At 45.0% G+C, this 134,508-nt stretch overlaps 2 protein-coding genes and 3 non-coding genes across 10 annotated transcripts in view; all 5 read right to left on the bottom strand.

The window, feature by feature from the left end:
• QRICH1 (glutamine rich 1) overlaps window positions 1–11,766 on the bottom strand; it is a 66,292-nt gene extending 54,526 nt beyond the window's left edge. For all 6 annotated transcript variants that reach the window (XM_073591821.1, XM_073591822.1, XM_073591824.1 and 3 more), the window contains exon 1: window positions 11,503–11,766. The gene's annotated coding sequence lies outside the window, so the exon portion shown is untranslated. The remainder of the gene's footprint in view (window positions 1–11,502) is intronic.
• Window positions 11,767–28,267: 16,501 nt separating this feature from the next.
• On the bottom strand, window positions 28,268–118,846 carry QARS1 (glutaminyl-tRNA synthetase 1). Its single transcript, XM_073591885.1, has 24 exons — window positions 118,765–118,846; window positions 115,620–115,796; window positions 111,817–111,926; window positions 108,265–108,340; window positions 105,660–105,724; window positions 103,273–103,326; window positions 95,575–95,629; window positions 69,372–69,443; window positions 67,511–67,596; window positions 66,163–66,249; window positions 65,364–65,463; window positions 55,939–56,017; window positions 52,790–52,898; window positions 48,877–49,007; window positions 48,113–48,205; window positions 46,467–46,604; window positions 46,293–46,380; window positions 43,078–43,221; window positions 42,886–42,990; window positions 41,479–41,571; window positions 36,847–36,974; window positions 33,191–33,257; window positions 30,959–31,084; window positions 28,268–28,479 (listed from the first exon to the last, which is right to left on the bottom strand). The coding sequence occupies exons 1-24, from the start codon at window positions 118,844–118,846 to the stop codon at window positions 28,429–28,431; spliced, it is 2,316 nt and encodes a 771-aa protein (XP_073447986.1). The 3' UTR covers window positions 28,268–28,428.
• Window positions 48,677–48,809, bottom strand: LOC141104076 (small nucleolar RNA SNORA14). Its single transcript, XR_012235459.1, has one exon. It is a non-coding gene; the product is annotated as a small nucleolar RNA SNORA14 (small nucleolar RNA).
• Window positions 54,294–54,426, bottom strand: LOC141104075 (small nucleolar RNA SNORA14). Its single transcript, XR_012235458.1, has one exon. It is a non-coding gene; the product is annotated as a small nucleolar RNA SNORA14 (small nucleolar RNA).
• On the bottom strand, window positions 58,756–58,888 carry LOC141104074 (small nucleolar RNA SNORA14). Its single transcript, XR_012235457.1, has one exon. It is a non-coding gene; the product is annotated as a small nucleolar RNA SNORA14 (small nucleolar RNA).
• Window positions 118,847–134,508: the final 15,662 nt, after the last annotated feature.

The raw sequence follows: 134,508 nt of genomic DNA, 5'->3' as shown, positions 1-134,508 counted from the left end.
CCGTGTCTGAACGGACACACACACAGAGCAGCGGCCCGGCTGCCACCACACCACAGCAGGCTGTTTGACAGGAGAGAAGGCTCCAGACTGCTCTGTAAAAGCACTGCACAGAGCAGGCAAGTATAACAGGTTTGTTATTTTTAAAGAAAATAATGACCTTTACCACACCCACTCATCCCTGTTTTTTTAAAAACTGGCACCTTTAAGATGCCAGTAATCCGGGAAGTGATGTCATGACATCCCTTCCAGAATACTAGATCCGAGAACCGAACCAAGCATCGGCTTTGCTTGGGTCTTTGACCAGCCGGCGGACGTGCCGGCTGGTTGCTCGGGCCTCCCGGTGGGACGGGAGAGCCCGGGCGAGCGGCAGAAGGCGGCAAGAGGGAGACGTCCCCTTCCCGTTGCTTGTAATAACAGCCGAGCGGCTGCGGAGCCGTGTCGGTTGTTATTACAATAAAGCCGACTGTCCGCTCTAAAGAACGGTACTGGGGTGATGCATGCATGACCCCGGTAAAACACCGTGAAGCAATATCGGTCAGTTTTTTGACCGATACTTCTAAACAAGTGAACATCGCGCGCCGATAATTGGTCGATCCCTAAACTCCTGCACATGCGCCGGGGTGATGTCATTTCAGCCTGGCCAATGAATACATGAGAAGATCAGTAGCCGGGTTAAGACCAACCGAAGGAGGTCAGTGGCCATTGAGGGAGCTTTGGGATACCGCAGTGCTGGAGTAAAGGCTAAAGTGATGCTACAGTTCTGAGTCTTCTCTTCGGGTCCTTCTTTAGGTGTCTACGTCAATGCCTGCATGACATGGATACGTCCTACTGGATGGGAGGGGTCCCCTTAGGATCCAGCAGACAAACGCAAGGGACTAGAAAACTTGCATTGCAGCACTTGGATCAGTGGTAAAGCCCCTCCACCCCCAATCCCAACCGGAACTAAAGGAGATTGCATGATCAAAGTGTATAGTGTATGGTCAGCTTTAGGCTCCGAACACGCCCAGGGTGTCACGCTGGGACACAGCGATTGTGTCTGTGCAGCCATGTGTCACAATAGACGCAGGTGGTACGAAGCAAAGAGGAGAAATTGCTGGAACTGATAGCAGAAGTTCTAACATGTGGCTGAGCAAATGCAACGGAGACTTAAAGGGACCAGTGCCCAAGTTATCCTGGGAATTGTACCTATTGGAGGTGGAGAGCCGTGGAGCAGCGTAGCAGTTTACTGAATGCAATATAAGGCTTGTTTTTATGCTACAGTGCCTCGAAAAAGTATTCAAACCCCTTGAAATTTTCCACATTTTGTCTTGTTACAACCAAAAACGTAAATGTGTTTTATTGAGATTTTATGTGACAGACCAACACAATGTGGCCCATAATTGTGAAGTAGAAGGAAAATGGTTTTCATTTTTTTTACAAATAAAATGTGAAAAGTGTGGGGGGTACATTTGTATTCAGCCCCTTCAGTCAATACTTTGAAGAACCTCCTTTCACTGCAATTACAGCTGCAAGTCTTTTTGGGGATGTCTCTAGCTTTGCACATCTAGAGAGGGACATTTTTGCCCATTCTTCTTTGCAAAATATCTCAAGCTCTGTCAGATTGGAGAGTGTCTGAACAGCATCCTGTATTTGGCTCCATCCATCTTCCCTGTCCCTGCTGAAGAAAAGCATCCCCACAGAATGATGCTTCCACCACCATGTTTCACGGTTGGGATGGTGTGTTCAGGGTGATGTGCAGTGTTAGTTTTCTGCCACACATAGCATTTTGCTTTTAGGCCAAAATTTTGGTCTCATCTGACTAGAGCACCTTCTTCCACATGTTTGCTGTGTCCCCCACATGGCTTCTCGCAAACTGCAAATGGGACTTCTTATGACTTTCTTTCAACAATGTCTTTCTTCTTGTCACTCTTCCATAAAGGTCAGATTTGTGGAGAACACGACTAATAGTTGTCCTGTGGACAGATTCTCCCACCTGAGCTGTGGATCTCTGCAGCTCCTCCAGAGTTACCATGGACCTCTTGGCTCTTCTCTGATGAATGCTCTCCTTGCCCGGTCTGTCAGTTTAGGTGGACGGCCATGTCTTGGTAGGTTTGCAGTTGTACCATACTCTTTCCATTTTCCGATGGATTGAACAGTTCTCCGTGAGATATTCAAAGCTTGGGATATATACTTTTTTATAACCTAACCCTGCTTTAAAACTTCTCCACAACTTTATCCCTGACCTGTCTGGTGTGTTCCTTAGCCTTCATGATGCCGTTTTTTTCACCAAGGTTTAATAACAAACCTGAGGGCTTCACAGAACAGCTGTATTTATACTGAGATAAAAATTACACACAGGTATTTACCAATTAAGTGACTTCTGAAGGCAATTGGTTCCACTAGATTTTAGTTGGGGGGGTATCAGAGTATAAGGGGCTGAATAAAAATCCCCCCCACACTTTTCACATATTTGTAAATAAATGTAAAAAACATTTTCCCCCTTCATCTTCCAGGACAGCTACTTGAGAGATGATTTGCTCCGCCTTCTACAGAAAACACAAATCAGACACAATTTAAAAAGCTTTAAAAGGTTTTGTGTTTCCAGGGCCTCCAGGAAGTGCACACCGAAATGTTTATTTTTTTTCCATTAGTCTGATAACTGTGGTTGGTGGACCCCCTTTTTGGAATATGGCTAGACTAAGTTGTGGCTATGTGTGCTAGATTTTTTCCTATTGAAAAGGTTTTCCCTTTTTTTTTCTGTAGATTGTGGTTTACTTGCCATGTTTTACTTTAAACAGGCAACTCCCACTCCCCTCAGGTCTGCAGTGTGTCCTGCCAGGATGGACATAGGAGGAGAGGATGGGTGGGAGTTAGCTCCCTGACATTCATACTCCTCGCAAGGTATAACAAAATGGCGTCGGATGTCACACTTCCGGTGACGTGTCAAGATGGTGCCCAAACTTGGAAGTGGCAGGATGCATTTCTGGACCTTTTATTCCGACCTAGCCATGCAAGGATGGGCTGTCTGGGCGACCGCTGCTAGAGGCACAGGGAGCTCTACTGGTACACACAGGCAAGCTCCTGGCCTAGCGGCGTGGCACGCGGGATCAGAGCTCCTTTATTATAGCAGCCTTCCCTGCCTGCTAGGGGTTTGTCCTCATGGACATCCCTACAGATGGTTCACCCGCTCAGACTGATCCAGCGGCTGCATCCAATTCCAACGCTGCTCCCAAGGTATATGTCTCTCCTGATTACAATATATGAGAGCTAACAGAGCAGGGATTTGGTGGTTTTATCACATTCAGTGAGAAAAGTATTTTCCTTATACGCTTTTTCCCCTCTGCTTGTTTCCTGGGCTGACAAACCTAAGAAAAAAAAAAAAAAAGTGTGTGAACTGTAGGTCTAGGCTTCCTGATAACTGTAAAAAGCTTGTGAACGTTGTATTTCTTCAGTGGCAGGTTCTGATTCTGTTGCCTCATTAAAGGAACTGATGGCTTCTATGAAAAAGGTAGTTTCCTCTTTTCAGTCCTTTAACGATAAGTTAGCAGACCTAAGTCCTTCCACTTCAAAGTCTGTGACGGTAATTCAGGAGCCTTCAGTAACGGCTAGATCTCTACCTCCCTTAGTATCAGAGATCGTTAGTTCACAGACGGTTTCTGACCTGGAAGAGGGAGAGAACTCACTATCTACATCTGACGAGGAGTCTGCATCAGAAGTAGAAGAGAGACTGTTAGCTCAGCTAGATATCCTTTTCCTATTGAAGATATTGATGAACTGTTAAAAGCAGTTTATACTTCTGAACAGATCGAGATGCCGCAGCAGACTCCGTCTGTTCAGAATAAAATGTACAGGGACCTGCAGGGACATAAACCTAGGTCTTTTTCAATAAATCATTCTCTCAAAAGACATGATCCTTTAAGTGGAAAGAACCTGAAAGGTGGTTGTTCCGGTCTAGAGGACATAAGAGAAGCTTTCCCTTTCAGTCCGACTTTGAAGAGGTGTTTTTCAAATGTCCAAGATAAAATGCTCCTATGTCACAGGTATCTAAAAAAAGTCAGCTCTCTCGTTTGAGGATTCTGGAGGATCAAATGGACAGGAAGGCTGATGCTCTGCTATGTAAAGCCTGAGGTGCCTCTGCTTTTTCTGCTGGTCCAGCCCTAGCATCCACTTGTGTCTCTAGGAATCTGGAAGTGCTAGTTCAAAGGCTGGATGATCTTCTTTCCTCCGGCACTACTGTGGAGGAGGTCAGGGAGTCTCTCCCCCTTATTGACAAGTCGGTTGCATTTCTGGCTGATGCGGCAGCAGATACAATTAGATCAGTGGCGAGAACGTCAGCACTCGTTAATTGCACAAGATGAGCCATCTGGGTGAAATCCTGGGAGGGAGATCTAACCTCCAAGAATAAACTGTGGGGATTCCCTTTGAGGGCAAGCTTTTATTCGGTTCCACCTTAGAGGAAGTCTTAGTTCGTTCCTCAGAGAAAAGTAAACAGTTCCTGTCTTCTCAGAGGAATAGGCCCCAGAGTAAAGCCTCGTACACACAATCCGATTGTTGGCAGGGGATTGTCTGTTGACAGACTGTTGTCCTAAAATCTGACCGTTAGTACGCTCCATCTGACAATTGTTGTCCAACTTTTGGCCAACAAATGTTGGGTGGCAGGCTAGTAAATTTTTGGCGGACTACAGTCTGTTGTCTGATTTTTGTATCGTCAGTACACACAAATCCATCACACAAAAGTTGAAAGTACAAACACGCATGCTCGGAATCAATGCTCACAAGTGTTAATTTAGTCAACCAAAACAACTAAAACATTTTAGTCAACTAAATGAATACTATTTTAGTCGACTAAAATACGACTAAAGCTAAAACAATTGGGATAACTAACATACCACTAAAACTAAAAGCCATTTTAGTCAAAAGACGGACTAAAACTAAATTGCAATTACTGAAATGTACTGGAGATTTTAGTCGACTAAATACGACTATAACAATTGCAGAAGACTAAAATGGGACTAAAACTAAAATGCCATTTTAGTCCTAAGACTAAAATTAACACTGATGCTCAAACACTAAAATTAGCAGAAGGGGCCCAAAGGGTGGTGCTCAAGAGCTGAAATTCCTCGTAGTACGTCACTACATTCGCGTTTGTTGGCCGACAATTGTGTGCCGTTAGTATGCAAGACAAGATCCAGGCACACGCCCTGAAGACAAAAATCAGATGCTCGGTTGGCCAACAATCAGATTGTGTGTACAAGGCTTAGGAGGCCTTTTTGTAGCTTCTAGAACAAAGCTAATTTTAAGACCAGTGGTAAACAGACCAAAAAGAAAAAGTCATTTAAGAAGGACAAGGCAAAAGTCTTTGCTCCTTCAGCCCCTACTGAGAATGTCCAGTGACACCAGGTTGGGGGTAGGAGGAAGGCTGACCCATTTCGCCAAAGACTGGGCAGAGGTCACCAAGAATCCTTTTACCCTCCAGATCATAGAAGAAGGATACAGGTTGGAATTCAGACTCCTCCCCCCAAAGATTTTTTTCTCACTCCTCTGCCCAGGGACCAAGAGAGACAGCAGGCAATGTTGGATCTGATCTCTCTGTGGGAATCGGAACAGGTAATTTCTCCTGTACTGAAGGATCAAAAATTTCAAGGGTTCTACTCTCACGTTTTTCTTGTGAAGAAAGCTTCCGGCAGTTTTCAGGTTCTTAGTTTACAGATGATTCCAGATGGAAAGTATTTACTCAGTCAGAAATCTGTTGATTCCAGAAATTTTCATGGTAGCTCTGGATCTTCAGGACGCTTACCTGTTCCAATCTACCAGAATCATCAGATTCCTGAGATTTGCGATCCTCACAGAAAACGGTCTACGACATTGGCAGTTCAGAGCCCTTCCTTTTGGTCTATCGGCAGCCCCCGAGAATTTTCATGAAAATCATGGCCTATTTTCGGATACAAAAGATCTCAATCGTTCCATATCTGGACAATTTTTTGTTCTTCACCAAGGAGAAAGAGAACCTTTTACAGGATCCACAGTTAATTTTGCAGACCTTTTGGAAGTTGGGCTGAAAGGTCCATCTGGAGAAGTCTTGCTTGCTTCCCCTCCCGGAAGGTTCTCTTTTTGGGTTACCTGATAAACTCAGTCACCCAAAAGAGTTTTCTTCCAGTGGTAAAGATAGCAAAGATCCTTCTCTCCGTGCGGAGTTTCAGGTTACTCCCGCAACCATCCCTTCGTCAAATTATGCAGTTACTGGGCTTAATGTCTGCGGTGATTCCAGCAGTGCCATGGGCCCAATTGCATTCCAGGCCCCATTCAGGGATTTCTTTTGCGTCATTGGGATCGTAGAAAAGACTCCCTGAATCAGCTTGCTCCACTTTCAGGAGATTATTCTCTCAATCTGTCCTGGTGGGAGCAGCCGGAACATCTGCAGGGAGGGAAGACTTGGGCACAGTATTCCCCAATAAAAAAGATCACAGATGCCAGCCTGTGGGGGTGGGGAGCTCATTCAGGGGACTTGCAGGCTCAGGGCTCCTGGCTGCCAGAAGAGGTAGCCCAGTCCTCAAACTTCAGAGAACTTTTAGCTGTGGGGAAGGCTTTAGTAGCTCTGGAGGCGGGAGTCAATGCAAGGGTCCTGTTGATTCTTTCAGACAATGCCACAACCATGGCATACCTTAACAAGCAGGGGGGGCACTCGCTCAGACAGGCTTCTATTGATGAGCCAGCCGATTCTTACCTAGCCAGAAAACAAGGTTTCTTCAGTCAGGGCAGTTCACATCAGTGGGACTGCAAATGTTCTGGCAGACTATCTGAGCAGAGTAAGTATCTGCTGCAGCAATTGTGAACTGAACCAAGAAACTTTTCAGGAGATCATATTGAAGTGGGGTGTTCCCAAAGTGGATCTTTTTGCATCCACTCTCAACAGGAAGCTTCCATCTTTCTTCTCACTGAAAAGAGAGGTGGAGTCCTTAGGGACGAATGCGCTCAGTTTCCTGTGGGATTTCACTCTGGCCTGTGCCTTCCCTCCATTGCCCCTGGCAATTCGGAAGATTATTCAGGAACGAGCAGAAGTTGTCCTGGTAGCCCCTTGGTGGCCCAGGAGGCATTGAATCTCCGCACTGAAAGTACTTTTGATGCTGGAGCAAAGGGGCCTTCTCCATCAAGGACCAGTACTCTATCCAAGCCCTCAGACTTACCATTTGACGGTCTGGAGGCTGAGCAGTGCATCCTACAACTAAAAGGGTGTTCAGTCAAAGTTATTGAGACTATTCTAGACAGCCGTAAGTTAGTCACTAGAAAGATTTATGGGAAAGTTTGGAAGACTTGTTTTCTGGCAGAAGAAAGCAGTTGTCTCCTTTTCTATCCCCTGTATACTGGATTTCTTACAGAAAGGGGTGGGGAAAAGGGCTGTCAGCACCCTTAGGGTTCAGGCTGCTGCCTGCTCTCTGTTCATGGAAAAAAAGACTAGCTGAGGAGCCTTTAACAGATTTCTCTCAGCAAGAGCTAGACGCACACCCAAAAATATCAAACAGACCCCCCCCACCCCCACCCCCGGGCGGGATCTGCCGTTCATACTGAATGCCCTTACCAGGGCTCCCTTTGAGCCATTAGATGAGGCCTCTTTGAAATGGATTACTTTAAAGATGACCTTTCTTTTGGTCAAAACTTTGGGGAGAAGGATTTCTGATTTGGAGACCCTCTCTTGTAAAGACCCTTTCTTGAGAATTTTAGATGACAGTGATTAGTCCTGATCCTTTGTACTTAACCAAAGTCTCGTCCAATTTTCACAGATTCCCAGGAGGTAGTTCTTCCTAGTCTTTGTTCTTCCCCCAGGAATTCAGGAGGAGGAAAGATTAATCTTGGATGAAGAGATGTCTTCTACATTATTTAGAAGTGTCTAGTGAGTTTAGGAAATCCTCCCAACTCCCGATTTCATTTAGTGGCCCCAAAAAGGGCGCTAAAGCATCCAGGGGGTTCCATTTCCAGATTGATAAGGGAAGCTATTCTCTGAAGCTTACAGGTCGTCAGGTCAAACCCCTCCTACCAGAGTTGGAGCTCATTCTACTAGATCTCTGTCCGCATCATAGGCTAGAGCAGTGATGGCGAACCTTGGCACCCCAGATGTTTTGGAACTACATTTCCCATGATGCTCAACTACACTGCTGAGTGCATGAGCATCATGGCAAATGTAGTTCCAAAACATCTGGGGTGCCAAGGTTCGCCATCACTGGGCTAGAGTCTCCACCTCATCACTTTAAACCCGAACACCTTTGAATTACACAGGTTCTGAGGCTAATTAAATGCAGATAAGGCACAGAGTTTTGTTACCACCTTAATCAGCCACAGAACCTGTGTAATTCATATGTGTTCGGGTTTAAAGTGATGAGGTGGCAATCATATCATAGGCAGAAAGAGCAGGAGCATCATGGGAAGAAATATCCGAAGCTGCTGTCTGGTCCTCCTTTCATCAAGTATTATAGAGAGTGTCTGATTTGTGTCTCCTGTAGAAGGCAAAGCCAATCATCTCTTAAGTAGCTGTCCCAGAAGATTCTTGGATATACCGTCAACGGTAAGTCTAACGGAAGGGGGTTATCATTTTCCTTCCACTTCACAATTATGCGGCACTTTGTGTTGGTCTATCACATAAAATCCCAATAAAATACATTTACGTTTTCGGTTGCAACATGACAAAATGTGGAAAATTTCAAAACACAGCAAAGACAAAAACACTCCCTAGGCACACAGTTAACCCTTTGGTCGCCCCTGTTAACCCCTTCCCTGCCAGTGTCATTAGTACAGTGACAGTGCATATTTTTTTTAGCATTGATCTCTGTATTAGTGTCACTGGTTCCCACAAAGTGTCAGTTAGTATCCGACTGTCCGCCGCGATATCGCAGTCCCGCTATAAGCCCCGATTCACATTGATGCTACTTTGAAATCGTGTTACTTCACTTGAAGCATCGCGATTTCAAAGTAGCAGGTCAGCGCGATTTCAGGTGCTACTTGAAAGACATCTGTGCGGCTTCATGCTCAGATGTCTATTGAAGTTGCACCTGAAAAATCGGCAAAAGTAGTGCAGGAAATGCTTTTGCAAATTGGTGCCGCGCTGCAACAATTGGAACGGTGCCATTGCCAGCAATAGGCTGCGACTTATCATGCGATGTGACCTGTCAAATCGCACGACGACTCGCTCTGAAGTGAACGAGGGTGGAGTTGCTGATATTGCTAGTAAAAAAAAAAAACAATAATAACAAAAGTGTGTATATATTCCATAGTTTGTAGAAGCTATAACTTTTGCACAAAACAATATACGCGTATTGGAATTTTTTTTCCCCTCCAAAATTATGTAGCAGAATAAATATTGGCCTAAATTGATGAGGAAATTAGATTTTTTTTTTTTTTTTTTTTTTGTAAGTCTTTTTTTTTTTTATTTATAGCACACACAGAGCTAAGAGTTCATGTAGACGGGCGCTGTTTATACCAGTCTCTAAAACACTCAAACACAGTTCAGGACCTTCCCTATTCACCTCAATGGTGTAGGGTGGATGACGGGGGGGGGGGGGGGGGGGGGTGTAGCAGGTATCTGATTTTGACAGCTACCTGCTTGCCACAGCGCTTGGGAACGGAAGTCTCTCCCCCCCCCCCCCCAGTCTTCTGGGACACCAACAGGTCCCAGAAGACTGCATCCACCATTCACAATGAAGCATATTTGCGTGCATTAGTGCAAATACAGCTGTGTCCAGAGCACGCGGCTAATGGAAAGCTCTCGACTGCTGCTTGCGATCGGGAGCTTTCCGATCAAGTGGCTGCCGTGACAGCCAATCACATCGTCATAAACCCCGCCCTGTTTTACCAAACCCCTTAAAGGGCCAGTAGGCGCTGGCTCAAAGGAGTTAAAAGAGGTTGTAAAGGTTCGTGCCTTTTCACCTTAATGCATCCTATGCATTAAGGTGAAAAAACACCTGTCAGTGACCGCCCCCCCCCCCCCCGTCTTACTTACCTAAACCCTCGAACTTGTCCCACAGGGATGCCCTCTCTCTCTCTGGCTGGGGTTCTTGATTGGATAGATTGATAGCAGCGCAGCCATTGGCTCCCGCTGCTGTCAATCAAATCCAATGATGCGGGCGCCGCGTCCTGCATTCGGCGTTTATGGACGCTGAATGCTGGACCCGGGAGCGAACCCGCAAGGAACCCCCCCCCCCCCGGGAGAGCGCTTCCCCCGGGGGGTTTATCTAATGCGTTGGGGGAGGGGAGTCATGAGAGCCGCTGTGGGAACCCAGAAGAGGAGGATCGGGGCCACTCTGTGCAAAATGAGCTGCACAGTGGAGGTATGTGTTTTTTTTTATTTTTTTAATAGAGATAGATATATAGATAGAGATATATAGATAGAGATATATAGATAGAGATATATAGATATATATATCTCTATCTATCTATCTATATCTATATATAAATTTTGTAGAATCAGATTGTATCCTATATGGACAGAGCATATGCTAAGAAAACAAAAACAACGCTCTTAATTCCCATTTTGACTTCCCTTTTAAGTGACACTAAAGGTTCGTTTTTGTGATATAGATAGAGAGAGATATCTCTCTCTATCTATATCACAAAAACGAACCTTTAGTGTCACTTAAAAGGGAAGTCAAAATGGGAATTAAGAGCGTTGTTTTTGTTTTCTTAGCATATGCTCTGTCCATATAGGATACAATCTGATTCTACAAAATAAATTATATATATATATATATATATATATATATATATATATATATATATATTACCATTAATAGTGGGCCTTGATTTGATACTATGCGACTGTATTGTGATGGTTTGTCCTATTACATTGTTGGATGGGAGATCTAATGTACGACAAACCAACAGTCTAAGGACGACAAACCATTACAATACAGTCACATATCAAAATCAAGGCCCTCTAATAATGGCAGAAGAAAAAAAAAAATGGTTATATATAACAATCAGATGGTAGGGTCAGCTATAGATGAAGCCCCGCCCATACTGTCACGTGACTCCTCCCCCCTGCTCAGTGAATGAGCCTCTTTTTTTTTTCCAGCGCGCGCTCCCGCCAGCTCAGTCTTTTTCACCCGTGTGGCCCCGCCCCTCCCCTGGAGAAGCCGCGCAGGCGCGCTCCCTGGGCTCTCCAGAAACCTCCGCGGGCGGTCACGTGACCCGCCGCACACTCTCACCAGATGTCTCAGAGATAAAATAAAAAAAAAAAAAAAATACATGAATAAAATCTCCGAGGAGTCGGCGGGGAGCGAACTGCGCGGTCACGCGCCTGTGTGACGTGTCGCGAGCCGGCGGACCCCGCGCTTTTTTCCTCTCTTAGTAGCTGGTACGCGGGGGCGCGCCTTAAGGCAGTGACAGGCGAGTGTCGGGAGCGCGCGCAATGTGGAGAATACACAAGGGGGGGGATGGGGGGGTACGGATAGAAGCGGGGGGGGTTCCCTCTCCCCCGGGCTGTGGAGAAGACGGGGACGGCGGAGGGCCTCGGCTGGTCCCGCCCGGATCACTCACCTCCCCGCCCGCTTGTTGTCCGGAGACAGCTGCGTGTCTCCCGTCCTTCTCCTTCCTCCTCCTCCCCGGCCCGGCTCTCTCCTCCTCCTCACACCCGGCGGGCCCGGCTCCGTTCCCCGCTTCCTTCTCCCGGGGTGGGGGGGGTCTCGGCTTCTTCTCCTCGGTCGGGTAGATTATTTTCGCCTCACAGCTCCCTGGGCGCCATCTTACATTCACAGCCCGTCAGCCAATCGCGGCCCCGGTGCTCGGCCTCGCGAGCTCTGAGGGGGGAAATCTCGCGAGAAGACGAGGGGCGGCCCCCGGGTACACTTAAAGGGGACGCGCCGCCCTGGAGATCGGAGGAGGAGGAGGATCACCCGGGTCATCAATCCGCCTTCAATCCTTCTCTGTGCCCGTTATTATAAATAAATCACTAACCTCTCCTACAGAAAAGTATCATTGCCCGGCTGTCATCCTGGGGTGGGGTATATATTGTTGCTGGAGTGGGTCCAGTGTTGCTGCTCGGGTCTATAGTATTGCTGGGGATCTATTGTTGCTGGGGGGTGTCTAGTGTTGGGGGAGGATCTATTGTTACTGGGGAGGAATGTATTGGTGCAGAGGATTTATTTTACTGGTTTTCTTCTTACCATTAACAAAGTCAATAAATATTATTTACCACCACAAAATTATACCTTATTCTGTAGTCTCTAAAAGGGCAGTACTGGAAGGTGAGTAGGAGGTGAAACCAAGGGACGGTGCTCGGAGGTGAGTAATAGGTGGAACCAAGGGACGGTGCTCGGAGGTGGAACCAAGGGACGGTGTTTGGAGGTGAGTAATAAGTGGAACCATGGGACGGTGCTCGGAGGTGGAACCAAGGGACGGTGCTTGGAGGTAAGTAAGAGGTGGAACCAAGGGACGGTGCTCGGAGGTGGAACCAAGGGACGGTGCTCGGAGGTGGAACCAAGGGACGGTGCTCGGAGGTGGAACCAAGGGACGGTGCTCGGAGGTGGAACCAAGGGACAGTGCCCGGAGGTGGAACCAAGGGACAGTGCTCGGAGGTGGAACCAAGGGACAGTGCTCGGAGGTGGAACCAAGGGACAGTGCTCGGAGGTGGAACCAAGGGACAGTGCTCGGAGGTGGAACCAAGGGACAGTGCTCGGAGAGTAAGAGGTGGAACCAAGGGACTGTGCTCGGAGAGTAAGAGGTGGAACCAAGAGATGGTGCTCGGAGGTGAGTAAGAGGTGGAACCAAGGGACGGTGCTCGGAGGTGAGTAAGAGGTGGAACCAAGGGACGGTGCTCGGAGGTGAGTAAAGGGTGGAACCAAGGGACGGTGCTCGGAGGTAAGTAAAAGGTGGAACCAAGTGACGGTGCTTGGAGGTGGAACCAAGGGATGGTGCTCGTAGAGTAAGAGGTGGAACCAAGGGACGGTGCTCGGAGGTGAGTAAAAGCTGGCACCAAGGGACGGTGCTCGGAGGTAAGTAAAAGGTGGAACCAAGGGACGGTGCTCGGAGGTAAGTAAAAGGTGGAACCAAGGGACGGTGCTCGGAGGTGAGTAAAAGGTGGCACCAAGGGACGGTGCTCGGAGGTAAGTAAAAGGTGGAACCAAGGGACGGTGCTCGGAGGTGAGTAAAAGGTGGCACCAAGGGACGGTGCTCGGAGGTAAGTAAAAGGTGGAACCCAGGGACGGTGCTCGGAGGTGGGGGGGCGGAGGCAAAAAGTAACTGAGAAGGGGGGAGTTCTTGCACCTACTCTGAGGAAAAATAATCAAATAAATTCCTGGCTTGTATGTTGTCTGATTGTCATACTGATTCTCGGGATTCAACAATAGCAAAGACAAGCATCATTGGCTTGATGGTTGCTTGGCTGTCATGCTGACTCCAAAAGCTGTGATGCTTCAATTAGCCAGTATTTATTATACTCATTTATAGAGGTGGAGCTTACAGAGGACCAATCACAGCTATCTCAAGGCTATAGCCCTATCATAAGCATATAAGACACCATGGGACCAATGTAAAAACAATAAATAATATATATAGAGAGAGAACAACACAATTTGAATAAATGTGTAAAGTGTCCAATGAATATCATTAAAAAAAACAATTGTGTAAATGAAAGTCCCCACATGTAGTAAAATATCAGGTGCAAGAAATAAAAATTCCAAAAATAAACCACGTGTGTCTGCATTATAATTATAACCACGGTGTACTCCAATCCACAGCCTGTCCAGGAAATGCTCCGCACTCACCTGATGTCATTGACCTCGTGTCACATGACAGTCAAAGCACTTGTCACTCCTTAGGGGCCAGGACCTCTGGATAGGAACCATTGGATTAACCTCCACTTCTCCCAGACAGATGTCCCCAATGGAAGGTCCGCCAAACACATTGCTCAGGTCATCTGAATATATCAGGGTTGTTAGAGAGAGGAGTGCTCTCAATGCATAAAACCGTTTTATTTCTTTTTAAAAAGGCATAAAAAAAAACTATTGCACTAATGTAAAATATCAATCACAGCTAATGGAAGAGCCGCCGGTTACCCAGCATGCCTTCCGGCCAGACCGGAAGTGACATAACGGACGTTCCTACTAACGCGTTTCGTCATCAATATAAGACAGGACCAGTATTTTTATTTTTTGCACTGAGAAAACATATACATACGCAATGGTGGGTAAGGTGAACCCATGGCCCAAATGCTGCCTGCTAACTTTGTAGACTCCTGAAATTTGGGTTCACTATGATAATATGTTACAGGTGTTGCTACAAAATAACACATTTCCAGGATAAGCTGCTTCCTAGTAAGACTAGCTAAGGGAGTAAAGTGATTGTAAACCTCAGATATGAAATATGAACGGAGCATATCCCTCTATAGCGTGTACTTGTCTCGTTCCAGATCACAAAGTGTCATTTCTGTCTGCTTCCTCTGCTATCAGTGTGAATCACTTCTGTCAAGTTTTCCTGACACCAAGAGATAGAAAGGTGACAGGGGAGGGAGCTCCAGCACATAGCCTGTGATTGACAGTCTCAGCTCTGTTTCTGTGTGATTGGGGGGGGGTGTTTCTTCCCTCTAATTAGCTATCACTGAGCTCTGCAGAGTGTAACTTCAGCTCCCCACCCCTTTCTTTCCGAAAGCTCAGACAATTCCGGAGGGGAGGGATCTCCAGCACACAGCCTGTGATTGACAGCCTAAGGCCCCTTTCACACAGGGCACGTGTTCTGACAGACTCCGCTTTACTCAGCAGGGGATCGCCCCATTGATCTTTGACCTGATTGGTTGCTGGCTGCCTTATTTTATCAGTCTATTTCAACTGATTGGTTGCTATCTTATTTCACTTCTGTTTCCATCATTCATTCCCAGGGGTGCTATAAAAAAATTAAAAAAAGGTAAAGAGTACTGTGCAGGAAAGAAAAGTAAAAGCCTTGGTGTTGTCCATAGCAGGGAAGCTTTATTTATTTTCCAAAAATTACAAAACAAAACCTGATTGGTTGCTCAGAGAAACACCTCTATTTCTTAAAGTATAACTAAAGACTAAACTTTATTTTTTAGTTTTGGATAAAGGGGAGAAGGATTAGAACCCCTGTGACTTTTTTTTTTATTGCTGTCTGTATCCCCATTGATGAGATCCACCCTCTCTTTGTCCTGTTTACCATTATCATTGAAAGTGAAAGTAAAAGAAAATCCCACGTTTTGGGTTGTCCCCCAGAGAAGTAATAGAGGGGAAAAGTTCCAATGGGGACACCAGTTCTGAGGGGCCCCATAACATTCCCTTAATTTGCAGGGATTTCCTCTCACTTCCTGTTTTGGCTATGGGACAGGAAGTAAAGGTAAGTCTTCGCAATGGGACACAGATGGCAAAAAAATAAACCTTCCAGAGGTTACAACCCTCCATTACTCTATCCAATATATATATACACAAAGTTTTGCCAGTAGTTATACTTTAATTAACCCCAAGCAAGCTGAATAATAAAGGCCGGCGTACACGTGAAGCTGTGTCCTTTGAAACCTGAGCCTTTGTTTTGTTTATGTGACATGAAACCTAATTGGTCCACGTCCAAATTTATAAATGGAAATTGGAATGACATGAAGCCGTGAGTTCAAGAGGAGCAAGAGTAATGGCAATACAAGGCCTAATGAAGGATGACCGAGCATATTGTTTATATATGTCTGGCCTGCACTTGCTGGTTTCCCTGAGGTCCGGATGGATATCTCCAGTCTGACCCCTCTATAACACATTATAAATATAAATAAATATATATATATATATATATATATATATATATATATATAGTTTTTTTAATTTTATTTATATATATATATATTAGTCAGAAAGTGGGAAAGAGGGAATGGTCAGAGTGTGCAGACATACAACAGGAGATGATCAGAGACTATGTGCTTGCAACAAGAGATTGGCAAAGAGTGCAGATTTTTTGCAGAAGACGATCAGAAAGTGTAAAGTTACCACAAGATATGATCAGAGAGTGCAGACATAAACAAGATATGACCAGAGAGTGCAGACATAAACAAGATATGACCAGAGAGTGCAGACATGTGAGATATGACCAGAGAGTGCGGACATACAACAAGATATGACCAGAGAGGATGGACATACAAGATATGACCAGAGAGTGCAGACATACAAGATATGACCAGAGAGGATGGACATATAAGATATGACCAGAGAGTGCGGACATACAAGATATGACCAGAGAGTGCAGACATACAACAAGATATGATCAGAGAGTGCGGACATACAAGATATGACCAGAGAGTGCAGACATACAAGATATGACCAGAGAGTGCGGACATACAAGATATGACCAGAGAGTGCAGACATACAAGATATGACCAGAGAGTGCAGACATACAAGATATGATCAGAGAGTGCAGACATACAAGATATGACCAGAGAGTGCAGACATACAACAAGATATGATCAGAGAGTGCGGACATACAAGATATGACCAGAGAGTGCGGACATACAAGATATGACCAGAGAGTGCGGACATACAACAAGATATGACCAGAGAGTGCGGGCAGACAACAAGATATGATCAGAGAGGGCGGACATACAACAGGAGATGGTTAGAGAGTGCGGACATACAACGAGATATGACCAGAGAGTGCGGACATACAAGATATGACCAGAGAGTGCGGACATACGAGATATGACCAGAGAGTGCGGACATACGAGATATGACCAGAGAGTGCGGACATACGAGATATGACCAGAGAGTGCGGACATACGAGATATGACCAGAGAGTGCGGACATACAACAAGATATGACCAGAGAGTGCGGGCAGACAACAAGATATGATCAGAGAGGGCGGACATACAACAGGAGATGGTTAGAGAGTGCAGACATACAACAAGATATGACCAGAGAGTGCAGACATACAACAAGATATGATCAGTGACTACATGCTTGCCATAAGAGATTATTAGAGAGTGCAGATATTTTTTGCAGAAGATGGACAGAGAGTGCGGAAATACAACAGGAGATGGTCAGAGAGTGCAGACATGTTGCAGAAGATGGTCAACAACTGGAAACAGATTACATGAGACTGCTAAAGATCACTGCCTTTAACGGGGCATTAGGGAAACAAAGCATAGAGTGTGCACTAGTTTAGGCCTGATTTACACCTATGCAGGTTGCATATTGCGGGTGCATTTTGCATTTTTCAATACACGCTTTTCATCCATTGAAGTCTATGGAACCAGACCCTTTCCATAAAATGCACAGGATGTGAACTACATCCATAGAAAACCATGTTAAATGGACTGTAGTGTGTTTCTGCAAAACTTAGAACATAAATAGAAATTGATGCATATGCCAATCTGAAAAAGGACACTTTAAAAGGACACTGAAAATGACACTTTTTGAAAAGGATACTTTAATGCACAGCATCTTTTATTGATCAGGGCTATAAAATGGAGAAGATTTCTTATCAAAACAAGTAAAAAATAAGTTATTTCTAGAAAAAAAAATAAAAGAACTTTTGAAAAAAAAAAAACTTTATCTGTCCAGCTGTTTCCTGTGAGATTCTTCCCTCTGCAGCTTTACAAAGTTGTAACAATGTTGCAAAATATTGTCCTGTCTGATTATTTGCCGGGGAAATAGGAGAGCAGAGGAGAGGGCAGGCTGGGGAATGTGTCCTTCCAGCAGATACATGTCAGGGTATTATTTATTGACTTTTTAATATAAAGTAATGATGGCAGCCTGTAGTGTCAGCTCTGGGGGGGATCCTGGGCTCCCTGTAGGGACAGGGCAGCTTTAACACATCCATGTGCTCCTCTTATAACCTCCCACTCTACAACAGCAACACTTCTGCTTAAGGTGGCACGCCTCCTCCTCTCAGCTCTCATCCCCGGCTATGGAGGTTCCCTACCTTAACAGAAGCCGGGCACGGAGCGTGCTGCATAGAGGAAGGTGTGTGTTCATATAAGGAGTCCCCTGTCCCTCGTCCTCTGCTGCCTTCCCATACCAGGAGCACAACCCGGCCGCTCCACCTTAAACCCGGACTGGAGAAGCTGGTAAGCCAGTGATTAGTTGCTGTGTTTGTATACAAGGAGAAATGTGCTGAACTTTAAAGGTACAGTGTCAGGATTTCACAGGTGGATGGAGGAGAAGCCGCATGGAGAGGCAGTGACTGTCACATACTGTACTGGACAGCTCTATATATATAAGGGGAGAAGCTGGGGGGAATTTTTCTGGACTGAAAGTGTAATAAAATTAAGATTTATAATATATTACAAAAAATTTATATATAAAAAAAATATAATTAAAATATTACTTTTCATATCAGTATATGTCAGTGGCTGCTGGTGTTTTTTTTTTTTTTTTTTTGGGGGGGTGGCAAACAACCCCGCCGGTGGAGCAGCACTAGCACAATTGCCCCCCCCCCCCGCAGCGCTCACCAACACCCCCAACAAATGCATGGATGCAGGCGGACGGAGCTGATGCGACCATCTTCCAGCCCTGTCCTCAAGGGTGATGAGCTCGGGGTCCTCTCCGGTGCATCTCCTCTCTGCTCCTCCCGATGCTAGGCGTCCAATAGGATCGCCCCTCATGTTTTGGCCATTTGGGAAACGGGTTTCATACCTGCTTCCTGATTGGCCGGGAGGGGGCTCAGTGTTGCAACAGCGAATATTCATTCACTGTTGCGACACACCTATGTGGGTTCCGGTCGCATGCTCTGTGATCCGAGACCACCCTATTTTGAAGCCTATTAGAGCCTCTGGCTCTAATCAGGTGCTTAAAAAAAAAAAAAAACAATAAAAAACCCATGGCCGATGTAATTCATGCACCCGGTGCCCTGAAAGGGGCTGGGCACATATAGGGGCGGCCGTGGATAGATTCATGCTATGCATGATGACTGGGGAAGGGGATTTGTGTTGGGAGGGGGGTCAGAATTGTTCTAGAAGGGAGAAAAATTTAGGGAGGTGCTCTGGGAGTGTTGATTTGGAGGATTTGTACTACAGAAGGTGATATGGCGGGGGGGGGGGGGGGGGGGACATGTGGTGGGGTGGTGGATTGGAGAGGAGGAACTTTTAGTGGGGGGAGATTTGTGCTCGAATGGGGATTCTTTTTTTGGGTGGGGTGGGGGGAAGACTTTTGCTGGTATAGTGAATTTCAGTGGGGGCAGATTTGTACTGGGAGGACGGAAAATGTATGTTTAGGGGGTAAGGATGTAGACTTGTGCTTGATTCATTGTTTTTTTGGGTGGGGGTTGGACATTTGGGGTGCTGACACATATCGCTCATACATCTATTGGGGGTGCACACACAATTTGGCCTGTGTGCCCTGGGCTCATAGGTGCCCTTGTCTCTGCGCTTTTTAGATGTGATGGCTGCATTTGTTTCCTTTTTAGACCTGGTTCACACCTATGCAGGTTGTAGTTTGCATGTTTGCATATTGCGCTTTTTCCATACACATTTTTGATCCATTGAAGTCTATGGAACCAAAAGCCAGAAAAAAGTCCCTGGCCCCTTTCCGTAAAATGCACAGATATGAACTACATCCATAGGAAACCATGTTAAATGGACTGTGGTGTGTTTCTGCAAAACTGAAAACGCATTAGAAAATAAAATATTCAACTTTTATTGATTCATGGAAAAACCTGTATCCCAAAAAGAAAAAAAAAAAAAAAAAAAACTGCTGTGCGTCGCTTACCTGGGGAAGAGATGGCACCAGGAAGCACTATGGGAAGAAGGCAAACCAGAGGAGGCAGTAATCATCTACTGACAGCTTGGTGCCAGATACCACTGCATACAGTCAGAGGTCTAGAGGAGTCCATGTCTCAATGAGTCAGGGATGTTTTAGCAGCAGCCCAAGTATAAAAGCACATCCACTGCCAGCATGCTGTAAAGAAGGAATATTTTCTCTCTCTCTCTTTGGAAGCAGTGGTCTCTCTGCAGAAGTACAACACTGAGTCTGCCGAGTCAGACCTATAGCACAGCAATAATCAAAGCTCGTTCTCCCTGCTGATTGGAGAGACCTAGCTCTGACTCAGTAGCATGTATCAGACCTCTGCAGAGAGACCACTGCTTCCGCACAATAAGCAAGGTTAGAAGTGCAGAACGAAAAACTTTGTTTCGTTTCAATTTATTTAAATAATTTTGTTTAGCTAAATTAGTTTTCGATTCAAATTTATTCTATTAGAATTTCAGAAGACAGGTATATTCTATTGTTTTTTTTTTTCAATTTTTTTATTTTCAATCCTATTTTGTTTCATTATACGTTATGCTTTTCTGTTCTATTCTTTTATTTTCTATTCGGTTCCATTTTATTTTTTTCTACTCTATTATTTTCTATTCTATGTTCTTTTCTATTCTATTCCTTTATTCTCCATTATATTTTATTCTACTCTTTTATTTTCTAATCTATTTTACTCTATTCAACTCCCTTAATTTCTATTCTATTTTGTCATGTTTTATTGTATTTTTTTCTTTTCCAAGCTTGTATTTTCTATTCTATTCTAGTTTACTCTATTCTATACTTGTATATCCTCTTTATTTTCTATTATATTTTATTCTATTCAACTGTATGCTAATCTTTTTTTCTAGTCTATTCCTTTAATTTCTGTTCTATTTTGTCATGTTTTACTGTATTCTTCTCTATTCTAATCTTTTATTTTCTATTCTGTTCCTTTATTTTCTATTCCACCTCATTTCTATTCTAGTTTACTCTATTCTATCCTATTCCTTTATTTTCTATTCTATTTTATTCTATTCAACAGTCAGTCAATTCGAGGCCTCCAACACAGGCCCTCATCGCCACATACACCAGATTCTTGCCACTGGAATGACAAGTGCATGTGAATGGCTGGGGCCACCCAACCTGTACAAAGGATCTGTGTCCAGGCTCGGACACTTGCCCCTAACCACAAGTAAATCGCTTGGCGTATGGCTACGTGTGGACAGCGATGGCTGCTGTCAGCCTGTCAATACTTTTGTACAGGGCAAGTGGCCATCGCTAATCGCATACACTTGTCATTGTTGACCTTGGAATACAGTGCATACAGCGAGACGGCCATGTGAAGGAGCCCTAAGAGACTTTGAATACCTTTTTGCTTTGGTGCATCTAGAGCAGCGTTTCTCGGCCAGGGTCAGCAGCACCCCGGGATGCCGTCTGGATTCTCCCAGGGTGACGGGAAGGCTGGCCATCAGCACCACAACCACCAATGACAATCGAGGGCCAAGATGCATGGTGGATTTCGTTGCTATAAGGATGGGGGCTGGCTCACATGACTGATCCAGGGCAGGAAGGGCCACCGCCAGTATTCAGAAGGAGGAGGAAATCTGCCTCCTCCATTTCCTTCTCTCCTGAATAGCGGACATTAGCACACCAAAGCTTGCCTCTTGGCATAATCTATCTCCACTTCCCTGGCCATTTCTCACCTTTATCACAGGTTCCTCTTGAGAGATCAGGTAGATTTTTTTTTTTTATCCTTTCATACACAATGATTTAGGTTCGCACTACTGCAATGCGATATTCAGTGCGATTATGTAGTGCAACCTTGGTTGCATTTTGGATGTGGTTTGCATATTCTATGGGACCAAATCACGCTGAACTCAAAGTAGCACAAAAACTTTTTCCAAAATTGCACTTCATGAAGTCGCATTGATGCGAATGGGCACCATTAAAAAGAATGTGATTTCCCTTGTCATGCGATTCTGTACGACAAGTTATATCTGTAATTGCACTTGTGTGAACCAGGCCTTAAAAGCGGTACAAAACCCAAAAGCAAACATTTATTATATTGCAGCTTACCAATTTTTGTAAGTGGTGACTGCATTGCTTTTTTTTTTTTTTTTTTTAAGCTTTCTTCTATTTTTTTCTAATGAACCAGTCAGCAATGTTTTTCAAAAGAGAAAGTCCTCTTGCAGATGTGTCAAGTTACAGGGATAAGACAAACCATTTAAAAGCAGAACTTCACTCTCCCAATCAACATTGATTATTTTTAATCCTCATGCTGCTAGCATTAGTAAATAGAGAGGAAAGTATATTCCATTTAGTTGTTTTAAACTTTTTTTTTTTAAATATTTCTTCGGTTACTTCCGGGTTTCTTGCCTAGGCAAACGTCATACATCCCAGGAGTCTTCAGGAGGGAGGGGAGGAATGGCTTTCTCAGCTAAAGCACGTCCTCATGCATGCTCGTCTGAGCTAAGGGCAGATGGATTCCAGGAAGTAAATGCTACACAAATCATCTGCCCTTAAAGAGAAACTGCAGTCTGCTCAGATAATTTGTAATAAAAACATCTTTGCCATTCTGACGCTTCCCTTCAATCACTTTGCATATTATTTTATATATACCGTGATTCTGTACTTGCAAATATGCTGCAGAAATCTCCCTCCACTGATTCTGGCTGCAGCCATTTTAACTGTGGGCAGCTGAAGCTGCTGCCTGTTCACTTCCTGGATTTACAGAGGCACACCTCCAGCTCTGCAGCCCTCAGTGGCCCTCTTACTACCCTGAGCCTGATAACAAAATCACAGGCTAAAGACCCGTAAACACGATCTGAAAATCGTACGAAAAATGCCGCTTTCGAATCAATCGTACAATAATCAGATCGTAAGTACAGAGTTTGAGAGCCAATCAGGACAGTCCATCCGATATTATTCTATCGGACATGCACGGAAATTTTTTTCATACAATGCCAGATTGTGCGATTTTCATCTAATCAGTACAGCTTTAATTCGAAAATGCATTACAACACATGACATCGCTTCGGAATTTTTATTCTGTTGTACGAGAATTTTCATGACTTTTAGTAAACTCTTCAGATTCGATCTGAGATTAGCATGCAAAAAAAAAAAAACAAAACACAACAACACGGACAATCATTTGTCCGAAAATCTCATCATGTGTACGGGGAATTAGAGTTACTGAGCTTCCTGCCTGGCTGCTGCACCAGTCACACAGACAGGTGCAGCAGCCGAGGAGTTGAGCTGTGGGGTGGGCGGAGCTTGCTGTTGAGGCACTAGTTCCGGTGTTCTGCCATATAGTGTCCTCCTATCAGATAGTGTCCACCCATGCCGAAAATGTCCGAAGTTGATCAGCTGACCATCAGCTGTACACGGCGCTCGGGCACCTGTTAGCGATGGCTGTGTAAGAGGGGCGCGGCCTCGCTGCGCTCGCCACGCTTCGGGCGCGGCCTCGCTGCGCTCGCCACGCTTCGGGCGCGGCCTCGCTGCGCTCGCCACGCTTCGGGCGCGGCCTCGCTGCGCTCGCCACGCTTCGGGCGCGGCCTCGCTGCGCTCGCCACGCTTCGGGCGCGGCCTCGCTGCGCTCGCCACGCTTCGGGCACGGCCTCGCTGCGCTCGGCAACTATTTATTCTAACTCTATGTCCACTTGGATAGTAGGGAATGATCCTGGACATAGGGTAAGAATAAATGCGCAGGCGCCGTGTACAGCTGACGATCAGCTGTTGAACTTCGGAGACTTTCGGCGTCTCGTTTGTCCTCCGTACTGCGCCTGCGCAGTACAGGGCGGACACTTCTGGATAGGGGACTGTATTCGACAAGACACCGGCACCTTATATCCACAGTGGGCAGAGCCTGATGGGGTTGCTGAGTCTAGTTCCCCATCAGGTCCGTCTTCCCTTAGAGCCACAGTGTGGATGGCAGTGGGTGGACTGCATAGCCACTAGACAGCTCAATTGTGGCTATGAAATCCACTCAGTGTCCACAACATTGGAGGTGGACCTGGTTGATAACTAGTATTGGCATCCCCATCAGGCACCCCCACCACTGTCAATGTTCACTCCTACGCCATTGGTCGCATCCTGGAAACCAATGAGACTATGCAGCTGACAGCATCATAGAAACCAGTGACAGGTGGGCGGCGCTGGTGGCACATGTAAACATGTCCTACTCTTTACTACATAGCAGCCCCACTCTGATCTGTCTCTATACATCTTTAGAGTTGGTTCTAATTATCTCCAGCTTCCTTATCTACAAACTGGCAGTAATCCTTTTTGAATTTGTCACAGCCCTAGCTGGTAGGGCCAGCTATCAAAATACAATAGCTACCATGGCATATTTGTCCATCTGTGCTGTATAGGATGGAAGAGGGAATCCGTTACAAAAATAACAGACATGTGGTACCTACCTGCTCTGTTAAATGGTTTTGCACAGTGTGGCCCCGATCCTCCTCTTCTCGGGTCGCCCGCCAGAGCTCCTGGCTGCTCCTCTTCCTCCAGTGCCCCCCCCCCCATAGGAAGCCGCTTCCTATAGGGGCACTCATGCAGTCTCGCTCCTGAGTCCATATACACAGACAGCGGAGCATGGCCCTGCCCCCTCCTCCCTTGTCACAGAGTTTGATTGAGCTGCTATGGATCTGCCCTGTGAGGAGGGAAGGAGCAGAGAGAGCTGCTGTTCTTATGCACAGCGCTGGATCGTGACAGGGCTCAGGTAAGTAAAAAGGCTAGGTTCACACCTATGCGTTTTTTGAAGAAACGAACTACAGTCCATTTAAAATGATTTCCTATAGGACACATTCACATCTATGCTTTTTTTTTTTCAGCTGCTGCGTTTTTGGAAAGGGTCAGGGACTTTATTGAACCAAAAACGCACCATTTTGCATTTAAAAAAACATTTAACAGAGAAGCTGTAAAGAAGCATGAATTGCGTTTGACACAATTTTGCCGTGTTTTGCAGTTTTTAATCTGCCCAACAACAAATTAGCCAAAATAAAAAATAAAAAAAAGCATAAAGAATGCAAAACTCATCAAAAAATGCAGCACGCACTGTAGAAACAGATCAAAAGCAAACTGTAAGGGTGGGAACCAGGCCTAAGGGGGGGCTTGGGGGGGGAGCTGGATAATAGGATTTTTGACTTACCATAAAATTGACAGACACAGCACTCCATTATTCAGGCTTATATCGCCCTCTACAGGAGTGGGACACTAGGCAGAAAAAAAAAAAAAAAAAAAAGAAGGACTTGGCTACACCTATGGGTAGTCCTAGATGATATACACCCCCCTCTCTGCTATAGGCCTTCAGTTTAGTAACAAGCAGTGTCAGAAGCATCCAAACTCCTTAAGAGGGGTGGGTGCTGTGTCTGTCAATGAACTCAGAGAAACAGATTTTACGGCAAGTCAAAAATACCATTTCGTTCATTGACAGACACAGCACTCCATTACTTAGAACCATAGGGACGTCCCAAAGCAGTGCCAAACATGAGGTGTGGGACAACGAAAAACCCAAGGCTAACACAAGAGCCAACCAGGTAACAGGAGCTCAACCCGAATACCCCAAAAGACCCTCTAAACAGTAGCCTGCAACACCATGCGGCCAAAAGAAGCATCCTCAGATGCTAGCACATCCACATTGTAGAATTTTGTGAAAGTGTGCACCGACAAAAAAGTGGCCACCTTGCAAACCAGCGCAGCTGAAGCCTGATGATGGAAGGCCCAAGAAGCAACAAGCAGCCAAGTAGAATGCGCCGAAACAGCGAAAAGAGGAACCCAACCCCTGAGAGAATAGAGTCATCCTCTGTCTGATCCGTCTAGAGAGGTCGCAGAAGAAGCAGACACCCCCTTTTTTGACCTGTCCGTGATCACAAACAGTAAGTCTGATCTCCGCAATGGCCCTGTGACTGCCAAATACACCCAAATCGCCCGAACACTTTCAAGGCATGTAAGGTAAATTCCCTTAGGACATTTTGACCTGGAACACAGGGAAGGCAATACAACATCCTTAGTCAAAAGGAATCCGAGGAGGGAACCACGGACAAGGGCGAAGAACCACTTCATCTTTGTGGATCCCCAGGTAAGTAGTATGACATGGTAGCGCCTACAGTTCCGACACTGCGAGCAGAGGTGATGGCAACCAAAAAAGCCACCTTCTGGGACAGAGCAAGCAGAGGAACCTCCCGAATATTTCCAACGGGAGGCGCCTATAGAACCGAACGCACCAAGAGTAGATCCCACAGCGGTAGAAGCAAGCGCACTGGTGGAGGCAGACGTCAAACTCCTTGATTAAGAGTACGCACCACGTACGGACCCGCCAAGGCCGACACCTGACCCTTGATGGTATGCAAGGCCAAGTTCTGCTGAAACATCCCCCCCCCCGTGAAAGAAGGTCGAAATCGGAGCCACCAAGAAAGAACGAGGATAAATGGCAAGCGCTCTCGGCTTGCCAGACCAGGTCAATTGCGTGCCGAGAAGGACTGCATCCGCTACGAGGCCCTCCCCCCCCCATTTCAGACTGTGGAAGACATTTACACTTCCCTCCTGTGAAGGACTTGTAACAATGTCATCCAGGGTAGCCCCAAAACAGACAATTGCCTAGAAATGGTAACCCAGTCAGAGCTTTTTTAGAAGCCCAGTCCACGGATCAACACTTAAGCCCCAATACATGTCTAAGCACCACTGCAGAAACAGAGAGCTTAGCAACCAAGGGAACTGCGTCCAAGAGTCATCGCATACAAACTGCAACCCCCAGACCAACTGGTCCGCTAACTCAGCAAAAGCAGAGGGAATCTGCTCCCCCCTCCAGGTATGTCAGCAGGATCCTTAAAAGCCAGAGACTCCTCTACCAGAATCATGGTCGCCTTGCGCAACCTAGAGACAGTCCACTCTTTGAGGGAGCCCACGAGAGATACCTCATGGCGAAGCGTCTTTGGAACCACAAAGGGACACTTTGTACCCTCCCAGGCTTTACGAACAAATATTCCAAAATAGGAGGGAGAAGGGAATGCTTTTGCCGTGCGAGACAGTTTATGGGTGCCAATGAGACCGACGCCTCAGCCGCAGCTGCATCCTCCATCTTTAAAGTTTCCCGCACAGATGTAATAAGGGAGACAACCAGCACCTTCTTGTGCGCCACTGCAGTTGTGGAGGAACAAGCTCACTGACAGGACAGGGAGTGTGGCCACCAACTCCGCAAGGTGGGGCATATCCAAGACAGCAGAGCCAGACATAGGATCAGTCGAGACCGCTGAGGCAGGGGAGGGGTGCCATTTACTAGCCTATATGCCCAAGCGCCACCTGTGAAAACGCAAAAAACACAGGGGGGGACGCCGACTGAGACCTCCTTAGGCCCCGCACAGGGGCGTCACCGAGGTCCCACACGAGGTACGTCGACCGAGGCCGCGTACAGGGGGTGCTGACCCAGGCTCCCCTCACAAGGGGCACTGGCTGAGACCCCGCACGGGGGGCGCCTACAGAAACCCCACCCCACTGAACTGCGAATGCTCGGTAGGCCGCAAAGCTGCAGCCTAAATTAGTGGAGGGCCGCCACAGATCTGCAGATGCCTGGTCACCCCCACACATTAGGTGCCAAGGTGTACCCCCCCATGGTGACAACCCTGGAAGGGAGGGGTGGACAGTGTCCGAAAGCACCCAAGTCAGAGGCCTGGGCCTCACCCGGGGAAAGGGGGGGGGGGGGGGGGGAACCCTAGAGGGACTGACCACCCCAGGAAGTACACGCGCCCCACACCACTCCAGGGAAGGAGAGGAGGGGGCCCATTACTTACCGCTCCAGCGAGTGCGTGGGGGTCACTCTCCCAGACAGATCCTCCTCGCCACCGAAGTGGGGGGGCTGTCGGCCATGATAAACTCTGCGACACAGGCTGAGACCCGGAAGTATGCGTTCTCGCAAGCTGTTTAATTCGCAGGGCCAGCCCCCGTCCAGTGGGACTGTCGAGGCTGACCTAGCGCGTAGCTGCGGTCTGCACGCGCTTGCTGGCCAGACTGGGCAAACCACTGGATCCTGGTGTCCAGCCCGTCACCCAGCAGTTGATTGTAGATCTCACAGGAAAAAAAACAAAAAAACTGAAGGCCTATAGCAGAGAGGGGGGTGTATATCACCTAGGACTACCCATAGGCATAGCCAAGTCTTTTTTCTTCCTAGTGTCCTACTCCTGTAGGGGGCCATATAACCCTATGGTTCTGAATAATGGTGCGCTGTGTGTCAATGAACGAATGAGAAACAGAAGTTTTCTTACCTTCATGCATAGAATGCATGAGGGCAAAATACTTCAGCCTTTAGAACCACTTTAAAGAGGTTGCAGAATCCCAATAACCTTCATTTTTGCACTGGATACATTATTCCCAATCGCATTTTAATCAATATTGACCAATAGACAAGTGCAGCTAAAACATTTTTTCCAGCTTGCACAAAGAACTCCACCCATGTTAGAATAAAAAAAATCCCACCTACATTTGGGCACCTAGTTACCAAACTTTGTTGCAGCTTGAAATAAGATGAACAGGGTATAAATGAAGAAAAGGGAAAGAGTTCCCCCCAAATATTCATCAGAAAAAGAAAACATTCAACAGGATTAAATGTGCATATTTATTCAGTTCCATTTGAAAATAGTAATAAAAACCAGTTGGACTTTGGATAGAGCTTCATTCCCATCAAAGTTAAGGCAAGCAGGTCTCATGGTCATTGTGCAGTCTTGTGTGCCAGGATATTGCATCTGGAGTTGGTGTGAGACATTCAAAGTTTCCCAGGGTCCTCCTTGAGGGTCACTGTTCTGTTAAATACAATCTGGAAGGGAGAAAAAGACAGACTAGATACCAGGAAGCAAATGTCCAAGAGCAAAAACTGTCCCAGAAACCATAAATATCAAGCGGGGTTGATTTACTAAAACTGAGTAGTGCAAAATCTGGGGCAGCTGTGCATGGTAGCCAAACAGCTTCTAACGCCAGCTTGTTCAATAAAAGTGGAGCTCTACCCAAAAGCTCTACCCTCCACTGCCACATTTGGCACTTTTTGGGAGGCAGGGGGGAGCAGGTACCTGCTCCAACTTTGGTCTCAGATCGTCACAGCAATCTGAGCCAGAAGTCCCCCCCTCCTTCCCCCGCAGTCTTCTAGGACACATCACAGGTCCCAGAAAACCATGGGACCATTCACAAGGCGCAGTGCGGCTCGCGCATGTGCAGTAGGAGACCAGCTGTGAAGCCACAAGGAGATGCCGACGCCTGGACCTGAAGCCGATTGAAGAATCAGCTTGGGTGAGGACAGTGCTGGATCCCTGGACAGGTAAAGGACCCAATTTTTGGGGGGAGCCTGGAGCACTAAGCGTTGACAAAATCTGGAAGCTGATTGGTTTCTATGCATAGCTACACCAGATTTTGCACTCTTTGGTAAATCAATCCTAGCGTGTCCCAGTCCCAGGATCTCCCAAGCATGAGCGTGCCCCTTCTCTAGGCCCCTTAAGCATCACAATGTATGCTGTCCTGAGATTCCCCAAAAGTGAGAGTGCCCCTGTGCTGGGACCTCCAAGCCTCAGCGTGCCACTGTCTCTGAACCCCAAAGCATCAGTGTGCCCTTTTCCTGGTAATCCCAATCGTCAAAACAGCCTGTTCTGACATCCCAAGCGCCGTGCCTAAGGACCTCCAAGTCTCAGCATGATCCTGTTCCAGATCCCCCAAGCCTCGGTGTTCCCTTGTCCCATTCCTTAAAGTACAACTAAAGGCCATTTTTTTTTTAGTTACAGTGGAGATAGATTAGAACACCTGTCAGTTTTTTTTATGGTTGTCTGTGGTCCTGTTAGGGAGATTCATCCTCTCCATTTGTCTTGTTTACCATTATTATTGAAAGTAAAAGTAAATCCCAAATTTTGGGTTGTCCTCAGAAAAGTAATAGAGGGGAAATCTTCCAATGGGGACATAGTTCTGATGACCTGGGGATCCCCCTAATTTACAGGAATTTTCTCTCAATTCCTGTTTTGGCAATGGGACAGGCAGTGAAGGGAAATCTCCCCAATGGGACACAGATGGCAAAAAATAAACAGACAGGGGTTAGGACCCTCCCTTAATCTAATCAAAAATAGAAAAAAAAAATAAAAAGCAGCCTATAGTTCTACTTTAGGCCCGTTTCACTGGGGGCAGATCCATTATGTGGGATCCGCTTGCTCAGCAGAGGATCGCTCCGCTGATTTCTGCCAAGGATGAGCTCCGGCATGTTCGCACAGCCCACGTACAGAGCCCGCCAGAAAATCGGCACTGCGCTGCGCTAATCACAGGTAGTGAGACATTTCCCGATCTCTGCAGCTGCGCATCGGGACAAAATCTCATTGCCTGTGATTAGCGCAGCACAGTGCCGACTTCCTGGAGGGTTCTGCACGTGGGCTGTGCGAACACGCCGGGGCTCATACTTACTGTTGAGCAGGCAGACAGGTCCAGTCTCTGCTTACTGAGCATAGCGGAGACGGAAACCCAGCCCTGCTTTCCACTATGGATAGATCAGATGAAAAACGGACCGCCTGTCAGCTTTCATCTGATCATATCCGCTGACATGCGCCGCTCCATAGTGTTGAATGAAGGGTCCGATCCGGTCCGGTCCGCCTGAAAAACTGACAGGCGGACCCGATTGGACAGACCGTGTGAAAGAGCCCTTAAGTCCCAAAGTCAGTTAGGATCACAGCATATTGTTAGACTGGTCCTTTAATTTCTTAAGAGGGTTGTGGATAATGACCTAATATTTTTGAGATCTGCACACAGAGATAAGCACACATCTTATTGGACTTTTCACACCATCAATCTTGGCTGAATATATTTGCCAAATTCTGCCTTGACAGCCCAGAATTGTGATCTGATGTGCAACGTTAGATTATAAGCTTTTTAAATGGATTGCAAAATAGTTTCTTCACTGCTGGTCCATCTTCAATAAACCATAAAAAGAATGAGATTCTTTCCTAGTGAAGTAGGATCCATTAAAAAAAATTCCAGACAGATTACCAGACTAAATAAGCATAATCAGATACACTTTTTATATTGCTTATTGTACCCATATTATACATAATTGCAGATACCCGCGTGCAGGGATATATGGCAGCAGGACAGTCTATCCCTCTGCGACGCACTTCTCCCTGCTCTATTATGCATCACCTCTTGTCCTGGCACCTACCATAATCTGCCAGAGGGTTTTAATGATGCAGTCTATGACTGTCCATTATCTGCATGAAGTCTGCAGCCACAGCAGCAAATAGAACTGTGATAAGCGATGCACAGAGCTCACTGACCTTCTCTGGAGTGGTGTCTGGATCCACAGAAAAATAGCCCAGCCTTTCAAACTGGAACTTCTCCAACACTTTACAATTCTTTACAGACTGATCCACCAGGGCGTCTGAGATGATGGTCAAAGAGTCCTGTAAAAGCAAACAAGTATGCACCATGGAATAAATATCTAGCCATGAATACATGCTAGTATATAAATTTCTAATCTGTGGAGAGGTACTAAAGTCCCCCCCCCCCCCCCCAATTTTTGTTTTGGGTCTAAGCTTGCACAGGGCCGAGGACTCTTTCCTAGGCCGTTACACGACGCCTGCTCAAGAGAACAAGAGCAAGAGATGCATTTCCTGCTGAAAGTAGTCCTTCTAGCACAGTCCTGTCTGGCAGAGCAGGGGACCACTTTTTTCCTCTGCAGTAGTTGGGTACCACTTGCAGGTCTTGTCCCTCCTCCAACCTGAGACTGGACGGTGAAAAAAAAGGAAACAGCTTATGGATGAGCTATCTCTCTTGCATTCTGCTGTCTTCTCCCATCAGCATGCACCTTGCTAGGACATGTCGCTTGTTAGGACATTAGCACAACCAATTGGTGCCTCGTGCTGCTTCTCCCTCTCCCAGTCTGAGTTTTGCTATATACAGGGGTCCAAACTAACTGGTTGATTTACTAAAACTGGAATGTGCAAAATCTGGTTCAGCACAGAAACCAAAAAGCTTTCAGGTTTTTCTTTGGTCAAAGCTTAATTGAACAAGCTGAAGTTCGAAGCCGATTGGCTACCATGTACAGCTGCACCAGATTTTGCACTCTCCAGTTTTAGTAAATCACCCCCTTAATGTTGTATTAGGCCTTGTTCACGTACGGTGTATCAATGCGTACACCCACACGCGAGGGCTGTTTTTTTACCGCACAGGATGCACAGGTGTTCTGTGCACCCGCCTGCAGGCAAGCACATTCATGTCAATTGGGATGCAGTGGCAGCGTGGACACAGCCGCTGGTCCCAATTTGACATCTGTGCAGGTGTGGGTTCATGTCCCTAAACACAGAGGGGGTTATTTATGAAAGGCAAATCCACTTTGCACTACAAGTGCAAACTAAAAGTGCAAAGTGCACTTGAAATTGCACTGAAAGTGCACTTTGGAAGTGCAGTTGCTGTAAATCTGAGGGGTAGATCTGAAATGAGGGGAAGCTCTGTTGATTTTATTATCCAAATCATGTGCGAGCTAAAATGCTATTTTCCTTGCATGTCCCCCTCGGATCTACAGCGACTGCACTTCCAAGTGCACTTTCAGTGCAATTCCAAGTGCACTGAAAGTGCAGTTTGCACTTGTAGTGCAAAGTGGATTTGCCTTTAGTAAATAACCCCCAGTGTGTGCACTTGGGGGTTATGCACCTGCATGGAAGTCATAATGACAAGGGGATAATTAACAAGGGGAGTGTAGAGGTGGGCGGGGAGTCTACTGACATCACGACTCCACCCACCGAGCTCCAGACAACAGACCCGCCTACAGAATCTGCAGTTTTTCGGGTCTCATAACAGACAGAGGGGAGACATTTGACAGGTAAAGATACATGCAGGAGGCGTGTCTATCCTTATAGATAACCCCTATGGCGGTAGTTTAGAAAGGATGACATTGGGTTTACATCCACTTTAAGGATTACAGCGCTGCATGCATATTTTAGATCTACCTAGAGCCCGGTTAATGTGCCTACTGTGCCCAATGAGAAACACTACCGAATAATGTCTCACTTCTCTGACATACAATATCAAATCTATCATAAGCTTGGAAAGCAAAGATGTGTAAACTGTACATTTTTATGATGGTAAAAGACCAGGTCACTTAAAACAGAACTTTACTCCCTCCAGCGATACAAAGCCTGAGAGCTTCCTTGCTGGCACGGTCATCTTTCACCTGGTCATCTTCAAAGTTTAGCCATCTTAATTGGCCGCGCCCGGATGACGCAACTTCCAAGCAAGGGCGAATGTTCATTCATCCCAGCAGATGCCGAAATTGTACTTTGTATACTGAGCTGTGCATGTGCAGCTCAGTATACATTGTAAAAAAAGATTGCTAAACAGGCACGCAAGAATCCTTTATTGCAGTATGCATCTTCAGCAATAAAATGCCTATCTGCTCACACATTGATATTTTTGGTTCGGCTTTAAAAATTTCTGCTCTTTACGCTGTCTTTTTTTCGAGAAGCTCATAAAATTCACAACATGCTTTTGTAAAGCTTCTTTATACGTACAGGATTTACATCGTTTAAGAATCCACCGGGAACCTCAGAAGGATCCTCAGGACTTTTGTGCATAAATCTGAAAGAAAGATAAGATTAATCTGCATTTTCTGTTGTGCTCACAGAGGAATGCCTCCCACACCTCAGTCATCGTTCTGTAAATGCACATTCTTCATCAGGGAACCCTACTGCATTCCCCAACCATCTGTTCCCTCCTTCAATGCATATACTTATCCTACGCACACCATTTCATCAACCCACCCACTTACAGTAGGTTTTCCACACCACACATACGGCTCCTTATAGATTACAGTGAACCATTCATATCAGTCCCTCCCCAGAGGAGCTTACATTCCAACGTGCCTCCCACAGTAATAAAAGACACACTTACCCAATGTTAGACAGAACCCAACTAACCAATGATTTTGGGAGAAAACTGAATGAGTTTTTTTTTGTTTTTTACAGAGGGCACTACAAATAACAGTCTCCCTTGGTGGGAATCATAAGCAGAAACATGGCAGGGAACACCAAATGCACCAACTACTGAGTCTCTGTGCTACTTGATCATACTCTGTGCATTTGATTTAGCTTCTTATTCTGTATGATCTTTCAGTACTCTACTAGTCCTCGGCCCTTTAAGGCGCTGTAGGAGGTGTGCACCCGCAGCGTGTGCCCGGAGCCCATGCAAGTGCCCGGCAGGCGCGATGACCACCGGGCGCCCGCAATCGCTCGTGACAGAGCGAGAACCGGGATCTGTGTGTGTAAACACACAAATCCCGGTTCTCTCAGGGGAGAGGAGACAGATCGTGTGTTCAAACCAAGTATGAACACTGATTTCTCCCCTCCCCTAGTCAGTCCCATCTTCCCCCTCCCCCCTACAGTTAGAACACAGTTAACCCCTTCCCTGCCAGTGTCATTTATACAGTAAATCGGTGCATTTTTATAGCACTGATCGCTGTATGAATGCCAATGGTCCCAAAAATGTGTCAAAAGTGTCCGCCATGTCGTCGCAGTAAAATTTAAAAAAAAAAAAAAAAAAAATACGCAGATCGCTGCCATTACTACTAAAGAAATAAAAAAATTAATAAAAATGCCATAAATCTATCCCCTATTTTCTAGACGCTATAACTTTTGTGTAAACCAATCAATATACGCTTATTTTGATTTTACCAAAAATATATGTAGAAGAATACACATCGGCCTAAACTGAGGAAAAAAATAGTTTTTAACCACTTCAATACCAAGGACGTCATATGACGTCCTTGGCTTTGAGCGCTTATATCTGAATGATGCCTGTAGTTACAGATATCATTCAGATATTGCCGGTTTCAGCCGGCGAATCTCTACACCATAGGAATGATCATAGCGGCTGTTCCGCTGCTTGATCGTTCCTATGGGAGGCGAGAGGGGACGTCCCCCCCCTCCCGCCGCCCTCCGGTGCCTGCTCCGACTCACCGTTACGATCGGTGAGGAGAGTAGATCCGCCGGCGCCGGATGTAGATCATAGAGATTTCCGGCGGACCAGATGGTCCCCGGAGTCTCTATGATCGTCGGAGGCCGGGCGCGATGTTATGACGTCACGCCCGGCCTCTCCATTAAAAAAAACGGCGCCGCTTCGGCTTGGAAGCGGCGATCGTTTTATTTTTTTTTTTTATTTCAGGCTTCCCAGCCTAGTGGTGAGATATGGGGTCTTATTGACCCCATATCTCACTATTAAGAGGACCTGTCATGTCATATTGCTATTACAAGGGATGTTTACATTCCTTGTAATAGGAATAAAAGTGATCAATTTTTTTTTTTTTCAAAAAAGTGTCAAAATAAAAAAAAAAAAAAAAAATTTTTTTTAAAGCGCCGCTATCCCCGTGTGCTCGCACGCAGAAGCGAACGCATACGTAAGTCCCGCCCACATATGAAAACGGTGTTCAAACCGTACATGTGAGGTATCGCCGCGAACGTTGGAGCGAGAGCAATAATTTTGGCCCTAGACCTCCTCTGTAACTCAAAACATGTAACCAGTAAAAAAATTTTAAAGCGTCGCCTATGGGGATTTTTAAATACCGAACATTGGCGCCATTCCACGAGCGTGTGCAATTTTGAAGCGTGACATGTTAGGTATCTATTTACTCGGCGTAACTTCATCTTTCACAAAATGCAAAAACATTGGGCTAACTTTACTGTTTTGTTTTTTTTAAACACAAAACAGTTTTTTTCCCAAAAAAAAACACGTTCGAAAAATTCCTGCGCAAATACTGTGTGAGATAAAAAGTTGCAACAACCGCCATTGCATTCTCTAGGGTCTTTGCTAAAAAAAACATATATAATGTTTGGGGGTTCTATGTAACTTTCTAGCAAAAAAATGATGATTTTTACATGTAGGAGCAAAGTGTCAGAATTGGCCCGGTATTGAAGCGGTTAAAAAAAAAAAAAAAAAAAATTGGGATATTACAGCAAAAAGTAAAAAAAAAAAAAAAAAAAAAGTGTTTTTTTTTCTAAATCGTTCTTTTGTTTATAGCTCAAAAAATAAAACTGCAGAGGTGATCAAATACCACAAAAAGAAAGCTCTATTTGTGGGGGAAAAAAAAAGGACGATAATTTTGTTAAAGCGACGGCAGAGAGGTATCGAAAAAAATGGCCTCGTCATTTTGAGAAGCCAAATCTTCCGGGGCTGAAGTAGTTAAATAAGGTTTTACCTGGTACAAGAAAAAAAATGCATTTTTTTTCTTTTTTCTAATCGGCTGAGAAAAAAGAAAAAAAAAAAAAAAAAAAAAAGAAGGAGTAAAAAAATATTTTTCAATCTTTTAATCATTTTAAAATACTGATACAGTGTTAGACAATTAAAGTTTTAAACAGAGGCACACTGCCATCTGCAGGCTAAAGAGTTTTGTTTTTGGGCAAACCTCCAGCCTGCATGAGACATGAGATTACCAGGATTGGCTTTCATAGTAGTCACATGATCATGAACTGGGCTGATACATGGTCATGCAACTCTTATAATTTTTTGAAACAGAGCTTTCTATTGGTGGTATTTAATATTACCACTTTTTTTTTATTTTTTGCTAAGCAAAAACGGGAAAAAAAAAAAAAAAAAAGTTTGTTATGAAATTTTGTAAATAATTTTTCACCTTCACAGATGTGCGCCGAGGAGCCTGCACTGACAAGGCAGCACTGGTGGGCACCGCACCACCGATCGCCGTGCGCACGAGCGGCTTGTTCTGAAGGACGTCATATGATGTCCACTCAGAACAATTAAACCCCCTGCCTGGCTGTCATTCTGCTATAGGCCAGGTGGGAAGAGGTTAAACTGGAGTTTCAGATGATTGGCTTTCATAGTAGTCACGCAACCACGAATCAGGCGGATTGATTTGTCAATTGTTTAAACTGGAGTTTCAGAGACAGTACAGTCCAACGGCTAGAACACCACATCAGTGCTACCATACCACACAAAGGATCTAACCAAGACTGGAGCAGGCGGAATCCAAAGCAGTTATGTATGGCAACCAATCAACTTCTAGCTTTCATTTTCTAAGCTAGGCTGAACAAGCTGAAGATGCAAGCTGATTGGTTTCTATGCACAGGTTTGATGAATTCCCCCCAATGTGTTTACTTCCCACTAAAAATGTAGTGGATCAATTATATAAAGAATTATGTAATGTGCCCATTGTACTCACAGGCGATCATACAGCCGCACTTCACATTCCAGGGGGTTAGAAACCCAATGAATAAACGCTTTTGGCTTCTCAGCAATGTCTGATTTGGTGCAGGTCACCTCCAACTCCACCACTTTCCCACTTCCATCCTACAGCAGAGAGGATAAAATACATTCTTTGTTTAAAAAAAATTAAACAAAAATAATGGGCATTGCTAGGCAATAGAAATCAGTAAATTCAATTAGAATAAAAAAAATGCTTTACAAACCTAGAGTTTACGCCACTTCCTAAGGTTTACCTGTCGTCCACACTGCTTTGATCTCAACACCAGCATTCAGTGATAAAAACAGTGTGCAGCTGTGTTGGCTCAAGTGGATCTGAACTTCTAGCAATGCTAATTGCACTGAAGCATTATCGTGAAAGATTTAGATTTCCTCTTGAATTATTCCTGAAAAACTATGTACTTCCTGGTATGTGAGGGTGTCCAGGCATCCCTGTGCCTACATTATGAGAGGGACGGCTGCGTCTGAATGCCAGTCTCATGATATTTGGTGATGTCACTACAGTGCAGTTGTCTGTCCTCCTTGGTGGCGGGAAAGCTGCAGTGTAATGAGCTCCCTGCTCCAGTAAATCCCACATGGCTTACTTGTACCTACAGGTAAGCCTATAATAAAGGCTTACCTGTACGTACAGTAAATAGCTCCTAAATGTGCATTTAGTAAATATTTACTATAGTAATAGCCGGCGACGTGCCACGGGAGTGACGTCATCGCGGCTCGGCCAGTTAAACAGCCGAAGACCATGAACCCGGAAGGAAAACCGGGTGGAGATGGAAGTGCAGGGGAGCCATGACAGCACACCGCTGGAGGGCTTCCTTTGAAGGCAAGTCTTTCGATGCATACTAGCACAATATGCCATTATCCTGCAGGGGCCCAATTTTTTGGAAATTATTTTTGCAGTTTACTACCTCTGTAAATATTCTCCCACCAGTCATGAGTGTCATCAGGGGGAAGTTCTGACATGTGGAAGCAAAGCCCTGCATCTACCAAGATGACCACCACCACATAGAGACACGGCACAGACAAAGGCATGCCGAGTCAGTAATGGAGAAAATATCAGTTGCAGGTAGATCACAGGCAATACTGGTGACTAGTCCTTAGGAGGAAGCTGTGCCCAAGGCAGGCAGAAGACAGTTCAGATCGTACAAGATCTGTGCTTGTTGATGAGAACTGGGCTAACTGCTATAACATTATCAGCAGGTCTCAACTGGTTATAAAAGGCACAAGGTTTTTGTACCTTCATGCATTCTATGTGCAGCAGCCCCCTATTAATACTTACCCAAGCCCCCTGTCGATCCAGCGATGTCCACAAACGTCTTGCCTCTCCAGGGACTTGCACTCCTGATTGGCTCCCGCTGCTGTCAATCACAGCCAGTGAGCCAATCAGAAGAGGGGGGTGCGAACCGTGGCTCCATGTGCGAACGGACAGAGCAACTGCTTGGCTGCCCCCATAACAAGCTGCTTGCTGTGAGGGCACCCAACAGGAGGGAGGAGCCAGGAGCGCCGTCCTGGGACCAGAGAAGAGGATCAGAGCCACTCTGGTAAGTATAACATGTTTATTATTTTTAATGAAAAAACAAAAGATTAAAGCATTACAATCACTTTAAGACTGACAGATTTTGTAACCAACTATTTTTCCTTCCAGTTTTTAGAAGTCAAAGTTTGCTGCGGATGTTTGCAATAAGAACTGTCCATGGTGCCAAGAATGATCTGAAACGTAGACTAGGAGGCTTTCTTCCAATACTGTAATCTAAGAAGAAAACCTATTGAGGAAAATGTACCGTCACCAACACTACTGATTTGTTCAAGACCAATGACCTATTACAGCATTAAGAAAAAAATAAAGGTGCAACCCTGTCCCCAACCAAAGGGAGAAGTTTTACCTGTGACAAGCAGGAAAAAAAAAAAAAAAACGCATTCTATATAGACCTGAACGTCCCCAAAAGGATTGGTAGTGAGTGGTGCCAATATGTAGGAGAGGTGAAATAGCAGATGGCCAGATGGCTTATCCACTTTGGAAATCTCACAATACTTTGTTGTAGCATCTCTTCTTGTCCCAACAGCCATGAAGAAAACCATCAGGAGGTTTAAGTGATGCAGAATAACTCTTTAAATAGAAGACCAGACTATGGTCGCCTCCCCTTTCTACCGTCAAGCCTGCATGATGCTGGGTGAGACATTGGTCATGTTGGGAGTACTTAATACGCTCACATGGTAGTACAGCCTTGTGTAGCTCATTTTGCACACACACATATCTTTGGTTCTGGATCACAGCCTTGTTTATTCTAAGGACTACCCTTTGTGAGAGTTTAACCACCTTTTATGTTCTTTATTACCTTGTTGATCTGTCCAACATTTTGTCTTTCACCGTTATGTGGGATTGTTCATCTCATTACACCACTATTCAGCTCTGTTTTTATTTCTTTAAACAAAACCTTTACATATCCTTTAAACACAAACATGTCATACATACTTTCCTCTGTGCAGTTGGTTTTGCACAGAGTGGCCCCGATACTCCTCTTCTGGGGTTCCTCCTGGCTCCTCCTCTTCTCGAGTGCCCCGTTGGAGAGCCGCTCTCCCTCGAGGGCAACTCATGTGGGCGCACTCCCGTGTCCTGCTGCCGAGTCCGTTGACATAGATTGCAGGACTCGGCCCCGCGTCATTGGATTTGATTGACAGCAGCAGGATCCAATGGCTGCGCTGCTATTAATCTATCCAATCAGGACGTGAGACACCAAAGGGAGCTGGTGTGCTCATCCGTCGCTGGAAAGACCAGGTTCAACCAAGTTAAAGGGGGGCTGCTGCATCACAGGAGGTTTTTCACCTTAATGCATAGAATGCATTAAGGTGAAAAACCGAGGGTTTACAACCCCTTTTACCTTTATGGTTACAGCTCTGGGTCTCACTCACTCTGTATCCTGTTGATTTCCTTCTATCTGGCTATGGGCTTGTTCCATCTAATTTACTACAAGTACTATTCACAAGTGCTCCCTGCTTCTTTCCAAGTGTCTTGTCACCTCAGCTCCCGTGGTGGACATTCTCAATAGTCCTCACCCTGGCTACGCACACCAAACCAACGTGAGCATTTAAAGGATGCTATCCTTGTCCTCTGCATCTATCATTTCTCTCTATGGGTACACCACTAGACCATTGGTATATTTATGTTTTATTATAGACCAGGGATATGCAATTAGCGGACCTCCAGCTGTTGCAAATCTACAAGTCCCATCATGCCTCTGCCTCTGGGAGCCATGCTTGTGGCTGTCGGAGTCTTGCTATGCCTCATGCATGGGACTTGTAGTTCTGCAACAGCTGGGAGGTCCGCTAATTGCATATCCCTGTTAGAGATCCTTGAAGCATCCGCCCCTGAAGAGTGGGTATTATCCCACAAAATGCGTCGGGTTTACACAGATGCTATGTGTCTACACTGATGGTTCCACATATTTTACTCCAGACTATATTACATCATGTTGTTCCAAGTGATCCTTGATGTGGAGGACAGTTTCTATTATTGTACTGTGCAATGTGCTAGGATACTTTTTGAGATGCATTGACGATTACCAGCATAGGTTTGCTACACTACGCTTCTCCGTGCTTTCATGTATGCAATACTGCTACATTTTCTGTTGTAGAAAAATAAAATTTACTTTTTCTACACCAACTGCTTTCTAGCCTTGACTCCATGCCTCATTTAAAGTCCCAAACTCTCCTCCTTGTACACAGCAACATTAAAGGAGCTGCAAGAATATCTGGCAAGTACTGGCTGTGTGGTACATGTGACAGCAATCTCCCATATTCTTCATATGTCTGGTCTATGGGGTAGAGTGGCAAGACGGAAGCCTTTTCTTACCAAGAAAAAAAAAAAAAAAAAAAAACAAAACATCCAAGCCCGGCTAAATTTCGCAAAAACAAATCTGAAGTCTCCCAAAAGCATGTGGGAAAATGTGTCATGGTCTGATGAAACCAAGGTTGAAATTTGACATAATTCCATTAACGACCCAAAACATACATCAAAATCAACGAAGGAATGGCTTCACCAGAAGAAGATTAAAGTTTTGGAATGGTCCAGCTAGAGCCCAGACCTGAATCTGATTGAAAGTCTGTGGGGTGATCTGAATACACACACACACACACACACACGATCCTTCACACAACTGCCGCCCTGTAGCAGTAAAAGTGCTATAGGGTGGACAGCAAGTGGTTAAATATACTTGAAATACAGGTACCAAATATGTCTGCAAGTACTTCCTAAATTCTGTACATCTGAGGGTTCCCCAGTCCCAAGTAAACGCTGCATGTCAATTGTTGCTCAGTTCTGAAGCCCCCAAAAATGAAGCGCACTACTTCTCAACATGCAACAATCCAAGAGCTTTAGCAGCCAATAAATGGCTCTGGTGTTGAACTGCTGAACGGCAGGTGCAGGGGGTTAGCACAAAGTCAGAACAATCTAGATCTATAGTATGTAGGCACAGGGCCTGGAACTCTGAATTTTGTCATAAGGAATGCACATCTGTAGGTCTTCCAATTTACCCAACACCAGATGGACAGTATTTTGGCTAAAAGGGGAAACCCGGTAAATACTCCTAACACTCACCTTCACAACGTTCTGTACATAGATGACATAACCGGCATGTCGGAGGCCCACAGGCTGATTAGGGGTCAGGCGCTTGTATCCTTTCTCCATCACCTATAAAAGGAAAACATACACTCAGATATCCATATAACATTTCTCACTGATTGTTAACATCCGTTCGCCTGCTTTCCAAATATTGCCAGTGATCCACAAACAAGCATAGAAAATCCATCCCAACTGACTTCTCCACAGACAAAACTTGGCCAATGGATCCTTGGCAAGGTCAAAAGCTACATATTATATTATATGTTCGCGTTGGCACTGGTTAAACTTTATAAAAAGTTCTGTCTGTAGGCTGGTGTCCATTAGTACTAACACTTCCTGATCTAGGGTAACAACGCTGCTCCTACATAGATATGATAAAAAAATAAAAAGGGAAAAAAAAGGAATAATACGTTGCAATATATTACATTTATGTTCCTAAGTTTAAATACATGTTAAAGTGGTTCTAAAAGGCAGATTTTTACCTGAATGCATATGCATTCAAGTTAAAAAAAAAAAAAAACCTGTGTGCAGGCCCCCCCCCTTAAACTTACCTGAGCCTGATCCAGCGATGAGCCTGAGAGCAGCATCGCCCTTCTCTCTCCTCACTGGCTCAGAGGCAACAGAGGGCGCCATTGGCTCCTGCTGCTGTTAATCCCAACCAGTGGGGGTGGGGGTATTGCGAGAGCTGCACTGTGTATCAACAGGCAGAGCAGGGCTCAGAATTCAAGCCTGCATGAGTTCCTCCATAGCAAGCAGATTGCAATGGGGGCAGTCAGCTTGCGGGGGGGGGGGGGGAGCCAGGAGCTCCAGCAGGGGACCCTAAAAGAGGAGGATCGGGACTACTCTGTGCAAAACTATCACACAGAGCAGGTAAGTAGAACATGTTTGTTAATTTAAAGGAGAGGTACAGCCAAAGCTTGTTTGGCTGCACTTCTCCTGTGGATCACAGGAGTGCAGTTCGTTCTGCACTCCTGGGACCAGTTTTCAGCAGACAGCGGGCTTGGGTAAGACTGTGACCATATGGGCAGGATCCAGCCACATGCCTGGACCCAGCTCAGCCTCTAAGTAAGCCGCCACAGCCCAGCACTCCAGTGAGTGCTGGAGGGGCAGAGCAGACAGCGGTTACCGACAGGCACCTGCTCTCTGCTCCGGGAGCTCTGAGAACTGAGCGATCGACGTTGTTTAATTCACTCGGTTCTCAGTCTTAGAGCCGGTGGGGGACAGATGCAGCATCCATCAAGGCAAACAGGATTCTACATAAAGAAAAAAAAAAAAAAAAAAACATTTAATACTTCACTTTTAATAAAAAAATATTTTTACCTTTACAAATCACTTGAAAGTTTATGAATGAGCCATACTGGACAATGGGACAGAGTCACTTACCTCTCTGAAATCTGTCTGTTCAATGTAGACTGTTGAAGAGAAAGGAACCGTATGGAAACCCTTCGACTCATCAGCCGGGAAGTTTGGAACCGAGACATCAAATGCCTTTTGGGGGAAAGAGAAATGGCTTAGCTTTATTGGACCTCAAATCCTTTCTAACGAATCTCTGCATTCAGCCTCCTGAGAGCTTACCTTCTCTGCTGGGAAGTTAGCAATTGTGACTTTCAGAGGCTCCAACACAGCCATTACCCGGGGGGCTGTGTCGTTCAGCACCTCTCTGACACAGGCCTCTAGTAAATGTGGTTCCATCGTTGTCTGAGCAACAGTCACGCCAACCTAGCCGAAAACAATTCACAGTGAAGAAAGATCTGGAAGCAGCTTGAGAAAACGAGAATGCGTAAAATAAACCTTGTAAAATTGAAGCTATTAAAAAAAAAAAAAAAAAAAAAACCACACACAATCTGCTCTGCTGCTGGCTCACTTATGGGTTATTCAGCCTAGCTTACATAATCTGCCCCCTGTTAAAAACGGTCTGCTGTGCGAACAAACCGTACTAACAAAAGCAACTAGAACATAACTGTCAGAAATATTTTGAAGCTCAAACAAAACAAAACAACCTTAACAGCTGTAAAAATAATATGAAATGCAATGAAGGCCCAAGAACACTGGATGAGCCTGGAAATCATTGCGAAGGTGCATTACGTTAGCAGTTTAGATACACTGGGCTGAATTACCATTTACCTGCACCCGTGCCACTGGGGCAGTATAAAGTAGTTTTTCTGCCTAGCAACATGACAGGGAACTACTGCTCCCTGTGATCGGGAGCAGTGATCTCTGTCATGTTCTACTGAGCCCCCCCTACAGTTAGAACACACTGAGGGAACACACTTAACCCCTTGATCGCCCCCTAGTGCATTTTTATAGCACTGATCGCTGTATAAAATGCCAATGGGTCCCAAAATAGTGTCAAAAGTGTCTGATTTGTCTGCATCAATGTCACAGTCACGATAAACATTGCAGATCGCCGCCATTACTAATATAAAAAAAAAAAAAAAAAAAAAAAAAAAAAAAAAGCCATAAATCTATCCCCTATTTCGTAGACGCGATAACTTTTGCACAAACCAATCAATATATGTTTATTGCAATTTTTTTTTAACCAAAAATATGTAGAAGAATACATATCGGCCTAAACTGAGGAAGAAATTTGTTTTGTTTTTATATATTTTTTTGGGGATATTATAGCAAAAAGTTAAAAAATATATATATTTTTTTTATTAAATTGTCGCTCTAGTTTTGTTTATAGCGCAAAAAATAAAAACCTCAGAGGTGATCAAATACCATCAAAAGAAAGTTCCATTTGTGGGAAGAACAAGGACGTCAATTTTGTTTGGGTACAGCGTCGCAGTGCCGTATCGCAAAAAAGGGCTTGGCCAGGGAGGTAAAGCCTTCGGGGGCTGAAGTAGTTAAGCAGAAGGGGCCAGCAGACCGCAAACAGCAAGAAAGTCTGAAAAAAAAAAAAAGTTTTTTTCCCAATGCGGCTATTCAAACTCAGCTGATGTCTGCTTCCCAAGCACTCAGGGCATATCAATCAGAGAGTTAGCCAGTAAAGGATGGAAGGGTCGGAGCACGCCCTGCATACGTCCTCTCTCTCATGTCCACATCAGACTGACATCGAACCTTGAAGCATATGGGCTACAGCAGCAACAACCACTTTAATGTGGCACATGCCACTCCAGACTGTTTCCTGAAGCGCAATTAATTCTCTGACTTAGGCTAATTTGCTAAGCACTTGTGTTGACCGCCTTTGGACTTGCGTCAATGGAATCAGTTTGCTATCATTTTAAACATTTTCATAGATCACTCCGAATTCAGGTGCATCTGTCTTCCTTCCGACCTGCTTCAAGCTTGTTGCATTAATATAGACTTGCATGTATGAGAATGTAAAACCTGACTGATGCGAACTAAAGCCTGTCCATACAGATTCTGAAGGATTTAACTAAATAAAGATCAACTTCCATCATCCAATCATTTGGCCAAAGCTGCTCAGTTTGTTTCTATCAGCCCCCCTTACCTACATAGGTAGGTTTTTTTGTAAAGGAACTATGCCTTTAAGAGTAAATATTCTTGCACAAGTCCAGCTGCTACTGGTTCTGTTTAGGATGTTTGCTGGTACCATTATTACATTAAAATGGTCCTGAGTGCCTGGCCACCTACTATATGCAAGTCTTTGCCTTTCAGCCAACTTTGAGTTTTGTCATGTACTCCAGATCACATCATTCAAAGAATGTACAGTGGAACCTTGGATTACAAGCATAATCTGTCCCGGGAGAATTCTTATAATCCAAAGCACTCGCATATCAAAGCGAGTTTCCCCATAGAAGTCAATGGAAACAAAACATCATTCGTTCTGCATTGACTTCTATTGCATGCAATACCGCATGTGGCCAGAGTGGGGAGGGGGGGCGCCGGAGAGCATCGGAAATACTCGGGGACAGCTCAGCTGAACTTGGAAACACGTGGGAACGGAGTATTTCCGAATGATTCCGAGTATTTCCGAACGGCTCCGAAACGTTCTGAGTGTCACCGGCGCCCCCCGCACCTCTGGCCAAATGCGGTACTGCATACCACATTAGCTTGAATTCTGCTCGTTTTGCGAGACAACACTCACAAACCGAGTCAGGATTTAAAAAAAAAAAAAAAAAAAAAAAAAGGGTCGCTCGTTTTTCAAAACGCTCGTTAACCGCGTTACTCATTAACCAAGGTTCCACTGTATCTGCCTTTTCATCAGTAAGTGACAAATGCTTTTTAGAAACTTTTAACAAACGGAAACCCAAAGTATTGTTCAAAATAATGTCTAAGAATTCCTCAAAGGGGTGTTCCGGCCCTTTTTTTTTTTTTTTAAAGTCAGCAGCTACAAACACTGTAGCTGCTGACTTTTAATAAGGACACTTACCTGTCCAGCGAGCCTGCGATGTCGCCCCCCCCCCCGAGGCCGATCCGTACATTGGATCGGCTGCCGGCGCCGCCATCCTAAGGGAAACAGGCAGCGAAGCCTTGCGGCTTCACTGCCCGTTTCCTACTGCGCATGCACGAGCCGTGCGGCGCTTTGTGAATGGCCCCGTTGTTTCCTGGGACACACACATGTCCCAGAAGACAACAGGGCCGCTCGCCGAGGAGGAGGAATTGAAGAAACAGTGCCGCGGAATAGGAAGAGGCAGATTAGGAAGACTGCCTAGCAACAGGGGTTTCTGGTGAGTAAAAAAAATGTTTTTTTAAGAATGTTAATGCAGTTTTTTTTTTTTTTTTTTTTTTTTTAGGGTGGCCCTCCACTTTAAATCCAGACTATATACAATTACCTACTACTGATCATATAAAAAAACGTTATGGCAGCAAACAGCAGTCCATACCCTTGCGCAGAAATTGTTGATCGCTTCGGGCGGGAATCCTCTTCGTTTCAGAGCTGTCAGTGTGAAAAGCCGGGGGTCATCCCAGTCCCTATATCAGAAGTGGAATTTCAGGGGTTTATTGGTTTTCTATATAAAAAGGAAGGCAAAATCCCTTATCGGTCATGTCTCACCTACCTGACGGCCCCGGTTTCCACCAGTTTGATGATCTTTCTTTTGGATACCACGGTATAGTGCAAGTTCAGTCGTCCATATTCCCACTGCACAGGGCAGTAGACGTCCAGCGCATTACAGAGCCAGAAGTAGGACGATCGCCTATGTAAAAATTTGGGAGGTGATTTGTATGAACAATAAAAAAGGCCCCGAGTCATCAAGCTGCATTGGCATTTAAGGCATACTGAATAGACAGTATACTAAGCAAGCATGCTCTAAGCATACTTTAAAGCAAGTACCTAGGATTTAGCATGTATCCATCCAATCCAGACCGCCTAGTTCTCCCCCCTAAGGCTGCAGGATAATTTACACAGTGCGGCGCAGCTTGTGAACATGCAGTGGGAAGCCGGCCATGAAGCTGCAGGAATCACAGCTGGCTTCCCTTGGTAAACATGCCATCACCAGAGACCTGAAGACCTTCAAAGAAACGACCTGGGTGAGGACAGGGCTGCATCCTTCAACTGGTTAACCACTTCAATATAGGGCACTTTTTTCTGCCCATTTTTCAGCTTTTTTGAATGACAATTCAATGCAGTCATGCAACACTGTACCCAAAGTTAATTTTTTATAATATATAATTTTTTATAAATATATAATTTTATAGTTCTTCACACAAATAGAGCTTTCTTTTGGTGGTATTTGATCACTGTTTATTTTTTTCTAAAAAAAAATAAGACCGAAAAATTAGAAAAAAAAAAAAGGAAGAAAAGTTTTAGTTTGTCAGTAAATTTTGTAAGTATAAACAAGTAATTTTTCTCCTTCACCGATGTGCACTGATGAGGCGGTACATATTAGGTGGCACCAATATGCCACATTTATGGGCACTGATGGGCAGGCACCGATTGGTGGCATTGATGGGGCTTTTTACTGTCATCAGTGCCTCGATTACCTGTTCTTGTGTCCTCTGCGAGGAGATGTCGATACTAGGCTCTCTTCGCCACACACAGTCAGTGTGAGGCGAGAAGAGCCGAGTACCGACACTTACATGTGACCGGCTGTGTCCAATCACAAGTGTCGGTACTCGGCTCATGGTTAAAGAGCCACATCGTTGGCTCTTTACAAAGTTAGGGGGGGTCACACCGTGTCCTAGGAACAGGGCGCGTGAGAGTGGCCAGTTTGGGGCAACGTCATATGACGTTACCCCAGAATGAGAGCCTCACCGCTCCTCCGTCATTTGATGGTGGGCAAGTGGTTATAGGTGTTTTTTTTTTTTTTTTTTTTTTACAGTATTTGCAGTTGATGACTTAATTTTGTTAGTAGAAGCTCTTTAATTTTGGCATTTTGAATGAAAGGGGGAATGTGTTAGCATTTATTGCTGTTTGCATTCCGGCTGGAGAGACTCAACCCTCTCTATTTGTCCTGACAAACATTGTCAGAGGGAGAGAAAATAATAAGACTGAACCTTATTTTTACGACAACAAATCCAACCCACATTTATCCAAGAAAACTTGAGCTGACTGTAAAAGCCAACCAGATTTCAGCTTGAATTTTTTCAGTGCAGGTTACAAACGACACCCAATTGATGGCTATGGGCAAAGCACCATTCCTTACTCGTTTTAGCTTTCCTAAACAGGTCCACTCATCTGCTGTCAGTTTCTGAGTACACTCACCTTGCCTGGAACTCTTTGGTGCATAGAGAGTGTGTGATGTGCTCTATGGAATCACATAGACAGTGCGTATAGTCGTATGTTGGATATATACACCTGCGGGGAAAGAAATAACTCATCAGCCTTAAGTAGGTGAAAAAGTGGAAATTCATCCCAACAGCTCAATATACTTTTTCTGCCAGCCAAAAGAATGTGTCACTGGCTCACCCAACCTTATGGATTCATATGCAATTGCCATACACGGGACAGCTCAGGTGACACCCTAAATGGGCAAATGACAGGTTCCCTTTAAAAAGAGAACTGTCACAGGAATCCTTTTGGTCCAACTCCGATCTTACCCCCAAATGCATACTCAATTGACATGGATGGCCACAACCTGCAGAAATCTTTAAATCAGATGTGGGACCTTCTAAGTGTTTCCTGTGTCAACTGCAGAGGAAAGGAGATTTTGGATAGAGGTTCCTAAGATTCCTGTGGGTAACTGCCTTTCAATTCAGCTAAGCATGCATCTGGGCAGCGGAGGTCGGCCTAAAAAGGACCTTTAAAAGTAGTTATCCTTTAAATAGAAAATGTGTGAGAGGTGAAATAGAGCAGAAACAGACAGTCTCGGCTCTTTGGAATTCTCACAGGTTGGCTCTGGTGTCTCTTCTTGTCCTGGCATCTATGGGAGAGAGACATCCAGGGGGTTTCAGAGACGCATGTTAACAGAAAGACCTGTGAGCCCACCTGGCGCCAACCCTGTTTTTTCTGTATACTCCCGGACATACCATTTGTCTCCTGTGCGGTGGTGAGGGGTATATTTTATTCGATAAGCCACGGGATCCATCTTCCCATCTTCCATCACTAGCTTCATTCTCAGCGTGACCTCTCCCTCTGCAAATTTCCCTTTACGCATATCCTGAGGAAAGGTAATACTGGATCAATGATCTTTTAAATGCATGCAACATTTGTATGCCTACACATGTACAGCATTAACATAACCTATTGGTTGCTAGTAAGTAGGAAGCCATTATCACCTAGCGCCTTGGTTGCTAGGACTCAGGCTGCCTCTGCCAACTAGAATCCTTGGTTTCTAGGAGGCAAGTACATTTGGACCTTGAATGTACATTTTTCTTTTTTCAAGCAGCTGAACGCAGCTCCAGATTCTGAAGCTGTGTGCAGCTGTGTGGGCCCATATTGAATTAAGTTGTGTTCAGAAATGTAAAAAAAAAAAAAAAAAAAAAAAAAAACCCTGCACTTTAAGGATTTGAATGCTGCAGTTCAGTAACACTAAGGCCTCATTCACATGGCTTTTGTCTAGACAGCCACATTCTACTACAAGAATCAGCGTATTCTTTCAGCTGGTATCATTGGTGGTCCCGGACAGCTGTTGCCACTCCTGTACAAAGCAGACAGGATAACAGAAGCTGCAGCACTTCACATGTATTTGCACATCCAAAAAAGTTACCTGCAACTAGCAACAGATGCTCAGCCCTGGACACCGACAGATGTGGGGATACATGTGAATAATGGCGGTAAGTTGTGGCTCCTGTCGGCCTGTCTTTGCTTTGTACAAGCTGAGCGACTGCTGCCAGGAACCACCTCTTAGCCAAACCGCAAGAATCCACTGGTTCTTGCCGCAGGAAACTACTGTCCAGACAAAGTCCCCAGCCTGTGACTGGACAATGAAGGAGAAGCAGCAGGACTGATGAGCTCATCTTTCTGTCATTCTGCTTTCTTCTCAGCATCCTTAGTAGCACATGAACACTTGAAGCTAAATTAGTTGGCATCTTCTGCTGTTTGTACCGCCGTCCTTTTGAGCTCTGCTGTAAAGGAACTGCAAGATGCAGGTACCTTGTCAAATTCAGGTACTCACGCTGCTTGCTTAAAAAGACAAACATTAAAAATTATTTGATGACTACAGAGTTACATTAAAGTGATTCTAAAAAGGCACTAATTTTTTTTTCTTATAACAAACATGTTATACTTAAATGCTCTGTGAAATGATTTTGCATACAGCAACCCCAAAGCTCCTCTTCTGGAGTACCCCCGCCATGGCGCTCCTGGCTCCTCCCCTCTGCCATGTGCCCCCCATAGCAAGCAGCTTTCTCTGGGGGCACTCATGCGTGCTCACTCTCAAGCCCCGCTGTTTCCCCACCAACAGAGCGCGGCGCAGCCGTGTCCCACTCTCTCGTGACACAGATTGTGATCGACAACAGCAGGAGCATATGGCTCCTGCTGCCTCTGTCCATTGAAAAGAAAAAACGCTACTCCTTGTGCGCATCGCTGGATTGAGGTCGAGCTCAGGTAATTTAAGGGTGGGGAATTTAAGCTGGGGCTGGCTGCAGAAGGTTTTTCATCTTAATGCAGAGAATGACTGCCCTATAGCAGTTTTACTGCTACGGGATCGGCCACGCTGCGCAGGATCATGTATATTTATTTATGTGATCCTGCACTACTGGGTATCGGTAGGTGAGTGCGCGCTGCCGGCAGCTCGCTCCTACTGTGATTCTACACAGCGGGAGCTGATTAGTGGGTCCCGCGGACTCGATGTCCTCTGGCACCAGTTGATTGTTCAGTACACAGGCAGAACGGCAGTTTGCCTATGTAAACAAGGCAGATCGCTGTTCTGTCAGGAAGACATGGGCCCTGTGTTCCTGCAGAGCAGGGACACGGATCCATGTCTTCCCCCTCATAAAAGCACCCCCAACATACAGTAAAACAAGCTAGGCACACAGTTAACCCTTTGATCGCTCCTGATGTTAACCCCTTTCCAGCCAGTGCCATTAGTACAGTGACTGTGCATATTTTTAGTACTGATCACTGTTTTAGTGTCACTGGTCCCCAAAAAAGTGTAAAAAGCATCAGTGTCTAATTTGTCCACCTCAATATCGCAGTCCCGCTATAAGTCGCTCATTGCCATTAAGAGTAAAAAAAAAAAATTAAATAAATACAAAATTCCATAAATATATTCCATAGTTTTTTTAGACCATATAGCTTTTGCGCAAACTGATCAATGTATGCTTATTGGGATTTTATTTGACCAAAAATATGTAGCAGAATACATATTGGCCTAAATTGATGAAGAAAGTTCATTTTTTACGTATTGTTTTTGGATGCGTGTTATAGCAGAAAGTAAAAAAAATTTTTTTTTTCTTCAAAATTTTCGGTCTTTTTTTGTTTAGAGCGCGAAAAATAAAAAAATAACTGAAGAGGTGATCAAATTACCACCAAAAGAAAGCTCTCGTTAAGTGCCATATAGAAAAGAATGGCCTGGTCAGGAAGGGGGGGTAAATTTTCCAGAGCTGCAGTGGTTTAGGTAAAAGAACTTGTACCTTTAGAACCACTTTAAATGATTTGCCTGAAGTTCAGCTTTAACCTTGCACTGCTCATACTCTGCTGAGGTTTTCAGTCAGTGTAGTGAACCACATAAAAATGTCAGTCCCCACAGACGTCGTTAAAAGATTCAGCTTTATTTTTTCCCTTTTACAAAAAGGGTTTATTGGCAGTATTCGGAGGACAAAAAGTGAAGCAGGCATAATAAAATAGGTACAAAATGGGTACAAAAGGCTGTGACATGAGTGACTATTGGTTACATCAACATAGTTCACAAATTAGAATGTGTCATGTCTGTTGGGAAGATATACAATAATGAGAAGGAGAATCGCTAATGCAAAGGTCGCAATAAAAACGGAGCTCTCAGTATACAGCCCAGCAGTCAATATGAGGTAACAAGTATTTGAGCATTATTAATGGTGTGGACTGAAAACTGCAATACAAGGGGATGTATTCAGAAGAGAAATGGAGAGCTGGAGAGGAAGAAAAAAAAAAAAGGGGGAAAAAGGAAAAGCAGGAAAGAGGGGGAAAGAAAAGAAGGGGGAAAGAAAAGAAGGGGTTGGTTCTGTATTTTTGTATTCAGGCCTCATGATGCACACTGGGCATAAAAAAAAAAAATGCTGCTTAAACAAGTGTTTGGCATTTTCTTCTTTCAACCTGCACAAGCAACTGTATGATAGCCTATGTAAAAGTTATAGCGTCTACAAAATAGGGGATATATTTATGGCATTTTTAAAAAATTTTTTTTTACTAGTAATGGCGATGATCTGCGATTTTTAGCGGGACTCTGACATTGCGGCGGAGAGATCGGACACTTTTTTGGGACCATTGACATTTATACAGCGATCAGAGCTAAAAATGGCCGATTACTGTATAAATGTTACTGGCAGGGAAGGGGTTAACACTAGTGGACGATCAAGGGGTTAAGTATGTTCCCTGGGAGCGTTTCAAATTGTATGAAGGCTGGGCTGACTGGAGGAGGAGAGAGAGATCGCTGTTCCTAATCACTAGGAACAGCAGATCTCTCTCTAACTCCTCTGTCAAAACAGGGATCTGTCGGTTTACATTGACAGATCCCCGTTCTGGCTCTCGTTCCCGTGATCGGGTGTGGCAGATGGACATCGCGGCCGCCAGTCACACGCATCGGGTCCCTCGCTGTACAGCGGGCGCGCGCCTGCTACTGACTGTTAAAAAAAGGAGCCAACATACACTTAAGGAACGTGCCACCCTGCTGCCGTATAACGATGGCATCTGGTCGGCCAGTGCTTAAAGAGGTGCTTTGGTTCAAACAGGGTATTACATTGTAAAGAAAAAGGAAACAAGGAAAAAAAAAGTCTATTCGGTTGAACGATTAATGTTGCTCACCTCAAAGAGAATAAGAGATTCTTCAACGGGCCGGTCCCTCCAAGGGGATGGGGGTGGATTGTGGCCTTTAATTTCCTCCACCTTTTGGTGGCAGGCATAGGCGTGTCCCCTGGAACAAACAATACTTTATTTAATCTGGAAATGTAACAATGTGAGTTAACATGTTTAAAAGCACAACTCCTGGCAAATAAAAAAAATGTAAAAAAGCCTTGCAGTGGGAATCAATTTATGATCAAGTCATGAACGTCTCAACTGCATAAATAATTTTAAAAGGTTACCGCACCTTTAGGGGCCAGCAAGGAGATGGGAGCCCCCATAATGGGCACAGCAGGTGTGAAAACCCATTCGCTCAGCACAGGGATCTCACCTATAGAGCCCTGAGAGATTAAAGAAACTTGATCAGGTAGTGCGGCTTCCACATACTGTATATCTGCAAATTTATGTAACTAAGGGCTCATTCATGTGGGCAACAAGACTGCTGCGTTCACATGTGACTATATGCCGCATATGGATGCAGCAGCACTGTGTGCTATGGCTGCATACAAACTGGACCAATCGCTGCTGTGTTGGCCAGTCTGTGTTATAACTACTCGTATGGTAACATGCCAACAGCGGCGGCTCCAGCCATTGATTTGTACAGCGTATGCATCTGTCCACGGCCGTTTGCACAAAAAACGTGCACATGGGGCTGGTTTCTTGGTCATTAAAAAAAAAAAATTCTTGCCAGCAGCTATAAACAAATTCTGCAGTCCCCGCTTCACTTACCTCCACAGGTGATTAGCTATCACTGTCAATGCAGCCAGTGCAGTTGTCTGGTTGATTGGGGGGGGTTATTTTTTGCAAAAAAAGGTTACACTTTATATTGTGTTTTGCTAATCTGAAGTTCTGCTTTAAAGGGGTTGTAAACCCTTGTGGTTTTCACCGTAATGCATTCTATGCAATAAGGTGAAAAACCTTCTGTCATGCAGCTCCCCCCAAACTCCCCGTTTTACTTACCTGAATCCGGTCTTTATCGGCCCGGGGACAAGCACACCAGCTCTAGCCGGTGTCTTGTGTCCTGATTGGATAGATTGATAGCAGTGCAACCACTGGCTCCTGCTGCTGTCAATCAAATCCAATGATGCGGGCGCCGGGGGCCGAGTCCTGCTGTCTGTGTCAATAGACGCAGCAGGACTCGGGAGCGTGCCCGCACGGGTGTCCCGAAGGGGAGTGCTTCTCCGACAGGGCACTCAAGAAGGAGGAGCCACGAGCGCCGCTTAGGGACCCCAGAAGAGGAGGATCGGGCCACTCTGTGCAAAACCAACTAACTGCACAGTGGAGGTTAAGTATGAGTTTTTTTTTTTTTTTTGAAAACACGAGGGTTTAGTAACCCTTTAAGGAGGCAAGACAATTTAACCTATGGGACTTGTTTCTCTATTGCCTGTAAAAAATGCAAATGGAAAAGAAATACTCTTGATCATGTTCTGTATGATCTCTTACGTATATTTTGAAATTTGTTATATAAAAATGTGTGAGAGGTGAAATAGAACAGAAACAGGGAGTCTCGGCTCTTTGGAATTCTCACAGGTTGGCTCTGGCGTCTCTTCTTGTCCTGGCATCTATGGGGGAGAGACATCCAGGGGGTTTCAGAGACGCTGGGGACCTACGATAACTTTACAGCCACCAACAACCAGTGCTATAGGTCTAGCTACAGGGGTCTCCAAACTATAGCCCTCCGTTGTTCAGGAACTACAATTCCCATCATGCCTAGTCAGGTCTGTGAATGTCAGAGTTTTACAATGCCACATGGGGCGTGTAGTTCAGCAGCTGGGAGGGCCGTAGTTTTGAGATCCCTGGTTTAGCATAGACATTGTCCTTTGTATAGGCAACATAACAAACTGCACATATGAATGAGCTCTAACACCTCTGTTTTATTACAAAGTGTTGGAGTGCTGGCCATTTCTTTATGTTAGAAACCAGGAGGCGTTTTAAAGAGCAATTCCACTTTTGTTGAGGGGAAAAAAAAAAAAAAAAAAACACATTCCCCTATGGGTGTTCTGTGGACATTCAAGGGATTTTAACAAACTTTGCTGCAGATTCCTACCTTTTGTAATTCTGAAGAATAGCCGTTAGTCTGTGTTCATGTGCAAAAATGAATGTGAATGGTAGGGATTATATCATTAACAATTCAGCTGCTACCACTTGCACTTCACTTTCTTGGGGAAAAAAATGGCAAAGAAAAAAAAAAAAAATAGTATAGCATATAACATATGCTAATTGTAATTTTAACATATGCACATTGTAATTAAATGTTATTAAAATTACCCTTTCTTTTCAATCTGCAGCTGCTGTAATTTTCTATAAAATGCAATATGGTAACCTGCAGGCGTTCTGTACACAAATGGTATACAGACCCCCTCCCCCCCAGATATAAAAGTTCCCACTTCTGTGATTGGCTTACTGATTTTCCCTGAAGTCTGCACTAAGATGCAAGTCAGATTTTGGGCATCTCCTGCAGCAAAAAATGCAGAATCTGCATCCCAATAAACAGGATTTCCCTTTGGGCATCTCCTGCATTTTTGCTACAGGAGATGCCCAAAATCTGACTTGTATCTTAGTGCAGACTTTGGGGAAAAATCAGTAAGCCAATCACAGAAGCAGGAAATGACATATCTGGGGGGGAGGGGGTCTGTATACCATTTGTGTACAGAACACCTCCAGGTTACCATATTGCATTTTATAGAAAATTACAGCAGCTGCAGATTTAAAAGGAAAGGCCATTTTAATAACATTTAATTACAATAAGCATATGTTAAAATTACAATTAGCATATGTATATGCTATACCTTTTTTTTTTTTTTTTTTTTTTTGCCATTTTTTTCCCACGAAATGAAGTTACTCTTTAATTCTCCAACATCTACCACCAAAATCTGGAATATTCTTTTATCAGATCAAGTTATAGGGTTTTGTTTAATAGCGTCCTGTATAATGAAACAACACCACGCAGACAGATTGGCTGTCAGGAAGTTCCCCCCCCCAATTTTGCAGAAAACAAGCTCTGGACAGAGGTGATAAAAGCCGCCAATTGTTATAGTTTTACGGCTATTTTTGGGCCTCTCTGTTTTCAGCATCCTGCTACCCAAATAAAGTCTCCCTGATGGACTATTCACCTTTTAATGAGCTCCACCGCCCACTCATACAGCTGGCCGAAGTGATCAGAGGCGTGTGTCACGGCGTAAGGCTTGTATCCTGTCACAGGAAAGACACAGATTAATAAAGAATACAGCACAATACACAGACCCTTCCTGATCCCTCCAGACAGATATCTTCTCAATAACAGTCCTGAGGGTCTCCTGGCGCCCCCTTCATCATCACCTCGTCACTAAGCAGTGATGGACACAAACAGAACTGCAGACAGTCCATCAAAATTAAAAATATAAAATCAAGGCTCTGACACAATGCAAAACATTGAATTAGTTGCTTACTAGTTTCAGAGGTTTGAGTGGGATTCCATATTAATCCCTTTTCTACCGGGATAAGCCTTTCAATGGCGGATTACCAGCCCTGTGTTATATACGCAAAAAAAAAAAAAAAAAAAAAAAAAGTGTACTTAATATACAGTAGAGCTCACAGGCAACCAAACTGCCCGGTAATCACTGTGTACTCAGAGGCACTACTGAGCCAAACCAAGGGGCTGGGTACCATGTGATCACTGTGATTGGTAATCCCTGCAAATCACACGGTACTATTTATGTATTGATCGTTCCCTTTCCCATTACAACACGGGAAGGAGATTCAGTACTTGTGAATAGGGAAAGAATGAACAGATCAGCAACTGCAGATTCAGTTTCGGGGCCCATTCACACTAGGAACTGCATGTGAATCGCACTGAGTGTTGCTGTGTGATTCACATGCAGTTCTATGTGGAGCGATTTCAGCCCTTTCATTTTGAATGGGCTGAAATAACACTGCTGAAATAAACACACTGCAACCGAATTGCACGGTACATTTGTACCAAGTGATCTGGTGCCGGCAAACGTACAGCGCTTGCGACTTGGGTTTGGGGTGTTAACTTTGCACTGACACCCACTGCAGATCAAAAGGGCAGTGCAATTTGAATGTGGTGCAGGAAAACTGGCACAGAACACAGGGTTCCTCTGCATGGCATTCTAGGGTAAACGGGACCCAAGTGACAAAGGGATCATTTTCTTCTCTGCTACACATACTATCTCCATGTGACCTGTATAGTATCCCTTCACCTTCAACAACAACAAAAAAAAAAAAAAAAAAAAGGAAGGTCTTTTTAACCACTTGGCGACTGCGCTATAGCTGAATGGCGGCTGCAGCCTCTGGGAGGGCATCATATGTCGTCCTCTCATGATCGCGCCCGCCGCCACGCACTCAACTGATCTGGGTAAAGAGCCAATCAGAGGCGCTTTACCATGTGATCAGCTGTGTCCACTCTCACACAAACCATTATCGGCATTCCTTTCCTCACGCTGGCAGTGTGTGGGACTTCTACACTGATAATCAGGGCACCGATTATCAGTGCAGTCCCAACAGTGCTGCCTCATCAGTGCAACCTCATCAGCGCACATCAGTGAAGAAGCAAAATTACCTGTTGGCAAAGTTTTATAACAAACTTTTTTTTTTCCCCTTCAAAATTTTCGGTATTTTTTCGTTTATTTTGCAAAAAGTAAAAAAACCCAGTAGTGACTAAATACCACCAAAATAAAGCTCCATTTGTGTGAAAAAGATACAAATTTAGTTTGGGTACAGTGTTGTATGACCGCACAATCATCATTCAAACTGTGACAGCGCTGAAAGCTGAAAATTGGCCCGGGCAGGAAGGGGGTGAAAGTGCCAGGTAGGCAAGTGGTTATTTTCGTACTATTCTGGCATTTTTATTTTAACAGAAAGGAAGGGAAATAGTTCTTCTTTCAAAAGGTTTGTCCCTATTATAGTAAAACATAAAAACACAGCGATTAATACCAAAAGAAAGCTCTATCTGCTAAAAAAAAAAATTTAAAAAAATAGAAAACTCATCTGGGTACAGTGTTGCATGATTGAATACTTGTCAAACTATCACAGCCCAGAAAACTATTACAGGCTGGTACTCACGTGGTTAAGTATGCTGCAAATTACATTTCTGAGACAGATGTGGAAACGCAGGTTGTCTGCTTTGAGACCGCTACACATGAAGCAGAACAGAAATACTTTTTGATCCAGCATGCACAGTGGAGTGCAGATCTTCAGATCTTTATGCTGTATTAAAGAGAGGCTGGAAACAGCAGTGACCTTTTCTATGATCCCTGAAAAAACCCTTTAAAAGCTGAACTCCAGGCAGACAGCTAAATACACAAAATGAAGAGCACATTTTTCATTTGAGAAAAAGGAGTTGTGTTTCTATCCATCCTGAGACTTGCCCAGTCCACCACACAGCACAATCCAAAACCAACATTTTTTTTTTTAAGATTCGACCCATGTATGGGTAAGCCGATTGAACCCAAGTCGATCCATCGATAGTCTTGGGTACAACCAGCCTGTCGGATTTTGTACATTCGATTACTGCCAGTGGCTATACCTGCAAGCAGTAATCATTGTGCTCTGCCGGCCAGGAAGGCTCCCTGTGGTCTGCTAGTTAACACTTACAGGTCTTGTCCCTCCTCCAGCCTGTCATAGGACAGTGAAAGGAGAAGTGGTAGACTAATGAGCTTATCTCTCTCCTCCTATCAGCACCAAGGTACTGCGGGCCAACTGACTCCTTGAGCTGCTTTTCCTGGTCTCAGTCTGAGCACTGTTGTACAATGTCTGCATTCAAATTGCATCTTGCTTGCATGAGGTTCAGCTTGAAAGAGACAAAAAAACTTTTAAGACAGATTTTTTTTTTCTTTTTAATACAAGGGCTTGGTTGTCTCTAATGCCCGTAAAAATGCAAATGGATTATGTTCGGTATGATCCGTTATATTTTGAAATTAATAATAGAAAAATGTGTGAGAGGTGAAATAGAGCAGAAACAGGGAGTCTCGGCTCTTTGGAATTCTCACAGTTTGGCTCTGGCGTCTCTTCTTGTCCTGGCATCTATGGGAGAGAGACATCCAGGGGGTTTCAGAGACGCTGGGGAACCCACGATAACGCTACAGCCACCAACAACCAGTGCTATAGGTCTGGCATATACACTGTCCGTTTTGTAAGAAACATACCACATTTATTCCATGTATATCAACAAAATATAATTTAGGGGTTCTCCGAGTGAACGGCACTGTTACCAGCGGCCGTTCTAGAGAAGCTTACAATTCTAACAACTTACTCTCCGGAAGGTCCTACCACCTTCGTGACCAGACCATTTTCTGCTATTCAGCACTACGCTACTTTAACTGGCAATTGCTCAGTCATGCAACACTGTACCCAAATGAAATTTACATGATTTTTTTCACACAAATAGCCATTTTGATGGCATTTGAGAGATATATATATATATATATATATATATATATATATATATATATATATATATATATATATATATATATATATATACACACACACACACACACACACTAATAATATATATATATATATAATCTATAGATATATATCTATATCTAAAACATACACACACAAAGAGACCATAACCAATATAAAAAAAAAATCTAATTTCTTCATAAATTGAGGTCAAACTGTATTCTGCTATCTGCTACAAGTTTTTGGTTAAAAAGAAAAATCTCAATAAGTGTATATCAGCTGGTTTATGCAAAAAGTTATATCTATATCTCATCTGGGCCCCAGGGCTGCAGTCTGGTGAACGATATAAAGGAATGACTGAAGGTGTTGCAGGTAATGATTATAAAAAAAAAAAAAAAAAAAAATACTAAAAAGACTCCCAGCCAGAAGATTAATGCCACCACCTAGAGGCCAAATTAACCACTTGAGCCCCGGACCATTATGCTGCCTAAGGACCAGAGGTCTTTTTCCAATTTGGCACTGCGTCGCTTTAACTGCTAATTGCGCGGTTATGCAATGCTGTACCCAAACGAAATTTGCGTCCTTTTCTTCCCACAAATAGAGCTTTCTTTTGATGGTATTTGATCACCTCTGCCGTTTTTATTTTTTGCGCTATAAACGGAAAAAGACCGAAAATTTTGAAAAAAAAATGATATTTTCTACTTTTTGTTATAAAAAAAATCCAATAAACTCAATTTTAGTCATACATTTAGGCCAAAATGTATTCGGCCACATGTCTTTGGTAAAAAAAATGTCAATAAGCGTATATTTATTGGTTTGCGCAAAAGTTATAGCGTCTACAAACTAGGGTACATTTTCTGGAATTTACACAGCTTTTAGTTTATGACTGCCTATGTCATTTCTTGAGGTGCTAAAATGGCAGGGCAGTACAAAACCCCCCCAAATGACCCCATTTTGGAAAGTAGACACCCCAAGGAAATTGCTGATAGGCATGTTGAACCCATTGAATATTTATTTTTTTGTCCCAAGTGATTGAATAATGACAAAAAAAAAAAAAAAAATATTTACAAAAAGTTGTCACTAAATGATATATTGCTCACACAGGCCATGGGCCTATGTGGAATTGCACCCCAAAATATATTCAGCTACTTCTCCTGAGTACGGGGATACCACATGTGTGGGACTTTTTGGGAGCCTAGCCGCGTATGGGACCCCAAAAACCAATCACCGCCTTCAGGATTTCTAAGGGTGTAACTTTTTGATTTCACTCTTCACTGCCTATCACAGTTTCGGAGGCCATGGAATGCCCAGGTGGCACAACCCCCCCCCAAATGACCCCATTTTGGAAAGTAGACACCCCAAGCTATTTGCTGAGAGGCATATTGAGTCCATGGAATATTTTATATTTTGACACAAGTTGCGGGAAAGTGACACTTTTTTTTTTTTTTTTTTGCACAAAGTTGTCACTAAATGATATATTGCTCACACAGGCCATGGGCCTATGTGGAATTGCACCCCAAAATACATTTAGCTGCTTCTCCTGAGTATGGGGATACCACATGTGTGGGACTTTTTGGGAGCCTAGCCGCGTACGGGGCCCCGAAAACCAATCACCGCCTTCAGCGTTTTTAAGGGCGTGAATTTTTGATTTTACTCTTCACTGCCTAACACCGTTTCGGAGGCCATGGAATGCCCAGGTGGCACAAAACCCCCCCAAATGACCCCATTTTGGAAAGTAGACACCCCAAGCTATTTGCTGAGAGGCATGGTGAGTATTTTGCAGCTCTCATTTGTTTTTGAAAATGAAGAAAGACAAGAAAAAACTTTTTTTTTTTTTCTTTTTTCAAATTTCAAAACTTTGTGACAAAAAGTGAGGTCTGCAAAATACTCACTATACCTCTCAGCAAATAGCTTGGGGTGTCTACTTTCCAAAATGGGGTCATTTGGGGGGGTTTTGTGCCACCTGGGCATTCCATGGCCTCCGAAACTGTGATAGGCACTGAAGAGTGAAATCAAAAATTCACGCCCCTTAGAAAGCCTGAAGGCGGTGCTTGGTTTTCGGGGTCCCGTACACGGCTAGGCTCCCAAAAAGTCTCACACATGTGGTATCCCCGTACTCAGGAGAAGCAGCAGAATGTATTTTGGGGTGTAATTTCACATATTCCCATGGCATGTTTGAGCAATATATCATTTAGTGACAACTTTGTGCAAAAAAAAAAAAAAAATTTGTCTCTTTCCCGCAACTTGTGTCGCAATATAAAATATTCCATGGACTCGACATGCCTCTCAGCAAATAGCTTGGGGTGTCTACTTTCCAAAATGGGGTCATTTGGGGGGGTTTTGAACTGTCCTGGCATTTTATGCACAACATTTAGAAGCTTATGTCACACATCACCCACTCTTCTAACCACTTGAAGACAAAGCCCTTTCTGACACTTATTTTTTACATGAAAGTTTTTTTTTTTTTGCAAGAAAATTACTTTGAACCCCCAAACATTATATATTTTTTTAAAGCAAATGCCCTACAGATTAAAATGGTGGGTGTTTCATTTTTTTTTTTCACACAGTATTTGCGCAGCGATTTTTCAAACGCATTTTTTGGGGAAAAAACACACTTTTTTAAATTTTAATGCACTAAAACACACTATATTGCCCAAATGTTTGATGAAATAAAAAAGATGATCTTAGACCGAGTACATGGATACCAAACATGACATGCTTTACAATTGCGCACAAACGTGCAGTGGCAACAAAATAAATACATTTTTAAAAGCCTTTAAAAGCCTTTACAGGTTACCACTTTAGATTTGCAGAGGAGGTCTACTGCAAAAATTACTGCCCTCGATCTGACCTTCGCGGCGATACCTCACATGCATGGTGCAATTGCTGTTTACGTTTGACGACAGACCGCCGCTTGCGTTCGCCTTAGCGCAAGAGCAGGGGGCGACAGGGGTGCTTTTTTTTTTTTTTCTCTTTATTATTTTTTTGCTTTTTTATCTTATTTTTAAACTGTTCCTTTCATTTTTTTTTTTTTTAAATCATTTTTATTGTTATCTCGGGGAATGTAAATATCCCCTATGATAGCAATAGGTAGTGACAGGTACTCTTTTTTGAAAAAATTGGGGTCTATTAGACCCTAGATCTCTCCTCTGCCCTCAAAGCATCTGACCACACCAAGATCGGTGTGATAAAATGCTTCCCCAATTTCCCAATGGCGCTATTTACATCCGGCGAAATCTAAGTCATAAAATGCTCGTAGCTTCCAGTTTCTTAGGCCATAGAGATGTTTGGAGCCACTCTTGTCTCTGATCAGCTCTATGGTCAGCTGGCTGAATCACCGGCTGCATTCTCAGGTTTCCTGTTGAGACAGGAGAGCCAGAGAAAAACACGGAAGACGGTGGGGGGGGGGGGGGGCATTCCCTCCCACGGCTTGTAAAGGCAGTCTAGAGGCTAATTAGCCGCTAGGATTGCTTTTACATTAAAGCCGACCGCTGGCTGAAAAGAATGATACCAAGATGATACCTAAACCTGCAGGCATCATTCTGGTATAACCATTCAAAGTCGTGAATGGCGTACCTGAAGACAAAAAAATGGTTAACAATAAAGCACAGTAAACAGTAAAGTATAAATAATTACATACCTGAAAAACAAACATGATAAAACATAACAATAACAATAAAACACTGCAGAATAGAATATAGAATACAGTAAAAAAAAGAGCAGAACAATAGAGAGAGAGAATAGAGAGAGAGAACAATAAAACGACAACTATTTTTTTTTATTTTATATATATTTTTTTTTTTTTTTACACTTTTTTTGTAACTAACTTTTATAACTGTAACCGGTTCCAGGTTCGGGTCTCTCAAAATGCGATGGCATCTTGGGAGACCCTGTGAAAGTGTGCCTAGTCTGTGCAATGCTGTACCCTACGCTAATACTCAACTAGTGTATGGTAGCGTTCAAAACATTCACCAATGCAAAGACCAGGATTGTCAGGACAGGAGGGCACTATGGGCACGACGGGCCTGTGTTTGTCTTCTTGGTGGCAGCGGGACACTACTTGTGCTTGCCACCTCACCAGCTTGAACTGCACTTATGGGACTCGCCACGTCACCAAGTGTTACTGCAGCGCTGGTTTGACTACGACCGGGGTGTACTAGGCCGCTGGTGCTTGCCAGTTCAATAAAAAGCTTCCAAAAAAACTGTTAGCGATCGCAGGGATCAGGCCTGACTCTGCGAACGCTGCAGTTATGCGTTTAGTGTTTTGTAAGTGACAGTGATCGATCGATACTGCACTTGGGTGGGCTGGACTGGGCCGGGCGGAGGGGCAAAACGCAGGTGCTAGCAGGTATCTGGGTTGATCCCGCTAACACTGCGTTTTTGGGAACCCTAAACTGCTGGGGACGCTAGTATAGATCTGATCTGATCGGATATTGATCCGATCAGATACTATACCACTAAAGGAGGCGTATGCTGCGTGCGTGGGTGTTAGTGGTACTGGCGCTAACCTGACGCTGCCTGGGGCCGGTGCTTGCTAGTTCACCAAAATGCTACCAAAAAAACTGTTAGCGATCGCAGGGATCAGGCCTGACTCTGCGAACGCTGCAGTTATGCGTTTAGTGCCTTGTAAGTGTCAGTGATCGATCGATACTGCACTTGGGTGGGCTGGGCTGGGCTGGGCGGAGGGGCACAACGCAGGTGCTAGCAGGTATCTGGGCTGATCCCGCTAACACTGCGTTTTTGGGAACCCTAAACTGCTGGGGACGCTAGTATAGATCTGATCGGATCAGATATTGATCCGATCAGATACTATACCACTAAGGGAGGTGTACGGTGCGTGCGTGGGTGTTAGCGGTACTGGCGCTAACCTGACGCTGCCTGGTGCTTGCTTGCCAGTTCACCAAAATGCTACCAAAAAAACTGTTAGCGATCGCAGGGATCAGGCCTGACTCTGCGAACGCTGCAGTTATGCGTTTAGTGTTTTGTAAGTGACAGTGATCGATCGATACTGCACTTGGGTGGGCTGGGCGGAGGGGCAAAACGCAGGTGCTAGCGGGTATCTGGGCTGATCCCGCTAACACTGTTTTTGGGAACCCTAAACTGCTGGGGACGCTAGTATAGATCTGATCAGATCAGATATTGATCCGATCAGATACTATACCACTAAGGGAGGCGCATGCTGCGTGCGTGGGTGTTAGCGGTACTGGCGCTAATCTGACGCTGCCTGGGGCGACGCATATCACCGCCGGGCGATCAGGGGGCTAAACCTTTATTCGGTAATAAACGGCGGGTGCCCTGACACTATAAAAAATAAACGAACTAACCTACGTCACCCGTAACGGTTATACGGTGATCAGTGGTGAAAGGGTTAACTAGGGGGCAATCAAGGGGTTAAAACATTTATTAGGTAGTATATGGGGGTCCCTGTCACTATAAAACGCTGACGGCGAACCTAAATATTTACCTCACTAACTAGCGTCACCAGCGACACTAATACAGCGATCAGAAAAATGATCGCTTAGCGACACTGGTGACAGGGGGTGATCAAGGGGTTAAAACTTTATTAGGGGGGTTAGGGGGGTACCCTAGACCTAAAGGGGGGTAATACTCACTGTCCCAACACTGTAACTGTCACAAACTGACACTATGCAGTAATCAGAAAAAAAAAAAAAAAAAAAAAAAAAAAAAAAAACACCTGCTGGTGTCAGTTTGTGACAGGGGGGGGGGGTGATTGGGGGGGGATCGGGGGGCGATCGGGGGGCGATCGGGGGGGGGGATCGGGGTGTTTTGTATGCCTGGCATGTTCTACTGTGTGTGTGTGTTGTGCACTCACATTGATGTCTTCTCCCCTCGGCGCTGGAACGGAATACCGAGCTGAGGGGCGATCGCGAGGGGAAGGCCACGAACGGATGGCCTCCCCCTCATCTCGGATCGCCGGGGAACAGAACGGGACCGCTTCGGGCACCGGGGGGGGGTCCGATCGGACCCCCCACCCGCGAGAGGCAAATCACGTACATGTACGTGATTTTGCCTGCCCGTGCCGCCTTGCCGACGTAAATCGGCGTTAGGCGGTCCTTAAGTGGTTAAGGTACTTCTACAATTGCAATAAAATAAAGAGACTGACACATACCCAACCATTCCACCATGTCTTTGATAGCTGTAAAGTATTTCTCTTCCTCCTTTTCCGGGTTGGTGTCATCGTATCGCAAAAAGCAGATCCCACCATTGGCCTGTGTGTACATAGTGGTAACACTGAGTGACAGTACAACATTATCAAACCCAATGACTATATATAGTATTTGTATATGGTCTCCCAAACCTTGGGTGGTCATACTTCAAACAATATGACCCTAAGCCTATCTGCCTCCTGCAGTCCATACATTTGCTATGGAGCCACATAAAACATAACTACTATGGAAACCAGCAACCAAGAGCTGTAGTTGTGTGTACAGTGAAATTCTGCTCAATTACACCATTTTATAAATTAAAAAAAAACAAAAAAAATGCACATCATACACCCACTTGAGCCGCTACACTCAGTCTGCCAGTGGTCTATCTAGCTGAATGGTGCAAAGCCATTACTTTTCCATGTACTAACTCTGAGAACTCATTTAGTCGGGAGGTCTCTTGAAACTGACTTCTGTTCAATGGCTAAAATTCCACATGACACCTAGTGGCTGGAAGTTGTATATAAGCTGCTCACGCTGACAGCTGTCGGGAAGTAAGGAAAGCCCAGAGGGCGGTGTTTACTTTTCTTTAAATTTCAAACAGAATCTGTATCTGTGCCCGCCCCCCTCCAAAGCATCCTGTTGACTGATGGCTCAGGCTTGCAAAGCGTTCACAGCTTGCATATACTAAGGTTATACTGTATATTCTCTTTTACTTACATTGTTTAGCAGAGTTAAACTCTAAAAAGAGAAAAAGCTCACCTTGGCATATCCAAAGTTAAAGTTGATTGCTTTGGCGTGACCAATGTGCAGGATGCCGTTTGGTTCTGGAGGGAACCGGGTTCTCACCTAGGTGCAAAGAATTGTCCAATTACAGAGCTTGCAGAAAAGGCAGATGGGAATACACTTCAGGAGACAGATATAGATATATTGTGTATTAAAAAAAAAAAAATCTCTCTCTCTCTATATCTATCTATCTATCTATCTATCTATCTATCTATCTATCTATCTATCTATCTATCTGGTCTAATAGAAGTCATTGGGAGAGCTCCTAAAACCCTGAGTGAAAACGCGGATAGAATCGTGCTGCACCCAAATCAGAGCGCACCGTTGTGAACCCGGCCTTGGGGACTATTTCTACCATAATTATCAGCATATTATGGCATTGAGTACATCACAACACCTGGAGTCTAAACAATGACAAGCTTGAATATAAAATGTTATGTAAAACATTAAACTCTAAAGTCAATTAATTTTTTTTTTTTTTAAAACAAACCCGTTACACTTACCTGCTCTGTGCAATGATTTTGCACAGAGCGGCCCCGATCCTCCTCTCAGGTCCCCCACCGGTGCTTCTGTCTCTTCACCCCTGCCGAGTGCCCCCACAGTAAGCCATTTGCTATGGTGGCACTTGTGTATGTTCGCTCCCAAGCCGACTGTAAATTGATGCAGCTCACGACTCGGCCCTGCCCCTCTCTCCTCACGGGCTGTAATGGACAGCTCCTGCCTCTGTCCAATGAGGAGAGAGGGAGAGACAAGAGCTGCTGCTCCCATGCACAGCACTGGATTGAGATCAAGCTCAGGTAATAGGGGGGCTGGGGGAGAAGCTGTATGCAGGATGTTTTTTTTACCTTAATACTTAGAATGCATTAAAGCGATACTAAAGTGTCATTTTTTTTTTGTTTGTTTACAAATAATAAACGTGGTATACTTACCTGCTCTGTGTAGTGGTTTTGCAGCTTGCTATGGGGGCACCCGAGCGGCTTCTTTGTGTGTCCAGACGTGTCCACGTCCCGCCCCCTCTCTCTCCTCATTGGCTCATTGACTGATTGCCAGCAGCGTGAGCCAATTGCATCCACTGCTGTGTCAGCCAATGAGGGGGGGGAGAGTCGCGGACAGCTGAGACTCTTGTGCACATCGCTGGATCAAGATGGGGCTCAGGTAAGTATAATGGGGGCTGCTGCGCATTAAGATATAAAAACACCTTCTACCTTTAGAATCACTTTAAGATATAAAAAAAACAAAAAACAAAAACAAAAAAAAAAAACTTTTCTTATATTAAGACCTATATTAATCTAGGACCCCTCTAGTTGTTCCAATTTTATTTTACCTGTCCACCGGTAATCACTAGGTGTTGCTTTAACAGTTCCATGGTTTTTGGGGTCACCACATAACCTTCCGTCTTGTAATTTTCACCTAAGTAGAGAGCAGGTGAATTCTTTACTGAAGAATCACTGAAATCCCTACATACAGCCAACCAGTACATTCTTAAAAAATGGGACAGAAGGAAACATGCCAACCCCATTATTCAACAAACTCAAAAATTAGGTGTCCATACATTCTCATCATAAAGTCACACCAGCTAGCAGTGCCGCTACACTGCATCATCATGGCACTTGAATTTTTTTTTTTTCTTTCCTTGCCGACTAGCTTAGGTACACCATAGAGGGAGAGCAGTCAGACAATTGGAGATCATAAGAAGATATATGTATTTGACAGGAAAGGCGGCAAATTCCAGGATCCCACAATCAATTAGTGTGTTTTTTCTATTATATACACACACACACACACACACACACACACACACACGTTTAGTGGACTCTTTACAGAAGTGTTATCCATCACAGGTTAAGTCGGGTAATGAAGGGTCCCCCTGCTGGCTGCTTCATATAAAAAAAAAAAAAAAAAAAAAAAAAAAAAAAAATAAATATGGGGGCTGCCATTTCTGATGACCTTCATGAGGACTAGTTGTCTGTATGTTATGCTGATCCTCTGCCTTCAACACTTTCAAAGTCACAGACCAGGAACAAATATGTAAATCTGAAGTCAGATGTTCTAAGCTACGTACTTGTGCTGAGCTAGGAATTTAAAATTATGGGGGGGTTTTTATTTTTTTTTTTATGTTATACTTACCGGCTCTGTGCAGTGGTTTTGCGCAAAGCAACCCCCAATCTTCTGCTCAGGTCCCCCACTGGCCCTCCTGGCTCCACCCCCCCTCCCCTGCCGAGTGCTTACCATAGCAAGCCACTTGCTATAGGGGCACTTATGTGGGCTCGCTCCTGAGCCGGCTCTGTGTGTCCATAGACACAAAGTGCGGCTCAGCCTGGCCCTCTGCCCCCTCCTCATTGGCTGTAACTGACAAACAGGAGCCAATAGCTTCTGCTGCTCTGTCTAAGCCTATGAGGAGGAAGGAGAGAGTCTTGGCTCTTGTGCACAGCGCTGGTTTGGGATTGTGCTATGGTAAGTATAAGGGGGGCTGGGTCACTACATCCAGGTTTACCTTAATGAAGAGAATGTATTAGGGTAATAAAACCTTCATCCTTTAAAACCACTTTAAGGTCTCTTTCAGACAGGCAACAGTACTCTCTGCCCTCCGCAAAGCGATCAGTGGCTGATCTGCATTCAGGAGGGGCTATTGTTGCCTCCGGACACCTGTGTTTTTTTTTTATTATTACTTTTCTTTTTAAATTGCCAAACAATTTTACATTGCGGGAGCGTTTGGCTTATGGTAGGGGTGCAGCCCTATTGATCTTAAAAGGATAAGTTCACCTTTGGGAACATGTTACATATTCCACCCGTTTTTAGGGTGGAACATGTTCCCAATGCTGCAGCATTCAGGGGGGGGATATGGTTGCCTCCAGACACCTGTGTTTTTTGCTTCTGGGTTTAGATGCTGGACGTAAAATTTGGGGTTTTCTTACTTCGTCGCATTCACCAGAATATAAAATGCATTTTCACTTAAACAAGGAATAAGCAGTAATTCTAGTAATATATCCATGGCAGTTGAGCAGGCTGTATATTTCAGTGAACTCGACATCTGTCTCCCCAAGAGACCAAAGGAAACGGCCTGAACCATAACATTTCTAGGTGGACTGTCCGTTTAAATCAGCCACTACCATTCTTTAAGGCAGCACAAAATGTGATTGGTGTATATAGAATAAAAAATAAATTATAGAATAAAAAAAAAATACCAGGTTTATGGAACTTTAAGGCCTCTCCCCTTAGCTGCTCCATCAGTGAGGTAGTTTCAACTTTAACGTCACCTAAGAAAACAGAAAAAAAAAATAAATAAAGTATTAAGAATAATATAAACAATGACAGGACAAGTGAATATCACTGATTATCTCTTTACAATGGCATCTGAAAATGGGTGGAATATATAAAAGGCAAGTAAAAAAGTGGTTCATGAAGTTGATGTGTTGAAAGCAGAAACAAAAACAGCCATCCCAGTTTGATGTATATGGGGCTGCGTAGAGCGCAGACCAGACGAAATGCCCATGCTGACCCGTGTCTACAGCCAGAAGCACCTACAATGGGCACTTGAGCCTCAGAACTGGACCACAGAGCAACAGAAGAAGGTGGCCTGGTCTGATGAATCACATTTTCTTTTACATCATGTGGATTGATGGCCATGTGAGTCATTTACCTGGGGAAGAGATGGCACCAGGATGCAGTATGGGAAGAAGGCCAACTGGTGGAGGCAGTGTGGCGCTTTAGACAACGTTTTGCTGAGAATCCTTGGCTCCTGCCTTCCATGTGGATGTTATTTTTGACACGTACCACCTACCTAAACATGGTCACTGACCAAGTACACCCCCTCACCCTTCATGGAAACCGTATTCCCCGACTGCGGTGGAATCTTTCAGCAGGATAATGCACCCTGCCACATTGCAAAAATGGTTCAAAAATGTTTTGGAGGAATACAATGAGTTTGGAGGTGTTGATTTGGACTCCAAATTCTCCAGATCTCAATCCAACCGAGCATCTGTGGGATGTGCTGGAAAAACAAGTCCGATCCATGGAAGCCTCATCTCCATGAACTTAAAGGATCTGCTACTGATGGCTTGATACTACAGCAGACCTTCATGGCCTCCATGTCACGATGAGTCAGGGCTGTTTTGTCAGCAAAAGGGACTGTTGTGATGGCAAAGGGGGGGACCCTACTCAATTTTAGGTAGGTGGTCATAAAGTTATGGTTGATCAGTGTATGTGCTATTGTAAGCTACATGATAGAACCTACACAGCATTAAAGTGATACTAAACCCACAAAAGTGAAATCAGTCTGTCTATGCAGTAAAGCAGTGGTTCTCAACCTCAGTCTTTAAGTACCCCCAAATAGGCCGTGTTTTGGGAACTTCCCTTAGATAAAATAGCTCTCATCAATACATTGTCATTGATACTGATGTAAAGCAGCCATGCAAAGTAAAAGAAAACCTGAAAACATGGACCGTTGAAGGTACTTGAGGACTGAGGTTGAGAACCATTGCAGCAAAGCATGCTTGGTATACTCACTGAGGAACCCAAGGAGTTAATCCTCCACATTGTGTGAAAAAGGCAGTTTGATCCTGTCCTCTCTGATCCTCCCCTTCTTCCACAGTCCCAAAACCATCTCCTGATAGAACAGAGCCTTGGGGGCACTCTAGCAATACATGCCAAACTGAGCATGTGCAGAGAGGGTTTTTTTTTTTGTGAAAGGATGCACGTGATCGGTGAAAAAGGCTGTTTGATCCTGTCTTCTCTGATCCTCCTTCCACTGTTCCCCATCCACCTTCTGATAAGACAGAGCCTTGGGGGCACTCTGCACATGCTCAGTTTGATGAGTATTACTATACTAGAGTTTTTTTTGCTTTTTCTTGGGAAAGTGCATGTGATCAGCCCAGGGTCAATTAGCACTGTCCAGACAGAGGGTCAGGGGTCATGCAGCCTCATAGCACAGTCAGAAGAGAATGAAAACTCCTACTACAAGCTTTAACCAGACACAGAGAAGTCATAAGACAGCTATATACTGCTGATGAGAAAAGGTAATTAGCAGTTTATATTTACTAAAATAATTGCATTTCCATGTTCTGTGTGAGACCAGATGCAGGGTCCTGGGTTTAGTAACACTAAAGCCTCGTACACACGATCGGATTGTTGGCCAACAAAACCGTGGACTTTTGTCCGAAGGGCGTTGGCCCAAACTTGTCTTGCATACACACGGCCACACAATTGGCGGCCAAAAATACGAACGTAGTGACGTACTACGTTGTTTTTCAGCTCTTTAGCGCCACCCTTTGGGCTCCTTCTGCCAATTTCGTGTTAGTAGAATTTTGGCGAGTGTTGATTCGCGCTTTTCATTTCGCACTCTTCGGTTTGTTTCTGAACGGCCGCTCGTCAACCAGCCATGTTGCGGAATCGGAGGAGATAACGTGTTATTTATTCTTGGCCTTGAAGTTATTGCTTTGACATTTTTTTGGTTGAATGAGTTGATTTGATTTGGTATATTTTCTATATTTTTGGATGCATAGAATGCATGTTTTGGTTAAGTTCTATTGGCAGATAGCATGTCTAATTTTATTTGTTTTCTTTTTTTAATGCACAATAAAAAAAAAAAAAAAAAATGTGGAGAATACTACTTGGCTATGTGTTTTATTTCAAATGACAGTTTGTATTTTTTAAAATGTAACTGCCTACTCCCAATGTAAAATTGACAAGGGACACCAACATAGTTGCATCTTTGATCTTAAAAACTATGAGATAGATAATGGTGTTAGTGGTAACTTGCCCAAATACAAAAAAAAAAAAAAAAGAAAAAAAAGCATAATATTTTTTATATCACTAGAAAAAGTCATTGAATATGAGTTTGCGATAACTCCATCAGTATCACCAGCAAAGCAGCTTCATTATTATCCCATTAAAGAAGAAGAGAATTGTGCGCTGCATTTGGAGATTTCATAATTTGCCGCGTCACAAATGTTAATTCTCCATTATGAACGCTAGTTTACAAGACCGGCCGCTTGTGGCTCGTCCTTGCTTCCGAGCATGTGTGTTTGTACTTTGGACAAAATCTGACACATTTGTCCGTGTAAAATTTGAAAACCTGCTAGCCAACATTTGTTGGCGGAAAGTCCGACAATTGTCCGATGGAGCATACACACAGTCGGATTTACCGCCAACAGCCTGTCATCGAACATTTCCCGTCGGAAAGTCTGATCGCGTGTACGCGGCTCAAGAACCTTCTCTCCTCTCTCATGTGACCGCATTTGGACCCAATGGTTGGCTGCTCAGGAGAAGAGAGAAGACCATATGCTGCTCCATAAAAACTTGGAATTCCAAGCAGTGCGGGTCCACAGTGAAGGAATCCTATGAAGGGATCCGGCCCGCCACTGCCCCCTGAATGGGCAAAGTGACGGATTCTTAAAATTACCAAGTATATACATTTACAGCGATGTGCCTCCAGACAGCCAGCAGATGGCAGTGGTTTGCCAGACCTATAGAATCCTATTCTCCACTGTACAGTATATACATTCGCTTTTTTTCCCCCCTAATGGAATTTCCAGGAAACTCAGACTAATCTAAACTCCGGTTTTCTAGGAATCCTGGAGTTATGCGAATGCCGTCATAGGCTGAGAGACGTCAGCATATAAATAGCCCATGTGACTTTCAGGCACAAGGCAGCAGCGGCTGATTCTTCAGTTGGCATTTTAATCACCGCCCCAGATGAGTTTGGAAGATTATTCTATAGAACAGAGACTCTACACACAGGATTAGAGGAAGGCTTTCACAGCAAGAGCTTCAGTACGACTATTATTAACACACTGCCACCAAAAGAATGACGGTATGAGAATTGCAACAGTGTATCAAATATTCTACAAGGATTTCTTAAAGTGACCTCGTCACCAAAATAGTCTTCTGTAAATAAAAATATTATATCAACCCTTTCACGCCAATAGTACACATATATGCGGCCTCACTGGACTTTTTCTTTCCCTGGGGCCGCATATATACGCTCTGAACACAGCCTGGGGTCTCACCGGGATCCCTGGGTCACGTAATAATGATTCGGACCTGGAACTCCCGATTCTGGGACACCTGATCGCTGTGGTAGCCTCTGATTGGCTATCGCAGTAATCAGCCCGCCCCTGTGTTGCTCCCTCTCTGTGAATGGAAAGGAAAGATACATTGTTTCTCTCTCTCGGCAAGCAAAGAGGTTTTCTCCGGTTTCCTCCTACACTCTAAAGACATGCTGGTAGATTAATCGGATCCTGTCTCAATTGGCCCTAGTATGTATGAATTTGTGTATGTTAGGGACCTTAGGTTGTAAGCTCCTTGAGGGCAGGGACTGATGTGAATGTACAATGTATATGTAAATCGCTGCCTAAATTGACGGCGCTATACAAGTACCTTAAATAAAAAATATATATATATATATATATATACCTAGGAGCAAGGTTTGATCTAGGTCAGTGCCAGGGTTAGTGATTGAGCCAGGTAAAGGTCAAAAGTCAAGGTCAAAAGGTCATGGTCAGAAGAAAAAAACCCATTTCAGACAGTTTTCCTTTGAAAATAATAATATATAAAAAAAAAACAAAAAAAAACAAACAGGAGATACCCATTACCACCAAATGAAAACCCAATTGATCCTTAAAAAAACATGGTATAATCCACCTGGATATACAAAATAGTGATGAGGATATGTACGGTTTTACCAACACATGTCAGTCCAGGCACCGCGTCATCCCGATTTCGGAAGTCTGGATCCGCCAGGTGCCTGGACTGATGGCTGTCTCAGCGAGCCGCTAAGACGGCCGCTCTCTGCCCCCCCACAGCTCAGCGCTCCAGTGAGCGTGAAGGAGCAGAGCAGGAGAGCTGCTGATTGACAGTCAGCAGCTCTCTTCTGCTTGAGGAGCCGAGCCATCGGCGATGTTCGATGGCTTGATTCTCAGTGCAGAGACGTTGGGGGACAGATGCAGCATCCGCCTAGGCAAGTATAATGGAGGGAAAAAAAAATAAAAATACGGATTCCCATACTTCTCCTTTAAGGTGTCCGTTTATGAAGCAGTGAAATCTATTCACTGCTTCGTTCTCCGGCATTCACAGTGAAGATTTTTCTCCTCTGTGTGCCTGTTTATAAAGCTTTGTAGATCGCTTCACCTTTGGAGGAGTGAAGAGATCTACAAATGCTTCAAACAGTGGAGAACGTCCCCCGATACTGGAATCTCGTGAGACTTTACCAGATTACAGCACCAGAAATACAGAGATGTCAGTTTATTAAGCGGTGATAAATTATCACCGCTCAATACACGGACGATTAATGTTAATAAAATAATGAGTCCCCCTACATTATATACACATGTATATACACATACACATTATATATACATGTATATACACATTATATATACACATACAATATATATATATATATATATATATATATTATATATACACACACATACATATATACACACACACACATACATACATACATACACACATTATATATATATATATATATATATATATATATATATATATATATATATATATATATATATATATATATATATATATACATACACACATACACACATTATATGTATATATGTATACACATAAATATGACAGGGGGACATGCTTACAGTGTTGGGGGGTCTGAACGAGGCATAAGGAAGTTAAAAATCTTCCTCCTTCCCCCTCAGATCCCCCCAGATCTCCTCTTCACTCCCCGATTCACCACCTCTGAGCTGGTGAATTGGGGAGTGTGAATTCTGACTCAGATCGCCAGTGAAGCGGTGAGATCACCGCTTCATAAACTGGCCGTTACTGTCATTCAATGAGGATTCTCTGTGTGTAGAGATAATCGGCGGGAGAACAAGTTCAAACATGTTCTCCCCCGATTATCACCGTTTCATAAACTGTTTATGGACTGTGATCAGCGGTGATCCTCGGGATCACCGCTGATCACTGCTTCATAAACGGACACCTAAGCACGAAGGAGAAGAATTCCAGGTATGACTGTTAAGTTTGGTCTAAGCTGAACAAACGTAACTATGTATATACCATACCTGGCCGATGCCCTTGGAAGCTGGCAATTGTTGTATCGACACTGCTACTCCAGTGATCTGCACTTGCTTTCCTATCCCATTCTGAGCGGCTACCCTATTGTATTCTGAACACAGGAGATCGGCTTCTAAACATTGGCGCCATTTCGGAAAGTGCGTTGAATTTTCTGATTAAATGCAAAGTGTTCTCATATTGAATGAGATAGAGAGCGTGATGTGACCGCCTTGTCTCTCTGCTTCATCAAATCAGAGCAGCTTTGCATTCATTCAGAAAACGCTAAGCATTCTCTGAATGGCGCCCGTACCGAGTGGCTGACCATCTGTGTGTGTAGTAAGCAGGAGGGCAGAAACCGGAAGTTAGTGGAGATCACTGCAGTAGCGGTCCTGACTTCAGTGATTTCCAGCTTCCAGGGGCATCGGCCATTATATGGTCCCCGCGCTGGACCAATGTAACTATGTATAATATAGCCATGCCGGGAATTTTTCTTTGAAGATTTCAAATTTTACCCTTCCAAGGACCTGCTTTCCGGCCACTGCATGTATCCGACACTTCCGAGTGTGTCAAATATCTGCACCTCCCGCTGACTCGTATATCACTGTAAAAGCCAGCAGGAAGTGTTGAAGTAGCAGCGGGCTGCCAGAAATGTAAGCAGAAGGCCTCATTCATATGGTATTTTAGTGCTAGATGTGGCAAGAACCCAGCAAAATTCCTGCAGGTGGATGCATACAGTTGTATACACTCTGCCTGTAAAAAGAAAAAAAAAATGACAGGCTGACATTGGCTGCAGCTGTCCGACAGTTTTCAAGTTTAATTGCTTACATAGCGATTAACCATGGTTAGGGATGATCACCCATTGAAGCAAGCTTGCCAACACTAAAATCCCACGTGAATGAGGCTTTAAAGAGGAAGTAAACCCTGATGGGTTTTACTTCCTCTTAGTTTCCCTGCAAAGGTAAAGCATAATGGGCTACTATGCATCGCATAGTATCCTATTATGTGTCACTTACCTGACACAGGAGCCTGCGATGTCACTGCTGTCCCCTCTTCCACGAATCGTCCATCTTCCTTCTGGGTATCGCGGCTCCGGCGCTGTGATTGGCAGGAGCCGAGATGACATCACACCCACCCATGCACATGGGAGCCGCCACTAACGGCACGATTGCCGTTAGAAACGGAACGCTCAGTGCGTCGTTGTCTATGGCGCATGCGCCGTAGACATCGGTGCCCGTCTTTTGCAAATATCTCCTAAACCATGTAGGTTTAGGAGAGATTTCTTGCACCTGCAGGTAAGCCTTAATCTAGGCTTACCTGTAGGTAAAAGTGGTCTGTAAGTGTTTACAACCACTTTAAGCATCTTCTTTTACAGTAATAAGGAGAGCCGGCAAAACTGTAATCCTTGAAGTGACGTTTATTGGTACATCAGAGTGACAAAACAATAAATCTGACGCTTTTCGGCAAAAAGCCTTAGTCGTAGCTACGACTTAGTCTAGCTACGACTAAGGCTATTGCCGAAACGCGTCAGATTTGTTTTATTGTCACTCTGATGTACCAATAAACGTCACTTCAAGGATTACAGTTTTGCCGGCTCTCCTTATTACTGTTGCATTGGAGTGTGTTGGGACACATCGAGCCACGGCACCTGTGAGTGGACCTGGTGTATGGATTAAGTTGTCCCTGCAGAGAGCGCTGTTACCCTTCTTTTCCATGCATCTTCTTTTACAGTGTGATCTTAGTTTGGTTTTGATCCTGTGGTGACAGGGTCTCTTTAAAAATCTAAATTTTTAGTCTCTTCAATATTTTTATATAAACATCAACCTGGATTTATTTTCAAGCCTGAGTTACACCACACCCCCCTCCTGGCCATATCTTTACCCAACGCCAGTGTTCCTGCTAACCTATAACATTTGGCCTTGGCATGATGGGACCCACCACTTAGTCTGCAGTCAATGTAAGAGTATATACAGCTTAGGCCCAGGCTCCAACGTAACCAATTTAAAGGGCAAGTGCAGGTGCTTGTGGTCACCACAAGCTGCCTGCCCTTTGGCAACGATGTTAGTTTATATGCTTTGGTGAACATGACCATCACTGTGGATCTGTACCCTGCTTGTCAATTAGATCTATGCCAAAATGGTCATTAAGGGGTCAAAGCGCTAGTAAACTCTCCTATTGGTAAAAAATGTAAATCTAACTAGTTATTTGCAATGAACAGGCCACTACCAGTATACTCAAAAAGCTTTTTACAGTCATAAATCAGTTGGTAAACGCTCACGCTTGCTGTTCGCCGCCGCCATAGCAACTGTGGTCTTCCGTGTCTGTCTGATAAATTTTTTACGCCCTCGCTAGCTTTCCATGGTCATAATCCCGTAGATCATAGATGCGTCATAGATGCGCATTAATAGCTGTATCCAAGCCTCTTTTTCGTTTCCAGTTACTACAGAAACGAAGTGCAGCATATGTTGCTGCCTTAAAAAAAAAAAAAAAAAAAAAAAAAAAAAAGGAGCATCGCGGGATCTCAGGGGTGGATGCCGACAATAGGAAAATGACGCAGCCCCGACAGACCCTGCATTTTTCCGGCAGCATAAGCTTGCCGGAAAATAAGGACTAAGCGCGAATGCGCAGGGGAAGTCACTATAAAAGAAAATTATAGGATTACTCGCAAAGCAAGCAAAAAGATATTCAACATGCGCAAATAGTATCACCTGTAATTGTCCAATTAAAGGAAACTGCTCAGAATGGGGATACAACTGCTTTAACCTTCTTGTAACAGAGCAAAAAACGCACAGCTCCGTTCTTTACACTGCATTATTAATAACCTCTTTAGGCCCCTGTATATATAGACGTCAATACAAGTCACCTGACATGCCTTCCGGAAATGGCAATGAGCCAAACTGAGCGTTTGCTTTACGCTGTGCTAACGTGTAGAGGCTGCAGTGATTTTGAATGCCGATAGAGTAAGTGTGATACTTTTTCCAGTGGTGGGGGGATACCACCTATATCAGGGATATGCAATTAGTGGACCTCCAGCTGTTGCGGAACTACAATTCCCATGAGGCATAGCAAGACTGACAGCCGCTACAAGCATGGCACCCAGAGGCACGATGGGACTTGTAGTTTTGCAACAGCTTGAGGTCCGCTAACTACATAGCCCTGACCTATACCATCACTTATCTACCAATACTTGGCAAGAAGCTCCATTATTATCTCTATACAGGATCCATCTTCCTCCAATATGGTTCCCTTTAGGTGGCCACAAGGTCCTAAAGCAGAGGCTAGGATTTTGAATATAACCGCCACGGTTGCCCTGAGGCTAGGTCATATATATCAAAACACAAGGCCTGCATATCAAATCCAGCCTGCCAGGCCTAGTCCCTGCACCCAGTTTTGCAGCCAAAAAAAAAAAGGCAGAACTCCATTCCACCACCTCGGTTCTCACCCTCCGCTCCCCGCTGTCAGTTGTAAACACAGAAGCTTTTCGGTTTTAAAAAAACAGCTTTGATCAGTGGTTCCTGGATCTAACAGATCCCATCCCTGCATGCGCTCACAGCGGGGACAGATCTCCACCAAGGCGAGGCAAAGCTGCCAACACAGGGAGGTAGTAGATCGGTATGCGAGGAATCTCTTGCACACTCTACACCCCTGAAACCTGCACTCTACACAGGGGAACCCCTGTACCCTATATGTAGCGCACTCCTGAATCCTGATCTCTGTACACAACACACACACCTGAGCTCTGCACCCTGTACACAACACACTCCTGAACCCTGCGCAAAGCGCACACCAGATCCAACCGGCCCTATGAAGGCAACCATACTACTGATGCAGCCCACAATGAAATAGCATTGGACACCCCTGGTCTAGGTCCTTCACTAGAAAAAAATGGTATCAATTTATGCTGTCATCAGTGACTGTCTCTGAAATTCACCTTCGAGGATCACGGCTCCAACAACTAGCAGGAGCTTAAAAAAAAAAAAAAAAAAGCGGCTACTTGTGTGACGTGAAAGGCTTTTTTTATAACCCATAATTCCCCTTTGTAGCAACGACTGGGAGTCCAGAAATGCCTCTTGGAAAAAAATAAATAAAAATTAGACCCCTTCAGTGAGCCGTCATTATCCTTGACAGGCGGCCGTTGGCATACAAAAACACACAAGGGCCTTAGAAATGGAGAGTCTGACAGCCTGTCCAATGCCCCCCTCCCATTTCAGTTTTTCCTTCGGCAGCACGGCGAAGCACAATTAAACATTTAAAAAAAGGAACCTGAACAATCCCGGGCTTGTACTCCTCACAAAGCTGTGCCTTTATAATCAAAGCTTTTGCCACAAGACTTGGCTGCGAGTATCAAGTGAGGAGTCGGCTGGTTGCCATGGCAGAAAATGGGATAGCAGAAGAACAACATAACGAAAACTAAAAATTTACATTGCCTCTACAATCAAAACCAAAGATTTTTTTCCTTCTGAAGGTGTTCTAGCTCATATGGTCTTTGAAAGAAGGTTGTCCGCAAGGGTTTTCAAATTCCCGCCAAGCAAGGCCTGACGCCCAAGCTATTACATGCTGCTTACATTAAATTGTACCACATTGGGTCTTATGTATACACAAGTCTAAAGCTGACCACCTACATTACAACCTAGTTGTACAATCCCCTTTAACTAGCTCAATGTGGTAAAATGCTGCATGGAAAAAAAAAAAAAAAAAAAAATGCTCAATTGAATACTGCATTCATTATTTAAACGTAAAAATTATTCGTGAATTGCACTTTCAAAACTGGATTTACTGCAAGCGCCATTTTACCGGATTTTTTTTTTTTTTGTTTGTTTAACTCTTAGTGAATTGACCCTTAAGTGTCATCTCCCCAAAGAGAACGAAGACAGAAATAAAAACTTGATAAGGGCTATCTGAAAAAAGGTTCATCTCACCATGGAGATTTTGTGACATCTAAATAAAGTCAGAAAGCACTGAACGTTATAAACGATCGCCGTTTTCCTTGCATCTCATCTCTGCTGGGTGGCCAAGCCTGGACACCACCACAGTCCTAAACACAAAAGAGCAACTTCAAATATTTGATTGGCCATCAAAATGGCAGGTATGTCAAGGGTTAGGGGAAACACTGCGATTTATTAGATTTACTGATGTTTAGGTCCTAGACACTTTGAATTCTCTGAACTACTGGGCCAGAAAAATAAAAATGGTGGCCTCCAAAGTCCAAGCTTGACTATTAAAAATCAATAATATCATAAAAAAAAGTGCCTGTGTACAAGGGTGTTGCGGTCCACATTTCAGGTCAAACACGGGAAAAGGAAAAGGAAAAAGGAAAAAAGGAAAAAGGAAAAAGAAAAAAAAAAAAGGAAAAAAGAAAAGAATAGAGAAGGGAAAAAAAAAAAAAAAAAGAGGAAAAGAAAAGAAAAAAAAAAAAGGAAAAAGAAAAGAATAGAGAAGGAAAAAAAAAAGAGGAAAAGAAAAGAAAAAAAAAAAAGAAGGAAAAAGAAAAGAAGAGAAGGAAAAAAAAAAAAAAAAAAAAAAAAAAAAAAAAAAAAGAACACATGTGTTAGCTCCTTAATAAGCTTGTGTTCTCCTTCCCAGCTATGGGCATTACTCATGTGCCTTGGGTATGTGTGACCTACAGTACATGTTCCCCCCCCAATAAAAGTCATGGGGCAAGCATGCTTAAATAACGCAACAACCTTGAAATGTATTCACTCATCTAAATTTGCACATGTGATGATCATCAAGGGAAATGGGCACTACAAATTGATTTAAAGATAAGAGACAGGAAATGAAATATATCCGATGAAGCACGAACAGTTCTAATCCAGTTAAAATTTTATTGCCTACAGCAAAACTCGAAGTAGACTCAGCCAACCTATGTGATGTAGCGGACTGCCACCTTATGAGCAACTAACGACTGAATAGATTTCGTAGTGACAGAGAACACAGGAGAGCAAGTCTTAATAAAATAACTTGAAAGGCTAAAACATCTTTAGATTTGGACAACATGGTGAGGTTAGAGCCATGTTCAGGCTTTTATTGTTGTCTGTGTGCCTATTACGAAGAGAGTCAACACAATTGTCCTGATCACCAATAAGAAAGTTAAGCCAAAAATTTGAGTTGCCTCCAAAACAAGGAAAGAGGGGAATTCCTCCAATGGGCACATCGGTTTCTGCAACAACAAAAAAAAAAAAAAAAAAAAAAAAAAAGGGAGATTCCCCCCACATGTCCTCACTTCCTGTTGCGTCTACAGGACAGAAAGTGAAAGTGAAAGAATATCTCCCTCATGAGACAAACAAGTTTTGGCTTTATACCTATACTGTAGGGCCCATTCACACTAGAAACTGCATGTGAACTGCACACGCACTGCAAGTTCCTGTGCGATTCACATGCAGTGCGATTTTAGCCCATTCATTTTGAATGCACTGAAACTGCACTGCACCAAAATAGTGCTTGCACGACATTTGGAAATGCATTGCAACCGGAACGCAAGGTACAAAAGTACCATGCAATCTGGTGCAGGAAAACGTACTGCATTTGGGGTGTTGTTAAGTTTGCGCCGACACGGAAAGCAGGTTTCCCCCACAGGGCATTCTAGAGTAAAACGGGCCCTTAAAGTGACTGTCATGAGCAAGTTATGGGGGCTGCCATTGTAGGCCTCATGAAAATATTAGATGCCCGACTATGGTATGCCTCAGTGCTGGGACAGGCCTGCATTTATCTCAAATAATGTCCCTATACTGTCAGTTTTATAAACATTTAATACAAGACAAAAAGGATCTCCCAGAGCACTGTGGGCATCACCAACACTAAACGGACAGCACCAGCAGAAATTGCTTGCTTGGTGGCTCCTATTGACTTAATTTTTTGGCAGAGCTCGAGGATAAGTACCCCCTCCCATTTCGGTTATATACAGCTGCACTTCTTTGGGGCTGTAACTGCCACTCTTCTGGGAAGACTTTGCACAACAGTTTGGAGTGTGCTTTTGTAAGTTTGTGCCTATTCAGCCAAAAGAACATTTGTGAGGTCAAGTAGATGTTAGATGAGAAGACCTGGCTCAATCAGCATTTCAACTCATCCCAAAAGTGTGCAGTAAGGTTGAGGTCCAGGCTCTGTGCAGGCCACTTTAGTTCCCCTAAACCAGGGGGGTCTCCAAACTTTCTAAACAAAAAAAGGCCAGTTTACTGTTCTTCAGGCTTTGGGGGGGGGGGGGGACAAGACTATGGCCAGTGGGAGAAGAAAATGCCCCAGCATCAGTGGAAGTAAACAATGCTCCATTAATAGGAGGACCCATTGGCATCAGTAAATGGTGCCCCCATCATTGGCGTTAATGGATGGAATGGTGCCCCAAGGGCCAGATAAAGCCAGGTAAAGGGCCAGATCTTGCCCGTGGGCCACGGTTTGGAGACCACTGCTCTAAACCAATCTGGTTAAACCATTTCTCATGGAGCTGGTTTTGCGTACAGGGGCACAGTCATGCTGAAACAGAACAGGGCCTTCTGCAAACTGTTGTCACATTTTGGAAGCTCACAATTGCCTAAAACTTTCTTTGTATGCTGTAGCATTTACAGTCCCCTTCACTGGAAACACCTGAATTCAGTTTAAATATGTGTCCACATATTTTCAGGCCAAATAACGCATCTGTCCACAGCTAGCAGTCTTCCTTTTGTATAGAGTGGAAACCCACTCTGCATAAAAAGTCATTATTATGCTTGAAAGTCGGAGACTCTGCACTTTACCCATGTGATAACAGCTAGCATGTAATCAATTGTAAACATAATTAGCAGAGGAAACAGGCAAAATGGTAACAAAGAGGCCTCCTATCCCAAGAACAGTCCCCAGGGTCTAAATTAGAACCATACAGAAGGGAAACCTATATCCTGCTAGAGACTGATAAATCCTTCCTCTCTTTCTAGGAAATTACAGTGTGGTTAACCCTGTCCTGTCCGTAAGAAGCACCAGTGCTGGTGGTACAGCCGGTGGTCCATGCAATCAGGATCTACAAAACGTTCATCTACCCTAAAATCTTATTTGAGACCAGGGCACAGAACAGCCCAGTGTTTGATGTTTGGTTGAGTCCACCCAGAACCTTTATATTAGTATTGGATGAATGCTGGTAGAATGAACTGTCCACCGTTTTCTTGTACCCTCTGTGATATGATTTTAGCTCAACTTTTAGCGCACAAGTGAACACCTTAGAAGAATGAGAAGTCTCTCTGCTGGTTCTTAGGGCTAGTTTACACTTGCTTCAAAAACAAGGCTTTGGACAGGCTTTGTTAAAGCTCTCTACTCGATGTGATTGTAGCCATATTAGTGCAATTGTGACAGAGCTCTCTGAATGCCAGTCACTCCAGTCACTAACTAAAAACGGTTAGCTTACAATCTGTTTACATCCTTGCGTTTGCTTCGGCTTCGAAAACGATACCCCATGTCGCTTTAGTGGTGCTTCAAAGCCTCCATAGAACTCTATGACAAAGTTTGCTTGAAGCACCTGCAACTTTTGAGAGGCTTTAACCACTTGCCTACCAGGCACTTACACCCCCTTCCTGCCCAGGCCATTTTTCAGCGCTGTCGCACTTTGAATGACAATTGCACGGTCATGCTACACTGTACCCAAACAAAATTTATCAATTTTCTTCACATAAATAGAGCTTTCTTTTGGTGGTATTTAATCACTGCTGGGTTTTTATTTTTTTACAAAAAAAAATACAAAAATTTTGGGAACAAAAAAAAGTTTACTTTTCTCTGTCAGTACATTTTGTAACCAAGTAATTTTTTGCCTTCACAGATGTGCGCTGATGAGGCGGCACTGATTAGGTGGCACCAATATGCCGCACTGGTGGGCACTGATAGGCGGCACAGACTGGCATCGCTAATGGGCACTGATTGGTGGGCACTGTTTGTGACACTGTAATTATTGTAATCAGGACACTGATGATCAGTGCCCCGATTACATCCCTAGATATCCCCCCGCGAGGAGATGCCACTGATCGTCTCTCCTCGCCTCACACTGTCAGTGTGAGGCGAGGAGAGCCGATTACCGGCATCTCCTTGTTTACATGTGACCGGCTGTGATTGGACACAGCGAACACATGGTTAAAGAGCCGCAGATGTGGCTCTTTAAACAGATCGGGGTTGCGGCGTGTTGCTAGGGACCCCCGTGGGTGCGTGAGAGTGGCCGTTCTGGGATGCCGTCATATGATGGTGTCCCAGAATGAGAGCTGCACCCCCCCACCGTCTTTTGAAGATGTGCGAGGAGCAAGCAGTTAATTCAGCTTTAGATTCGCTTTGTTTTTGAAAAATTGCAGGTATGAGAGAACACCACACACACAGGACATCTGCCAAGCTTCAAAAGAGCATCACTGGTGCTTCAAAGCATCACCAAAGCTTCATCGAAGCACCACCGAAGCATCAAAAACACATCATAAAAAGCATGTTGAAGTGGTAGGCACTTTAATGCGTGTCGAAGCCGAAGCAAGTGTAAATGAGCCCTTGGGGTTCATTTACACTTGCTTTAAAACATGGCTTCGGACACGCTTTGTAAAAGGCTCTTTGAACGCCAGAGCCTTTGGTGGGGCTTTAAGCGAGCTTTGCCATAGACTTTTAAGTAGGCTTTGAAGACACTTTGAAGCACAACTAAAGCGACAGGGGGTATACTTTTTGAAGTGAAGCACAGCAAAATCAAGGTGTAAACAGGACTGTAAGCTAACCATTTTATTTAATGACAGGAGCTTAGACTAGTGTTCAGAGAGCTTTAAAACAAAGCCTGTCCGAAGCCTTGTTTAGAAGCAAGTGTAAACTAGCTGTTATTGTGTGTTGAAGCCAAAGCTAGTGTAAATGAGCCCTTACTGTTAAAAAAAAAAAAAAGGCTGCCCAATGTTTTTTTGTTTTGTCTTGTATAGAGGTGGAAGGTTAGAACCTGTTATCTGCTGCTATGAAGTGTCCCAGGTGAAAATTTTCTTACTTCCTGTAAATGTCACAGGGGGGCAGGAAGTTTTTTGGGTCGACATGCGTGTTACTGCAATTGCAGCACGACAATCATGGGAGACCTGCGCCGCGATTTGAGGTGTCATTCAAATGAATGGTATCTCAAATGAGTCTCGCAATCTGTCATTCACACATCAGCACTTTTAAATTGCGAGAGAGAGAGAGAGAGAGAGAGAGAGAGAGAGAGAGAGAGAGAGAGAGAGAGAGAGAGAGAGAGAGAGAGAGAGAGAGAGAGAGAGAGAGAGAGAAGAGAGAGAGAGAGAGAGAGAGAGAGAGAGAGAGAGAGAGAGAGAGAGAGAGAGAGAGAGAGAGAGAGAGAGAGAGAGAGAGAGAGAGAGAGACATAATCCCCCCACTCTCTATATTGTCAGTGGTGTAAAGGGGGTTAAGTTTCCTTTTGTGTTGTAGTGCAGGTGAATCAGACAGCTCCACGCATGCACAGCGCTGAGGCTGTCTCTGTACGGGTAGACACGATAGGAGCCCATGGTGGACCAAAGCCTGGACTGCAGCTGCCTAGACAGAGCTGAGCTGCGTGTGTGTCGCCCACTCACTTGGCCAATCTGCTGCTTCTCAGAACTGACACAGTGTTTGGGTTTTGCCTCAGACTTTCCAAGAAAGCCAACAGAGCTGCATAGAAGGAGGCTCTATTGGGCCCTCCCCGGCCCCCAGCTCAATCATCATCTCCTTTCCTGACGTTCCTAGAAGACAGGCAGCCCCTACACAATGCAAGAGGCAGCTGCCAGACTCGCAGGCTCAGGGTAGATCTCGGAGGGGGGGGGGGGGGAATAACGACCATAAACACAGCACAATTGCCCTCGTAAAGGTCCCTATGGATCCAAAAATGTTTTCATTTCTGCGGTAACATTACTTAGGACAATATATATCTTTTTTTTTTTTAAAGGACATACAAAAGTTTTTTGGTAACATCTTGCAAAAATGATTTTATATGATTTATAATAGAAAAAGGAGGTTAAAAAAAAAAAAAAAAAAGTCACCATAAAGTATATGATTAAGACTGTATTAAACCCAAAAGCAAACATTATCTCTGGTGAACCAGCAAGTTTGTTTTTCAAAACCTCAAGCTCTCCAGCAGAATGTATCAGTTTACATGGGTGAGACAAACAACTTAAAACTGGCAGGGGTTATTAAAATAATCAACATTTATGGAAAACCTTTATCCCAAAAGGAAATCCCCCCCCCCCCCCCAACAAACTGATAGTGGTGCTTCCTGTTCTCATTCCGCCACAATGCTATCAGCGGTGCAAATCGCACTGATGTGCGGCTTTAAAATCATGCTGAAGTAGCACAATTTAAAAGCTGCACCGGTGGGAACCAGGGCTTAAAGCGGAACTAAACCCTCCTATTCTTTTCAGCAAGGAAGTTGCCATTTTGGACTCTGATCTGCAGTTGCCATGGTGCTGCACATGTGATCAGGTATGACACCAGCCATTTGACGGTTTGCCAGCACAGGCAAATGTGACAGTTACATTCCTGGAATGCTGGGATTGCTAACTGTTCAAACTGTTATATTGATGGTTTAGTTCCACTTTATAGTACCTGGAATGTACACAGATATAGTACAAGAATATATACAGATAAAATTATTTTTAATTTTTTTTACTATTTCGGGCCAGTAAATTAGAAAACACACAACACAGCTATCAGGAGATATCCATTACCATTTATTCCCCGTACACACGGTCGGACATTGTTCGGAAAATCCGACAACAAAATCCATGGATTTTTTCGGACGGATGTTGGCTCAAACTTGTCTTGCATACACACGGTCGCGCAAAGTTGTCGGAATTTCCGATCGTTCTAAACGCAGTGACGTAAAACACGTACGTCGGACTATAAACGGGGCAGTGGCCAATAGCTTTCGTCTCTTAATTTATTCTGAGCATGCGTGGCACTTTGTGTGTCGGATTTGTGTACACACAATCGGAATTTCCGACAACGGATTTTGTTGTCGAAAAATTTTATAGCAAGCTCTCAACCTTTGTGTGTCGGAAATTCCGATTGAAAAAGTCTGATGGAGCCCACACATGGTCGGATTTTCCGACAACACGCTCCGATCGCACATTTTCCATCGGAAAATCCGACCGTGTGTACGGGGCATTACACTAAAAGGCCAATTTGTCCTGGAAAAAAAAAGGCAGTATAATACACCTGGATGCATGAAGTAGTTGTGATGATATGTAGGTTTTAGTAACACATGGCAAAATTGTGCTTAGGGCATTAATATTTGTTTTATCCTTAGGTGTGAAGGGGGGTTAAACAAGGTTCAATTGAGCTTTAATCTCTCAATTTAGATACACCAGTTATAGGTTCTTAAAAAAAAAAAAAAAAAAAAAAAGGGGGGGGGTAGGGGAGAAGGAGCAAAACCTAAAACTTCAGTAAAAAGAAAAAAAATAGTTTATTTTTTTAAATAATTAAAGACATTGTGTAGGAGTCCAAGTGTTAAGTCAGTTTGGAAGACTGAGAAATAAAGTGGCTTCATGCTTCTTCTCCGTCCTTCTCTATAATCACTACACACCGTATACAGGGTGTCCAGGGACTCGCCAGAGCGCGAATATTTATTTGTGCTTTGTCATTTGAGAACAGTGGAATCTAAAGCACAATTAAAAGCTTAGACTTCGGCCAGGAACACTCGGCTCAAACATTTTCCCTTACATGTGTTATTTCACTGAAGCCAGGTTCTGTCCATAAACTTACAAGTCTTATGAGAGGGGGTGGGGGGAGAGAGAAGAAAAAAAAATCAATAATGCAGTGTTATTTGTGCGCAGGCATCGCTCCCAGCTGGCAGAATGCAGCGTCTTAATGTCACCTTCAAGAACCTCAGCAGAAAATCTTCAGTCTCCCAGCAGCCCGCAGAGGCCTCATTGGAAATTGGGGCATCTTGTTAACAGCCGCTCTAATTGCTAAAATAAACAAACGCGCAACCACTGGCTACAGGAGGCGAGTGAGCTGAACCCTGCGAGACGGGAGGGGAGAATTAACCTGTGCAATGCCTGAGCAACCCAATACAAAAAATAGAATACCACCTAAAAACTTAAAAGTGGTTGTAAACCCTTCCATATGTGAAGTGACTGGCCTCAGTTGATACACAAAGATTAAACAAATCCTCCTACACCAGTACGTATAAAAAAAAAACAGACGGTTAAAAAAAAAAATAAATGTTTCCTTATGAAGAACTCCAATGTCCTGCAGAGAGCCCTGACCTCAACTCTACTGAACACCTTTGGGATGAATTGGAATGCCAATGGTGTACCAGGTCTTCTCATTCAACATCAGTCTTGTCTTCTAGATTATGAGCTCTAACAAGCAGGGCCCTCTGATCCCTCCTGTATTGAATTGTATTGTAACTGGACTGTCTGTCCCCATGTTGTAAAGCACTATGCAAACTGTTGGCGCTATATAAAGCATGTATAATAATAATACTTGACCTCACAAATGTTCTTTTAGCTGAATGGACATACTTTTCCATAGACACTCCCAAGTCAAGACTTCCCAAAAGAGTGAAGACCTTGTAATTGCAAAGGTGGTGCCAACTCCATAGCCATGGTTTTGGAAAGTGATGTCCAACAGGCTATTATTGATGTGATGGTCAGGTATCTACAAACTTAAACTGTAGTAGCCCTTCTGCCTTCATTCTTGAGTGTTTTGAAGTCAAAACCATATACATGAGCATGATGTGCTCTCACACACCAGTAATAAATCAGTACTATTAGTCCAGGAACAATTTCACTTGGCTGAGGTGGCCAGCTTCAAGGCTGTAGATAAAGCTATAGTTGAGGAGCAAGCAACTCATTCTACATCTTCTGTTCCTTTTTTAAGTAGGTTTGTTAGAATGGTGAACATGTGCCCTAGGGAAAGCCCAAAATGTCAAAGCAGGCCAGCAATCACCTGACCCGTTTCCAAAGTAACCTGGCTTTGGCAGCAGAGTTGTGCGAGGTCGGCCATGTTTACAGTCTGGGTCGTTGGGGGCTGAAGACTCCTTTCGCAGATTAAAACTTGCCGCCCAGTCTCCAGACGAGGTTGCCTGAGGTGCGGTCGTGAAGGATTTTTCTGCGCCGTCTCTCCAGTTACTTAATCCCTGAACTGAACGGAGCGGAGTGTTGTGTGTAGAGCAGTGTGCCCACACAGACACAGCGTACATTGTCTAAGCGTCATCGGAGACAGCCATGCTCTCATCTTACATTTCAATAACCAGTTTATTATGCCTTAGAAAAATCAAGATCAGACATTTATAGAAAAAAAAAAAAAAAAAAAAAAACACATTAGAAGAAAATCTGCTGAAAGGTAGACTTCGGTCAAAACAGGATTTTAATTTAAAACAAGAGACCCCCCTCACTTGGCCTTTCCCCCCTGGTATTCAAATACTGCGCCAGGCTGCCCCTCTAACTAAATCCTTATGGTTTGCTTTACCCCAAATGACCTTCAATACACAGCTATAATCATATGCAAATAGCGATTCACATGGCTAGACCCCTCCAATTAATGCGATTGGGGCTAGTAACTGGTACAAGCACCACGTTGTGGGAGGGAGTGCAACATCATCACATGCCTGACGAAGGGGTCCTGCGATGCCTCAAAATATTGCACCACACTATATGCGATATGATCTTTCTTCAATAAAAACTGTTTGGACACAATCCTTGGTGTACTGGCAAATATTTACACATTCTGTGGGAGGGAGCGCGACACATTTGCCCCAAACCCAAAATTTCTGTTTACGAGAGCTCCAGCTGCAGGTTAGGTGATTGGGGAGTGTGTTCACTATGTAGTAACCAAGGTAACTTGCATTTGTTGTAGAACAAAACATACAACCCCAGAGCAACTTAACCCCCTTTTACTGCAATCGGGTGATGCTGCATCAAGGTCAGGAGCCAGTATCAGAAGACAAGTAGCTATAGAAGAGGCTCCCACCGACCAGCAAGATAACTACACAAGAGGTGAACCTGGCAGATGACGTGAGCTCATCCAAGGACCTGGGTATAAGCACTGGTGGAAATGGGTTTTGCTGAGCATTAGTACCAGCTCCTCAATATCGACCCACCAGGAGGTGAGCTAGCCGGGGTCCAGGCGCAGATATAGCAGGTTGGGATCAAGCAGAAGTGTAGTTGAGGAACAAGCTAAGGATCGGTAACAAGTGGTTGCAAGTTGGGATCAATTGAAAGCGTAGTCAAGGAACAAAATAAGGAGTCGGTAACGACAGGTACACAAAGGAGCAAGATATCAGCTGGAGAGCACAATAATCTGGCAAACAGAAGTGCAAAGTCATGTCTTAAATCAATTTCACAGTAGCAAAGGGTATAAGAGAAACCAGACACAAGGCACAGTTGTCTGAGGAACCATGCAGGAAACTGTCCAGCATTCCTGATGGCTCAACAAGAACAGCCACCGCCAGATGCAAGTTCATACTTCGGTCCTCACATGCCGACAATCAAACTCTAAAATCAAGGCTGCAAACATTTTTTGAGAGAAAGGAAGTTAACACCGCTCATCGACCCAGTGCATGAATACGTGAATGCGTTTGGCCTTAGCCAGCACTGCGCCAACCACGCCATCTGATATGTTTCGCCCTGCACACCGGGGCTTGGTTACTATGGTCACAACCTCTGTGACCAAACATGTCAAAGGGTGTGACTGGAGCGGCACTGGCTGAGGCCGCACTCATTCACATATTCATGCTCTGGGTCGGTAAGCGGTGTTCCTTTCTCGGATGAGGCTGCTACACCCCTGAATGGTGCATAGGAGCCTGCTCCCTTCACTGCAACCAGTGGGGAGATCTTTGTCTCAGCTTAGAAAGACACTGCAAGTTATACCTGGATCACAGCAAAAAAAAATGTATTTGCAATACGCTTACACATTACTGTTCAAGACCGAAGGAAGAGAGAGTCCAAATCCTCCGAAACGTGTTGGAACTGATATTTCTGTTCAAACCATGCAGACGCACCTCCATGCAAGATTACGATTTTTCATTAGGCATATCCAGGATTTTACCTTCTGATGGGCAATGATCTTACTTCAAATAAAGTGGCAATATCAGAGGACTACAATTGGGTACACACACACACACAACCTGTTGTACTCTCTCCAAACCCGTTGGATTTACATGAAAACCAAACTCACTTCATTATTGGTTTAGTGCTACAGCATATCTACCAGTACTAGTACTAGGAATCTAGGATAGGCAGCCTCAATGACCAACCGCAATGGTAAGGAGGTCAAGATGTTCTGATATTTTGTCCTTCAAAAGGTTCTGAGATCCAGCTGCTACAGGAAGACTGGGTAGGCTGTTGTATGTATATGCTCCTCTAGGTGGTTACGCTTCACATTTGCAGCAGTTTGCCCCTCTTACTCCCAGTGACAGTCAGTTTAGGAAAGTAATTTGTCCATGTTTGTTTCTTGGAAGAGAAATACACATTACAAAAATGAACAAAATGTACTTGTATGTATACAAACACTACAAAGGTTGCTGGTTTACTGAAATAGATGAGCGTTATCAGGAAATTTTAAAGTGAGTCATAAAAAGGCCACTGCATTCCTATTTCCTCCGATGTTCATAGTACTAGCATTTTGTAATCATGCATATTTTAACATAAGATGAAGCAAGTTCTATATTTATCATCTCACGTGTTAGGTAGTCCTAATAACTGCTGCCGAGCTCTGGCAGGACAGATGAAAATCATTCTTGTACTTTTGTGTGATCCAAATTCACATCATACTCTGCAAGACCTCAGACATGGAGGTCTGATGCACACTGGTCAAGGGTCTGATGCCACTGTGCTGCATTTGATGGAATAAGCCCTTCCCTCTCAGATAAAAAAAAGAGGATGAAAGATTCTTTGTGGAACCTGTCTGGGCACGAGTTCACCTCAATATTGTTTTTATGATCAGTAACTTCCTGGCAGCAGATTTAATGCTCAGTTTTAGGAATTTAGCCACTTTGTAAAAAGTGCAGGCACGCTATGAGTTAAGTCCAAGGAGGATCATGACATCTCCTGAACGTGTCTATTTAAATCTGACAGATTTATGGCTCTGCCAGCCTCTGCGATTGGGTAGGATGAGGGAAGAGGCAGGTATAGCAGCTGCACCAACTCATGTTCCAGGAGTGCAATAAAACCGTCAGATGTAAATAGAGATAAGCTCAGGAGATGTCATGCACCTCCTTGGACTTAACTCATAGCCAATTTTTACAAAGGAGCTGAATTCCTGGAATGAAATGAAGTGAAATGAAGCTGGATATGTACTTACAGTGAAAACGTGGATGACATTCCAAGAGAAAACACCCACATCTTAAGATTTGTAGAACAGAGCTCTAAACAAGAGATACCAATTAAAACGTCACAGGATGCAAAATAGAGGTTTGAATGCACACCAAACGCAGATCAGCAGATTCTTTTACCTATGGTGCAATATGGGCGATTCTGCGTTTCTTTGTAGAAAGATAGGTAAAGGGGCGAGTGCTACAAGTTATCTGGGATCTTACCTCCATCAGCTCTGTGAAAGCGAAACCTCATTTGTCCAGGACAAGTATTAGGTAATTACTAAACACCAACTACTGCACTTTACATCATTCAACCTTAAAAGTGCTGTTATTAGCCATCACCCTTTAAAACATTTCTGAATCAACCCTTCTCCATGGATGCTTCTGCTATGGTAGCTACAGTCATTTTTTTTTTTTTTTTTGATACTTGGTCTATGCAGAAATATATATATATATATATATATTATTATACACACATACATATATATATACATACATACACACACACACACACACACACATACATACACACACACACACACATACACACACACATACACACACACAATCATGTTCACAGGGTGACACCACCACTGTACAACGTCACTGTGGCACCAACAGCCAAGTACTTGGATGTGTACTGAAGGGCACCTGGTATAAAAAGTTAATTTCACCTAATGCTGAATTCCAGGAATTCAGCAACTTTGCAAAAAGTGCAGGCACACTAAGAATTAAAGTGTTACTAAACCCAGAACAGTAAAATCTGTCTGTATATGCAGAATAGCATGCTTGTAATACTCACTGTGGAACTTAAGGGGTTAATCCTCTGTATTGTGTAAAAAAGGCTCTTTGATCTTGTATGGACAGATCCTCCCCTTCTGCAGGGTCTCTCTTGGCAAGGCCAGATAAGACACAGTGAGGGTAGTACTGCTGCACATGCTCAGTTTGGTCTCTATTGCTGGAGAGAACATTTCCTGTTTGAGCTGAGCTTTTCAGGTCACATGGATATTGACACCACAGATGTGGGTGTGTATACAGATCCTACATGAGAGCCCAGTCCCTCCCTCCTCCATGACCGGTAACTAAAAAGAACAACAGTGGGTGGGATGTCACATCTTGATTGATGATGATCCGCCTCCCATAATATGAGGACACAGGCTGTAGTGGAAATCTCCTCCCACCTCAACACTCAGCACTCAGGCAGACCCTGCAGTTTGTCACATAATCGTGGTATACAGCTCAGCCCAAAAGGTATATAGTGGCAATATTTAAATGTAAAAAAGAAGATTTATAAGCTGTGGGCACTGGGGGCGGATGAACTATTTTCATATTATAGGGTTTAGTAACATCAAGTCCAGTTAGGTGCATGTCACCTCCGGGACTTATCTCCATTACTTATATGCGTCAGGTTTACCACACTACCAGAAGATACACTCTGGCTGTGAGAGGAGAGGAGCACACATAGCAGCTATGCCCATCCCTCCCCTCTGCTGCCCATTCACAGACCCTTTCTATTTTGTGAGTTCACATCATACAAAGGCTTCCGTGAATGGGCAGCAGAGTGAAGGGACGGGCATAGCAGTTCCAGTGACTCTGCTCTTGAAGAAACAGACCAAGAAGAGGTCATCTTCCTGAAGTACAAAACAAACCTGTCAAATGTGAAAAAATAAAGAGACAAGTCTCCAGGGCGGCAGGCACCTCGTTAGACTGAACTCATGGTATGCCTGCCGTTTACACAAAGTAGCTGAATTTCTGGAATTCAGTTTTAAAGGTATTTTTGAAATGTTTAATGGTTAACAGCATCAAATACATTAAATGTGTTTTCGGGGAATAAACTGCTTCACTTCTTCAGAGCTTAAGCAGTCAATGTTAATAGAATCAAAAGAATGCACTACAGGGTGTGTTAAGACTTGATAAAAGGCTAGTGTCTCCCAACAGCATTAAATGGGGTTGTAAAGTCCTTTTTTTTTTTTTTTTTTAAACAAACATGTTATACTTACCTCCTCTGTGCAAGGGTTTTGCACATAGCACCCCCGAACCTCCTTTTCTGGGGTCCCTGGCGGCACTCCTGGCTCCTCTTCTCGAGTGCCCCCACGGAAAGCCGGTTTTCCTGGGGACACCCGTGTGAGCACGCTCCGGAGTCCTGCTGCATCCATTGACACACACACACACAGCAGGACTCGGGCCCACGCCCCCCACATCACAGGATTTGATTGACAGGAGCAGGAGCCATTGGCTCCTGCTGCTATCAATCTATTCCAATGAGGACCCGAGAGGGTGGCTGGAGCTGCTGTGCTTGTCAACGTCGCTGGAACGATCAGGCATGAAAAGGGGGGGCTCTGGGGGGCAGCTGTACTACAGCACGTTTTTCACCTTAATGCATAGAATACATTAAGGTGAAAAACTTTGAGGGCTTACAACCCCTTTAAGTGTGGCCTGAGCAAGTATTGTTACCCTCAGATCAGAGGTGCATTAAATGGCCAGATCACCAGGTGAAAAAAAAAAAAGGGGGGGGGGGGGATTGCAGCCACCACATCTAAATGCAATATATGACATTTTTTGATCTTGGGATTAGATATGCGTTTACTGCAGGTATTTGTTTGCCTGGAGTCCAAACAAACGCATAGGATTGTTTTATTACTGGGTTCAACTTCTTTGAAGCATGTTACGGTTCTCACGTCTTACAACTATCTGAACACGCTTTGTCACCTTTACTTGCGCAGGAAAGCTACAACCGCCTTAAATTCATAGACGGCATCCACACGTACATGTCAACCGTGAAACAAAAACATCCGACACCCTCTCTCGAATTACAAGCCGAAATGCCACATTCCCACCAAATGCCGCTTACTGATAAGAGACAATGCAAGCTGAAGTTTTCTTCCTCCACCGCCAAGGAGGTAAATATTTGAGCAGCACGTTATGCAGGTTGTAACCAACGAGTCTCAAGGAAGCAGCTGAACAAGAATGCCAGGCATGCGATGAGTGAGAGCCCTGAGCATGCTAATAGGACACGGCAAGTTTCTCATCCGATACTTGTAGCAACGAGCGTCCACAAAACAATAAAAGAAAATTTTCAAGAAAAAAAAAAACAAACAAAAACTGACTCACCATTCAGAACTTCATTGTTTTTTTTCTCCGTTTCCGGCGCTTTCTGCTTTGCGGCCTAAACAAAACACAAAAGGGCCTTTGTTGAACCATGAGGTGTCTTGTCTTCAAAAGGAAAGACATTTTCAGAGGGCGTCCTTCATGTAGGACAGACATTCGACCTCATACCCCCCGAGGAATCATTAAAATCATTTGCAGGCATTGGGGAACCTCTGCTAAAATCAATTCATGGGGACAGTGGCAAAATATGCCCCATTACATTGTTGGCCAGTGGCATGCCACCTTTACAGACATCTAAATAGATCATTGGTATCCCTGCAGCTGGCTATACCAAGTGGCCCTGGAACTATGCAGTCACCATCAAATGGGAGGTCAATCAGCAGCAGCTCAGGGGACCCCTAGAAACCTCTGAAGGAACCCTAGGATTCCATGGAAACTTGATTGAGAATGGCTGATGTAGAAAAACAGAAAATGTCATGTCTGTCAACAGGACTGTACCCACATAATCTTTTTATGTTTGGTTATCCAACACCCTTTTCAAGTACCACCCTAATCTATTTTATTTTAATGCTTTCTGAAGGAACCACCATTACAGGACAGGTTTGTAAATAAACACTACAGCATGTGGCACATTTAAAGAGACCCTGGCACCAGACTACTTCAGCAACAATCTTCCTATAAGATTGTATGTATGTATGCATGCATGCATGCATGCATGCATGTATGTTAGGCAGGTTTTACCTGTAAAAGCCTCCCTTACGTAGACCCGATACTAGGTTCCGCCATCTTGGATGCTGGCAGCTCCAGCAGAAGACTCACAGCTATCACTCAAGTGACACCATATAGCACATGTGCTAAAAACAAGACCCGTCAATCTGGCCCAACAGACCATTTCATGTGGCCCTCAAACCACTACTGCAGCTACGGCACGCCCCCTCGCCTCCACCTGGTCCCGCCCCCTCTCTCTCTCAATTGGTTAACCGATTTTGATTGGCGGGGGCCAATGGCATAGTTGATTGGGAGCCAATCAGAAGGGAGAGTCCTGGACGGCCAAGGCAGTCGTGCAACATCGCTGGATAGAGATAGGCTCAGGTAAGTGTTAGGGGGGCTTCTACACACAGAACAATGCATAGAATGTAATGAGATAAAAAAAACCTTCCGACTTTACAACTATTTTAAATTTTAATTTGGTGACAGGGTCTCTAAAGAAAACCCATACTATACCCATTTATGAGAAAGCAAAAATCGATCCTTCGCTTCTCTGCAACTTAATTTACTATCAAGAACTGAAGGAAAAAACATGGTACTTCCAGGTCTGAGGGAGCATGTGACAGAGCTGGACCAATCACAGCCCTTGTGAGCTATAACCCCAGTAACTATTTGCCTTTACTCTCGGTGGCCAAATGTGGAAGGAAAAGAAAGGCTAGAGCAGCCCAGATCCTCTTCTTCTAGGGTCTCCCACTGGTGTTCCTGGCCCCTCCCTCCTGCCAAGTGACCCCCCCCCACAGCAAATAATTAGCTCTGGGGGCACCCAAGCTGCTGCGCATCTATTCACACACACAGCCGTGGCTCAGCCCTGCCCCTCCTTCTCTCTTTGGCTCACTGGCTGTAAATGGACCATTTAAAGAAAAAAAAAAAAATGATAAGATATACATCTTCATATTAAAGAAAAGAAGAAATATAGGAGGCATGTAAAGGGCTTAGATGGTTTCCTACCATATGGAAATGTAAAAAAAAAAAATAAATAAATAAAAAAAAAACACACAACACATTTTAGGTGTGGCGGTAGTGTGCTTCTGCTGCACTGAAATGCCAAGCCATTTTGCATGCCCTCCCCATTTCTCTCCAGCTGGACTACTGCAAACTTTCCCATCTCCATGACATAAGGGAGAGGGTGTACGGTAGTCCAGGATGGTGAACTACACACAGCACTGCTTGGGATTTCAGTGGAGCACTGTGTCGTCAGTTCAAACCAATTAGGAGCTCCCTGGATTTATTGCACAGGCACCTTTCCTTACATGCAGCATTTTTAAAGAGACAGAACCTGGGAAAATGGGAAAATGTACATGTATTGCAGCATCGTACAGAATATAGTTTGTTTTTAATTTGAAAACGAAGCGATTGTAAAAGGTTTGGTTTTTCTTCTTTTAAAACTAACATGTCATACTTACCTGCTCTGTGGCAAGGGTTTTTGCACAGAGTGGCCCCGACCCTCCTATTCTGGGGTCCCCCGGTGGCGCTCCTGGCTCTTCCTCCACATTGAGTGACCCCATGGAGAGCGGCTTTCCATAGGGGCACGCGTGCGGGCGCGCTCCCGAGTTCTGCTGCTGCGTCCATTGACACAGACAGCAGGACTCGGCCCCCGCCCCCAGCTCCCGTGTCACTAGATTTGATTGACAGCAGCGGGAGCCAATGGCTGCTGCTGCTATCAATCTAGCCCAGTGATTCTCAACTCCAGTCCTCAAGGTGCCGCCCCAACAGGTCATGTTTGCAGTCTTTCCATTATTTTGGACAGGTGATTTGATCAGTTTCACTGCCTTAATAATTACCACAGCAGTTTCATCTGAGGGCAATCCTGAAAACATGACCTGTTGGGGCGCCTTGAGGACTGGACTTGAGAAACACCAACCTAGCCAATGGGGACCCGAGACAGCGGCTGGAGCTGCTGGGCTCATTCTCATCACTGGAAAGATCTGGTTCAGGTAAGTAAAAGGGGGAGCTGCTACACTATAGAAGGTTTTTCAGCATTAAAAGGTGAAAAACCGAGGGTTCACAATGCATTTAAAGGTGAAAAACCGAGACTTTACAACTCCTTTAACATTTCAAAAGGGCAATTTACCAGTGACACCGTATGACCACTGGGTGGCACTATACTATTTTAGTGTCTGTGCAAGGCTTCATTACACCTCGGATTCAAATACTAGTGTTCAGCAAAATACCACTGAAAACATTCAGCTACTAATCGTGCCTAAAATTACCAGCCAATGTTTAGCTTATAAAAAGATATGAAGGTTTGATTTCAAAAGAATGTTTAAAACTAAAGTTGAACCTACTTTTTATGTTGTCTTCCCTGGTTCCTTTTTCCCCTTTTCAATCAATAAGCATTTTTTGATAAAACCCGTTTTAAAATTACATAACTTATTTTATACCCAGTGATAAAAATCAATGGGTCGCTGTGCTTCTCTATGTGATGCAGTCAGATCATGGCTGGAGGGAAGAGTCAGAGCGGCAGTACAAAGTTTCCCCGAAAACATCACAGCACCCTGCCTCAGTACTCTTTTCAAAAGCCCTCAGTGCTGATGCCAAAGCAGTGGCTGTCTCTGCTCACATGTAACCACACGCCAAATAGGCAACTATGGTAGAGGGTAGGTGTCCCAGCCTGATCGCAACAGACTGTCTGACCTGTCCCCAGCTCCATGTACCTGCTTGAGGAATGGCTACATGCTGTCCCCAGCTCCATGTACCTGCTTGAGGAATGGCTACATGCGAACAGCGCTGGCTGCCATCAGCCAGTCAACACTTGGTATAGGCTGAGCGGTTGCCTCTAGTCGCATGCACCTGTCATAGCTGCAAAAATTCATTAATTCTTGCCACTGGAATCCGGTGGATGCAGCTATAGGAGGCCTTACACTGAAGTGCATGTCCAGCAAAAACATTTTATGTTTTGAAAAAAGTAAGAGAATCAATCTTCTGCCAGGTTCTAAAGTCTAACTATTCCGAAAAATGTTCCCTCCCTCCTCCTCCGGCCTATCCTGTACATTTTTAATACACTCCAGCCTGATCACGTGATCCCGCAGTTCCAGCTCGTGTCAATGAGCAGCTGCTGCAGGCAGGAGGGATTGCTGACAGTGGCTGGGCCATGGGAGCCTTTGGGCGACGTCATGACTTCCAGAAGTCACAGCTGTTGTTGAGCTCTCCCTTACACAGAGCTCCAGGATCATGTGACCAATAAACCTTAAAGTGGATGTAAACCCAATGTCATCCTTTCTAAACTCCTGCCATAGGGGTTATCTATAAGGATATACATGCCTCCTGCATGTATCTTTACCTGTCAAATGTCTCCCCTCTGTCTGTTATGAGACCGAAAAACTGCAGATTCTGTGGGCGGGTCTGTTGTCTGGCGCTCGGTGGGTGGAGTCGTGATGTCAGTAGACTCCCCGCCCAACTCTACACTCCCCGCCCACCTCTACACTCCCCTTGTCAATATGCATTTTCTCCTGTGTATTTCTTACACTGAACTTCTGCTATGATCTCTAACATCCAGTGAAAAAACAGGAAAGTAACCACATGACTTCAGCATGTCAAATCATGCTGAGGTGTGGAACAGCCAATCCTTGCAGAGCTGCTGAAGAAAGGAGTGGGGTTTAAAAAATAATGCATGTCTTAGGCTAGTGCACGAGATATGTAAATCACCTGTCACTCACAGCAAGGGGGAGGATTTGACAAAGTTTTTCTCTGTTTGTCAAGATTTCTCACTGAACAATAAAAGAGGATTGCTCAGAGCTGGATTAACTCTTTGTGGCAAGACTGGGCTCAAATGATAGGAAATCTTCTACATTATGACATCAAAAAAAAAAAAAAAAATATTCGGGTTTACATCCACTTTAATCACACAATCCTGCCACTCCAGGAGGGCTCCACATTGACAGAATACTGGGAGTGCTGACATCACCTGTAGGCTCCCATTACCCAGCCATTGTCAACACTCATTCCTCTACCCTGCAGCCGCTCACCAACACAGGGAGCCAGAGCTGCAAGATGACATGACCAGGCTGGAGGGGCTTTAACCACTTCAGAGCTGGAAGGATTTGCCCCCTTAATACATATCCAAAATAATATATAAGAGGTTAACACTAGGGGGCGATCAAGCAGTTAAAGTGATTGTAAGAGTTCTTTTTTTTTTTTTTTTTTTTTAATAACATATCATTCTCGCCTCCACTGTGCAACTTGTTTTGCACAGAGTGGCCCCCCCGGCGGCTCCTCCCCACATCAGATAATCCCCTGGGAGAAGCGCTCTCCCGGGGAATAACCTTGCGGGCACGCTCCCGAGTCCAGCATTTGGCGTCCATAGCGGCCGAATGCAGGACTCTGCCCCGCCCCCCAAGTCATTGGATTTGATTGACAGCAGCGGGAGCCAATGGCTGCACTGCTATCTATCCAATCAAGAGCCGAAAACCCTGTGCAGAGAGAGAGAGCGCGTCCAGGGCTCAGGTAAGTAAAAACAGGGGGCCGGTCACTTCCAGGTGTTTTTTCACCTTAATGCATAGGATGCATTAAGGTGAAAAAACACGCAGGTTTAAAACCCCTTTAACTGTTCCCTGGGTGTGTTCTAACTGTAGGGGGGGATGGGCTGCCACGGACATGACAGATCACTGTTCCCGATGACTGGGAACAGTAGATCTCAGTCATGTCCCCTGTCAGATAGGGGAATCGCCTTGTTTACAAAGGCAGATCCCCGTTCTGCCTCCGTACTAGGCGATCGCGGATCACCAGCGGACATAGAGTCCGCTCGACCAGCAGGCATGCTCCCGCAGTGTGATACGGCGATTTGCGCAGGGGAGCCAACCTGCCGCTGTATAATGTTGGCAGCTGGTCGGCAAGCAGTTAAAATAGGTAAATAAACAAATCAGGTTATACCGGTTAGGCAGGATAGGTAGAATTAGGGGGGACATTTTTAGGAACAGATAGCAAGCGTTACGCTCTTCTGCCTGAAACTGATACCTTTGCGGTGCGATTTGAACCCATAACAAAATGAATGGGCTCAAATCGCTCTGCAAAGAATCATGTGTTTCCTCCACCAGATTAGGCAATCTTGTTTCCACAGAGCTGCTACCTCTGTTGGCTGCCTGTCTACACCTTTGACACTTTTCAATATATGGACTTGTTTAGACTGGATTGCCCCTTCTCCACCCATATTCTCCTCTATAACTGCTGATGTTGTGGATGCATCACGCCTATTGTACTTGTACCCCCAGTTGTCGCCTTGCCTGCATCCCCCTTAGCGCTCACCCCAGCCCCATGGTATACCACCACCACTCCTGTGTGAACCCAGGCTCGTCAGTGACTTCAGTCTAGGTGCACACAGGAGCGGTGCGGGAAACCTTGTGTAATTTGGATAGGAATCGCAGCACATTCCTGTTCAAATCGCATGCTTTATTGGTACTGGGCATCGGCGAGTACCTGACCGAAAGTACCAGTACTCTCTGCATTAAAAGAACAGTACTGGTGTAATCCTACTTTTCTTTAACCAAGAAGGAAAAGGCTAGAGCTCCTGTCAGATCTATATTTCTATGTTCACGCTGCAAATTTTCCCTCACTTCCTGTCTGGTGAAACTGTAGTAAGGGGAAAGATACTAAACAGAGCCTTGGATAGCAGTAGAAACCAGACAGAGGTACTAATCATTTCCTAAACTATTCAAAAACGAGAAAACTATGTTCTTATTAGCTTGACATATAAAATTTAACCTCCCTGGCGGTATGATTATTTCAGATTTTTGATACTGAAAGCGGTACAATTATTTTGCATGGAAATTTGGCGTTTTATATTGTAGGCCTGTAATTCTTAGGAACAACTCACTTAAATCTGTCCAAACAAGAGAGTCTAGTAGACATCCCGGGTATGATAAAGTTTGAAAAACGAAATCATAAATTATAATATAACAATAATAACAAATAATATAATAAAAATGATTCAATAATGTAATCAAATCAAAAACACTGAAATTTGCTCAGTTGCAGAATTGTCACTACTTTCAGTGTTTGATGACCGATTTTCCCATGAATCACTATCACTCAATTCTGCGAGTGATTCTAATATATTATCACTGTTTTCTAGCTGGTCTAAAAGCACTTTTGACATAAACAGACATATTTTTGGTTGCTATGGACAAGCTCCAGTTTGCGGACAGAAAGAATAGTATTTATAATATAAAACTGCATGCAGGACACTGGACAAACCACTAGGGACACAGGGGATGTGTAATTATTTGATACAGTACTGTAATCTCTAAGATTACAGTATACTGTATCTATACTGTGTTTTTTACTTTTTGATTTTGGTGCCGAACTCCGTCCCCTGTGCGTCGCAACGCTCGCAGGGAACGGAGCTCGGCAGTGTGAATAGAGCGAGACACGGCGGCTCGCAGATCGCAGCAGGGAGACATCGCAGGATCCAGGGGCCAAGGTAAGTAACCTCTACATGGATCCTTGAATGCGATCCCGAGTCTGGCTCGGGGTTACCGCTTTTGGTTCTGAAATTCCAGCACCCCCCCCCCCCCCACCTTTGCAGCCATCATCTGGTATCAGTTGCTGCAGGAGCCTATGGAAAGCAATGTTATAATTCCCCCCCCCCCCCCCCAAATTACGCAACAGTGCTCAAACCTAGCAATTGGCTGCTATGTCTGAGCACTGCATCATGGTCAGCGTCAAGGGGGCACTGAAGAGCCGATGAGTGGTTTGTGTTGAAGGTTTGGCTTTACACAGGCACGTGAATGTCCAGCACCAAGGACATAACTTTGGTGGGTAATGAGTTAAACCGTTAGCAGGGACAAGTTGTTACACTATGTACTCCAGGACAGCAGACAGCCTGTCTCCCCTGAAGGCACGTACAAGGATGTTACAGGTTGTTCTGCTGGATTAGGGTACATTTGACCTTCATAAGGGTCAAAAATATGACCACTTTACACCTGAAAAACAAAATACCTTGGGTTTCTTTTCAAGATCAGCTTCTGTCTTGGGGCCAAGTAAGTGTAGGACCTGAGGGGACAAACAGGAGAAGGTCAAAAGGTTAAAACAAGAACAGGACAAAGGCAATGGTGAGGAATCAGAAGAGAATGTACCTTTTACCAAAAACAGCAAATAACCCCAAGCATCCAAAAAATTTTAAGTGAGCACAGGCACGAAAGGTGCTCATTTAGAGTGTAGCTAAAGGCAAAAAAAATAAAAATGATTAAGATTTTGGATAGAGGGTAGAAGGTTAGAACACCTGTCAGCTTTAATTGCCGTCTGTGTCCCCATTAAAAAGGAATTTACCCTCACTATTTGTCCTGTTTACCATCATCATTGAAAGTAAAAGAAAAGCCCATATTTTGGGTTGTCCCCAGAAAAGTAATAGAGGGGAAATTTTCCAATGGGGACACTAGTTTTGGTGACCTGCCCCCCAACCCCCCCAGGAAATTCCATTAATTTCCAGGGCTTTATTCTCACTTCGTTTGGCTATGGGACAGGAAATTAAGGTTAATCTCTCCAACGGGACAAAGATGGCAAACATACATTACAGGGGTAATAATCCTTCCTTGCTCTATGCAAAGTTATAAAATAAAAAAAAAAAAAAAAAAAAAAGTTTCGCCTATAGTTCTACCTAAAAGTAGAGCTCAAGCCCCCCCCCCCCCCCCCCCCCTAGTTTTAGATAGATGAAGGGAGGGTTACAACTCCCATGTTTTTTTGCCATTTGTGCCCCATTAGCGAGATTTCCTTTCACTTACTGTCAAATAGGAAGCAAGGGGCAATCCCTCCAAAGTGAGGGAATCCCTAGTTGTCACCAGAACTAGTGTCCCCATTGGAAGATTTGCCCTCTATTCCTGTTCTGGTGACAAACTAAAAAAATCTTTCCCCCTCACTTTCAGTGATCAGCAGGACAAACAGTGTGAATCTCCTTAACGGGGCACAGACAGCAATAAAAACCTGACGGGTTCTAATCCATCTCCACTCTATCAAAATATATTAAAAAAAAAAAAAAAAGTTTTGCTGTTATGTAACAGCACCTGTCTCCTGCATATGTGAACCATAAAAAAAAAATTATTTTAGCTCTGGATCTCTTTAAGCTGGGCATAGACTGATCAAAATTGAATTTTAATCTATGGGCAGGCTGGTTGTAGAGAAGCCCATCGTTGAACTTCAGTACAACCAGACATTTTTTTTTTCCAGACTACAGCCACCAGCAGTGATCATTGTATTCTGACAGCTGGGAAACCTCCCGCTGTCAGAATACAATAGTGCAGCGGAAGGTATTACCCCCCTATCAACTCTGAAATTGCATACTGTTTGGCCCGTCTGACAGCTGGGCGCCTGACTGGGCAAGTAAGAATGTTCTATTTGACAGTGGCTCTTCCACAGCCCAGCCTTCTCCACTGTGATTGGACTGCGACTTCGGTGGAAGCTGCCAAGCATCCTCTGCAGTCTCTGTACCCAACTGTTTTGAGGAGAAGATGGGACCAAGCAGTCATATTACTTAAGATAAAAGTCCTTTAGGAAGGATAATTGCAGAGGCTTTTTATAACTGAAAAGGGGGCGAGATCCCTAGTGACCCAGATGTTTGCACTGGCCTTGCATTTATATACACTTAAAAAGGGAGAAGTACAGCCAAAGCTAGTTTGGCTGTACTCCTCCTGTGGATCACAGGAGTGCAGTTCGCTTTGCACTTCTGTGACCGGTTTTCAGCAGAGAGTGGGCCGAAGCCCGCTGTCAGCTGAGGTCAGACAGAGAGCCGGTCCAGGTTTGGGAAAGATTGCGACCATATGGTCGGGATCCACCCACATGCCTGAACCGGCACCTGGTTCAGCCTCTTAGAGAGCCTGAGAGTCTGAGCTGGCCGCTCCCATCCCTTTACAGCCCAGCGATCCAGTGAGCGGGGGGGGGGGGGTCAGAGCAGAGAGCTGACTACTGACAATCAGCAGCTCTCTGCTCACGAAGCTCTGAGAACCGAGCGCGTGGTTCTCCGTGCTGGAACCAGCGAGAGACCGATGCAGCATTAAAAAAATAAAAAATAACCACATTCCAATATTTCTCTTAATTTACAGAAGGCATCAATGTAAGCAAATCATATAAAGAAACAATTTTTTTTTTTTTTTTTTTAATCAGTTACATTTTGTATTGCAATTTTAAATTAAACGGATACAAAAAGTAAATCTACACTAAAAACAGATGTGATTAGGGCTTCAGGTCCTTCAGTTATCTTCATCACTCTCATTCCAAGCATCATGATAGTGTGTATGACATACATATTCAATATACCTGCAGTGTACATCAGAACCTGTATACTATGAAAAACAGACATGTGGAAATTAGGGTTTAAAATGAAAAATAAATACCTGCATGTCCACTTCATTCTTGATGATTTTTCCATCTGCCCACTTCAGTCTGTTCCTCGCTTCCCCTGCACAGATGCGGGAAAAACAGAATCTTCATTGAACAACCAAAAATAAAAACACAGTGCTGACAGTTTTGTACGCTAAACCAAGATATACATGACTTGGCCTATTTATTCACAGGGGGAAGCGTGTATCACATGCACACAAGTATTCGAAGGAACGATAACAGAAGAGATCATGATGTACCGGGTACAAAACAGCATCTGGTTGCTATGACTGCCCTTCCGTCTCCTACAAAAACCAAGGGGCCGGCTTGTTTGTCAAAGAAATTGGGTTTCTGCCCATCCAAGTCTGAGAGTTAAACAGCTCTGGTACATAACACAGCCCTGTCTGGCAGGGCCAGATTTTTATCTGCTGCAGGTCAACACCACTTGCAGCTCTTTTCCCAACCCGTGACTGAGCAGCAAAAAGGAAAAAAAAGCAGCAGACTGATAAAGCTCATCTTTCTGCCCTCTTGTTAGCACTGCGGCACAGCCGATTGGCTGCCTGCGCTGGCCCTCCCTGCACCAGTCTTGGAGATGCTGTTTAGGAGGCTGCAAGATAATGGGTCAAAATGCATGTGCTGACAGTGCTTGCATTTCAAATAAAACATACATTTAAAAGAATATATTAACGAATACACAGCTGCATGGAGTTCAGCTTCATAAATCTGCCATTGAGTATAATGGACTAAGGCATGTGTCAAGTATCTCCATTAAAGCCATATGTATAGAGATAAAGCGGAACTTCACCCTGGAACTGCATCCTTCCTTTCGAGAGGGGGGCGCAGGTACCTGTTTCTACTTTCGGCCAGATGCTCCACGGTGACCTGAGCCGGAGCCCCTCCTTCCCCCAGTCTTCTGGGACAATTCGCAAGGTGCAGCGCAACTAGTGCATGTGCAGTAGAGAACAGTCTTTGAAACCGCAAGGCTTCCCTTACTTGAGATGCGATCAGGTGCAATCTCAGGCTCTTGCAGACTTACAGTGTAGCTGTCTGCCCCGTACAGTTACTGAATCACAGGAAGATTCAACTACCGACCTAGAGCATTCATCAGCGCTCTGGTAGTTCATCGAGAACTACAAGCTGTCAGCTGCGTCGGCTGATGGCAGTTGTAGTTCTGCCATTCACAGAACTCTGAACGGACGACACAGCCGGGTGGGAGGAGCCCTGCACAGCCACAGGGTTTTAAAATTATGACGGTGGATGCGAGGAGAAGATCCTCCACTCGCTGTCACAACGGGGACTCTGGGGAAGTGCGGGGGTCTCCTCATTTGGTAACATGTTACACCCTAAATATTGGTGTAACATTAAGTAGAACTTCGCTACTAAATCTACTTATGTACTAAAGTAGAACTTATACTTTAAATGAATTAGTACCAATAGTATCTCGATTATATCTAAAATAAATCTACCTTTGGGTCGGTGCATGCTCTACTGACAAAGATGCTGAGACCACCACAAAAACACTCATGGTTGGTAATTTTATTTAACAATTTAATGACAGTGCAAAGGGGGGGGCACTAGTATATACATTTGTTTTAAAAACTACGACTTGTGACCCATCACCTGGCCCAACCACAATAATGTGCTACGAGAGCAGGAAAGTCAAGAATCAGGGCCCCATCAAGAAAACTTGTCCTTTGCCCTGAAGAGAAAATACAAAGTTGTTAAAGTGATACTAACCCCCCTTTTTCCCCCCACCCAAAAGAAGAAGAGGACCGGACCTATTATGTGTAGTCCTCTTCTGAAATGTCCCTTTGCTCCTGTAGCCAGGGGTCCCGAGGCAGCTGTCCCAAGCACCCCATTTGCAGGTGGCGTTTGAGCTACTCATGTGCACCTGTGTGTGCCCCTTGCTCTGCGCTGTATGCATCCATAGAAACAAAGGATCAGTAAGTTACACCGCTGCACCATCCTCCCAGCAGTTTGACTGATGGCAACAGAAGCCTATTGCACTGCTGCCCTCAGTGTCTGCTGTGGATCCAGGATGTTAAGGGAGCAGCGCTGATGGATCTTGGACCCAACAGCCAAGCAGGTAAGTATGTAGGACTGGGAATTTTTTTTTTTACCTTAATGCTGTAAATACCTTATAAGTACAGAAGTGTAGCCTTTAGAACTACTTTAAAAGTTCCCTGCATTTAAAACCTTCTGCATGCAGTTTCTCCCCTGCCCCCTAAATACTTACCTGAACTCAAACTCGATCCAGTGATGTGCACGAGAGCAGCAGCTCTCTCCCCTCATTAGACTGAGATGCAGCAGCGGGAGCCATTGGATCCTGCTGCTGTCAATCACAGCAAGTAAGAGCAGGGGGCAGGGCCAAGCTGCACTGTGTCTATGGACACGCAGAGCCAGTTAGAGAGCGAGCATGCATAAATGCCTTAGAGCAAGCAACCTGACAGGAGGGAGGAGCCAGGAGTGCCAGAAGGGTACCCCAGAACAGGAGGATCGGGCCGCTCTGTGCAAAACCACTTAAAAAGCACTTTTGCAGACAAAAAGGTTTACCATTTATTCGAAATGCAGAAAATGAATGTTACAGCACCACAGCTGTGCCACGTAGCAGAAACTCACCCATCAACAAGCCCATGTTAAAGCGATATCTCTCCTCCAAAAGCTGCTCTTTGTACTTCTGGATGACGGCTTCAACCTGGAGAAAAATACAAGCAATTGTAAGCACTAATAACTGGGAGACACTGGAAGTCACATTGACTTAGCGGGGGAAGAACAACAAGAAGTCTACGGCTGGCATGGCCAGCGCCCTCGTTATCCACCCTAAATTAATGACTACTGGGTGTTGGTTAAATACAAAAGCATAAACAAGTTATATGAATGAACTTTTTTTTTTTGTTCACAGGTTCACTGCAGGTTCAGAAGGAAATCACATGATCTATTATATCAAACCAGGAAAATGCATGACAACACATCAGCCCTGTCTGCAGTTTGATGCAGTACAGTACACCGCTTGTGATATTCTAATACATTGAATTAGGGATTGCTGTGCATCAAGTTAAAAAGCAACTTGATGCATTGTATGTAAATAAATCAAATGTTGCAACTGTGTTGGTTTCAGACCAACACATATACCAGGAGCCTCCAAACTAAAAGGGCCAGCTTACTATCCTCCAGACCTTAGAGGGGCCAGACTATGGCCTCTGGGAGTAGAAAGCAGCGCCCCAATCAATGGCGTCAGCGGGGAGGGGAGGACGACTAGTGCCCCAATCAATGGCGTCAGCGGGGAGGGGAGGACGACTAGTGCCCCAATCAATGGCGTCAGCGGGGAGGGGAGGACGACTAGTGCCCCAATCAATGGCGTCAGCGGGGAGGGGAGGACGGCTAGTGCCCCAATCAATGGCGTCAGCGGGGAGGGGAGGACGGCTAGTGCCCCAATCAATGGCGTCAGCGGGGAGGGGAGGACGGCTAGTGCCCCAATCAATTGCGTCAGCGGGGAGGGGAGGACGGCTAGTGCCCCAATCAATTGCGTCAGCGGGGAGGGGAGGACGGCTAGTGCCCCAATCAATGGCGTCAGCGGGGAGGGGAGGACGGCTAGTGCCCCAATCAATGGCGTCAGCGGGGAGGGGAGGACGGCTAGTGCCCCAATCAATGGCGTCAGCGGGGAGGGGAGGACGGCTAGTGCCCCAATCAATGGCGTCAGCGGGGAGGGGAGGACGGCTAGTGCCCCAATCAATGGCGTCAGCGGGGAGGGGAGGACGGCTAGTGCCCCAATCAATGGCGTCAGCGGGGAGGGGAGGACGGCTAGTGCCCCAATCAATGGCGTCAGCGGGGAGGGGAGGACGGCTAGTGCCCCAATCAATGGCGTCAGCGGGGAGGGGAGGACGGCTAGTGCCCCAATCAATGGCGTCAGCGGGGAGGGGAGGACGGCTAGTGCCCCAATCAATGGCGTCAGCGGGGAGGGGAGGACGGCTAGTGCCCCAATCAATGGCGTCAGCGGGGAGGGGAGGACGGCTAGTGCCCCAATCAATGGCGTCAGCGGGGAGGGGAGAACGGCTAGTGCCCCAATCAATGGCGTCAGCGGGGAGGGGAGGACGGCTAGTGCCCCAATCAATTGCGTCAGCGGGGAGGGGAGGACGGCTAGTGCCCCAATCAATGGCGTCAGCGGGGAGGGGAGGACGGCTAGTGCCCCAATCAATGGCGTCAGCGGGGAGGGGAGGACGGCTAGTGCCCCAATCAATGGCGTCAGCGGGGAGGGGAGGACGGCTAGTGCCCCAATCAATGGCGTCAGCGGGGAGGGGAGGACGGCTAGTGCCCCAATCAATGGCGTCAGCGGGGAGGGGAGGACGGCTAGTGCCCCAATCAATGGCGTCAGCGGGGAGGGGAGGACGGCTAGTGCCCCAAGCAATGGCGTCAGCGGGGAGGGGAGGACGGCTAGTGCCCCAATCAATGGCGTCAGCGGGGAGGGGAGGACGGCTAGTGCCCCAATCAATGGCGTCAGCGGGGAGGGGAGGACGGCTAGTGCCCCAATCAATGGCGTCAGCGGGGAGGGGAGGACGGCTAGTGCCCCAATCAATGGTGTCAGCGGGGAGGGGAGGAGGACTAGTGCCCCAATCAATGGCGTCAGCGGGGAGGGGAGGAGGACTATTGCCCCAATCAATGGCGTCAGTGGGGAGGGGAGGAAGACTAGTGCCCCAATCAATGGCGTCAGTGGGGAGGGGAGGAGGACTAGTACCCCAATCAATGGCGTCAGTGGGGAGGGGAGGACTAGTGCCCCAATCAATGGCGTCAGCGGGGAGGGGAGGAGGACTATTGCCCCAATCAATGGCGTCAGTGGGGAGGGGAGGAGGACTAGTGCCCCAATCAATGGCGTCAGTGGGGAGGGGAGGAGGACTAGTGCCCCAATCAATGGCGTCAGTGGGGAGGGGAGGACTAGTGCCCCAATCAATGGCGTCAGTGGGGAGGGGAGGACTAGTGCCCCAATCAATGGCGTCAGCGAGGAGGGGAGGACTAGTGCCCCAATCAATGGCGTCAGCGAGGAGGGGAGGACTAGTGCCCCAATCAATGGTGTCGGTGAGGAAGGAATAGTGCCCCAAGGGCCGGAAAAAGGCAAGCAAAGGGCCGCCCGTATTCAGCCGCTGAGCCAGTTTGGAGACCACTGCCATATACCATCAACCTAAGATTTAAAGCAATGCGGTCATGTTGCCTATTCTGGACAAAGTGAAAGACCCCTCCCCCTGCTAAATCAATCACATTTCTTGCTCCCCTGCCACAAAGTTTCTGGTGCTTTCAGATATGGAGGCAATGTGACCTACTTATACGATACAGCGCTTAGCCCCAGCAGCCAATTGCTGGGCCTGAGCACCATCACGTAACAGAGGGATCAACATCACTGCTCTTATCTAGGACCGGACACTAGGCATTTCAGCAGCAGCTGCAACCTGGGCAGGGGAGCTTTGGAGAGCCACTTTGCTAGTGACATTGTCTCTTTAAACTGAACCAGTTGCTTTGCATCCTCAAAGCACAAGTTCACTTTAAAGTGATTGTAAACCCACACAAAAACCTGCAAGACAAAAAGGCATAATAAGCATAGCATACTAGCTCATTATGAATTACTTTACTTACCTTAGATCGAAGCCCCCTGCAGCGGTCCTCGTACCCCGCTCCGGCGTCATTGCTCCCGGAGTTACTTCCGGGTATCACGGGCTCCGGCGCTGTGATTGGCTGGAGCCGCGATTACATCACTCCCATGCAGGTTTAGGAGATATCCAGTGTAGCTACAGGTAAGCCTTATTATAGGCTTACCTGTAGCAAAAAGTGGTTGTAAAGGGTTTACAACCATTTTAAAAGTGCACCGGTCATGAACAAAATACAGGGGGGCTGCCATTGCTTACCACCGCCTGAAGATACAAGTTACAGCGGCTGTGTCTGATTTACACGCTTGTGAGTCACAGGCTCAAAACAAGCATGCTGTAAATGAGTGCCAGAGTTCCCTATTCTTTTACTTGCTCCAGGTCATTGACTCGAAGCATTAAAGCAAAATATGATCAGGAAGTGAACATTCCCAAAAGGCAAGGTCATCAACAGTGGTCTGCGTAATTCTCTCCTGACAGGTGCACTTTAAACAAGCTCGCCATCTGCAAAAGATGATAGAGGAGAGAATGCAATACTTACAGCTTCTTCTATTTCTTCTGGCGTCACAACTGCTCCCACTCCACATTCTTTTTCAAAATTGGCCACATCAATGGGGTCCACGGGGTGGCCTTTTACATAATCCAAGGCGGCTGGATAAAAAGAAGAAAGAGAAAAAAGTAAAAATCGCCTGCTCTCCGTATAGCCAAAGGGGACCGGAGGATAATCAAATTAACAGCACAGGGAAAGTCAATGTACGCACGCTGTGATCCTCTGTGGAGCTAATTTAATTTTTAACACATTAGTGGTTTAATAAAAAAAAAAAAAAAACTGCTTGAGAAGACCCCAGAGGGAGTGCAGGCAAGAACTTGTACGTATCCTGAGGTGAACCTGAGAGGAGTAAATGAACACATGGGCCGGATATATACAGCATTATGGCGTGGGTCACATTAAGAACGGTGTTATGAAATTAAAGAATGCCAGTCAATAAGAGGAAACCAGCCAACAGACATAAGTAGGCAGGTTGGAATACCAATGCGGACTGCGATTGTTCTCCCACAGTGGTAGCAACCTGAGTCATTCATAACCAACGAACCCCCCCCCCTCCACCCAAGCTCTACAATTCTATAAAGTTGTCAGGTGAGCAAAGCAGACCTTGCAAGGCCATAAAAAGCGCCACATATACAGTATGATAACCTGAGGGTGGTCAGAACATTTCCCCCGATATACCCAATATGGCCGCTTTGCCTTGAAGGATGAAGCCAACCATATTCAGGCTCCAAGTACATCCCTCAAGTGTTCCAAGTTCTGCCTTTGCTAACCGCTTGCCGACCAGCCGCCGTCATTATATCGCGGCAGGTCGGCGCAAACCGTCGTAGCTGTACGTTGGCTCGCGGGATCGGGATAGCAGGCGCCGATGCTCGTGGCAGACTGTCGCGATGACTGCCGGCCATGAGCGATCGCGGGCACGAAAGGCAGAACAGGGACGTGTGTGTGTGTGTGTAAACACACAAATCCCTGTTCTGTGAGGAGACAGATTGTGTGTTTCTAATAGCTAGGAACCACGATCTGTCATTTCCTCTAGGTCAGTCCCCTCCCCCTACAGTTAGAAACACACACAGGGAACAGTTAACCCCTTGATCGCCCCCCCCCCCCCTAGTGTTATCCCCCTTCCCTGCCAGTGACATTTATACAGTAATCAATGCATTTTTATAGCACTGATCTCCGTATAAATGCCAATGGTCCCCAAAATGTGTCAAGTGTCCGCCATAATGTCACAGTCCCAACAAAAAAAAAATAAATAAATAAAAATGCTATAAATCTATGCCCTATTTTGTAGATGTGTATTGTGATTTTTTTTTTTTACCAAAAATATGTAGAAGAATACTTATCAGACTAAACTGAGTATTTTTTTTGTTTTTTTTTTTTTAAAAAAGCAATGGGGATATTAAGGCAAAAAGTACAAAATATTGTGTTTTTTTTCAAAATTGACGCTTTTTTTGTTTATGGCGCAAAAAATAAAAAAAACTGCAGAGGCAATCAAATACCACCAAAAGAAAGCTCTATTTGTGGGAAAAAAAAAAAAAGAAAGGACATGAATTTTGTCTGGGTGCAGCATCGCATGACCGCGCAATTGTCAGTTAAAGCGACGCAGTGCCGATTCGCAAAAAATGGCCTGGTCATTCAGCAGCCAAATCTTTCAGGACTGAAGTAGTTAAAATGCCTGACCTGTGCCTGAATCCTGGAGCTGTGGTAACATGGTAAAGTTTATGTGCAGCTAAATTGTTATAGTTTTGGACAAAATAGGGAAGAATTAGGCCTGTTTCACATGGGCATCAGCATGTACAACAGCAATGTGAACAGCAAGCTTTGTTGAAACTTTTAAAGTACCATCCATCTCCAGTTTGTAAATATTGAACACAGAGCCCCATGGGGGTGCTCATAGTCACTTTAAACAAGCTGCTAGGCTTTGCAACCTCTTAAAGCTTGTTCAAAGCCTAACAAAGCCTGCTAGCAGCTTGCTTAAAGTGGCCATCAGCACTCCCATTAGGATCTGTGTTCAACATTTACAAACTGGTGCTGAATGGAACTTAAAAATCGTCAAAGCTCGCTGAAAGCTCTGCAAATGCTTTGTCAAAGCTTGCTGTTCGCACCTGTGGGAAACAGGCCTAAAAACCTCTGCTTTCTCGGCTCTCTGTTTAAAAAAAAAAATTGGTAGGACATAACTGTAAAGTAAAAGGCTGCATGTACAGAAGTAGAAGAAGTATAAAGCAGGATTGGGGTTATAAAAAAAAAGATCCCAGGCTTTGAACATCTCACGGAGTACTGTTCAATCCATCATCCGAAAATGGAAAGAGTATGGCACAACTGCAAACCTACCAAGACATGGCCGTCCACCTAAACTGACCGGCCGGGCAAGGAGAGCATTCATCAGAGAAGCAGCCAAGAGGTCCATGGTAACTCTGGAGGAGCTGCAGAGATCCACAGCTCAGGTGGGAGAATCTGTCCACAGGACAACTATTAGTCGTGCTCTCCACATAGGCATTTCCCTATTCTGCCTCTAGTCACGATCGCGGACCACCGGCGGACAGAGTGCGCGGGACCCACAGGCACGCTACGTCAGCATGCGCCCGCTAGCCTGGGATTACGAAGGTACGTACAGGTACGCCCCTGTGCCATTCTTCCGATGTACATCGGCGGGAAACGGTTAAAGAAAGCCATAAGAAGTCCCCCTGCAATTTGTGAGAAGCCATGTGGAGGACACAGCAAACATGTAGAAGAAGGTGCTCTGGTCAGATGAGACCAAAACTGAACTTTTTGGCCTAAAAGCAAAACGCTATGTGTGGGGGAAAACTAACACTGCACATCAACCTGAACACACCATCCCCACTGTGAAACATGGTGGTGGCAGCATCATGTTGTGGGGATGCTTTTCTTCAGCAGGGACAGGGAAGATGGATGGAGCCAAATACAGGGCAATCTTAGAAGAAAGCCTGTTAGAGTCTGCAAAAAAGACTTGAGACTGGGGTGGAGGTTCACCTTCCAGCAGGACAACGACCCTAAACATACAGCCAGAGCTACAATGGAATGGTTTAGATCAAAGTATATTCATGTGTTAGAATGGCCCAAAGTCCAGACCTAAATCCAATTGAGAATCTGTGGCAAGACTTGAAAATAGATGTTCAGACACCCTCCATCCAATCTGACAGAGCTTGAGCTATTTTGGAAAAAAGAATGAGCAAAAATGTCCCTCTCTACATGTGTAAAGCTGGTAGAGACATCCCCAAAAAGACTTGCAGCTGTAATTGCAGTGAAAGATGGTTCTACACTTTTCAAATATTTTTAAAAAAATGTTGATCCATTTATCATTTTCATTCCACAATTATGTGCCACTTTGTGTTGGTCTATCACATAAAATCCCAATAAAATACATTTACGGTTGTAACATGGCAAAATGTGGAAAATTTCAAGGGGTATGAATACTTTTTTTTTTTAAGGCACTGCATTTTATCACAGCTCACTGCACCGCACCTCCGGACTGCATTGCAGTGTGAATGGGGCACACAGGAAACAATCGCTTTCTATGTGCCCTAGCGGTGACTAGCGTTCTTCCAAACATCAGTCCCTGCACTAGTGTGAATGACCCCCTATGCTTCTACCCCATCTAAGGCCTGGTAATTTGCAATATACAAAAAGGCTTGCTCTTGGGTTTAGAAAAACTTTTCTTCCCCCATAAGAGAAATGGGGAGGGGGGGGCGGGGCTAGTCGCCATGCAGGCTCCAAATTGTGCTCACATGCCCCCCCCCCCCCCACACACACACACACATTACAATTGAAGTACCTACCATTGAGCTGCAGATCTGTCCCAATCTTCTTGCTGATGATGTAGCCCACCAGGAAGTCCAGTCTCTTTGCATCCTTGAGACGTGTGGAGACATTGTAGAGCAGAGTTCCGGTTACCTTGTCAATGGAAGGACCCAAAACAGACTGAGCCTGAAAACAAGCATAAAAGCACAAAACTACTGAGATTATAACACATTATCATGTAATAAGACAAAATGGGAGAAAATAAGGATACATTGATAAACCATCTAAAACAAAACAGAATCAAACCCATACATCTTCCCCATATCCCCATCAGATCACTGGGGTGAGCCATCAAGAGAACCTGTCATTTTGTCCTGCAAAGTAAAAAAGGTCTGACAGCGAAGACGATGCTTTGCAAATCGTTTGCAGGCCTCCGCTCACTTTTGTCCCAACTTTATATAATTATAGATTCGCTGACAAGAGCAGTGAAACACCGCATTCTGGTGTGAACACACAGACCTATTGGACTTCTATGTATCATTGCAGTTACCTGCATTTATCTATAAGGAAAGGGAAAAAAAAAAAAAAAAATAACCTGCAGAGATATAGATAGATATTTATTAAAATTAATTAAACTAATTTACTAACTACATCCAAAATGTCTTAGAAAGTACTTAAAAAAAAAAAAATTCGGAGAACAGGGAAACTGTATGGCGAGTGCATGGAAAGGGTTACATCTGTAAGAATGGGGGCTGTAAAACGAACCCCCCCCCCCACCCTATGGCCCCTTACAAGTTTTGAATAGTTCACCATCTGCCGCTGACGTCATTGGACGGGTCTGGTTCTGCGCTGGTGATTGAGTGCTGCAGCCTCGGCAGCGAAACTAGAAACCCTGCACCGTCCTGGCTGACAATCTACAAATAAATCTTCACACTGATAGAGATTACCTAGTGCTGCTATTAGGCCTCGCGTTTCTGAATGCCCAGAGCGACTAGATACCCCCCCTACAGCTCCAGAGTCTCTTCAAAAATCACAGAAGGGAATAGGGGTAATAATGGGCAACAACAGTGTTTTGATGAGCCTATTCAAAAGCAATATTAACTACTTTCCTACCGGGACTTTTACACCCTTCCTTCCCAGGTCAATTTTTTAGCGCTGTCGCACTTTGAACGACAATTGCGCAGTCATGCAACACTGTATCCAAATTACATTTTTAATCTTTTTTTCCACACAAATAGGGGTTTCCTTTGGTGGTTTTATTCACCACTGGGGGATTTATTTTTTGTTAAAATGAAAAAAAAAAGACAGAATATTTTGAAAAATAAAAATTTTAAATTTCATAGTTTGTTATAAAATTTTGCAAACAGGTCATTTCTTCACAGACGTGCGCTGAGGAGGCAGCACCGATAATCAGGACACTGATCATCAAGGCCGATGTTCCTTTAACACAAACCAGTTACCGGCTCTCCTCTCCCCTCCTCATGCTGTCAGCGAGTAAAGGAAAGCCGATAAACAGCTTGTGTTTACATCTGTGATCAGCTGTCATTGGACACAGATGATCACATGGTAAAGGGCCTCTGTAATTGGCCCTTTATCCCAATCTATGATCAGCTGAATTCGAAGGACTCATCGATCAAAGCACACCGGCAGCGTGATCCGGGGGGGGGGGGTTACATCCATGGACAGGGCCGGTGCTACCACTAGGCAAACTAGGCGGCCGCCTAGGGCGCCCTGCTGCCTAGGGGGCGCCCGGCCACTGGTTTTCCTACTCTCTTCTCTCTGCAGCAAGCAACTAAGTCTCAGCATCAGCAGGCAGCCGCAGCTCCATTCACACATAGTGTCAGAGGTGCAGCAGTGGTGGAGGACTGTGTCTGTGTTCCGAATCCCGCAGCAAGCAAACATTCATTGATGGGTGTTTGTGAGGCTACATTTGATGGGCGCTGGTGAGGCTGCATTTGATGGGCACTGGTGAGGCTGCATTTGATGGGCACTGGTGAGGCTGCATTTGATGGGCACTGGTGAGGCTGCATTTGATGGGCACTGGTGAGGCTGCATTTGATGGGCACTGGTGAGGCTGCATTTGATGGGCACTGGTGAGGCTGCATTTGATGGGCACTGGTGAGGCTGCATTTGATGGGCACTGGTGAGGCTGCATTTGATGGGCACTGGTGAGGCTGCATTTGATGGGCACTGGTGAGGCTGCATTTGATGGGTGCTTTATTAAAAAGGTGGGATTTACATAGGCAGGGAAAAGGGGGTGGAGTCACCGGGGAGGAGGGGGGGCGGCAAAATGAGGTTTCGCCTAGGGTGTCAAAAATCCTTGCACCAGCCCTGTCCATGGAGGTCCTCCCGGCATAGTAAGCCGCACTATGGCAGTCTTTCGCCTATAGCTTGGGTGAGAAGGGGTTAAACCCAACAGCATATATTATATTGCAGCTTACCAGATGGCTGCATGAGTTTTCTTTTTCTTACTTTCACCTGGAGTTCTGGCCAGTAAGTCTGCAAAAATGGTTTGCTGTAAGTGTTAGCTGCAGTTTGTCTTCAAATGTGTTAGATGTACTAGCAGATTTAGATACACCAACACACCCCCCCTCCCAGACTGACAATGCTACTGTCCAAAAGGTTCCCCACCTGTGCTCCTTCATCCAGAGTGGAGGCGATCTAATACAGGTGGGTGTGTTACTGGCCAGATCACCAGGTGAAAACAAAGGGTTGGGAGAAAAAAAAAAAATAAAAAAAAAAAAAAAACACATGAATGCAGCCACCACATCTAAATGATTGGTAAACTGATGTACATATTTATTGTTTTGGGTTTAATACGGCTTTAAAGTAAAAAAAAAAAAAAAACCCACACACAGCACAGGGGACAGCACTTCCATCCAGTGTGACGTGTCCCTTGTGCTATTGGCTGCCTTCTTAATTGAAAATTTCTGTGCGTCCCTGTTCTCCGTTTCAGAGACGAATCAAGCCCAAATTTTTTGCCTGAATTTGGACCTGAAACGGAGCGAACCGGTTCCATAGAGAGCCGGTCACAATTTCCTGTCGTGCAAATTGGACGCGGTGTAAAGTCACATCCAATTCGCACTAGTGTGAACCCAGGCACCATCTCCTCCCAGCAAAGAAGCTTACGTCAGCGGTGCCCCCGAGCCACGATCCCATACCTCTGCAGCTGCACAATCTGACTGCCATTATACTGGCAGACTACAGTAAACTTCCTGAAGACGGCCCATCTGACAGGCTGAAACTCGTTGAGGTTGATCCGCATCATCGCGACATACTTCCGGTCCCGGAAATCGAACAACAACCGCAGCGGCGGTTTATCATTGTCTATGGGCAGATTTGCTGGGAACTTACCTGCTATTCACACCAGGCTTTTAGGCTCCTTACACACTGGGGCGGGGGTAAAACGGCGCTATTGTTAGCGTCGGTATTCGGCCGTTAGCGGGGCGGTTTTACCCCCCCCCCCGTAGCGGCCGAGAAAGGATTAAAAACCACCGCAAAAGCACCTCTGCAGAGGCGGTATTGCCGCAGTGTCCCATTGATTTCAATGGGCAGGAGCGGTGGAGGAGCAGTATACACACCGCTCATTCACCGCTCCAAAGATGCTGCTAGCAGGACTTTTACCGTCCTGCCAGCGCACCGCTCCAATGGGGCTTTCACATTGGAGACAAAGCAGCGACACTTTCAGGTCAGTTTGCAGGCACTATTTTTAGCGCAATAGCGCCTGCAAACCGCCCCAGTGTGAAACGGGCCTCAGGCACCCCTATATGCGAGTTCAATTATGTCTTTTTATATAAACTTTTAAACGGTATTGCGCAATAAGGTTTTTTTTCTGTCATATCTATCCACATGAGGAATACTTATCCTAGACAACGCCAGTCTAAAGAGGATCCACAGGGGCTGCTGCCCCACATGCGTGTTTGACCACACTAGCAATAGTCAGTCCCTTTTGAAGGGCGAGTTTACATCTATGTGGGGGGGGGGGGGGCACCTTCTTTGAGCACTTAACAAGTACGGAATTCCGTATCCATTTTTTGGAGCACTTTATGTGGGACTTGGAACTTTACGGTTTAAGTCGTTGAAGTTTGTTATGAGCACTTTAATGGGACTTTTTAGCAATCTTGATTCTAGGTCGCCATAATATAAAATGTGGTTTATGTATATTTAAATACCTGTGGCACTGGCGGTTTATATTCTTTTTACAGTCGTCCTTTACCTGGAAGGCCACCCACTTAAAGGTCAAGCACTCCAAAAAAAAAAAAAACAAAAAAAAAAACAAAAAATAAGACACAACCGGTGCAATCCAGCAGTGAACGGATAGTAAATATAAATGGTGGTAGATGGTAAATACGTAAATGTACACAAACACTAAACTGGGAATGTCCTTTTATTGAGTGAAAACACGACCGAGCGACTCACGAGGGAGACAAAATCATCAACTTTACTATGAATCTGCAAAAAAATACCCAAAACAAAAAAACGGCACCAAACTGGTCTGAACTGAACGAACGGTTTGTCCTCCTCCGAGGACAATCAGATGAGAGATCTCCACTCAGTACAAAGTGTACGTCACCCGGGTACAAGACGTCACTCCCCTTCCATTGGGGGGAAAAACTACAACTAAACCCACAATTATGTCTTCATCTCCCCAAAGTAGTCAGACAAGAATCAGGGATCCTCAAACTACGGCCCTCCAGCTGTTACGGAACTACATATCCCATGAGGCATTGTAAAAAACTCTGACATTCACAGACATGACTAGGCATGATGGGAATTGTAGTTCCTGAACAACTAGAGGGCCGTAGTTTGAAGAGCCCTGGACAAGATCATCAAAAAAAAAAAAAAACCCCTTTAGATTTTCAGGGAATTCATTTTTTTTATTCATTTTTTGTTTTTGCAATCGCCTGAGGAGGTTAAAAGGTCATCGAATGCTCACAGAAACTACGGCCTAAAATAAGATATTGGCTACAATTCACTGTAACCACTTCAATATCAGGCACTTTTACCCCCCTTCCTGCCCAGGCCAGTATTTAGTGCTGTCACTTTGAATGACAATTGCGCGGGCATGCTACACTGTACTCATGACATTTTTTTAAAACCAATAGAGCTTTTCTTCTGAAGGCATTTAATCACCACTGGGTTGTTTTTTTTTTTTTGCTGCATAAATGAAAAAAGGACTGAAAATTTTGGAAAAAAGTTTTATAAAAATAAATAAAAAGTTTTAGTTTCCGTTATAAAACTTTGTAAATCAGTAATCTGTCCCCTTCACGATGGTTGCCCCGACTATCTTTGTAGATGTCCCCGGTCACACTTGCCGGTGTTCTGTTGAATAATGCCTCCTATCGAGAAGTGCATCCAATGCACTGCGCATGCACAGTACGAGACATCACTCCAGCTGATATCCCGATCGTTTCGACTGGGCATGTGCAATTCGTCAGATGCATTATCCGACGAAAGGAAAGCCACGGAGAGAGCGGAGGGGAATGTCAGATTCTGCCTTGCTCTCAGCGCAATGTCATAGGGGCCAAAAACGATTGATATTGGGCGGATTGTGGCACGATCTTGCAGCGTGAATTTTTGGATGAGGACAGAGGTTGTTGCTAGACGGTGGAAGTTGCATATTGTCGTGAGCACTCTACAGGGGGACATCCGATTTAAGGAGGGGCACCAGTGTCCCCAGAGGACTTCTCCCCTTACAGCCAGTGTCCCCAGAGGACTTCTCCCCGTACAGCCAGTGTCCCCAGAGGACTTCTCCCCGTACAGCCAGTGTCCCCAGAGGACTTCTCCCCGTACAGCCAGTGTCCCCAGAGGACTTCTCCCCGTACAGCCAGTGTCCCCAGAGGACTTCTCCCCGTACAGCCAGTGTCCCCAGAGGACTTCTCCCCGTACAGCCAGTGTCCCCAGAGGACTTCTCCCCGTACAGCCAGTGTCCCCAGAGGACTTCTCCCCGTACAGCCAGTGTCCCCAGAGGACTTCTCCCCGTACAGCCAGTGTCCCCAGAGGGCTTCTCCCCGTACAGCCAGTGTCCCCAGAGGGCTTCTCCCCGTACAGCCAGTGTCCCCAGAGGGCTTCTCCCCGTACAGCCAGTGTCCCCAGAGGGCTTCTCCCCGTACAGCCAGTGTCCCCAGAGGGCTTCTCCCCTTACAGCCAGTGTCCCCAGAGGGCTTCTCCCCTTACAGCCAGTGTCCCCAGAGGGCTTCTCCCCTTACAGCCAGTGTCCCCAGAGGGCTTCTCCCCTTACAGCCAGTGTCCCCAGAGGGCTTCTCCCCTTACAGCCAGTGTCCCCAGAGGGCTTCTCCCCTTACAGCCAGTGTCCCCAGAGGGCTTCTCCCCTTACAGCCAGTGTCCCCAGAGGGCTTCTCCCCTTACAGCCAGTGTCCCCAGAGGGCTTCTCCCCTTACAGCCAGTGTCCCCAGAGGGCTTCTCCCCTTACAGCCAGTGTCCCCAGAGGGCTTCTCCCCTTACAGCCAGTGTCCCCAGAGGGCTTCTCCCCTTACAGCCAGTGTCCCCAGAGGGCTTCTCCCCTTACAGCCAGTGTCCCCAGAGGGCTTCTCCCCTTACAGCCAGTGTCCCCAGAGGGCTTCTCCCCTTACAGCCAGTGTCCCCAGAGGGCTTCTCCCCTTACAGCCAGTGTCCCCAGAGGGCTTCTCCCCTTACAGCCAGTGTCCCCAGAGGGCTTCTCCCCTTACAGCCAGTGTCCCCAGAGGGCTTCTCCCCTTACAGCCAGTGTCCCCAGAGGGCTTCTCCCCTTACAGCCAGTGTCCCCAGAGGGCTTCTCCCCTTACAGCCAGTGTCCCCAGAGGGCTTCTCCCCTTACAGCCAGTGTCCCCAGAGGGCTTCTCCCCTTACAGCCAGTGTCCCCAGAGGGCTTCTCCCCTTACAGCCAGTGTCCCCAGAGGGCTTCTCCCCTTACAGCCAGTGTCCCCAGAGGGCTTCTCCCCTTACAGCCAGTGTCCCCAGAGGGCTTCTCCCCTTACAGCCAGTGTCCCCAGAGGGCTTCTCCCCTTACAGCCAGTGTCCCCAGAGGGCTTCTCCCCTTACAGCCAGTGTCCCCAGAGGGCTTCTCCCCTTACAGCCAGTGTCCCCAGAGGGCTTCTCCCCTTACAGCCAGTGTCCCCAGAGGTTTTCTCCCCTTACATCAGTGTTCCCAGAGGACTTCTCCCTTACAGTGTTGTATAAATGTACTCACGTCAATATGCAACTTCCAGCGTCCTGAACACCAAATACAACCTCCATCCCCCAAATTCACGCTGCAAGGACTCCCCACAATCCGCCCAACAATTGTTTTCACATCCTACACACCGACAATCCGCCCAATAGAAAAAAAATATTCCACCTATGACGACGTTGTGCGCATGCACAAAGAGCGAGGCAGAATCTTACATCAAGATTCTCGCTCTCCGTGCACGTGACGAACTGCGCATGCCCCGTCAATACATCACACTAGCCAATTGGGATATCAGCTGGAGTGACGTGACATACTGTGCATGCGCAGCGCGTCGGATGCATTTTTTCGACAGGAGGCATTATTCGACAGAACACCAGCTACTGGCTCTCTTCATGCTGCGACACCTCGTGAGGAAAGGAATGCCGATAAACGGCAAGTTTGTTTACATTGTGATCAGCTGTGATTGGGCACGGCTGATCACAAAAGGTAAATGGCCGCTGCGATTGACCTCCATGGACACCTTCCTAGAACAAGAACTGCACTGCAGCCATATTTTCGGCTATAGTGCGGGCAAGAAGTGGTTAAACCCAAAAGAAAACCTTTAATATATTGCAGATTACCAACTCTTGTGATAGCTGCATTAGTTATTTTTAGGCTTTCCTCCTATTGTCACCTGGTGATCCAACCAGCAAGCCCGCTTTTCAAAAGAATCTCTACAGCAGAATATAACAGTTTACAAGGATAGGACAAAACCATTTACCAATGACAGTTGTGCTTACAAATGACCAGCTTTTATTTATCCACGTAAAACCTTCATCCCAAAAGGAAAAAAAAAAAAAAAAAAAAAAAAAAAAAAAAAAACTTTATAACAGATTATAAACTGGAGTTTGGCTTCAATTTTTTTTGTGTATTTAAATCTGCTAGTACATTTAACAGCCCCCCCCTCCAGACTGGCGATGCTGCTGTCCAAAGTTACCCCTGTGTTCCTTCATCCAGAGTGGGGGGGGGGGGGGGGCACGTTACTAGACAGATCACAAGGTGAAAACAAGAGGCAAAAAGCCTAAAAACAAAAAGAAAACAAATGCAGCCACCACATCTAATGATTGGCAAGCTGCCAGATATAAAAATTTTGGTTTTGAGTTTAATACCGCTTTAAATCCTACCACTGTGGAAAACGAAACTCCCCTTCTGCACTGCAAGGAATAAATGCTTGTTTATGCCTAAAGGGAACAGGAGCAGTCAGTTTTACTGACCTAATCCCTGGCTCCAGCAGCAGGTGGCGCTCAAATCACCTCCCCTGTGCACAGCCCCTTGGTGCCCTCACATACAATAGTGCAGGCCTATTGGCACATGAGAGGGGGCAGAGGGGGAAAGTTTCTTACAGCGTGGACGGAGGCTGCAATTTTTTTTTTTTTTTAAGGGGGAGGGGGGAGGGCACAAGTTAAGAAATTAGTTAAGAAAAAGTCCCTGTTCCCCTAGGCATAAACAAGCATTTAAACCTTGCAGTGAGGGGAAGCCCCCATAGCAAGAAGAGAGATTTAGGTTTCACCTGGAGCTGAGAAAAAAAAAAAAAAAAAAAAATCAGCTTCAATAACTGCGTAATGTTGGCCCCGACTCTTCCCCCCCCCCCCCCCCCACTTCCCTTACCATGTTATGAATGCGAGAACGTGGTGTTCTGTAGTCCTGGCCTAGGGTGACGACAATACAGCTCCTCCATGCCATAGATACAATAAAAGAGCCGGGACACGGTGGTCACCTAGAGCCCAGGGCGAACATGCCAAACAGCACCACCGAAGATGCATGAGGAGCATTATGTGTCAACCCCCCCCCCCCCCAATGTAAAAAAGAAAGAAAAGAAAGAAGAAAAAAAAAAAAAAGAAGGGGGGGGGGGATCTGCATGCTATCCCCTCTAAGTACAAATCAGCTTCTCCTGCTGAAATCCCTCCAGCACAAATGCCCCACCACCACTACAAATCCTCTACCCTTCTAATCCCTCAAGTTCCCTCTCCAAGTACACAACCTCTCGCCCCCCACTCCAGATCCCCACTCTCAGCACAACCCCCCCCTCACCCCCCAAAAAAAAAAAATAAATAAATAAATAAAAAATATCAATCATTCGCCTATTCATCCCTACTATCACAAAACCAAACCCCCCCCCCCCCCCCAAAAAAACCCAAAAAATATTACCCTCCTTGCACAATTACTCTTTTCCCTCTACCATATCTACCATTAGCACAAACCACACAAAATGTCACCTTCTAGAACAATTCTTACGCCCTGCTGCCCCCCCAGATTCCCCCTTAATACCCTACCCCACCTCACATGACATCACAGTGCCCAGGGCAGCAGCCCCTCCCGCCCATCCTTTGGATACAATAGTGTGTTGTCACCCGAGAACAGACAGATCACCTGGTGAGGATGTTTTTTTTTGGGGGGGGGGGGGGGGGGGGGGACTCCAAAAGGAAAAAAGGGAGGGAAGAAAGCAGCACTTCCGAGTCATACAAAAATAAATCCCTGCATCCCTTGCCATCCTACTGTGGATGTGATGCTCTGCAACAGCCACTAGATGGCAGTGTGCATATGGTCTGAACACCAACAGGAGATGACCTTGTAATCCAGGAGCTGGGGGTGTCCTTCGTTTTTATCCTTTTCTTGACTTCCTTAACCGTGGGAGCCTCAAAATTATTTGCACATCATGTGCAAGGCCGTATTGATTCATGCAGTTGCCCGTATTACATCTGAACACCAACAGACGTATATCACTTATGTATGAATGAGCTGAGATACCTACATTCCGCACATAGGCTGCCACCACCAAATACGCACTTCTCATGTCTTTATCTCCTTCTGAAAGAGTCATTCATGCAGCGGCACAGAATGGCCTTTACTCTGTCAAAATAACTAACTGAAGGTCAAAGGGATTCTACGCCTGCACTGCCTACACATTGTTGTTCTTAACCTTGGTTGATCTGTAAACCTTGATAATCGCTAAGCGGCGGCGTAGGAGCCATTCAGATGTGGCTTTTTAAATTGCAAAAATTAGTGTCTGTGTATAAATTGTCAATGAGTTTGTTAGCACTCACATGGACGCACAAAAGCAGGCTGTATACTGAACCATAAGGAGCAGAAAGAACTGTCAAAAAAGACCTGCATAACAAGGTAATGGAACTTTATTAAAGCAGAGCTCCACCCAAAAGGGGAAGTTCTGCTTTAAAGACTTTAAAGACTCATCCCCCGCTCCTCTTCAACAATTGGCACTTTTGACGAGCAGACATTTTTATTTTATTTTTTGCAATGCACTTCATATTTGATAGGTAAATGGAATAGCTATTTATTTATCAAACATTTAGGTTTAAGTATCAAAATTGTACTCAGTACAATTTTGAAGTCACAGGATGCAACAGCTGTTTTGGTCAAATGTCATTCACTACCTTTAGCTGTGAAAAGGTCCATTTCTGGCTTTTTCCCAGATTACTCCGAAAGTGATGTGTGCGTGTTAAATGACCATCTGTTCATCAATGTAAATAACCAACAAATTGATTAGGACTTCAAAAGAGACTCATTCAAGGTACCCCCCCCCCCCCCCCCCCATGTAGAAAGTATAAATTGTACTGATGCACTCAGCGTCTGCAGAGCAATTATGTCACCATGTACTGTATACGTTTGCTCCCCTGCCTATGGCTAAAAACTATAGAACTATAGGCTTGAATATTAAATACGTCTTTTTGAATGTGGTTCAGCAGTCAAAATGTTATTGGAAACCCCTAAGTTCTGGGATTTCCCTACCGTATTCAAAATTTTAAACTTTTATATTTTCTTGCCTTTACTGTTTGCCCTGATGGAGTCCTCAGACATGGGGTGGCCCTCCCTTCTGTTTCCTGTATAGTTAGAAGTCTAAATAAAGACATTGCCAGACTGAAGATCTCTAAAGATCCCTTCATGGACAAAAGGATTGATGAAGCAGCAAAGATCAAGAAAATGGACAGACTGGACAGTCCTTTGCCAACAAAGACAGATTAGAGCAGTGGTTCTCAACCTGGGGGTCGGGACCCCCCTCAGGGGTCGAATGATGATTTGCCAGGGGTCACCAAATCCTTGGCTGTTCCCGAATTCCGCACTGCTCTCCCAGCCTTTTTGCAGCCGCCCAGCAGCGCTGTCCCTGGAGCCCGCGGCCGCCCAGTTGGGCTGTCCTGGAGCCCGCGGCCGCCCAGTTGGGCTGTCCCTGGAGCCCGCGGCCGCCCAGTTGGGCTGTCCCTGGAGCCCGCGGCCGCCCAGTTGGGCTGTCCCTGGAGCCCGCGGCCGCCCAGTTGGGCTGTTCGCAGCCGCCCATTACGTTCACGGCATGGCTGGGGGACAGAGATTAGGGGTCAGCTGACTGGTGAGGAATGTGAAGTGGGAGAGGCTGGAGGAGACCCCATCTCCTGATTTCGGCATAGGTGTCACTGTTACACCACAAAGTCACAGACACAGAAAGTAACACCATCTGTGATTATGGTTGCCATTAAAAGTGCCCACTACAGTTCTCAGATCAGCAGATGACCTTGATCAAGAGCACCTAAGTTGGCTCAGAACTCCCCCCAGCATTGCCACTCATCCCAACTACCCACCAGCACCTGCCACTTATCCCATTCCCCCCACCAAGGAGTAAGAGAAGGAATAAATATAGAGAATACATGGAAGGGAGAGGAAAAGATGGGGAGGAACAAAGAAAACAGGGAGAGAAAGAATAAGAGAAAGACGGCTAGAGAGAAGAATGGGGAAAAACAAGAAATTAGGATAGAGAAAGAAAGGTAAAAAAAAGAGAGAGTGGTACAATCCTAAAATGTACCATAAGGGTTTCAATACTGCACGAGTTGAAGGAACTCAGGGAGCGCTAAATGTCCATTAGGGGTGCAAGTTACTTGTCTTGCCTTGGGTGCTTACCACCCACACTACCAAAATAAATTTTACTGTTAGGGGTCCCCACAACTTGGGAAATTTTATCAAGGGGTCACGGCACTAGCAAGGTTGAGAACCACTGGATTAGAGGATAAAACAAAAATGGAGATCTGCTGTTATTTCCCTAATCTTCAATATGATGAATGCATTGGAGGGTTATCCCAGCTCAGCAAAGTACATCAGATAGGAAGGTGTACAACAATCAGAGTGTTCTGCCTGCCGCACACGGCTGGGACTTATTAATGAACGGTAATTTCCTTTGGCTGCTCCCCTGCCCGGCCCAACACACAAAGAAATGTCATTCACACATGCGTCATCCTGACAACATAGGACTCCAAAAGCCTTTCATCCTGTTTTTAAAAGCTTGTTGTGTTTCTCCTCGCTCTCCCCCCCCCCCCCACCCCCCCATCTTCCCCGATTGACGCTTTCAGGTAAAAATAAACAGACATGACCGCACAGCCACGGTGTACACAAACAACTTAAAGGGGAGGTCTACCTAAAAATAACACTACCTGCTGCTTCAAATGCTGTGTCAATGAGGACTTTAACCACGGAAGATTTACCCTCCCTTCCTGACCAGGCCATTTTGTGCGATACGGCACTGCGTTACTTGAACTGACAATCACGCCGCCGTGCGCCCAATAAAATTGAGGTCCTTTTTACCCACAAATAGAGCTTTCTTTTGGTGGTAATTGATCACCTCTGCGTTTTTTATGCTATTAAAAAAAAAAAAAAAAAAAAAACCTAGTGCGAATCGCATGACAGGAGACTGACCGGCTCTCTCAATGGAGCCGGTTCACATATCTCTGAGGCGGACTGCCGAGCGGATTGCACAGAGGTCCTGTGCGTCTTGGCTCCGTTTCAGGGCCGAACTCAGGCAAAAATTCGTACCCGATTAGTCCCTAAAACAGAGAACAGGGACGCACCGGACCCCCTGCTGTGAGAGATGTGAACCCAGCCTAAAAAGTAGACGTTCCCAGCCTTACAAGAATACATAAACTGCAACAAGCAGAAGAGAAGCGTCAAAAGAAGGCCTTATGCTTTATATAGCCATCCTACAAAGCACAGATCCACTTTGAAAGAACACAAAGTCCTCTTAAAACAAACAAAAACAAAAAAGAAAAAAAAAAAAAAAAACACAAAAAAAAAAACCAACAAAGTCTTCCTGATTTAGAACCTTCTGACATACAGCTAAGGGACTCGTACCTAAAATTTGTCCATTTCTTCATTAAACTAACACGAGTACAAAAACAGCACGAACGTCCTTCTCCCGTACCGCCAGGAGAGCATTTCAGTTCTTGAACGACCACCTCTGAACTCGGAGCGCTCGCAGCGAGGAAGCGGGAGCCGCAGGAGGTGGCGCGTGTCCTGGTTTGACCGGCTGGCAGCGAAATAATTATCGATCCTTCCAGGATGTAGCTAATGGGCGATAAAAAGAATACCCAGAAGATCTTGCGGAATGGATTGGAAGGGGTCTGCTGAGGGTCACAGATTAGACGGCCGTAAAAAAAAAAAAAAAAACACCCCAAACAAAATCACTCAGACTGCCTTTCTGCACACAGAATAGAGCCGAGATCACCAACTTCACAGAGAAAAGCCTCAATGCTTTTTATTAGCGCCTTTTGCGTCACGCTGGTTACTATAGAGTGCTAAAATCACTTTATAAAAACTGTACAAGGCGTGATTTACACGAGAGCCACCTACAGCGATAGGCCAGGATCAGTTTGTTTATTGTAAAGCTGAACTTCAGGCAGATAGAAGAGACAAACTAATGCAACTTTGTATCCATTGACAGATCACGAAATGTCCTGTACACATCAAAGGAAAGGTGCGTTCTGTGCGCACACTGCCCTTACAAGATGCACGTGGGCGCCGTTTGTTAAAGTGGTTTAAAAGGCAGAGGTTTTTACCTTTAAGTGATAGGAAAGAAGAAAAGAAAAGAGATGAAAGAAAAGAAAAAAAGAAGAAGAAAGAAAAGAAAAGAAAAAAGAAGAAGAAAGAAAAGAAAAAGAAGAAGAAAGAAAAGAAAAAGAAGAAGAAAGAAGAGAAAAGAAAAAAAGAAAAGAAAGAAAAGAAAAAGGAAAAAGAAAGAGAAGAAAAAAAAAAAAAAAAAAAAAACCAAAACAAACAAACACAAAGCTTTACAAACATGTTCTACTTACCTCCTCTGTGCAAGGGTTTTGCACAGAAGCCCCGATTGTCCTTTTCTGGGGTTCCCCCCGTGGTGCTCCTAGCTCCTCCTCTTCTCGAGTGACCAAAAAGGAGAGCTGCATTCCATGGGCCACTTGCGCAGGCTCGCTCCGAGTCCTGCTGCTGCGTCCATTGACAGACAGCAGGACTCGCGCGCCCCCCCCCCCGTCACTGGATTTGATTGACAGCACTGGGAGTCAATGGCTCCTGCTGCTATCAATCTATCCAATGAGGACGCGAGAAAGTGGCTGGAGCTGCTGATGTTTGTCCCCTTTGCTGAAACGATCGGTTCAGGTAAGAGGAAAAAAAAAAGGGGGTCTGCAGCACAAAAGGTTTTTCACCCTAAAGCATAGAATGCATTCAGGTGAAAAACCGTGAAGGTTTACAACCCCATTAAAAGTGATTGTAAACCTCAGACATGAAATATGAACAAAGCGTATCCGTCTATAGCAGGGATATGCAATTAGCGGACCTCTAGCTGTTGCAAAACTACAAGTCCCATCATGCCTCTGGGTGTCATGCTTGTGGCTGTCAAGTCTTGCTATGCCTCATGGGACTTGTAGTTCTGCAACAACTGGAGGTCCGCTAATTGCATATCCCTGTTCTATACTATAGTGTGTACTTGTCTCAATCCAGAGCACTAAGTGTCGTTTCTGTCAGCTGCCTCCTTTCACTGCCATCAGCACAAGTCACTTCTGACAAGTTTTCCTGACACAGAAAGATGGTGACAGGGGAGGGAGCTCCAGCACACAGCCTGTAATGGACAGCCTCAGCTCTGTTCCTGTGTGAAGGAGGGCGAGTCTCTCCCCCCCAATCAGCTATCAGAGCACTCCTCACGGAGCTCTGCTGAGTGTAAGGTCAGCTCCCCGCTATTTAATATCTCAGATAAGCTGTATAAATTCTGCACTGTGGATGTAGAAGAGAAGACTGTAGATAAAACAGGTACAACTTATGAAGGAGGATCTGTTTCATCTCTCTTATCACCTGAGGCCAGTCACTTTACTGAGTTTATGGATGAGTTAACCACTTCTCTGCAATAGGCTCCATTCACATGTGGCGTTTTTTGGATAGCGGGGCAGAAACGCTGCAATTCTGCCAGCGATCTCAAATTGATCGATACACGATGTATACAAGCGTCGCCTATGGAGGTTTTTTAAGCACCAGTTTGGTCGCCAGTCCACGAGTGTGCGCAATTTTAAAAAAACGTGACATATAGATCGGTTAAAAAAAAAATAAAACATGTTGGATAGTATTCTCCAAGCATACGAGAGAACCAAAAAAGGAAAAACTAGAATTTTTATGCAAGAAAATGTATATTTAGTATCCCGCCCAATCTTTGTGTTTTTATGTAGGAGTTTTCTGGCACAAATCTGATGTTCATACACCACGTGCCCTTGTACTGATCAGGATCAGACCCACTTTTCCTAGAGGATGGGCTGGGTACACCTCCAAGTGTCTGAAATAACACATCCGCCCAAAACGTACTCTTCTATATACAGTACACGCTCCCGATAGGACAAGTGTAGAGAGTTTCCAAATTGGAGCCGCATGCGTTATAATAAGGACCGGCCTGCCAAAGTCCTATGTGTGTGTCAACAGATGTCACTGGGGCCTCCCAGACCTATTTCGGGAAGCAAGCGATTACAGAATCTGGTTACAAAACATTCTGCCGGAGGCCGGTTACTGTACCAGCGATTTATTACACCGGCCAATTTCATTCTTCACAAGGCAACAGCATGCAGAAAGGTCCTCGCCGGGGGGTGGGGGGGGTGGGGTCTGCGAAGGACCGCTGACATTCGCGCTCGGCAGCAGATTTCTGTAAGCAGGTGGTCGCCGAGATAGAATTCAGGAGCCGGTCAGTCTGAACCTGCAGTCAGCAGCCTATTATTATGAAGAGGCCCTGGTCACATCCCCTGTTAATACGCTTTATATTCAAGAGGAGTTCCAGCCATTAAAAAGGCAACAGCTACAAATACTGCAGCTGCTGACTTTTAACATGAGGAAACTCACCTGTCCAGGGATCCCCGCGAATCGGCACCCCTAGCGGATTTGTCAATCTGCTTTGGGTGCAGGAGCCAACATCTCCATTAAAAGGGAAAACAGGAAGTGAAGCCATGCGGAGGGGCCGGAAATTTCATAGATCACTGCGCTTCAATCTTTCCCAGAATCTGGAAGTGGGGATCTGGTTTGGACAGGTATCCGTCCCCTGCGACCGAGCGGAGCTACCCCTTTTGGTGGGTTTGGGTCACTTGATGCCATGCTGGATCACGATTTGTTCATGATTTGCATGAATTTTTCCACTTTTGGAAGGAGGCCGTTTATTGTATTAATAAGTCTTGTGGTAATGCAGTAGGTCTTTGTAGCCCTCCTGTGTGTTCCATTAGCCCTGGTTCACACTGATGAGATGCTGGGGAAACGCAGTGCGTTTTTCTCCACATCGCACAGCAACTCCAATTAGAGTCCATCTGCTGCGGGTATTAATTTCAGATTAGAGACACCCCCGAAACAGATCTCAAAGAGCAGTGCGATTCAGGTGCGAAGGAAAAAAAAGGGTCCTGCACCATTTTGGTGCAGATGCAATTTCAGCCATACAAAATTATAATATATATATAAATACATATACATATACACACATACACACACACACGTCGCATGTGAAGTACACAGGAAAGTGGTGCGATTCCTGTGCGAATCACATTATTATTAAGTTACTTATATAGTGCCATCAATTTACGCAGCACTTTACATATATATTGTACATTCACGTCAGTCCCTACCCTCAAGGAGCTCACAATCCAAGGTCCCTAACTCACATTCATATACTAGGGCCAATTTAGATAGAAGCCAATTAATCTACCAGCATGTCTTTGGAGTGTGGGAGGAAACCGGAGTACCCGGAGGAAACCCACGCAGGCACAGGGAGAACATGCAAACTCCAGGCAGGTAGTGTCGTGGTTGGAATTCGAACCAGCGACCATTTTTACCGCTAGGCGAGAGTGCTACCCACGACACCACTGTGCCGCCCTAACACATGCAGTGTTCCGCACACCACTAGTGTGAACTCAGGCTCTCAGTTGTTTTTATGTACATACCATACCTGGCTGATGCCCTGTGGAAGCTGAAAATCACTAATAGACGCCACTTCAGCGATCTCCATTTGCTTCATGGGACTTGGTCCCTCCTTGGCTGCATTAAACACAGGAGGTCGGCCGCATCGACCTGGGCGCCATTCAGAGAAGGCTTTGCATTTTCTTCATGAATGCAAAGTCTTCTCTGAAATGGACGAGGTGGAGAGCATGTCGTCAATGCACAGGCTCCTGTAGACCCTTCCCCCCAGCCTCAGGTCCATACAGAGGTACAGTGCCCCACCGCTGGAGGAAGCGAACACTGATCTGCAAGCGCAGCGATAACGCCGCACTTGTGCTCCATTGAGATCTACAAGTTCCCCCTTTGCCACGGTGGGCAGATGGAACTTGTAGTCTTTTCCATTCACAGCTCCTGCGAGTGAAGTCTTTCCATCCACGGAATGACGCCGCCACATACAGCCACGCTACATTCCAAGAAAAACAGCAGCATGTATGTAGAAAGAAGCCCACGAAGCGCATTTCACGTGACACCTAAAATATGGTCTTAGCACGCAACATCAAACAGTCGAAAGTTGAACTAAAACCTTTAGGCCCGGTTCACACTAGTGCGATGTCAGACATCGCATGTGATTCGCACCGCATTGCTGTTCACATCACATGCAGTGTCTGCGTGAATGCAATTTCAGCCAAATAAACTGTATGGCTTAAAATAGTGCAGGTCCCCCCCCCCCCCCCCGTACTGGAATCGGATCGCATGGGCGTTCACACCTATGCGATCCAAATCCAATTCCTGCACCATTTTACAGTTCGCACTGCGATCCGATCTGGGGGAGGGGGGGGGGGGGGGGGGTTGTTGTGTCGTTAACTTTACGTCGACACGCCAGCGGTTTGCAGATCTGTGTGCGATTCGGGAACCTGCACTGGATTTGCATCGCACTAGTGTGAACCGAGCCTTAAGGAAAAAAATAAGTACAGTTTCCCTACACATTAGCTTCCCCGACACAGTTAATGACAGGTAATGTACAACACACCTATGTTTCCACCACAAATCCCTTCACGCTTACTCCAGTCGCGGTGCAATTGCTGAAAAAGCCAGTTTTGCAGTGGAAAAACCTGCAGCTCCAGAGTGACGCCCATAATCTTCCTCCCAGCAGAGGTGGGCTCCCGGATGTTCTGGGTGAGCTCACGGTAATAGTACACGGCGATGTAACGTCAGTTATTAATAGACAGTACGCCTTCAAACAACACCCAGCGCCATCCTTCTGACAGGCGACACGTGTGCCACAGCCAGGGACTCGGGGACACATTACATAACGCCGCTTCTGTTACTGAAAAGCTTTAGGAGGAACGCCGGGTTAAAGTAGAATTCCAGTCCAAAATTATAACCTACCTGTGTATGTACTTTTTTTTTTTTTATACATACACCCAAGAACAAAAAAAAAAAAAACTGTCATATTACAGCTTATCAGTCCCTAGATGTGACAGCTGTATTTGTCTTTTTTTCCCCAGATGAAGGCTATTTTTACACTGAGGCAGATTTCAGGC

The sequence above is a fragment of the Aquarana catesbeiana genome, linkage group LG07, assembly GCF_042186555.1.
Source record: "Aquarana catesbeiana isolate 2022-GZ linkage group LG07, ASM4218655v1, whole genome shotgun sequence".
Taxonomy (NCBI): domain Eukaryota; kingdom Metazoa; phylum Chordata; class Amphibia; order Anura; family Ranidae; genus Aquarana; species Aquarana catesbeiana.
The sequence above is the reverse complement of the archived record's forward strand: the minus strand, read 5'-3'. Positions and strand labels throughout refer to the sequence as shown.

Bases quoted from the DNA above. Each gene is read 5' to 3' on its own strand.
- QARS1 (XM_073591885.1), bottom strand. From the start codon at position 118,846: ATGCGGATCAACCTCAACGAGTTTCAGCCTGTCAGATGGGCCGTCTTC. The intron at 115,797-118,764 runs GTCAGATTGTGC...TTATAATCTCAG, and splicing joins AGTCTGCCAGTATAATGGCA to TAGTTTTGTGCTTTTATGCT. The intron at 48,206-48,876 runs GTATGTCCGGGA...CTTTCCCCGCAG, and splicing joins CACCGCACAGGAGACAAATG to GTGTATATATCCAACATACG.